We start from the raw sequence: 144179 nt of genomic DNA, 5'->3' as shown, positions 1-144179 counted from the left end.
TTCATTCCCTTCTGTCTAATCCAAAATACTCCTATTCTTCCCTCCTCCCACCACTGTGTCAAGGTGTCTTTCTTGGTCCTTCCCAACAAGATCACAAATCTGCCTGTTTGAGCCACTCAAGTCAGTACTGGGGCTACCTCTAATGCGCCTAGTGCTGTGGTGATTTGTGCTTTGTGCTTGTCATCTTTGCCCATTAGAACTCCTACCAGAAAAGGGGTCATCGCTGCGACACGTGATTAAGTCATCCAGGGTCACTCCAGGGGATTTGGGGTTGACCCGAAATCACCACAGCAAGATGGAGAAAATACTTTTTTTCTGGGGATTCTTCAGAAATGGTTCCTCTGCTCCAGCTCCCACAAGGAAGGCAGAAAAGAGAGAGAGAGGACATTCTGAAGCCCTTTTTTATTGAGGGGAAGACACTCGAGGAAGTTCCACCCCAATGAGGGGGGGTCAGGTCTCAGGGGGTTGAGTCTAGCTTTGAGAGAGTGACAAGGACACGTCTGTCGCCAGCGGAGCAGAGAGACAACGTCAGTCCCGTCCACTCACGTGCTCATGCTCATGGCTCACACACACACACACACACACACACACACACACACATACGCACACACAGGGCTCATGGCTGGCTGGCCCGTGACTAGCCATGGCTTGGCCGTGCTTGTAATTGTAGTGAGGTCCTGCACAGCATTTGAGCAAGATGTTCACTAGGCAGGTTTTTCATTGGAAGTGAGAAGAAAATTGTAGATGGGTAGAGAAGAAGCTTATTAATTCCAGAATATTCCCCTTTCTCTCCCTTGGAAAAGGGAACAATGAGTAATTTTTGAAGTCTCACCTTCTTCAAAATTCTTCCTGTTCTACTTTGAATATAACGTTCAGACTTGGGTTCTTGTGCTTTCCCTTCAGTGAATTGTGATCCTGCCCAGAGATGGCAAAACCAACCAGAGAGATGAGAGTGGGCATGCACCATGCAGAAAAAGTAGTAATAGGAGACGAGAATTTGGACAGTCAGGACTTGTTATCTGACTCCCATACTGACTTGTCTGGGGGCCATGTTGGTCAATCTCTATATTAAGGCTTTATATTGAGTCTCAAAAAATTATTAGTTTGTGACTCTTCACATCTGGAGACTTCCAACAACGGGTCTAATGTCCTGGGTTTTCAAAGTCCTCTCTAGGTTAAGGTATAGAACAGCCTTTTTTTTATAAAAAAAAATGTGGGTTTAGGAAAAATTCTCTATACTTTTTTTAAATGTTTCTCCGTTACCCTTGGTATCTTAATTTTACTAAGTTATTTAGTAGTTTGCACTAAATATCAAGGTATTTCCCCATTACCCAGCCTTGTCCAAGTACAGCTGCTGAGGGTTTCTTTCCGCATCAGCGACTCAGCCTTCTGTGCACAGGACAGTACTCTTGGGTGCCCAGAACTGTTGACAAGAAATCCATCTGGGCCTTTTCCAGGAGACTTTGGCTCCTCCTCCAGGATGATGTGATGTTGAGGGAAAGCTTGTCCTTGGCTCCTGAGTTTTTGTCCTGGACACTGCCAGACAGTATGTTCCCACACAGCCTCCTTCTTCCTTTCCCACCATCTGGTGCACCCTACCAACCATGTCTGCAGCCATGTCTCCAGGTAACGCTCTTGTAGTCCCCTTTGTTAGGGCATAAACTCCAGGGTGATCTCTGTAGTCCATTTTTATTATTGAAGATCTAGTTAGGAAGTATAATACTGAATAGAACCTTCTTCAGTTTTTTTTCACTAAATAATCTGGGTTCTGTCATTGCCTATGTCCTGTTGGTTTTCCCAGGGAAAGGCCAGTTGGAAACTCAAGGAGAGGCTGGGGATAGTTCAGAGGTGGAGTGTACTTAGCATATACATGGCCCTGGATCCAATCATCAGCACCAAAAAGAAAAAGACCATCAGGGATCAGAGTCCAGAGGCCTTAGCTGTCCTGGTTGGTGCTCTCAGCCTAAGAGAATGAATTCTCTAAACTGGAGTTCCCAGTGGGACCTGCTGGATGAATTGGATCCCAGAAAAGACAAAGAGGTCTCTTTTTAGCTAGTTTGTGCCGTACACCTTTTCAGCATACCCCAACACCACCAAGCATATGTGCCCATCTAAATTTCCCAGCCTAAGTATTTGTCTCCCTTCGTCATCTGGCAATAAAAGCCAGAACAGCAAGTGGAAGGAAGGAAGGAAGGAAGGAAGGAAGGAAGGAAGGAAGGAAGGAAGGAAGGAAGGACCAGCTAGGCGTGGTGGCACACACCTGTGATCCCAGTGGAGGATCACAAGTTCAAAGCCAACCTCAGCAATTTAGCAAGGCCCTAAGCAACTTAGGGAGACCCTGACTCAAAATAAAACATAAAAAGGGATGGAGATGTGGCTCAGTGGTTAAGTGCCCCTGGGTTAAATTCCTGGTACAAAAAAAAAAAAAAAAGTGGGGGAAAAGAAGAAGTGGAGATACTGTAAGTTTATTATCAAAAGATTGTGTCAGGAAATACTAACTAGAATTTCTGTCTAGGTGGTGGAGTGTGCAGCAAGAACAGGAGGCTGCCATGCAGATTAGACATAATTAGAGCTAACAATTAGACATAATCTTTACCACCAAGGAGCTTTTAGTGTAAAGAGCAGGGATTCTTACCTTAAAATTATGGATACACCTTGGAGAACCCACAAACCTCCAGAAATTGTACACATGATTGTGTTTGTATTTGTGGTCAATTTCTGGTCAGAAAGTATAGAGTTTTCTTTCAATCTTCAAAAGGATTAAAAAAAAAAAAAACTAAGACTCACAAGTCAAGAATAATGCACCCTTTAGTTTATAGTAAAGAGATGCTATAAAAATAGAATATTTACAGTTAGATAACTCTGGGTTTCTCACACTGGTTTAGATAAAGAAAAAGCATCATTCTTGCCCTGCTGAATTTAAAGACAAGCTCAATCTTTCATTCCTCTGTAAACGTGAGTTTTCAAAACATTTGGGGTTCTCACAAGTTGTTCACAAGGCTTGTGCCAAGATCCACGTTTCCCTTGGTATTACACTTGGGCTGCTCTGAGCCACATGGTAATTTACGAGTGGCCGTTGTGTTGAGTTCTCCTCCCTGTATGACTAACAGGAAGAGAAGTTTGGCAGCAACACTGCCTTAATGAATGAAAAATGCAAACCTTGCAAATCCCTCTGCATTTAAATCCCCTAGAGTCCTGAGGCAGACACATTTCCAAAAAGCCTGCATTTCCAAGATGCAATTTACTGCCCTTAGAGGTTCCTTGTAAGCCACCCAAAGCACATATGCCTTATTAAAACAGATTTTATCAGCCAAGCAAATGTTCTGATCTTTTTTTTTTATTACAAAATGTGGAAAATGGATGAAATGAGAAGTGCCAGTAAGAAATGATAAATCGCCCATTATTGTTGCATATTTCAATTGCTCACGGGGTCAAGACAGAAGGGAACTGATCTCTGTCCTCATATTACTTCACCACATTCCACCACAGTGTGTGTGTATGTGTGTGTGTGTGTGTGTATGTGTGTGTGTATGTGTGTGTGTTGGGGATGGAACTTGTGGTTTCATGCAAGTTATGCAAATGCTCTGTCAATGGGCTACATCCCCAGTATCTTGAAGAAGGAAAGAAGCTTCAGGATAGTTGTACCCCTGCATGGGTGTTCTTCACAAAATCATGTGTAACCAGAGGAGAAGCTTCCTCTGAATTCTCCTGGGAGCCAGCCATTGCTTCTTACTTGTGGACTTGAACTCGGTGAGGCAGAGATTCTGTGGAGGAACTGGACAGAGGAAGACTCCTTTTTAGTATCTGGAACATTTGTTTTCCTGGAACATGAGAGGCCTATTCACACTAGAAATGAGATTTTATCATCCAGTGCAGAATAAGAATTATGATACAGTACAGGATCCATTATCCACAATGCTTGAAGCCAGGTGTGTTTCAGAGTTTAGTGTTTTTCCAATTTTTATGTTAATATGGAGCATATATTTCATACCTATGAGAGAGTGGGGCAGCATCCCAGAATCAAACACTTTTTCCATTTTTCCTTCTATTAAAGTGCTGATCACATCTCCCCTCAGGGTTCCAAGATGGGAATGAGTACAGAAGCTTGCGAAAATTGTTCTCATATAGTGACAATCGATAGCGAGGAGAGAGGGGCTGGTTTCTCCTCCAGTCTCTTTCTTATGGTGGAGAAAGGCTCTCTCCCAGAAGCTCCAAGGAGATTTCCCTCAGAAGCTGTTTCCCGAATCTAGGTCCCAGATATAAGCCAATATGAATTCCAGGCAAATTTCATTCCCTACTCTCAGGAGGCGTGGATCTTCTCTGTGTATTCTGCTGCCTTAGCCGAAAAAAACTAGGGACCAGAAGCAAGGAATAAGAAATAGCGCTGGATAAAACAACTAATGATGACTGAGACCCACACTGTATCAGAGTGTCAAGGAAGGTCCTATATCTTAAAAAAGAAATAACAGAAACTGCCTAAATAACACCGAATAAAATATGAACCATCTGGGATTTTAATCTCCCTAATTTTCTTCCAAGAATCCCCCATGGACATTTGAACTTGGAGTTGTTATTCAGACATACAGACTAATTTTTATTGGCATATCTAGTGGTGATTAGTGTTCCATCTTGGGGGTTTCTTTTATGGCATGGTGCTTCACTTTTAGCAATATAAGAGAAGGGGATGGATATGAAGGAAGTGGAAGTACAAGAGTGGAAAATGAGGCGGTAAAGACACAAGTTGTGATTTATACCGGGGCTTCAGCAAATTATTGCCCTGGGACCAAATCTAACATGTTGCCTATTTTTATAAATAAAGATTTATTGATACACAATGATGCTTGTTGTTTTACACATTGTCCATCTAGCCCTTCATGGAAAATCTCTGCTGATCCCTAAGCTGGGCCAACCCACCAAACAAATATGAGAAGAAATGATAAATGATAAATCAAGATGACAATCTTCATTCTCAAGTCAAGGGACGTTCCCAGAGGAGTGAACAGTGAGTGTGCATGAACATAAATTCAAAAATTGAAGACAAGACCCTATAATTAGGGTAAAAGTACCTCAGATGAGCAAACTACCAATGGGAAACTCAGATTTGTAGCAAAGAGCCAGAGTTTGGATATTATATTGAGGATAAATATAATATAGCTAATATTATATTAAGTAAAGTTAAATCATAATGCTTCACTGGTTTGAGGGGAGCCTGGAGCTGTTGAAGAGATTCCTGCTTCAAGGTAGAATTGCTTTGGCAGGTGACTAGGCTCAGTACTAGTCACTGAGCCTCATAGGGAGAGATCAGCAGTTCATCCAGAGTCACAGGTTCAGCAGAGGTAAGGAATACACACCTTGACAAAGGTACTGATCTAGATCTAGAATCACCACCCCCCTACCTTTGATAATATTAAAGAAAACCCAATTATATTCCAACTCTCTGTTTTCAAGATATCAGCTCTGTCCCCTTCCCTATTCCATAGTTCAATGATGTCATTGTAATATGATGTAAGATTATATTTAAGGTTAATGTTTCCTGGTGGCAGCTGGGAAGGTCCCTTAATATCAATATCACAATTACTCTGAAACTCTTCTGTGAGATAGGCTTCCTGTGGACCCTGAGTTCACCCCACAGGGTGGAGATTCTTAAGCTCCATCAAAGAGGGTATTCCCTTCCAGGAGGCAGTGTCCTTGCCTCTTCCTGTTCTTCTGCAGCCCAGATCTCTTATGAAAGCTTCCGTCCTGACCCTTGGAGAATTAGGTAAACTTGGTTTGAATTCCCAGAGTGGCTTGTGTGCCTGCCCCTTAACATGTTTCCTTTTAACTTCATGTTTCCTCAGTATGGTCTCTTACATCTGCGTCTGCAATCTGGATTTCTGTCTTGAGGATTTAATTGTTCCCCTCAAGAAAGATGTGTTGAAATTCTAACCTTCAACACCTCAGAATGTGGCCTTATTTGGAGGTAGTCAAGTTAGGATGCCGTCAAGGTAAGATGAAGTCATTAGGTTGGGCCCTAATCCAACATGACTGATGTCCTCATAAAAAGGGAAATTTAGACAGAGACAGACACATGGAGGGAAGATAAAGTGAAGATACATAAGGAGAAATGACCATCTATAAAGAGAAGGATGCCTGAGGCCCCAGAGTCTTCAGAGAGAGAGAATGGCTCTGCTGATACCAGGATACCTCAGACTTTTAGCCCTAAAAACTGTGGTACAAGATGTTTCCACTGTTCTAAGCCACCTAGTTTCTGGTACTTTTATAGCAGCCCTAGGAAACTAATACATACGCTGTCCCATCCTGGACTCACAGCCATGCCCCTTGTTTATGGGGCACCAACAAATCTGCTCATGCCAGTATATTAGTCAGCTTTTTGTTGGTTGTATAAAATACTTGAGATAATCAACTTAAAAAATAAAAGCAGAAGGAGAAAATATTTATTTTGGCTCACAGTTTCAGAGATTTTAGTTCATGGTCATTTAGCACCATTGCTTGGGGCCTGTGGCAAAGCTGTACATCATGGTGGGAGCACGTGGTGGAGCAAAGCTGCCCACCTCATGGCAGCCAGGAAGCAAAAAGAAAGAGGGGAAGGAGCCAGATTCCATATCTCCTCAAGGGGCACATCCCCAGTGACCTAACCTCCTCCCACTAAGTCCCACCTCCTCAAAGTTCCACAACCTCCCAATGTTGCCATGAGCTGGTGACCCAGACTTTAGCATTTATGCCTTTGGGGGACATTTGAGTTCCAAATCATAACACCAGTTTCCCCTGACTTGACTACTCAGGGCTACCAAGAGCAGAGACTGTATGACCAATGGGTATTCCTGGGGGAAGCCATCCTATCCTGGGTTCTTATGGCTTCACTGAGAAGAATCCAGAAGGAATCGCATGAATTTAAGTAGCATGAAACTAAACTTTAATAAGAAAAGAGAAAGCACAGTCTCAGACTGGAGAAGGGGGTCACATTAGAGAAGATCCCCTACTCTCCTTGTGAACTCAGCTTTATTTGGGAGTAAGTGGAACATTCCACAGTCCTTACCACCCAGACCCACCTACTTCATTTGATTGACAGTTGTTGTCTACCTTACACAATTCATTTTCCCATCTGCACATGTTCCTCCCCAGAAACCACCTAAGCAAAGCCCTGGATCTTGTTTTCCCAGGGACTCAGGGTCTTGTGACAATTCCAAGTTCTGTTTCTTATCCTTATCTTAGGTCATAGTCTGGTCAGCATTATTTGTGCAGGGTCTTGCTTAAGATGTCTTAGCAGTTAGGCCCTTTTGCACAAACATACCCTTGCCCCCTGGTCTTTACCCTCTGAGTTCATCTCTCTTCCTCCTGTTGAAAAAGAAATAGTTTACAGGGCTGAGATCAGGTGAGGGTCATGGAATAGTTATCTTGTCAGACCTTGCAGCACAAGGAGCCAGAGCTGTTGATTAACCAATTTGTTCTGTACTAAGTTTTAGTTTTAGAGACAGTATTTGACCAGGTCTGTGTCACTACCATGCCCTGCTTCGACTTTTTTATCCTTTATATCACTCTATCCTAACAAAAGTAAGAGATATTCTTAACTTTTAGCATCTAGATGAGTAAACTGAGGATCAGAGAAGTGACTTGCTAACCTGTTAAGGCCACAGAAGCTTAGGTAGATTTATTCTTTGCCTTCACTGCACCTTACCACTGCCTTGACCAGCTCCCTTCCCTTCTTCTGGGTGTCTGGAGAAAACATGAGCCTGAGCCACTGGGAGAGGAAGGAACTGAGGGCCCAGGAAGGTCAGCAAATTTGGCTAAGACCTAGATTGTTCCTCTCGTCTAAAATTCTTGATAATACACTTCAGTCACACAAAAACGCTTCAATTTCTTCACATATTCTGTACCATCTCTTCTTGCCTTTTTATTGTTAGATAAAATTCATAGGAGGCCATGGGTTTGGAGTAAGTTCCTGCACTAGGCCCCACACAGACCAAACCAAAATGAAGCCAGTCATGCTGAAGTTCCACATTACCGAGTCAAAACTAGGAGAAAGAGATAATAGGTGTTATGGTTTGTATCTGGAATGTTCCCCCAAAACTCATGTGTTGAAGGCTTTGTCCCCAGTGTAGCCATGTTTAGAGGTGAGATTTGGGGGGAAATGATGGTATCATGAGGCTCTGATCTCGCCAGCACACTGATCCATTGATACCTGAATGGGCTACTGGGGTGTGAGGGTGGAGTGGAAACTGTAGGCAGGTGGGGCATGACTGTAGAAAGTAAGTCACTGGGGGAACGCCCTTGGGTGCTATATCTTGTCCCTGGCCTCTTCCTCTCTGCCCTCTTTGCCTCCTGGTGGACTTCAGCTGAGCAGCTTTCCTCCACCAGGCCCTTCTGCTATGATTTCTCTGCCTTGGAGTCAGCTAACCAGGGACTGAAGATGCTGGAACCCTGAGCCAAAATAAATCTTTCCTCCTCTAAGCTGTTCTTGTCCAGTATTTTGGTCACAACAACAAAAACCTAACACATAGCCAAATCCTCCAACAGGCCAGTTTTAGCTGGCATGATCAGGAATTACCCTCTGCTTTAACCTTTACAAGAAACGAAAATAACTTTGAAACATCCAATCTACTTTTTATTCTGTGTTCCTTTCTTCCTCAATCCTTTTCTTTCTATAAAACCAACCTCCTCTGCTTGGCTCACTGGAACATTCTTTCTGTTTTATGAACTGTGGTGTGGTCTGACTCTAAAATGGCAAATAAAAACTAATTAAGATCTTTAAACTGATTTTGTTGTAATTTCGTCGTTTGACAGCATATGCCATTCACCCTGCTTGGCACTGTCTTCTTCCACCTCTTTACCTGGCCAAGTCCAGCATATCCTTCAGGTCTCAGTTGAAAATCCCCTTTCCCCTAAACTTAAGTGAAGACCAGATTGTGTCCCCTGACTACAGACTTCCACACATCCCCTTGAACTTCTCTCATGGAAATGCCTTGTTTAAAAAAAAAAAAAATCTACAGGAAGCCCATTGGTTTGGGTTGATCTCTTGTCCAAGAATAATAGCTGCATCCCACTAGAGCAGGAGCTGCAGCTCTCACTGCTGAAGTCCTCACGTCCAAAAAAAAAGTTCTGAATATCCTAGCTCTTAAAAAAAAATTGGTAAGAATTCATAAATTTTTAAAATTAATTTGACCATGGGAGTATGTATGTATATATCTCTTTATATTAATACAACCTGTGTTAGAAAATATTATTCTACCTGTTAATGACCTATCTCCTTATCTGGAATTCAAGGCTCTCCAAAATCTTTCTGGCCTTCTTTGTCAATGGTCTCTAGTTTTACCTTTCTATACCTCAGCCTTGAGGATGTTATTCTCTCTCTCTCTCTCTCTCTCTCTCTCTATATATATATATATATATATATATATATATAGAGAGAGAGAGAGAGAGAGAGAGAGAGAGAGAGAACATAAAATTCTGCCTTCTTATCTGACCCAAACATAACCACCCATCAAAGTCCAGGTCAGATTCAACCTTCTCCATGGAACCTACTGTGTCTCTACAGCAAAATTAATTTCCCTTTTCTGAATACTTTGTAAACCTCTACAAGCTGTACCAGCAATATTGAATTTAGTGTTCATGGTCTTCTTATGCTACAGTTGTAGAAAAATTTATTTGTCGAATATTAGGCACCATTTTCTCCCTGGGCTTCCATGCTTCTTTCCTTTCCCTGCCTCATTTAAGCATAGAGTCAAACCTGAGCTCTGGCCCAGAGAAGGAAGTAGGAAAAAAATTTCTATGCTTGTGTTTCAGAAACCTGAATTTCTAAATTTAAAATATTAGATCAAAGAGAGAAAGAAACGAACAAAAAATTCTCCGAGACTAAATGGCGAGAGGAATAAAGAAGAGGAGCTCAGCCAGGAGACATCGGTGGATCCCAGAGTGTTTCTCCACCTTTTTCAGTGTAGAATTTTGGGGGACGTGGGGATGGAAAGGAGCAAGCAGCTGCATACAATGCTCCTGGGAGACATTCGGGTCCCGAGAGATCTTGTCTACAGGGTGTATCTGAGCAAATAAGGACTTGAACACCACAAACATTCTAAACCTCAGCGTGGCCAGAAAACAGCAGAATAATTCCTGGGACTTCTAGGCATAATATGGGAGTGTCCAAGAGATTTGTAGGGGCCCCGAAGACATTTTAGGAAGGAAGGACTTTTGGGTAGCAATCTATATGCAACAACTGGAACAAAGCATTCAAGCAACAGATGGGCCCTTTTCCAACCTATGGGTGCTATTTATATTCCCTACAACTTAGGCAATCTTAGGAGGTTTATCCTACTAGACTGAGATTCTATGAAATCCCCCTTGGTATCTTACAAGGTTCCTAGAATGGTGTCTTTTATAAGAAAGGTAAATGAATAACTGATTAAATCAGGTTTCCTAGAAAGAAATTCTAGATTTTAAACTGAAGTCTCTAAGAGAAATGTATTCCTCTGAGTCAACCCAATCACCTCCTGAAGTCTAAGTTACTGCTCACTGAATCTAGGAACTCAGGGGAAATGATTTCATCTCATCGTAGAGTAAAAAGGAAGTGTGAACACTGAGAAGGCCCCTGTTTCTCTGTGCGACAGAAATGGTGAATGGGTGTCTGGTGCCACACCTCACATCATCATAATTGTGTCTTCTTCATGGACAGCAGCTCTTTGTAGATGCTAGGCATCCCAAGCAGGATTCAGAATTCCTATTTGTCTTGCAGAGACCAAAAGAAGCGAACCAAGTCCTTTTCCTGAATTTTCTCTCTCTATGCTGTTAGTATTGTGTGAGGGTCCATCAAATTACTGAACATTTTTTATGTAGGTATCTAAGTGTGGGGTTAAAAGAAAAACTAAAAGAAAAAGAAATAACTTAGTTAGATATTAGTGCTTGTTTAAATGACCTTGGCATAATTTTAAAGAAATTCCAAGAAACTATAGACAGCTTATGACAGTTTTACACTCCACTACCAAACAGCAAATGTTGGTAAAGATGGCGCCCAGAGTGCTTCTCTTCTGGGAGCTCAGGCGAGTGAACCATCACCTCCAATCCCTGTGAGTGGCATGAACTTTGAATGACGCACCTCCAATCCCTGAAGTGACGTGAACTCTCAGCCAATGAAGAAGTAACAGCCTTGCTCCTCCTCATCCTGTGTTAAGCCCATAAATATCAATACCCTGTTATTGCTTCCTCTCTTACTCTTACTCTCTCTTACTCTCTCGCTCTCCCTCTCACTCTCCCCTCTCTCCCCCCTCCCCCCTCCTCTCTCTCTCTCTTCCCCCTCTCCTCCCCCCACTCCCTTCTCTTCTACGACTGACCACTACGGTCCTGCTAATAAAATCTTGGACAGGTAAATGGTTGTTTTGGCTTATTGAGTTTACGGAGCTTTTCCATCGTCCTTTACAGCAAATATTTGCAATTATTGCATAAAAAAACTTAAGGTATGAAATAATAGGATAATAAAATCTTGACTGAAAAGTAGCACCATTTTTTAGAAATCACATTAGTATACGAATTTTAAGTATGAAAACTTCCTTTTTACTGACCCCAAAGTGGCTCACAATTATAAGATAATAACTATGGTTTTTGTTTTATTCTCTGCTCATTGCCAGCTTCAATGTTTTGTCATGCAACCAGCAATCTGAAGATTATTCATTACTTATTCAGGAACTCAAAAGTGTAAAATTATTTCTAGATAAATACATCAAGGTTTTTCCTTGAGAAAATCCCTGATCTTAACATTACATTAAAAGAAAGAAAGAAAAAGAAAGGAAGGGAGGGAGGGAGGGAGGGAGAAACCTACAGTAAAACTTGTGACTAAACAACTTATCTACATTTTGTGCAAAATAACTTCAATAATGAACATAGATATTGGGCTCAGGAAACCACACTTTTAAACCGGGAGGGTTTGGAAGTCAGGATGAAAGAACTAGCACACAGGTGGTCCCCACTGCCGGAAAACACTGTCAGGATCCTTTTCAGGCACTTATGCATTCTCCTTCCACACCCTGGATTCTCATTACTATGTAGATTTGGTGTCCCACCTTCTCTCATACCTCCTGACCTTGTCTCTTTGTTGACTAGAGGTCTAACAATATCCAGGTCCAAGACGTGGGTGGTTTTGTCTTTGGTGTGGTCATGATCTGTCTTTCCACAAAACCATTTGGAGAAAGGCCAACAGGAGGGTGAACTCATGCTTTGGGAGAGGGTTTTCCCTGTAGAGATCCGGTCAATGAGGTCAAGTAGAAGAGCAGCTCTCGACTGAGTCTTCTGTCAGTATGAACGGATTCCCCCTTCTTACCACTGGAGTTATTCCATTTGTTTTACAATTTATCTTTGCTCCTGTTTACAGATTTTTGACATCTCCTAAAACTCCTCTCTGTGCCTCTCACAAGAATACCTGTTGGCAAATCAGCTGTCTGACCACAACTGAACTTTCCAGATATTGGGCAAGATCTGCTACCCAACTGGAACTCTAGTAACTGACTAAGCATAACCCCAGACTGGGTTTCAAGCAAGCCTACTCTTGCCAGGGTGCATTAGAGGAAAGTTCCAAAGATGTGGATGAATCAAAACTAGAAGAGATGGCTAATAGGATGGAGACTCTGATAGTTTCTGAGAGCGTGGAAGGCTGATTCAAGAACAACAGAATGAAATTTAACAAGCCCTGAGTTTGGGTTCCAAACATCATCTCATAAATTCAGATAATGGAAAAAATTTTATCTGAAAAGACCTGGGTGTTCAGGATGATGTGACCTAATTGCTCTAAAAGCTAATCCTCTTGTAGGCCACATTAATAGGACTGGGTCCAAATCACGCAAGGCAATAGTCCCAGCCTGCATAGGAACTCTCAACTGGTCAGGCAGCAGCTGATGACCAGGCGTTAACTTCCATCCTATAAATGGTCATCAAGAGCCACAGACCACTCAGGGGAAACACAAGATGGAGAGGCTCTGGGTTCTCCATGGCACAAGGAATTGCTGGGACAGCTGTTTAACCAGAACAGTGACTCAAAATATCTTATCAATTAAACCACTCTGGGTTCAACAGGTAACTTGGAGTAGGCAATCAGAAGTGAGGTGTGAATCCTAATGATATAGACAGGGAGGCCAGTGAGATGAGATGCATAGGTATGATTGAACTAGTTGTTTATCTCTGGCATCCACTCTGATTCTTTGGTTCCCATAGAGTGCTGGCTTTAAATATTTTGAATATCACCCCTGGAAACAGGAACATTGGTAGAATCCAAGGTTAGGAATACAGCTTAGTGAGCAGAGTAAGGCTAGAGCCAGGAAATGGAATGTCACTGGGAAAGCTGGCAGCGCTGCCTCTCTGCTTCATTCTTGTTGTGTGAGACAGCTTTCTTTAGACTCTAGTCCACTTGACAGAAGCTGGATTTCCCTCTATCCCAGCTCTGAATTCCAAATAGGAATTCAGAATTCTGGATTCTGCTTGGTGTAGCATGGGTAGAGTGACTACATTATGTCCATCAACTGTGGCCAGGTGGCTGGAGTATCCCAGACAAACATGGCTGCTTGAATTCACCTCCGTGAGAGGGGATGATTAATGTGATCATTCGGTGACAGGCAAATACCCCATCTTATACTAGTTTTTTAATCTTCTTTAATTAGAAAGACCCCTTTGAGAAGTTGAAAAAACTTTTGTTTTCCTATACACAAACACACATGCAATTTTGTTTATACTTTCAAGAGGTTCCTGGAATCTTAGAATGTACCCATGGACCCCAAGATAAGAAACCTTGATGACATGCTTACCGGAGAAAATACAATCATCTGCCATCAAACAGTTGAAGAATTGTTGAGGAAAGGGATTCAAAATTGGAAATGCATGCATGAAGTATGAAGATTAGAATTTTATGTAAAAATGAAAATATAGTTCTCTTGTTATGCTTGAATTCGGGACCCCCAAAAAACCACGATAGACCAAGATTGATGTAAGCAGCAAAGAGGTGTTTATTGTGAGCTAGCTCGGTCCTCTGTGCGCACACAGCAACTGGTGACGCTGAGGGGCCCTGAGCCCAGGGTTTGCAGCAGTTTTATACACTCTTTGGGGAAGGCAGGGACTTCACATACATCATAGCATCTCTAAGCAAATCATCACACACCGCGGGAAAATCATAAAACAACTCTAAAACATGATTAGCACATTCACTGGTGGGAACAAATTGGGTAAGGGTGATTGGTTAGTACAAGAGGGGGATTTGTTTAAACTGATTGCTTTAAGCCACAAGGGGAGTACCTGCTGAACTACATGGTTTCACAACATGTTATCAACCATCATAAACTCCTGGGAGGATCATCTGGCATCCCAGGTATTTCCCTGTCTCATGCTCATTGGTGGTTGCTAGGGGGTTGCTATGGGTCCTCACCTAGCCTGACCTGGTGCAGCAGATCTCTCCTGATATTTATAGAAAAACAACTCAGCAGGATGGGGATGTGCCTAGGAGTGCTCTGTGGGTCTTTCCAAGGACAAGGGTCACACCGGCTTCCTTGGACAGGCTTTGCTCTGATAGAGGCTGGTTTCTCACTCTCTGGAGGTAGCAAAACCAATGACTCTTCCTTTTTGTGTGAGTGTTTTGTAATTTTCCTACGAGGAACATATATGGTCATTTTTATAATCAGATAAAACATATTTTTAAAAACAATTAAATTTTCAAGTGCTTCAGAGTTCAGAACACTGACAGAGATTTTGACTCCATGGTACTGGCTGCTTTCAGAATGAGCACGTGGTCCCTGCGTCTCTGTCCTCAAGTCAAAGTGTGTTTCTCTGCTCAGAACCTTGCAAAAGCTCCTCAGGTCACTTACAGAAATAGCCAAAGCCCTTGCATCTGCCTAAAAGGCTCCATATGACCTGGTTCCAATTAGACCTCCAACCTCATCTCCCATAACTCTCTTTCCAGCTCATTCTGGTTCCTTACATTCCTTAAATTCCATCACCTCCACATGGCTCTCTGTCACTAAGGCCCACCCTGTTCTGAATTGAAATTCCCTTTCCCATCACCACTGTTACAAGTTGTCAACACCATCACGACTAGATGCTGCACCCTCTCCCTCCCTACCCCCATACCCACACACTCCCAGGGTAACCTGTCTCCTAACCTCCATAGATCAGCTTTGCCTAAAAGCCATTCACCACTGTTACTCTCTGCTCTGAATGCCAAGGCTTTCTTTTCCCCATAGGCTTTCTCACCTCCTAACTTACTGATGTAAGTTACTTTCTTGTGCTCTTGTTTACTATGGTTCTCCTCCCTGGGAAGGAAGCTCCTTGAAGGCTGAGGATTTGTCTTCCTAATTTTTGTCTGATTTGCTTAGTGACAAGCACTCAGAATAGTGCCTGGCTAATGATAAATAATCAATGGAGATTGGATGGAGAGAAGGAGACAGGCAGAGTGACAAGGAGGATTAAAGGAAAGGAAGGAGGGTGGAAAAGAAGACTTGAAATGGTCATGCAGAGAAGAAGATGCTTTCACAGCCAAGAAATTCCTGAAATGAGGGAGAACTTTGGATTGGCTATCTTCAAAGTTACATTACAAACTTAAGACACTACAATGTCAGGACTCTTTCCTTCTGCTACCATAACCCAGATTTTTATTTATTTCCATTTATTTTGAGATGAGGTCTCATGTTGCCCAGGCTGGCCTTGAACTCCTGAGCTCAAGAAATCCTCCCACCTCAGTCTCCCAAGCAGCAGGTACTACAGGCTTGAATGAGCCTCTGTACTCAGTTCTACTTTGATTTATTCCTTGCCAAATAATGTAGACAGGAAAATTGGGGTACAAAGAATAGCAACCACTCTCCAGTTACATTGAACCAAAAGGGATGGTTTTGTTTAACATGTGAAACCTCATGGGCTTTAAGGCCATGAACTTCCATGTGGTCCTTCAAGACATGGGATTTCCTCACTTTCCTTCATTGCTACTTACTGAAGATCAACAAGACCTCCCAGCACCAGGGCCCCTCACCAGTTACAGTGTCTGTTCTGATTCCAAATTCTTCAAGAACAAATCTGATTGGTTTGGCACAGTTGATCAATTCTTTTCCATAGATTAAATGGTCCCATCAGCTGCCACCCGAGGCAACAGTGTTAGAGAGTGAAACCAAGACCAAAGATTCTGGTGGGCTTGGGAAGGGAGGCAGACTCACATGGACGGAGCCAGCAAATTGGCTAGCTTGCCAAGGCACTGGAATCTTACTGCATTAACATTCTGAACAATCTAATTGCATTTCCCAAGCAATTTCCTGTCTGGAAGAGGTTGCTGATTTCTTTGAAGCTAAAAAAGGCACATCTCTCACTTATAAAAATAATAAACAGCTTTCTGAGAAACTTCTGAGGAAATTTTTGTACCACCTGGAAAAGCACAATGAGAGGATTCATCTCCCAGAATAGGAATGGCAGAGACTTTAGGCTGAAACAGTGCCGACAACATGTTGCAGAATTCTATACCATGATTGCAGATGTAGACATGATTGATTTCTTATATAAATAAGTCTTAAAATTAAAGTTTCACATTTATACAGAAATGTGTACAAACAGTGAGTGTTCAGCTGGATGAATTTCCAAAAGTAAACACAGCCATGAAACCAGCATCCAGATCAAGTTATCAACATCATCACGGCTAGATGCTGCACCCTCTCCCTCCCTACCCCCATACCCACACACTCCCAGGGTAACCTGTCTCCTAACCTCCATAGATCAGCTTTGCCTAAAAGCCACATTTAAGTCTTTTTGCCCTTTTTTCCCTACTGGGTTGACTATCTTTTAATTTTTTTAAAAACAACTTAATTGAGGTCTAATTGACATACAACAAAGTACATAAATTTAAAGTGTATGACTTGGTAAATATTGGCGCCATGAAATTATTACCGCTGTGTTAGTCAGATTTTCATTACTGTGACCAAAATGCCTGACAGGAACGATTCAGAAAGGAAAGGTTTATTTTGGCTCCCGGTTTTGGAGGTTCAGACCATGGTCAGCGGGCTCCAAAGCAGAAACATCATGGTGAAAGGGTGTGGCCAGGAAAGCTGCCCACTCCTAACAGCCAGGAAGCAGAGGGAGAGAGGAATCCGCTGGGGACTGAGACAGGACAAACCCCTCCAGGGCACACCCCAGTGACCTACTTCCTCCAACTAGGTCTCACCTCCTTGTAGTCCATGTGGCTATGAATGGATTAATCCACTGTTCAAATGGATCGATCCACCAAAAAGTCAGACCTCTCATGATCCAATCATTTCCTAAAATGTGTTAATGTAGAAATACTGAGGGGTCAAACAATTAGATTACGAGAGCTGTAACCTAATCAGTCCAGTCTGGTTTTAATGGACTAACTGGGTGGTAACTGTAGACCGGTGGGGTGTGGCTAGAGGAGTTGGGTCACTGGGGGCATGACCTGGAATGCTTGTTCTTCCTGTGGTCATTTCCCCTCTATCCTTTCTGGGTCTCAGTCTCTGTCTCCAGGGTAACCTGTCTGCCCTGCTCTCCTGCTTGACTGCCATGAAATGAGAAGCATTCCTGCCCTTCTTCCATCATGCTCCTCTTCACCTTGGGCCCAGAACAATGAAGTGGGCTCACCATTGACTAAACCTTTGAAACTGTGAGCCAAAATAAACTTTTCCTCTGTAAGTTGTCCTTGTCAGGTATTTTGGCCACAGCTCATCACAGCAATGAAAAGCTGACTGTTACACATTTCCACATGAATTTTGGAATCAACTTGTCAATTTTAAAGGAAAAAAAAATGGTTTCTGGCTGGGATGTTAGGGTATTGATTGGGAAAGTATTGGATTTATAGATTGATCTGAGAGAAAATTGACAGCTTAATGATATTGTCTTTCAATTCACATACTCAGTATATCTTATTCAGGTCTTCTTTAATTTCTCTTAGCAATGTTGTCTCTTTACATATATGGGCTTACAGTTGTCAATACATTTAGATAATTTTTGAATCATTATTTCTTAAAATATTTTTAATGTACCCTTCCCCTTTGGAGACTCCAATCACACATACATTAGGCTGCTGCTGGTGGTTATGTTTTCATTAATGTGCTGTTCATTTTTTCCCAATCTTTCTCTCTCTGTTCTATATCGCTCTGAATTCAAATTCACTAATCTGTGTTGCCTAATCTACTGCCAATTACATGCACTTTATTTTTTATTCAGTCATTGTAGTTTTCATCTCTACAAGTTTGACTTAGGTTTTTATATTATTGTCCATGTTCCTCCCTAACATGTGAAATCATTCCTCTGGCTGCCTGAATATATGGGATAGAGTGGGTTTTGGTCTGTTTGTTTTGCAGTGCTGCAGATCAAACCTAGGGCCTTATGCATGCTAGGTATGGGATACAGTCTTGGGATACAGTTTTAACAACTGTCTAATGTTTTTTTATTTTTAATTTTTTTTAAGAGAGAGAGACACAGAGAGACACAGAGAGAGAATTTTTGATATTTATTTTTTAGTTATTGGCGGACACAACATCTTTGATTGTATGTGGTGCTGAGAATCGAACCCGGGCCGCACGCATGCCAGGCGAGTGTGCTACCGCTTGAGCCACATCCCCAGCCCGTGTCTAATGTTTTTGTCTGATAATTTCATTATCTGTTACATTTATGGAATGGCTTCAATTGATTCATTTTTATCCTCATTTCTGATCACATTTACCTGCTTCTTTGTAATTTGTGATTGGAAGTTAGATGTCACAAATTTTATCTTATTGGTTGTTGGATATTTTTGTTTTCCTATAAATATATTGAGCTGTGTTCTGGGACATAGTTACTTGGAAGTTGCTTGAACCAATGAGGTCTTGCTATTAAGTTTTCCGTGGTGAGACCAGGGATAACTTTACACCACTACTGAGACAAAATCCTTCAGACAACTTTGCAATGTCCCTTACAGGATGGTGTTTTCTGCTCTGGCTGGGAAGAAGAGGAGCTATTTCCAACTTAGGTGATCCCTGGTGATTTTGACCCTTCTCATGCTTTCTGGTGTTCCTCTCTCCCCAATGTCAGATAGTTTCTTTGCTTGCATCTGCTGATGGGTATTCAGCTGAAGGCTTGCAGGGACCACTTGAGTGGGAACCTCCAGGGCCCTCCCTCTGGAGCTCTTTCCTGTCTGTAATTTAGCCTGCCATCTCTGAGGGCGTTAGCCTCCCAAACCCCAATTCCACTTTCTCAGCTCGGAGAGACTCCAAGCTCTTACTATGGCCTAGAAAGCTTCTCCAGGCTGTAAGTTGGGAGAGCTTAGAGCTTTCCTTGCTTGTTTTCTGTCTGCTGGTATTCCTGTCCTTCATTGCCTGATGTTCAATGTCATGAAAATAGTTGTTTCATATATTTGGCTCTTTCTTTAAAAGTTTGTTTTGATCAGGCCTGTAAGACTAGTTTCTTCTGCTCCATCTTGCTACCTACACCTTCTTATTGTTTCTAGGAGGAGTTTATATATTCCAGTTATAAGCTCTTTGACAATTATATGTATTAAAATATCTCCCACAATTCTGTGACTCTGTTAAACATGGCTTTTACTGAAAAGTTTCTCTCAATTTTCATGTTGCCCAAAACATCATTTTTAATTTTAGGGTTATAATTTCTGCATCTGTTTACTTTAAGAAGACAGTTTTTCTCTGTTTTTGCTTACAAACCTTTCTTTCACTGTGACTTCTTTTTTTGGGGGGGAGGGGTACCAGGGATTGAACCCAGGGGCACTCAAAAACTGGACCACACATCCCCAGTCCTTTTTGGTATTTTATTTAGAGACAGGGTCTCGATGAGTTGCTAAGCGTCTCCTTAAGTTGCTGAGGCTGGTTTTGAGCTCACAATCCTCCTGTCTCAGCCTCCCAAGTTGCTAGTATTACAGGCATGCACCACTGCGCCCTGCTCACTTTAACTTTTAAATCTACAATCATTCTGAATTTGGTTTGTTTTTGTATGTGTTGTGAAGTAGCTGTCAAGACTCATATTTCATACGAATAACCATTGGACCCACCACCACTTATTGACAAGTCATTTCCTTACTGTACTTTAATGTCAACTTTGTCATCAATTTAGTGACCATATGTATGTAGGTCAGTTTCTTGGCTACATATTAGGTTAGAAATGAATGTATGTAACACAGGCAGTGATGCCATAATGTGTTTGAATTTATCATGCCCCCAGATGACTGCAATTGAAATATTCTAAAAACAAGCAGTGTTTTAGTCCCAGGTCAAAAGATCATGTTCACATTACATATAAATCTTATTCCAAGAATATTTCATTTTTAAATGTAAGCACAGCTTCCTTATAAATGTTTAAATGGGTGAAGATTTCAACTTAAAAAGTTTTGGTTTGAATAATCTGTTAATGAAAAGATATCAAATGACTTTTGTTTAGGTAAATTATCAAATAAACACAAGACAAGTGGAAAAAAAATTTTAAAGAAAAGCAACCCTACCTTTAGGTAATGATACGAAGCACACTTTGTCACATTTTAGAGTCTGGTTTTTCTGAGCTCTTTCCTACTCCAGCACCCTCTCAGCTAGTACTATATTGGTGGAAATCAAATTTACAGCTGGGTCAACTAATCACTGGATCAAACCCCTTCCCTAAATTTATTCATTCTCTTATTCAGAAGATATGTATAGAGTCCTTATCATATGCCAGGCACTCTGCTAAGCATTAGGAATACAAACAAAACACACAAAATTGACACTGTCCTCTCTCTCCTTGGAGTCCATCATCAAGAGAGAGAAGTATGTATCAGTAAAATACACTCACAAAGATATGCAAGATGCCCATGGTACATATTCAGAAGAAGCAGCACGTAGGACAGTAGTTCAGTAGGGATTATGACTCAACCGGTGGAATGGGGAAGAGTTTTCCCGTGGGAGAGAAGGATGGGCAGGAATAAACCAGTCTCAATAAAATCAAGAGAGATGGCAACATTCCAAGCACAGACACAGCAAGAACAGAGGTCTGGCGGGAAGGGAGAACATTGTGTGCAAAGGCTACAAGGCCCGAGCTCTGGAGGAGAGGAGACAGTGGAGCCCAAGGAGGCCGGGTATCTGTCAGGGCAAGAGGTATACACATATTGGCAGCTCATGGTCAGGATTTTGGTCTTTTTCTTATGACCAATGGACAGCCATTGAAGTGTGTTTTATAAGCATCATTCTGGCTAAAAAGGGGAGAGTTTATTTATTAAGGGGGGAAGGATATAGATACACTCCGTGCATAATAAGACGGAAAATAAACTAGCTTGAAAAAAATAGCAATGCAGAGGAATGGATGGAATGGAAAACATTTCGTAGGTAAGCTCACCTGTGTTTGGTTGTGGGTTAATGATAGATGACGACTGACGAAAATGTTTAAAGGATGATTCCACAGAGCTAGGGAGAGAGAAAAACACTGGAGGAGGACACTAGATTTGGTGAGGCCTGGGAAAGAGGTTCTGATTCTGGTTTTGTTTATTTTGGGGACTAAGCAGAGATAAAAAGAAAGCAGTTGGATTTACAGGTTGGTCGTTCAGAAGAGAACTGGCTTAGGGATGGAAACTTGGACAGTGTCTGTATATAAATAGTAACTGATGTCACCACAAATGAGAAAGTACAGAATGAGAAGAGAGAAGACTCCAGGGCCAGTAAAAGAAGATCTTGCAAGGAAATCAAAGAGAGGGCAAGCAGGAGGCAAGGTTCAACGCTGTGATGTCTCAGAGACCAAGCATATTGGTAAATTTCTGACAGAGCGATTGAGAAATATGAAGACTGAAACATTCCTGTGCGATTGACTGATGTGGGCGCCACTGACAACCCTGACCAGAATCAGAGCAATAGGGATGTAGCCTGAATGAAGCAGGTTAAGGAAAGAGTAGAAAATAAGGAGGTAAAGGTCAAAACTGTAACGTTAATAGAAGCCTTGCTATGAAAGACCATAGCCAAAAAGGAATATGAAATGTAGAGGTTTTTCCTCATTGTTTTGTTTTGGAAGAGGAAATTTTCTATGTTTAAAAGGCGTTGGATAATTTAACTCAGTTTTAAATTAAAACTGAAGTGAACTATGATCTATTGTCTACACAAAATTCAATGCAACCATCTTTCGTTTTAATTATCCAATAGTTTATTAAGAAGAACAGCACTATATTAGGAAAGAATTAAATAATCTTCAATTGCCTAATATCAGCAATTTCCCATATGATCCAGTTTACAGTAGCTATATTGAAAGGCACAAAGTGGTCTTTTTGTGTTGCCTTGAAGGTGATCAACTGCAGTGAGATGAAGCTGAAGGTCTCCTTGCAGCCACTGGCTGCAGGAAAACTCATCAAGGTGGACAGCAAACTCAAACTTGGCACTTTTTATGAGAGACATATGACCACAGAACTCACAGCTGATGCTCTAGGTGAGGAATGGAAGGGTTATAAGGTCGGAATTAGTGGGAACAACAAATGAGGTTTCCCCACGAAGCACAGGGTCCTGATTCATGGCTTGGTTCGCCTGCTGCTATGAGGCATTCTTGGTATAGACCAAGGAGAACAGGAGAAAGAAAGTGTGTGTTTTCATTGATAGGTGGAAGCTGAACCACAATGGTGGGGGGGGAGTAGAAGTTTAGTAGATTACACAGAGAGGAATAAAGGGAAAGGAGGGTGGATAGGAATAGGAAAGACAGTAGAATGAATTAGACATATATGTAGGTTAAAAGGGGGAAAAAAGGAAAATAAGTTATTGCAGAGAATAGATAACTGAACTTTCCATATAAAGTGGGATTGCCAGGTGCTAAGAACAGAATGTCTGTGTCCTTCTAACATTCTTATGTTGCTATTAAGAGAAAGAAGGTTGGGATTAGTGTCTTTCTGAAAGTAGCCTGAAGGAGCTTGCTCATTCCTTCTGCCATGTGAAGACACAGTAAGAAGGTGCCACCTATAAGAAATAGGCCCTCCACAGATACTTATCTGCTGGTGACTTGATCTTAGATTTCCCAGTCTCCAGAACTGTGAACAATACATTTCTATTGTCTATAAATTACCCAGTTTAATGTATTTTGTTAGAGCAGCCTGAACTGACTAAGACACCAAGTGGCAGAGACATGCATGAAGCTATGGAAGCTACAGGGTGGACTTCTTGTTGCACAGGCTCTGAGAGTATAGAGAAGACAGAGGGGGAAAGGTGGAGTGTCCACACTGGCAAGAGAGTCCAAGGTATACTCAGGAAGCCTATGTATGGAAGGATTCTGGGCATCACCTATAGATCTTAGAAGAAAGGCATTTGACCCTCCAAGGCTTCAGGAATTTGTTGGTGATTTATTTCCTCATTCTAAATGACTATTCATCTTATTTTTGTATTTGTAATGGCATATTCTTTTCTTTAAAAGGACCCCCCCCCAAAAAAAACTGTATAAACTTCAGGTCCCAGCAAACTGAGATCTTCCCCTGCAGACAGTGGAGGATCTATGTGAAGTCTGTGAGCATAAATCTACAGTGGTGCCTCTCATCTGGCTGCGATTTGCTCCACACGGCTGCTTGGGTGCAGGAGACAGAGATGGGCTCATCTAGAGGGGCTCTGTGAGATGGGAGTGTGTTATTGGAAATGGGGGAAGGGGTGGGAATGAAGAAAGAAGAGTTCTGATAGATCATGGAAGAGCAGAGATGTTGATAGACTAGAATAAGCTGTTGAGAAAAAAGAAGAATTGCAGAGGAAAAAAACAGAAAAATCAAGTTGGAAGATGCATGATAAAACTGGGATAATGGAGATGAATGAGGCAATTTTAAGGTCACAGGAGAGATAATACAGTCATGGTCATTTGCTTTAAGGAAAAGTCTGAACTCAAAAATATCTCTAAGAATCTGCCCTATGCCTCCTCTATAATCTTACCCAGTGCTGAGTCTCTCACTTCGGGGCTATCTTCAATCAGTTCTTTAGAAGCTCCATCCAGCCTAAGGACCTGTACATCTGGAAGTTTCTTTTTTTTGTCTGGCTTCTCCAGGCCAGACCAACTTCTGCTTGTCTTGAGGATTTCATTTTAAAGTCTCTTCCTCAAGGGAATCTTTCCCATCACACCCATCCCTACATTCAGTGGGTAGATCCTCTATTACATGCCCAAACAAGACTTCATATTTTTCTTCCACAGCATCTATCAACTAAATTATAGACATTATGGGGTTAATTATTTATGAAAATGTGTGATTTTTTCCCCCCCCTCTCCAGATGAGGGCAGGAACAAGTTTGGCTTTCCTCTCTATTGTATCTCAGATCCTTAGGGACTTGCAAATACAAGACATTCCATAATTATTTGTTGTAGGAATAAAATTTAATATACTATGTGTAATAGTTTTCCCCAGCATGCCATTTAATGCATAAAGATATAAAATATGAAATAATAGATCATCTAAAGTTGGCATATAATGTAAAAAATAATAGTATTTCTTTTCAAAAAATACTATACATACACAGACACACTTATCTTCAACCTCACCTCATTGCTGATCTCTACAAATACTAGTCTAAAACTACACAGTAGAAGATAGGAAAATTATTTATGAAGAGTTCTTAGTTAGAAACGAGATAACCAAACCCCTTATTTGAAATAAAGAAAAAAATGTACTGGAAATTCCAAAGGCAAACTAATATAAGAATATATTACAAATTTCCATTTAAAAAGGACTTTAATAAGAGTGGAAGGAGTGGTCCATGATGTAAATAAGGACCTTTGTCTTGTCACCATCCCAGAGGCTAATTTCTTGCTATAGTCTGTAATATTTTCAACCACAGAGGAACCCCTGAGTGTGAATGTTCTGTTAATAAGGGAATGCCTGTGGTTATTTTTTTCCAGAAATGGTCATTTATGGCCTCATATTTTTAGCACTTTTGTCTGATTATTTCTATTATCTTCTAAAATTTGTGTTGAGGCTTTGTTTCAAATATATTGTGAAATGTAGCTTTATTACAGGATCATGTTAATTTCAGGACTAGGTATAATAAATTTGCTAAAGTTAAGAGTTAGTTGCTCAAGAATGGACTAGTCTTAGTAATGATAATTATTAATACTTTGACTTAAATAGTATTTACATATTGCCTGTGGGAGAAATGGAATACAAATTTGATGATTTATTTTCTTTTGGAAGAGTTATATGTAATATGTGTTTATATACTTAAAAACGAATCTCTTTGGTGTATTAGCTGTCACAAAATTTCTGCTCACTTGTGTTCTAAAAAGCCTTAAACTTAAAAAAAAAAAAAACACACAGAGTTCTTCAACATCATCTACATTGTGCCCAGTATTTAAAATTCTATCATTTCTAATTTGTATTAAAATTCTGCAAAATTGGTATTAAATCATTTTCCATTCCACCTACTAGAAAACCGAAGCTCAGAGACAATACAATTTGACCACTAAACTGATGATCTGAGAAAATGAATTCAGATGTGGAAGAAACTCAGCCTCTGTAATACTCTGTGTACCTCCCAAATGATGACGGTCTCTAAACCCCAATGAACCAGGCTTCTGCAGGTGTGTTGTCTATAAAAGTTTTTTTTTTTTTTTTTTTTTTTTGGTATGGGGGATTGAACTCAGGGGCACTCACTGAGCCACATCCCCAGCCCTATTTTGTATTTTATTTAGAGACAGGGTCTCACTGAGTTGCTTAGCACCTTGCCTGTTGCAGAGGCTGGCTTTGAACTCCAGATCCTCCTGCTTCAGCTTCCTGAGCCACTGGGATCACAGGTATGCTCCACTGTGCCTAGCTTAAAGATGCTTTTGTAGAAAAACTGAAGACAGCATTACAATACTAGCTTTATTCTCTGATAATAACTTACTAGATTACTTAAATAAATTCTATTTTTGAGGTGTTCCCTGTGATGACACTAATAGAATATTAATCCAAATGGAGAGTGACTGAATGATGAAGTATCATGGGGGCCTCTTATCAATGTCTCAGCTTAGGGGACTGGAGCTTGCACCATTAGTAGTCTCTTTCTTCCCTATTTGGAGATCACTTGGGGGTCTCCATTTGGGCTCCCTAAGACTAATCCTCTTGCTGCTTACAATTATTCCTTTTAATTACTCCACAAAAGAAACCTGATTCATTTTCTCTCTCTCTCTCTCTCTCTCTCTCTCTCTCTCTCTCTCTCTCTCTCTCTCTCTCTCTCTGTTTTTTCAACCCTTGACTCTGGCCAAATGCTTCCTTGACCTATTACAGAAGTAATGAATGAGACTGCCTTCTCATCCTTAGTCCCACCCATTATTCTCTCACCTGAGCGGTTTCAACCCGTTAATGACGACAAGCTGTAGTTCTGTCAACACTGCTTGCTATCCCATGCCACCACTGCATGGATGCAATAAGGATTCCTCACCGACCCAGCACTAGCTTTCTTAAGGTCTTGTCACCAACCCAGCATCTAACCTCTTACTACAATCTACAAGGTTTCAAGTGTAGAAGACTGCCGAATATGAATGTTATGTCAATAAGGAAACGGTTGTTTTTCAGAAATGCTCCTTTAGCTCTTCGTATTCTTAGTATTTTTATCTGAAAAAAAATTATTCTAAAATTCGTTTTGGGTCTTTGTTACAACTAAATTGGTAAAAGTATATTTCTATTACAGGCTGTGTTAAATTCAGGACCGGGTACAATGATTATAAAACACACACGAGTAGGCAAATAGAACTAGGACACTTAGCAAAGCTTCCCTTTCCAATCCGACATCTCCAGGGCAGATTTTAAGCAAATACACAGCCAAATGGGAAAAAAACAGGCAACAAACAAAGGGAGTGCGAGACCTTAGCGTGTCCCACAGACCCACTGAAGTCCTTCGACCCCACTAAGCGCTCCCACCACTCTGGCAGGACTGCTCCGGGACCAGCCCGCGGCCGCCCTAGTGTCCCCCTCTGTCCTCTCTAGTCTGGTCGCCATGGCGCGATGCCTGGTCCTCCAGGTCGCAGCCTTTCAGTCTCGCGTGGTGGGGGCCTGCGGGATCGCCGTGTCCCACTCGGCCGTTTCCCCTTTCAGGCTGTCAAGTGGAGAAAACGCTCAAAACTCCCGATCCGGTGCCCAGAACAAACTCTGAACTGACACCCGGGCAGAGCCAAGATGGCAAACCCGGTCTGCGCGCGCCAACGTCCCTCGCTTCTCCCGGCTCCCGAGCCCCGCCGGCTGTCCTCCCGAGGCCTCGGCAGTCTTCCCGGGAGCGCTCCGGGGCCGGCCGGGGGCCGCGGGCGGCCGAGGACCCTGCTCCCGCGTCCCGGACTACAGATCCCAGAGTGCCTCTGGGACTCCGCGCCCTCCCTCGCCGCTCCCTCCCTCCCTCCGTCCGTCCCCTCCTCCCTCGGCCCTTGTTGTTTTGGCTGGAAGCGCTCCGGCGGAGTTTCAGAGAAAGTCTGGGCAGAAACCAGAGCCGGGCACGAACGTGGGGAAGGGAGGGGGAAAGGGAGGAAGAGAGGCCGGGAGCCCGGGAGGTGGCGGGAGTGGGACCCCGGGCCGCGCCGTTCAGAACCAGCCGCGCGCCCCGGGGTGGGGGAGGCGCGGGGAGGAGCGCGAGGGGACGGGACAGTGGGATTCCTCCCAGGAGCAGAGCCGCCCAGCGCCTCGTTCCTCCGCGGCTCCCCGCCCTCCTCGGCGGCCGTGAGCGCGGACCCACCCTCCCGCCAGACCCGGGACCTCTGCAGCTCCCCGCGACGCCTCGCGCTTCGCCGCCCATTCGGTGGCTCCCTCGGTAGCCCGGGACCTGCCCTGCGTCCCCTGCCCCGAGGAGCTTCACGGCTTCTCTTTTCCTCTCGGCTGCCCAGGCGCCGCGGAGAAGCGACCCACCCTCCCCGGAGGAGAGGGAAGGCGAGGATCGCGCCCGGCGCACCGAAACCGAGAGCGGGCGAACCGGAGTGGGCACCGCACAGGGCGTTGTGTGTGTGTGTGTGTGTGTGTGTGTGTGTGTGTGTGTGTGTAGCGTTGTGTCTGCTTTGGAAAGCGCTCTGGGGAGGTCCTGTCTCTAGGGGGCGGAGCGCAGGGGACTGAGGCTCCCGCTCCGTGTCGGGGCAGAGTCCCACGGAACACCAGCGCTGCCGAGGCTGCGGGCGGGACGGCGCGCCTGGCGGCAAAGCGGGAGCACTGAAGGAAGGTCGGCCAGTCCTCCGCCCAGCTCGGCCCCGCTCGCTTTCTGCTCACGTCGGCGGACCTGCGGAGGGGAGGCTCGAACGCGCCGAGCCAGCGCTCCGTGGAGCCCCGCCGCCCCGTCGAGGAGAGAGCGAGGTCCTGTTGGCTGCGCGCTCTGCAGGCGCCTGCTGTATCGGGAGCGCGCCCACCGACCCCCAGCTGCCGGCTCAGAGCCCGACAAGCGCGCACCATGAGCGGCGGCGAAGTGGTCTGCTCCGGGTGGCTCCGCAAGTCTCCCCCGGAGAAAAAGTTAAAGCGTTATGTAAGTAGAGCTCCGGCCACGCTCCGCGGCCTCGGCGCCCACTCCCCTCCCCGGCCCGCTCGCTGGCTGCTGGGGTTTCTTCGCATCCCGGTCTCTTTGCCCACGGCCCCATTCCAGGCAGGCTCTGCACCCGCTGCTGTTCACTCACGCCCTGGCGTCCACTTGGCCGGGCAACTTTCTTTATCCAGATTCCAGATGGCCTGCTCCTCCAGCCCCATAGCCCCAGGGGAGGGCCCAGATCTTCAGCTCACATATCTGCATATTTTTGTTATTCCTTTTAGCAGGGGTGGGGTGTGATGGGGAGATGAGCCTTTTTCTTTATATCTGCATCTAATTATGATGGTACTGATGGGTACTACATTTCCCGCACTAGGTAAGCCACTGAGATTTTAAAACTAACCCGTCTTCCCTTCGGTCCGCACTCCCTCACTCCAGCCCCTCCGGGTGGGTTAGAGGGAAGCGCGCGATGGCCCTGAAAAATGGACAGTCGAGGCAAGCATCTCAAATGCGCGCACAAGGAAAAAAAAAAGAAAAGGTATTAGGCGTCCTAACGTTTGCATTTTCGCGGTTTTGAATTCAGGGACAGTGGAGTTTGGCCCGTGAGCCCTGCCGGTTTGATGCAAGAGGAGAGCGCTGGGGGGAGCCTAGTGGCTGGTTTTTGGGAGCTTTGGACGCCTTGTTAAGCCTCACAGGAGGGGACAGCTGTAGCCAGCAGGGATTTCTGTGTATTGTGATTCTTTCCCAGGGCACCAGAATGGCTTAAATGGTATTTGTGTAATTGATACAAGATGTTGATTATGTGTTAAACCGTTTTAGTTGTTAGGAAAAATATTCCTTGAAAGAACCAACCTCACGTAAATGGGGATCTGAGCCCTCTTCAGGAGCCTGGGACCTTATTTGCCCCTGCCATCAGTTCTTTTGTGGTTCTCCTTGAAAAGGGGAAAACTGACACTTTTGCCCTGGCATCTGCAGCAAATATTTTTCTAGTAAAATGCACTTCCAGAAGCAAGATTTTACTCCCTTAAATATAAGTTCATTACCTGTACTAATGGAACCTGTTTCTATTGAAGGATATCTACACCCAATACTGAGCTCTAAGGTTAATCTTATTAGTCACTGTTTGCTTGCATAAAATAGAGTGAAGTGCAATATTTAACTTTACTGACAACTCAGCAGTGAGTTTTTGGTTTATTTTCTGCCAGAATTTGTTACAGACAAGTAATTTCATTGAGGAACTCCATTGCACATCATGAAGCTCTCCAGAGAATGGTTGGATACTTCCAGATTCTCTCTCTATCAGTTTGTCTGAGTATCCTGGTAAAGATGCTAACTTTAAAATTTTGAGTGAGCAGTTGTTTGTCCAGCTCTTAGTTTTAAAGACAATGTATGTGTGAGAGGGGAGCGGCCAGGGAGATAGAGATACTTGTTGAGAAGGCACAGTTGGGTCCTTGGGGCAACTAAATAACACATTTGCTGAACTAGATAGTGATAATAGATATTTAATGCATTCTTTCACATGGTTTATGGCTCATCCAAAAGGCACTTGAGGCACCAACCATAAGTTTACAAAATACAATAGGAAAAAAAATCCCTGCCTCTTAGGCATGCAGTTTAATGTAATATTAACCAGGAAAAAGATTGTCTTAAAGAGAGCCAAAAAAAAAGGAAAGTCTCTAAATATATACATATATATGTGGTGTATGTGTGTGTACATATATAATATGATTACAGCAGTTTTCTGAGGTAGGCTTTTTATACGTTTTACAGCAGAGAAAACAGGTTCAATAACCCAAACATGCCAGACGTGGGATTTGAACCCAGATCTGCCTGATTGGGTTATAAAAGGTCAATGAGTCTCATCTAGTTCATTTCAAATGAGGAGCTCTGACTAGGTCAACTTAAAGGTCCTTTGAGATTATAACTTGCTACGAACCTAAGAATAGAAGTTGAGAATGCAGGGAAGAGGTGTGGATCAGATGCACAGTGCTAAGGAAACACATGACCCAGCATTTGCCTTCAAGAAGCTTTAAGAGTCTTTGCCACAAGATAAGCATGTGTGATAAAGTTAACCATGAGTGCATAGTGTTTTCTGTGTGTCCAAGTTGAACAGTGTGGATAATTTTATCAATGTTTCAAGGAACAAGCTCAGTATAGTCTGAAATAGTGAAAATATACTTTTGTTGTTGTTGTTGTTCCAGGGATTGAACCCTGGGGGCGCTTGACCACTGAATCACATCCCTAGTCCATTTTTATTTTTTATTTCGAGACAGGGTCTCGATAAATTACTCAGGGTAGTGCTAAATTGCTGAGGCTGGCTTTGAACTTATTATCCTCCTGTCTCAGCCTCCTGAGCCACTGGGATTGGGTGGCATGTGCCATCATGCCCAGCTGAAACTGTGGAAATACTTGATCGATACCTACATTGTGTTTCAGCATGGGAGGAATATGCCTAACAGCTGGGATAACCAGGGATATCTTACTTGGTGGGACACTTCTGTTGTCATTACTCATTAGAGAAATAGGTGTCCAGGAAGGTGGTCCAGGAAGACAGTGGGGGAGATGGCTATCAGGAGTTAAGGGCTAGGAGGATGACATGGAGTGTAATTGTAACTTAAACAAGTCTTACCTTAAATTTTATCTGTCAGGTTGGTTGTACAGAAGAGTTCGATATTCTCAAATTATTGATGTTTTGATTTTGGGATCCAGTTCTGGTAGTTTTTGCTAAAGCAGCATTGACCATTAAAGATAGAGACAGATATACCTGCGTTTCCTGTGCTTGATTTCTTTTTATGTCGAATCTTTATTTTCTGGATAAAAAGAAACTTTGTAGGCTACCCAATAGGCAAAATGTTGCTGGATAATGGTTTTAATTTTTTTACTTTTATTTCTGGGGTGCTGGTGATCAAACCCACATGCTGGACAAGTGCTTTGTTGTTGCGCTACAGTCGAAGCCATTGATAGTGGTTTCTAATGAGCTGATTCACTGTGAAAAGCTATCTTGGATGCATGGTACTGTAATTATTCAATGAGACTTTAGGGAGTTTGAGCATTATGATTCTGCTGGGAAATATGTTGCCCGTGGGACTTTGACAGTTGTTTCACTGTTTACAATATTTATAAGGTAGTCCAAACACTGATTAAGATGATCATTTAAAGCTTATGAATAACAAAAAAAATTGTTTTAGGCTTATCTTTAAAGCCATCTCAAATTATGGCCCCCAGTGAATTCCATTTGCAACTCCATGTTTGGTCTGCCCTTTCTGTCACCTCCAGGAGCACTATTTTCTTCACATAGTAGCTTGCTCATCTTATGTGGAAAGCTTTCTTGGATTTCCTAAAGAGAGTGAAAGTGACATAAGATTAAAAGAAAGTAAGAAAGACTTGAGCACATCTGCCTCTCCCCCATCTTCTCTTTATTTTTTCTGTATTTGCAAACAACCAAGAACCTCTTATATGTATTTCTCTGTGAAGTTTTTAAAGTTTGCTTAAAATGCAGGTGAAATTTTCCATGCTTTTTTCCTGTTTTCTTTTGTTACTCCCTTGTTGCTATCTGCATCCTGTGTTATACATTAAACAGCTGCTTTTTTACTTGGTTCAGGGCCTGAGTGGAATTATACACAGTAGGGTTACAGATAAGTAAACTGGTAGTCTGCACTCAACAGTAGTACTTAGTTTTTGTTTTTAATTTTGATTTAAAGTTTTGTAACTGACACATAATAACCATACGTTATTTATGGGGTTCAGGGTGATAATTTGATGCATGTATGCAGTATATAATGATCAAATCAGCATAAATAGCATTTTCATATGTTTAAATATTTGTCATTTCTTTCTGTTGGCAACCTTTGAACTCCCCTCTTCTGGTTCTTTATAAAATAAAAAAAATAATAACTGTTGTAAGTATTCAGGTTTTTAAAGAGCTGTTGGAAAAAAAGTAATGTTGAATTTTCATTAGGAGCTGAAATTTAGCTGAAATAAAATGTAAGGCTGTAAACAAAGGATTGCTTCAAGCCAGCTGGCTACCACCATGGCTCTGTGGGAGGAGTTTCCCTGTGGCCCACCTCCAGCCTGGACTCCAAGCTGGGGCTCCTCTATGGCCCAAGGCCTGGCTATCAGCCTTGGGCAGGTGTGCAGTCTCAGCAGGAGAACCTGCTTCTGAGGCTGCAGCAAGGTGTCCTGTTAGCTGACAGCTAGCCTGGGAGCCAGGGCTCAACCAGTTCTTGGGTAGGTAATCTGTACCCAGCTGGAGCTCTGTCTGCTTTGCAGCTGTCAATTAATAGGAGAGTTCTTGTCTGGACTTGGAGAACACAGCCTTGGTTCTGGAAATGGGCCTAGAAACAGAAATAGCCTCTCCCACTGGGTGGGCACCTGACATCTGACATGGAGGAGGGGATGTTTGGCAGGTGGAAGCTCAGCATCTATCTCCTTGGTGCAAGGACAGCCGAGGACCTGTGCTAAACATGAGGTCCCTACTCAACAGTGTCACTACAACAAAGAGGACTGAAATGTCTGGAAGCTCCTCCTGTCCTTGTTTTTTTCAAAACAAAACAAAACAAAACAAAAAACTCATTTATTTATTTATTTTTGATTGCCAGCAGCAACCAACAGATTCTGAAGCTTTTGCTTACAGTGATTAAAGGAGCATAACAGTGTGGAAGGAAATTTTTTTCTTGCTATCTTCATGTTGGTAGACATTTAATTCAAATTCCTAATGTTTTCTTTTTACCTTTTCAAGTGTGGCAGGACTATTTCCATTAACAAAGATCTTCAACTAGCAATTACATTAAGCCTTTATAATAGTTAATGATAGTTAATTCTTTTGTTGTGCCTAGGCTTAATGAAAAGTAGAAAACTCTAAATCTAAAACTTGCTGAATCCTTAAATTCGGTGGTTGTCTTTTGGGAATTCAAAATTACCATGTGGAAGGTATATCAGTTTGGAGTGTAGTTTTAGAATTCTGCTGGCTTTTTAAAATTATTTTTTTCTAAAGATTATTTTTTAATAAAATATAATTATGTGGCAAGAATTATCCTTGGTTGTCATCTGAATTGGTTATTTTGGTGCATTTTGCCATACTAAATCTGGTTGTCATCTGAATTGGTTATTTTGGTGCATTTTGCCATACTAAGACGGTATGTAAGGAACAAAGTAAAATTTCATATTTTAAAGGCAACATAAAAATATGTAGATCAGGTCTTGATAACTTACAAAATGAGAAAGCTTAAGAGGTAATAGATTCAAAACATTCATTAGGTGTCAGCACTCCTGATTTTTTTAATAGAGACTGGTGGACAGAAGGGACATTGAAGTAGGTGGACTGCTACTTTCCTTTAGAAGAATTTTGTTTTAAAAAGTAATTTGAGGGGCTGGGGTTATACCTCAGTGGGAGAGCACTTGACTAGCACACTTGAGGCACTGGGTTCGATCCTCAGCACCATATAAAAATAAAATAAAGGTATTGTGTTCACCTACAACTAAAAAATATATTAAAAAAATTTAAAAGTAATTTGAGGCAACTACTGATGCTTTAGGAGGCACATTTTTCTGCTGTGGAAGGAAACTCAGATCATGTGTCAGAACTAGATTCTCCTTGACCTTACCACTTCTCACCTATGTGATCATTAACTGTTCCATTCTCAGTCTCCTTTCTTGTACATTTTGGGGAAGAGCAATAGATCTAACAGCCTAAATTTTTCCAGGGGAGCATTCTTCTTTTTAGACATCTCCTTGTCTAAGACAGGTTGGTGCTCCATAGGCTGTATTTTGGGGTAAAAATCTCAGTTTTTGTTCATCTTAAATAGCTTAGCTGAGTGTATTAGAAATTGCTGAAGCAGAATTCTTTGCAGATCGTCTCCAGCATTTGAGCAGAATGTAAATGCCCAGAACACAGGGCCTTTGGCTACTCTGCTCCTGTGCTGGGTACTATCTCCCTGTCTGTCTACACCCAGAGTGGTGATTGGCTCAGAATAGAAGTTCAACAAGTATCTGTTGACTGAATAAATAAACAGGTATTTCTGGAGCTTTTGTAATGTGCCCTGTGTGGAATGCAGTGAAGGGACAGGATTACTCCCTGCCCTTAAGGAGTTTCTAATCTATTTGTGAAGACAAGCTGTAAAGACATGAACATTTAAATCATTTTACAAGAGATACGTTATGGGGCCATATATGATATGATTAATTGCCAAATGAGGCATAGGGATTATAATTGCCTAAGAGTTCAGAGTGAGAAGAGAGCTGGCAGGAGAAGACTTCACAAATTCTGTTCTTGGAAGAACTGAGGTGCTACCTAGAGCAAAAGCAAAATCATGAGTGAAGGCTGGTTTTAAAGGAAGAGGGCATCCTAGTGAAGAGAAGTGCTCTGAATCCTTCAGTTCCATGCATGGAGTTTGGACTGTCTGCTGGAACTCAACTTTGAAAAGCTTTTGTTTCTGCCTGACCTAATGCTCTTGGTGGACCCCTAACCCACAAGTGCATTTTCTGCATCAGCCTAGAAACAAACAGAGCCACCTATTTGGTCACCTAGACTTATTAAGATTCCAAGGGACATGTGTTATTTAAGATTTCTTTATGTCTGTTTTAAGTGAAATAATTCATTCTGGCAAGCATTTAGTTTACAACAGAGAGGGAGCATGTTCTGGTGGGAGGAAGAATAAAAGAGCCTTTGATTCATTTGCTTCTGAGTTCCAGCAGGAGGGCCTGCGCTGCCTTGGGCTAGTGTCTTATTTTGGACTTTGGAAGCCATCTTAGCCCAGCTGTGAGTGCCAGGCTGTGTTGGAGGGAAGAGAATAATGCCATTGGATCCCATTAAACCCCTTCTGACTGTTGATGGAGGGCTTTCTCTCATTACACATTCCTCACATTAACATGGTGGCTAATTTCCACCAAGTTAGAGCTCCATCTGAATTTGCCATTTGAACTTGGATTGAAGTCACAACATTTCTGGGACTCCTTTTATCTCAGTCCGTCTATGGACTGAGGACGGGAAAAAAACGTATCAAGTCACAAGTGTCATTATTCTCTCCTCTTGGACCACAGTACAAATAAAATTAGCATTCTTCTTTAGATTACTCTGGGGAAAAGTGGCTCATTGTACTGTGGATTTCCACATGTATTAAATAAGTAGCCTCTTCCACTGCCAACCTGATGGCTGCAGGAGGCTTACTGAATTGTAGGTGGCAATTTGGGCCTATAGAATTGCTGGCAAAAATCATTTTAGGAACTGGAAGTTTTTGCCCATTCCGACTTGTATGTGTGAGCACCTTAAATATACAACAGTGCCTTCACTGGAAGAGTCTTATGTTTTAAACAATTCTTTAGTTTATCCAGAGCAAAAATCTCTCCATTTGAAAAGTTCTCATTGCCAAGTGCATAGAAAGTGTATAACGTAATAGGCTTTTGACCCTCTTACAGCCTGCTTTATAGAAAGGAGTTAAGACTGCACCGTAAGGCATATTTTGTTGTTATCTCTGTTACATTAGCTCTTGAAGCATTCTGATTACAAGTTGTAGCTGCCAAACCCTGTCCTGCAGTATTATCTGGAGCAAAAATTTTCCATGTGGCTGTTTTTACAGAGCTGCCATATGCAGAAGGTGTAAGTTGTAAAGGAGCAGAACTTCAAATGTGAGTTTTCTTATTTTTTTTTCCATTTAATTGTTCTTTCCTTACTTCTTTGTGTATGTTTCAGAAATGTTCATCATATTTCCAAACTGAGTTTTCTTTCATTTTTATGTACTAGAAAGAATGCCAAATTTACCAAGAGTTTTTTTTTTTTTTCTTTCTCCCAGCTTTTTTCTTTGACTTCATACTTGGCCTAAAGTAATTTCCTAAGTTGTGTTCTTAAAAAAAACAATGTCCTAAAAGGGGGGAAAAAAAAAAAAACCCAAAAAACAAATGGCTGCATTGTTATATGAATTAAAAACAATATACTGAAAGTCCAAACATTTCTTTTCAATTTAAAAAAATCTTGGGTCTTTTATTTTTTTTTTTAAGGAAGAAAAATACCAAGCTTTGCTTTAGCTATCCCGTTCATTGTTTTTCCTTTCCCCTTTTTATTTATTTTATTTTGCTTTTCGTGTAGTTTGAATTTTTTAAAAATAGTTTTGTACACTTTTCTTTAAGAACACTACCCATGGAATAAAACCTATCGCAATCCCATTTTGCATTTTAAGAGAAAAATGAGAGTAGGTCTTCCCATGGTCTAAAGAGCAAATTGATGTCACACAGTGCCAGCTTTTGTAATTTACTTTCACGATGCCTGGTTAGATTTAGTTTATCATCATTACATAGAAATATTTAGCTGTTATGCATAAAATAAGCAGGGAAATGTAATTTTAGTCAGGAGGCCTGTTTTTCTGTGCAGGTGGTAACATCAAGAGAACATTGAAAACCCAGCCTGTTTTTGTTGTAGTTTTTATTGTTGTGTTTAATGCATTGGTTTGCTATGGAATTGTATCTGCTAATTTTTTCAAATGAGAGAAAAACGAAGCATTCCGTCCCACTGTTCCCTGCCCTCTTGGTTTTATTTGTGTCACTGTTGTGTGGTAATGAAGATTAGGAATGATGATATTCCACTTAGCATGTAGGTTGTTTTTCTCTCCTGAAATGCAGTTTTTAGTTACTACTGTATTGGGAAATGTGGTTAGGCCACTTTCTGACTGGCAGAACTCCTCCCTGAGATGACTACCTGATTAAAGAATTAAACGCCTGGTGTGATTTCTCAGCTCTGATCCATAGCACATTCCCATAAGTATCTTGGCCAAAGTTGTGGTGGCCAGAATTAAAGCATTTCTGGCTCAAGGGATGACCTCTTGATTATTCTAGAGAAGTGCTTTAATTTTTGACTTTTGAAGAGAAACACTTGGTAAAAATGCTACCTTCCATGTTTTGAATTCCAGTGGTGTTAGGTAGAGCTTGGTGAGGAACGCTGGCCTCATTCAGTGAGGGAGGTATTATTTGAAGCCCCTACCCTCTGGCAAAGTTATAATTGACCCAACGTTATGTAGGAGTATTTGTACTTTGCAAAATTCTCCCTGACAGTTTCATATTTGAATGTTTGAAGTGTTGAGAAAAGGTAGAAGGAAACACTGCCCTAGTAAGAATGTAAAATATTTGGCCAGGTAATTGGTTTCGTTAGTGATGCTGTTACATAAAACCAAGGTCTTCAAAGTCATTTTCACTAGGTATTTAGGTCATTTGTCTCTAAAGAAAAGGCACACAACTAAACTGGTACTGTTGAACACTATTATTCTTTTCTTTTTCCATAAGCAATCAAATAGTTGGGAGTCAAATTTATCAGTGTGCAAGGTTTCGAACAGGAAAAGCAAGCCTAATATGTTTCTAGATGATTTTCAAAATGACCCACAGTGTACACAGTAGAAGGTCTAAACACACGAACTGTTTACCCCAAAATTACGACTTCATTTGTCATTCTTTGGTGTTCTTAACAGGATATACTTTCCAAAGGACAGAAATGGCATTTGTACTTTGCCTAAAGTATACAGTGTGGCACATTACACAGTCTTTCAAGCAGCATGACCAAATCATTGTAGAATGTTGAGCCAAAAGTTGTAAGTCACCTTGTCCAGTGTTCTTCAATCTTTTCTAATCCATTCTCCTCCTCTCCTATGTTGTTGGAGTGCTCTTTGGCTTTTCATCCAGTCTAGCTTTCTATGATTTGCATTAGAAAAACAATAGCTTTATTAAATATCCCCTTTTCCCAGTTGCACACATCTCTCTCTCTACTTGTCCAGAAGAGTCCAGCCTCCTTCTTTTACAGGGAATGAAAATTAGCCTCAGGGAAACTAATTGATTTGTCGAAGGTCATTCGACTTAACCTGCTGCTTGGTCAGAGTCAGATCTCTCACCTCTCAGGGCAAGTCCTTTTAGTCACTGAGTGAGTGCCCACTGTGAACAAGGCCCTGGGAAGAATTAAAAAAAAAAAAAAAAAAAAAAAGAGGACCAGGAGGACACTGCCTCACCTTAAGGAGTGTTTATGCTCTCAGGGAACATGGGATATGCTCATTCTGTAAATTGTATTATGACAAGCTATAGAAGAATTCCACAAGGACATTTCATCAAACCTTAAAGGATGGATTTCATTTTCAAAGATGGGTCTGGAGTGAGATCCAATTTCCATTTCTTTTCTTTCTTTCTTTCTTCTTCTTTTTTTGGTGCTGGGGATTGAACCCAGGGCCTTGTGCATGCAAGGCAAGCACTCTACCAACTGAGCTATATCCCTAGCTCAATTCCATTTCTCCCTTTCCTAGTTTTTATGAGTGTGGCTGTCTCTTTTCCTCACCTGCCACTCATTTCATAATAGAATACAGCCTGGGTCCTTTTCCCATCACTCTTATCTGAGTATTTCCCATTAACTTCCCCTAGTGATCTCCTTGTTGCCAAATCTTGTGGACATGTTTGATTCTTATTTTTCGTGGCGCTCTTGAGGACATTGATGGAGATGATCAACTCCTCTTCGCAAATCTGGTGCCTTACTCTTGCTTCCTTACACCAGCTGGTTTGGTTTCCTTAAGCATTGGAGTTTCTGAGGGTTCCAGTTCTAGCGCTGATCAGTCCCTGTCTTCTCCCATCTGGCTCTTCATCCATTAAGAGATTGTGAATTCCTTAGAGAATTTGATAAATCCCAGGGCTCTCAGTTTCTATAATAATTCTTGCGAACTTAGAAACATTATCATAACCTTTCATGCATTCTGACCTTTAAGGTTCATCGTGTATTTTAGTGCCCCATGAAATGCCCCTGAATTATATGCTGATAATCTGAATTCTCTCAGCTCATTTCTCATTCCAGATCTATGGATCTAATTGCTTAGATGCCTGACAGAGACTCAGCTTGCCCACAGAAGGTCTTTTCATCCGCTCCCCTGACCAGGTCCTCTTGCTGTTCCCTCTCAATGAAGCACCACCATACTTTGGTGACTTGAGTTGGCAGGTTTCCTGTCACTGCACACCTCTGACCAAACCTTTGTCCGTATTACATCCCCAGTGTCTTTTGACTGTTGGCCCATTTACTGCCTAAACTACCATTGCTTTTCTTCCAGACTGCTGGAATAGCCATGGGTCTGCATCCATTCTTGGGACCCTGCAAACTCTCTCTTCATTGAGGCAGCTAGGAGGATAAATCTGATAATGCCATTTCCCAGTTTGAAGCCTTTCTGCTGCATTCCTTTGCTTTTGGGAATGCCTGAGCCTCTTCTCTTGGCTTCACCAGCATCAGCACCATCCTGGAGTGTCAGTTACCACCTTCTCTGCTCAGACTGCACTTCAGCAGTCTAGAGTGGCCCCAAGATCTGTCACTCCAGGCCTCTGCAAATGCTGAACTCTCAGTCTAGAGTGGCCCCAAGATCTGTCACTCCAGGCCTCTGCAAATGCTGAACTCTCAGTCTAAAGTGGCCCCAAGATCTATTACGCCAGACCTTTGCAAATGCTCTTGTCTGTTCTAGGAATCCGTGGTCCTCTAAGAATCTGCTTTTTCTCCTCCCTCTGGGGCCTCCCTGGGATTCCACCACCATTATCACAGAATATAATGGAGGGTCTGTTCTCTCCTCCTGTGATGCTCTGCAGCAGAGCACCTTGCCACTTGATTATATTTGTTATTTACTTGCTCATTTCTCCTTAGCTGGTGGGGCCTTATTATGACTTTTGTGATTCCCAGGTACTTTTGCTTTCTTTCTTTCTTTTTTTTTTCTTTTTAGAGAGAGAGAGGAGAGAGAGAAAGAGAGAGAGAGAGAGAGAGAGAGAGAGAATTTTAATATTTATTTATTTTTTTAGTTTTCGGCGGACACAACATCTTTGTATGTGGTGCTGAGGATCAAACCGGGGCCGCACGCATGCCAGGCGAGCGCTCTGCTGCTTGAGCCACATCCCCAGCCCACTTTTGCTTTCTTGGGCCCTTCTTCCTCCATTAGAAAAATTAAAAATTTTATTTTACAGCTGTGCTCATATAACAATAAGTGGATTCTGAACTGGACCTGTTTTACATTATTTATTATTATGCTAATTTTTAATTACCATTTTAAGAGAAATTAATATTAAAACACATTTTTGTGCTTCCCTTTAAGTACCATGGGTCCTGGCTTTGTGTCTTTTCCGACTGATGAGGCTATTGGCTCTGCTAAGTGGACAGAAGTACTTTGGAGATGATGAGTGTACGTCAACTGATCGACTGGGGCTAGGAAAGGGAAGGAGACCACTCAGTTATTTTGTTCTGTGTTACTTCTGCCATGGTCTAGATAGCTCACTAAAGTAATTTGAAGATTTTGTAGTTTAGTCCATAGAAATAGAGTGATATACTTAAGAAGGAGATATATATATATATATATATGACCAAAAATCATGAGAGTTTTATGATGTCAAAAATATGTTCGATGAGCTGTGCTACCAGTATGTCCACTGTGTTTCTCTGCAGAGCAGTGGCCTTTGGTAGGGGCAGGAGGTGATTTCTGTCTCTTCTAAGGGATGCTTGGACATGTCTGGAGATGTTTTTGGTTGTCCCAGCTGGAGGAAGGAATGCTTTGGGGTACCGTGGGATGCTGAATGAAGGATACTACTGAACATCCTGTGTTGCACAGGACAGCCCCACAGCAAAGAACTGTCGGGTCCAAAATATCACAGTCAAGAAACCCATAGGCAGAGCATTCGTGTATCTAATTAGTTGATTTTCCAGTGTTTCCACTAAAAACCATGATCCAGATCAAGGACTGTCTTGTTGCTCTGGAATCAAACATTTATTTTTCTGACTTTAGGAATTTTAAGTCGTGGGGATGGCTGAGCTTTTGAACACCAGAGGTTGTGAAGAGGGTATGCAATAGGCTCTCTCTCCAAAGATCTGCTGCTCTTCTCATCATTACCACAATCCTCCCTTTGCCCTTGCTCCCCTAGCTATTGTTGTCTGGTGCTGGGGAAGGGGGGCTGCTGAGTCATTTATTCATGCTTTTTATTACCTCTTGGCTGGAATATCACCATTCATTGTTCATAAGCCGCCCAGCTTGTTTACTTTTTATAAATTACATGTAATCAAGTCCTCTTGCCAGTCTGGCTACTATAATTGGCAGTAGCCACAGAGCCAGGCTGACGAGGCTGTATTTATGCTGATGTCTCACATTTGGTTCATCTTCTACTCTCCAAGCTTTCTTGCCTCTTCCATCTGTATTTCAAAAGAAGGTGAAGAGAGAAGCGCCACTGTGCCTCTCCTGTCTGATGATCGGAAAACTTATTTACAGCTTGGGAGAGTCCTTGTGTTTCAGTTTGGGAAAAGTCAAGGGTTTAGGGAAGTGGTCCTCGAACTTGAGTGTGTAGAACATCAGCAGGGTCACGTTTAAAGTGAAGCTGCTTCTTCACTTTTGTTTTCTTCCACATGGGATGATTTAGCAAGTCTAGGTAGGGGTTCAGGAACCTGCATTTTCTAGTATGAATCCCTCACTGATTCTGATGAGGGTGGTCCTCAGATTACACTGGGGGAAATCCTGAGTTGCCCTTACAGGGAAAAACAGAGAAAAGAAAATTCAGAAGAAGTAAATATTTATAAAGAGTGGAATGAAAAAGCAAGAATCAAAATTCAGAAAGTTAACTTTGCCCTCTCTTCTGTGAGAGGAGGGGAATATACCATAATGCTTGAGAAAGGTTGGCAGGCTATTAACTTTTCCTGGCAATGATTAACATCAAACTGTCCCCCAAAGAGGATGACAAAAGGAACAGTTTTTAGAAAGGTTGGACTTTGAGAAAGTACCCAAGCATCACCGAGACACTCAAAAGACATGATGAAATCCAAGAAGGTATTAAATAGGTATCCATTTAAAAAAGAAGGTGCATTCTGAACCAAGAGCTTGTGACTGACTTAAAGATGAAGAGGAGAGATGAAGGAGGATTAGTTCTCCACCAGAAGTTCTGGTTATTCTGGTTATTGGATCTGAAAACATGTTATTAAGAGTCCAGATTTCCTGGAATAGTTCAAAATCCAGATATCCTTTCCCAGAGTAACTTCCTGGCTTGTTCTGATTTTTGGTTAGTTTTGAGATGTGGTTGATTGGTAGAGGAATACCATAGTGGTTCTCCTTAACTAAAGAAGTTAAGTTCTCTTGTTTTTCAACTCTCAGTGATTGTGTATGTGTGTTTAATCTAAAGTCCACGCTAGAGAAAGAGAGCAAGAGAGACAGACAAACAGATGGACAAGACTCTATTTTAGAAAAATCAGTCAAGAAATAGACCAGTTGGGACTGGTTATTTAGTCCTGGCAGAGGAATAAAATAATGGAATTTATTTCTCATTATATTCATTATGTTTCTGGAGAGTGCTCCCGCACATGTGTTCTCTCTCTGACCCCTGCTTCTCGCTCTCTCTTTTTTTTAGATATAGTATTTCTTTAGGGAAACTTTATTATTGCAGAGAGATCTTGACCAAAAAAAAAAAAAAAATAGGAGTTCATTACAAAATGATGGGTGGTGTTAGCCTCTCTTAATTATAGATCTCTCCTTACTCCAACCATCTCTGCGTTGAAATGTTCTCTTTTCCTTAAAACCCCTGCTGGACGCCTGGCTCCTACTTAGGACACTTTGCCGCTGGGGAACCAGGTTGACTGGCTTGCTGGTCCTCCCCACTTCCTCTTGTTGCCCTTCAGGCTCCCTTACTTATTCCTCATTTATTTGCTCAAGAACACTCCGGCCGCTTAGGTACCCTGCCCATCTGCCCACAGATCTTATAGACTCTTCATATCTGCTTTGTCAGTGTTGAGGATCATTATTGTCATTACATGAAGTGTCCGCCACACCCTCCCATTGCTCTGACAGTCCAGGTTAGTTTGGTTAGTAGATCACTTTGCTCCTGAAGAGAATAGAAGGGTTGTCGCTGTGCGCTGGTGTAGATCCACAGCTGGCCTCTGCCATTTACCCTGGTGACCGAGAAGAGGTGGCGTCGGTGGCTTGGACCTGCACAAGGGATTGAGGACTGAGCGCAGAACAAGGTCTTTTTTCTCCAGGTGACCTTTCTCCCTTGCTCTCTTGTGTATTTTAAACTTACACTTGGTAGATCTCTTTCTTATGAGCCTTGTGATATTCTTAAATTTTTTTTTTCAGATTTTTTTTTCCTGGAATCTGTTCTAATCCATATATTGTTCAGCTTAGTGATTGATATTACCAGTGAATATTGGTATTTGTTAAAAACAAGTTTAAGGACTCTTAAGGAGAAGCGTACCATTAAATCATCATCCAGCTGCAACACTGAAACAAGACTGCTTGTAAATTGTCAGGGGAAGTTTTCTTGTCTGGGTTTAACATATAAAAAAGGGTTATTAAATAATAGGTAAGCAGATTTATTACCCTTTCCAAGTTACTAAAGGGGAGTGTTTCTTTAGTAATTCAGTATAGTTTCTATATTAAGTTTATCATTGAACTGTAATATACATATTTAATCTTATAGTATTCTAATATTTACTTATTTCTGAATAGCAAATGTACATAGATTGATTTATATTTCATAGTGTATTGGGCCTTGATTTAATTGTTTCAGGCCCCAGTTTTTAATATTTCCAATATACTTAAATCTTTAATATCTATCTACTTATTCCATAGATTTTTTAAGCAACTCATAGGTTCTCTTTCACATTTTTTTTTTTTTTAGCAGAGGTGTTTTTTGCTCTCATTTGGAAAATTAGTTCTTTATTGAGAAACTCTTGCTCTTACTAAGGGAAACTGAAACACAGTTATTGAAATATTTTTCATACTTCAACTAAATTCTGATCTTGCAAACATTCCTGTTTGTTTTTACATTGAATTGCTTGTGTTTTGAAACCCTGTTATTTCCAAAGCAGAATAAATGTTCTTAACTGTGAGATGTTTCTTGAAACTCTTAAGGGAGAAGAAAATGACTCAAGGAAATTAAAGGCCAGTTTTTCTTGCAGTATTAATAGGAGAAAAAAGGGCTGGGGTTGTGGCTCAGTGGTAGAGCACTTGTCTCACATGCTTCAGACACTGGGTTCGATCCTTAGCACCACGTAAATAAATGTGCCCATCTACAACTTAAAAAAGAAAAAAATTTTCTTTTAAAAAAAGAGAGGAAAAATTATAGTATATTTTCTAATCTTAATGAGAAAAATGAGGCCTGTAGGGGATGTAACCCTAGGGAATCCTCGAGTCCCCAAGACCAGTTGGTTCCAGAAGGACGCAGCAGCTCCAGTGCCCAGCCAGAGCTATCCCCTCATCTCCCACAGGGTTGCTGTGATTCTGAGCCAAATCCTTGCCCAGTTTGCAGGAGCGTTTTTAGGTACACCTCAGAGCAGTGGCAATATCATAAATTCCTCCCAATTTGCCTTTCTCTTTTATTTTTTCTTTTCAATTGTGGTTTAATAGCAAAAACAAGAAAGCAACCGCATAAATGAAATTGACCATCTTAACCATTTTTCAGCCCTGTTGAGGATGGTCACAGTGGTGCAGCCCTCTCTTGCTGGGTACAGTCCCCGAAAGTGGCACCGTCAGAAGGGAAGGGGCTTTCCTCCAGCCGGTCAGGATGGCATGCACCTCACCCAGGTCTGCTCCCTGGCAGTAGTAGGAAGTTAATTATGTGGGATTTGCTCACCTGATCCACACAGATGATCTTACTTGAGTGTACATTTGGAAATCCCACACCCCTTTCTGCCCGAGGAAAAATTCTTTCCTGGTCCTTGATTCAGTGCTCTGTTTAATCTTGAGCATATGAGAATGAGTCACCGTGGGTAAGTGTGTAATCCGTTTATACCTTCCTTCCAACTCCCCTTTAATTTTTTAGATTCAAGATGCTAGATCCTGATTTCTTGCACAGGCTCTGGTGATTGGGGGGACTAATGTAGGGCCTGGGAGGTGTTGATGTTTTTGGAATCAGTGCTTTCTGTTAGGCTGCAAATGACACTTCATGGCCTGGGTTCTGAAATTCAGACTATGTGTGGAATGTCTGTGTGGAAAAAGAACCGAGCAACTGCTTTTTTGGGAAAGGCAGGGAGAGGGGAGTGAAAATTTTGAGATCGTAGGATTTTTGTGAGGGATATACTGAGATTTTTAGAATATGTACAAGCCAAAGATGAGCAACCCCTCACTCTGATTTCCTTTGTCCACAAAAGACATCCTTGATACTTGGGCTAAATAGATGTTATTGAATCTGTGTAGTGACTGATAAAATAAGTGAGTTCTGCTTTTGATTTCTGTTATCTTTAACTGTGCGGTGTGTAACTGCTATTTCCCATCTCTTCAGTTTTGTGGAATGAAAAATATTTCACTGGGAAATTATTTTAGAATAGAGCACAGTACTTGATAAGGGCCTTGGAATCTTCAGAACACTTTCAAAGACTGTAAATCATTAATGCTTGTTTTTACACCAATAGAGGAATGAATATATGCGTGGGAGTGATTTGAACATCGAAATGAAAACCTGGGTCCATTTTTAAATGCTACATACATTTGAGCGAAGCCATTCTCCTAAATGCTTATTTTAAATTGGCAGTTGTTCAGCCAGCAGTCAGTAATCTCACTCAGCAAGTGTTTGGCACGCCTGTTTTAACCTGCACAGGTTCAGTTCACACGAAGAAAGGGAGGGTGGGGTCACCGTGGTACCAGCCCCCACGTTAGCCTCATTAACATATTTTGAATAACTGTATTTGAATGTTTGCCAGCTAAGCTCAGCTTTTTGGCTGCCTGCCAAAAAAGCAGTGGGAATTTCTGATAGGAGTGGAGGGATTTGAGCCTGTAATGTTTATTATACCTTTTCTTCTTGGAAGAGTTTTTTTTTTTTTTTTTTTTTGGTTATTGTTGTCCCAGGTTTATAAGAAAATATTACAGCATAGCAGAAAGATCCAGATGGCTCCATGTGGGTTTTTGAAATGCATCTTGGCACTAGGCTGAGTGACCTGCAGTTGGGAAAGGCTGCCCAGAGCTTCAGGGTTTCCTTAGGGTCAGGATCTCCTTCAGTGAACTCCTGATCCAGGACTGAGACCTCAGGAGAAGTATTAGAAGATGCTAGTTAGGATATTTCCTATAACTCTAGTTAGGATATTTCCCTTAAGTCTTACAATAAAACAACCTTGTTGGTTTTTTTTTTTTTAATTAATTTTCTTTTTTAATTTTGCAGAGATTTGGGGTCTTTTTGCCTCCTTTGTATATATTTTTTAAATATATAAAATATATTTTAAGATATTTACTTAAAATGTATATAAAGGAAATTTCTCTACATAGAATATACAAATATATACCTCTATGATCTATACTGCTTGAATCAAACACCCTTTCTGGGGAAGGAGTCCCCCAAGCTCTTTCTGGGAGTCCAGCTGGGAAACCTCCTCTGCAGGCCTATCATGGGAACCTTGCTTGGTCCATGGACCAGGACAGACAGGGTGCAGACAGGATACAGCAGTACTTCTTCCTAGTGGAGGCTCACATCATAAACATTGCTAGTTTTGTGGCCTGGGATCTTTATCTGTCCAGAGATAATTTTTGGACTTGTCATTGGCAGATAGCTGCCAAAACCACAATTTTAGGTTCTAAAACTAGATAGGGGAGGAGTTAGTTGAAAGGAAGGCTCTCAGTCATTTTGTATCTACAGGGTTTTAAAGGTTATAAGGCCAGTAGCAAATGCTTGATCCTTTGATTCTCATTTTGGAAGTCGGGTTAGGGGAGTGCCAGTCACCAGCTTCTTGAAAAACTATTCCCATTGATTTTTTTTTTTTTTTCCTGTTTACCTTTGTGGTGAAGGGTGGGTAGGATGATAGTATCATGGGTGGCATTTGAATCTATACCATAGTGTGGTAGCTTCCATAGTTAGCATCAGTTTGTAACCCTGCCTCAAGTCTACTCCTTGGGATGAAATGATACAGCCTGTAATGTTTATTATACCTTTTCCAACTCTCGCCTGCCTATCAAAGGTTGTGAAATAATATATTAAATGTGCATTTAATAGAATTGACAAAAGAGGGTCCCCTCACCCTTTTAGGGCTTTATTTTTTCCTTTCTTTGTTCAAAGGCAGTTCATAAGACATTTTTAAGTTACAAATAACAGAAAATGACAGACTTGATCATTACTATTTTTTAACATTACTTTTTATAAACTAGAACCTAGGAAAAGACTGGCACAGTAAACCAAGCCCAACATTTTTAATAGATATTTTAATGAGCCACATATATTTATATGTCAGTGGTGTTGGTGTATAATAAGCTTTTAAATTTCTAGGTTGAAGTTATTAAATGTCAGTTCTCTTTTGTTGAGCTGCCATGATTTCCTTTTAATTTTGTCAATATTGTGTGATTCATATATTTACATGATCAGCATCTAGTCTTAACTAATTGTATAAACACCGCTCTGATTAACTTTTTTAAAAAGTTGATTCATAACAGACCATTTAAAAGAACTTAGAGGCCATTGTAATCTTCGGGAGGAAATATGAATCAATTATCATTTCAGTATTTTTTCTTTTCTATTATAAAATGTTTCGTATGTCATTTGTAGAGCTTGTCTTTTGTGTCAGTTGATTTATAGGGATACTTGAGAACGGTACCAGTTTCACTATTTACTGTGTCTTCAGTATTCATGAAGGTGGTAGATAGAAAATCTACTTTTCAAACAAGTAGTACATTCACGAAACTAAAACAGTTGATTCAGGTCGTAAAGCAACACTAGTGAAACTTGAACCCTGGCTCTGGGCTCATATTTAAGCTGACAGCATGTGTGGGAGAAGAAGATACTAATTACTGATAATCTCTTTAGCATTTGTTCATATTATCAGGCCTAAGTATGAGTTATTCAGTAGGTTCACCAGATTAAAAAAAAATACTCAATGAAATTTAAATACTCTTGTGTCCCTTTTAATTATTTTCAGTGACTTCCTAGTTGGTATTTGCAGGGACACAGAACTTTTCTGTTGGCTTTTGTATTATCTGCGTTTCATTATGAAGCGCTGTAAGGAGACCAGGGCATGCAGGGGCTGCCTTCAGGTGTGGTGCTGAGGTTACTCTCTGAGCCATCGTCCCAACTCGTCCTGCTCCCAGCTTCTCCTGGCTCCCTGGCTTATTTACATATTGTATAATCCAGACTGGCCTGTCCCGTTTGGTAGGTTTCTTATAAACTGCAGAGCTAAGTAAATGTGCGATAACATTTTAAATGGCATTAGAAGTTAAACAGTCCTTGAATGACGTGCCAAAGGGCCCCACTTGGCAGGTGCCCTGGCACTGCCTCCTTTGGGGCTGTTTCCCTTTTCTCTGAGTGACAGGAAATAAGTGGAAAACTGTAATAACACCTGGGCAGATGAATGCCGCGTGCAGCGTCTGATTCTGAAAATGTCCCATACTAAAAGTAGATGTTAATGACTGTGCCCATTAATGGGCTCTGTCCATAGGCAGAGCCAACAAACAAAACCTGCAGAACCATGCTCATCTGTCTGGGCCCACTATGAAAGCAGTGAAGGCTAGTCACGACCTGCTGTCCTCCTCCCTTAGTGTGTAATGGCAAGGGAATATTTGGTGACCATTGCTAATGACTTCATGGGATTGTTCCCCAGGTGTAGGGTGATTGGGCTTCCAAAAGCATGCCTTTGTCTATTAAACTTGAGGAAGAGGGTGCCTTGTCTCCTGTGGAGTGTCCTGTCCTCTGCAGGGACATCAGCCTTGGGCATTTCCTTCTCCTAGCTGTTTATTATTGGTTCAGCCAGAGATACAGTGGCGGCTGTGGAAGTCTTTCCTGGATACCTCTCTCCTTCATGTTGGGCCTCTCAGATTGGCAGGGATTTCTGATGCCAACGGTGCTACACCAGTCATGGTGAAGAGCTCCCCTGCCTTGTGCTCTGTCTGCCCCAGTCCCAAGGCTGCCTGGCTCAGAGTCAGAGGAGCCCTAACTCAGAAAATATCCTGTTCACAGCAGCCTACTTTTTCCCCATGAGTCACTCTTGGTTTGAAATACACTAAAAGAGCCTCTTTTTTCTGTAGGTCAGACAGGTTGCAGCTTGCTTGACTTTTTAGCATCTTTGGATTCTAATGATTTTACAGAGCACAAGAGGAAATGGCTAAATCTATATGGCCTTGTGCAAGTGATCTAACTGTGTAAATCCTGGCTTAAAAACAGAAGATTCCTTTGTCGGTTCAGCACTCTTTGTTCTGCTCTGAAATAACCAGGGAGAACAATCATGTGTAGATCATGCCAGTTTTTTAAAAAATCAGAATTCAGGAATTGGAAAGGTTTTTAGTTTACATTCTTATGATTATGAATTTTGTTTCAAGTTTGTTTTTATTGTTGGATATCAAAACTACTTTTTTTCTGTTGTAATTTTTTTTTTTTTTTAACTAAAGATTAAAGCACGGGTAATTGTGGAATTACCATCTTTTCAGTGGTTAACTGTTATACTTTACAGAGACCTTTAGAGGGCAAAATGGCAAAAAAAAATTATACTTACGATAAGGAATTTTACTTGGGCATTTTAAAAATAGTGACAACAACAACACCAAAAAAAAAAAAAAATAGTGAAGGAAAAAACTGGCAAAAGAAACTCTTTTCCTGTAAGTTCCCTTTTCCCAAACCCTTGCCCTCATGCTAAAAAAAGTTTTCTTATGAGTTGCTTTTTCTCAGAATTCTGCTTACTGTTAATAAGATTTTTTTTTTCCATTGGCCAGAGTTTTGTTTTTCATGTGACTTATGTAGCAATTAGGGTTTTAACTGAAAAGATTTCTGACAAAGTACATAATGATTGTTGGGACTTAATTAAAAAGAAATTTTAACATGACTTCTGATAAAATATGACATCTGGAAGAAGCTGAATGCATTTTCTGAGGTGACTGAAGTTAGATGACACTAGAAGAAATATCAGTTCTAATGAAAGGTAAAGCCTGAGAGCTTATTTCCAGCTTCACAAGTTACATTTTTCAATTCCTAAATTATCTCAGCCCCAAGGATATAGATATGTTTTTAAGATTTCTTGGTATCACAAGATGATGTTCTTAACCAAGCCCACTTAAAGGGGTGGATGACAACCCTCTTTTAGGCAGAGAGATAAAAATTCAAGTTTTTGTTTTTTTGGTTTTTTTTTTTGGTAGGGACCTCTGTGCAATCAGAAACCTTCCAATACCCAAGGGAGTAACTGGATTCTTTTAAAGGGAAGCACCGCTGCATCCATTGTCTGATAGACCAAAGTAAAGTACATTTTAGAGTTTTGCTACTTAAACAACATGGTGATGTATTCATCCTCATTCTTTTTAAGGATTTATTTCAGAAATACCAATAACATCTTGCTCAGTGGCTTACTGAATCTCTGACTTCCTGGGAAGATTTCACTGTGCTTGTTTACTCTGTAAATCTCACAGTGGACTTTGACCAAAAGCCATAAACTGTTACCTGACTTGGCGTTATCAGTCAGGATTCGTGGTTGTAGGCAACAGAAACTCTGGCTAGTTTAATCAGAAAAGGAGTTTATTCAGTATACTAGGTAGCTCCTCATCTCTCTGGGAAAGGTGAGAATCTATCTTGGAAGCTTGTCAACTGGGAACAATGTTGCTGGACCGGTCCAGGGAATATACCACAACTGCATTATGGGCCGTGAACATAGGCCCTCACATCTTACCTTGCCAACACCAGTGACACAGGACACTGAACACCAACTGAACACAGTGGCCTCTGGAAACTGGATTCTCTGCCCCAACCTCTGACCCAGGTTTCTGTCAAGATCTTGTTGCTTTTAACTACTTGAGATTGAAAATCTGGGATGGATTTGTTTGGTAGATCCAGTGGTACCTGATACAGTGCCTGCACCTGCTAGCAAGGGTGGCTGAGAAAGCAGTTCTCTGGGATTTTTAACTTTTTTAGTATTGGGGTTAATGATTTTTCCAACACAGGAAGAGGGAATTGAACCTCAAAGAATCATGTCATTCCACTATATGTGGCATATTAGAGGTAGAGATAGAATAAAAAATTAGAAAAAGAGCATCTTACAATATAAAAAATAAAATGTCTGTTCATGATAGCAATGAGAAAAAAAAATGTTAGGATAGAGAGTCAGTACTTTCTCAGTGTTCTCCTAACAGCAGCATCTACAGATATAATAGAGCGGATGCTCTGTTTACCAAACAGCTGTTATTTGCTGGATTTTTGTTGTTGCTATTGTTGTTTTAATAAATATACCCATCTTGAAAAGTAGATGTTATTGTCCTGATTTTTATAGATAAAGAAACTGAGGCTGAGAGTAGCTTCCCCACATGACACAACTAGAATATGGTGTCACCAAGATTCAGCCCATGTGTGTCTGTTTCAGAAACCTGTGTTCTTTCTATCTTACCAGGTTCCGCCTCACAAAAGTCTTATGAAAGAGCATCGGTGACCTCCCTGATTTAAACTAGAAACTTTTCTGAGTGCTTCTGGGTCGTGCCCCTTAGTAACCCATTGCTTACCATTTATCAGGAGTTTTGAGTCCCTGCTAAGCCCAGGAAGTTGACTTGGGGCCAGCACTGTACATTCTGGAATCATAGAATGGAAGAGACACCCGGTGCTTTGGGCATCAGTGAGGTTGCCTGGGAAGAGTTTGTGGTTCAAGACATGATAAGACCTACAGAATACTAGTTTGGGGTTCAAGTCAGAAAGGGAGGAACCAGCAAAATATTGAGTGTTTTTTACTACTTGGTAGAAGGAGAACCAGAATAGAAACCTGTTAAGGAGAGCTGCAAAGCATTGTTTAAGAGGGAGGTGTGGATGGGAGCCAGGTGCTCTGGGAAGGTGGTCGACAGCCATTGGAGGGGGCTGGCCAAGCAGGAAGTTGGGTAGCCTTGTGCAATTCCAAATTGTGTTCTCTGGCTTTTCTCCTGCTCTACATCTGCCAAGAGGTTCAGTGATAGAAATCCCACACTATTCTGGGTTCCTATACTCAGTGGACACCTGCTATTTTGTGTTTAAACTTTGAGTTCATTTTTCATGTAACTTTTAATTCCCTTTTTGTGGTGCTTTGGTTTTAGTCTTTGGGCCACACCTCTGTCGTGAGCCATTTAGATGAATTAGGATGTTTCCTGTATCCTATTCTAGAGTCACATCTGTGCTTTAGAGGCCACCATCCCTCAAGAAAAACAGATCTGTTATTTTATATCTGCCCACATGGAAGCCAGTCTGCCACTTTCCTTCCTACGCACATGGCCTTGTGAAATCTTCTAGCCATTTATGTTATTTGTTTGTCTTTTTTTGCAAATCAGAAGAGACTAATGTTACCTTAAAGCATCATTGTAATTAAACTTCAGAAAGGTAGCTATTTACAATTTGCTAATTCCTCCCTTTGAGAAAACTTCTTTGGGCATAAAGATAGGCAGTCTATCCCTCTTGGGTCTAATAAGTGTGGGGGGCAGATTCGCACCTGCACACCGATCATGTATGAACTTTTTTTTTTTCATGTCATTATTCATTAAACAATGCTATTTGCAAAACATTTACATTCTGTTAGGTATTCTAAATAAACTAAAGATGATTTAAATTATGCAGGAAGATATGGGTAAGTTATATATAAATACTATGCCATTTCACCTAAGAGACTTGAACATCCACTATTTTAGGAGTAAGGGAGGGTCTTGGAACCAATCCCCCAGGATACTAAGGAATGATAAGACTTGCAAGCAAAAATGAAAGGATTCCTGAATGGGTTATTGAAAACTATGGAGAAAACTGAATCTATGTTGGAACATATTTTAAGGTGTGTAGCAGCTGGTGTCTGGAGCCGAGTCTGTCTTGAATGGCCCTGGGCAGGTCAGTGTTTTCCTGATTGGGGGAGAGCCTCTAGCCAGTCCTGATCACAGCTCTGCTTTTCCTTTGTTCTGAGGTGATAAAGATGTCCCTCCTCTAGGCCTTTCTCATCACTGTCTCCAAATCCCAGTGTGGATTCGACCTCTTGCCCCCACATCAATGCCAATCATTTCTCTCCCATACTAGTTGGCATCAAGATCTCTAGAAAGGTGGAGAAGAAGGGGAGACGAAAATTAAAGTTCTCCCTTGGTCTACTTTTTAATTGTTTCTGTTCCTTATCCCCGTCTCCCCCACCCCAAGATGAAATGGGTGCAGATGGAAGAAGAAGGAGGGGGACATGATACCTAACATTCATAATATTCTTTTCCTTTTCTGCTCATCAAATCTCCATCCCCCCATTCACCCGCATCCTCTGTTTCTTTCTAACCATTTAGCATTTTCCTTCCCTGTTAGATTGTAAGCTCCAGAAGGGCAAAGACTGTGTGGATGAAGGGCTCACAGGGCCTCAGGTGTATAGGGCAATCAGAGTAGGCCTGCTGGGTGGAGATTGTTGTGTGTTTAGCATATGTGAGGTCTTGGCTTTTATCCCCAGTACCACCCCATTTTGTTCCCTCCCCCCCCCCAACTCCAAATTCTTGCTTGGGGAATGAGGAGAAGGGGGCTGGAGGTAGAAAGCCATAATTTCTGTTATCTTTGTAGCAGCTTTTATCCTGGACTGACCTCTCACCCCCATATCCTTCCATCTCTAATCTTGAGGGGGCCCCCCTCCTGGGCAACGGCAAGAAGACAGTTCCCACAGTGGGTGCTGAGTGCATGTTCCCTTGGAGCGTTTTTCCACATGGTGGTTAGCATCTGCCAGGACTGCATGCTTAAGGAAGCTTTGTGGGCTGACCAGAGACGTGAACCGTGATGGGTAACATTGCTTCTAGGGGAAAATGCATTCTTGAGTTTAGATGAATCCACTTGCACACACACTTGGGGAAGACAGCCTTTCCATTAGCTGAGGATTGCCATTACTTGTTGTCCTATTCAGGCTGTTATTCATTACTAATATCTAAATGAACAATGAGCCATTTCTCTATAGAAGGACCAGAGCCAACAGTCTTTTCTTCTGAGATTATAAATTATTACATTGAAATGGGCTTAATTCATCCAACAAACACTGGTAGTTTATTTTAAATACATTTATAGAGTGCACACACTGAGCTTTGTAGGGAAAGATTTGCACGTGAATAAAATAGAGAGACCTCATCCTAGAGAGGTACGGTCAGACTTCCCATTAAATAAGAATTGAACTCTTGTAGCCCACAAGGTCACTTCCAGCTCTGAACTTCAGCAATTCTGTGATTTTTGAATTGCTGTATTCATTTGCTCCTTTTCTTTGTCATATGTGGTTCTGTTATCAAATTTATTTTTAGATGAGAATGGAGAAAGCACATTGACATGCTCGAGGAGCAATTAATAGTACCAACACCTTAGTAGCTTTTCTGTTGTTCTAAATTTGTCATTATTAAGGATGTAAAATACAGAAGCAAACAATTTATTTTTACTCTTAACTTTTTATCATAAAAAGAAGAGAGCCACAAACATCAAAACTGTAACATAAAAATAGAACAGTAGAGACTCAGTTTTAAAAGTCGTAAGTATTCTGCAAGGATAACATGTATGGGTGTTGGGGACATACGTTTTTCATTTATTTTTTGTAAATGCTTGCCTGTAATTTCCCAGCTTTTTATAACAATAATGTGTTAGTACCCCATTACCTCCATAATACATATGCACACATGCATTGTTTTTTCAAATAAGTACAGATATTTCAGTAACATATGTTTCTTTCTCAAGATCATTGACCCACAATCCCCCTCTCCCCCGGTGTATTTGAATGTAGTACCTGATGAACAAAACTTAGTCTCTGGGAGGTGGAATGTGGGAAATCTGTTTTTTGTTTGTTTTTGCAGTGTCCAGGATTAAACTCAAGGCCTCTCACATGCTAGGCAAGTGTCACCCCTAGCCCAAATATGGGAAATCTGGGTGTTTATGTAGGAAGTTCTGCAGGTTCTTATAAAATATACATACAACTCCCTGAGTAAAACGTAAGCCATTTCTGAGTTTTCTAAATTGACTTGGGTTGTAGGGAAGTAGTCATTGTCAATCTTCAAGCTTGAACAAGTTATCTGGTGGTTAATTTCAAATCTGTTTTGAACCATACACCTCTTTATTACTGGTGGATCTCTTTTATTTTTAATTAATGTCTGTCATTCAAGTAATATATTAACTATTTCTGGCAGGACCTGGAGAAAAACAGTCACTATTTCTAGTTTGGAGGATTCCTTTAGTGATGTGCATTGTAGTCCCTGAATCAGTACTTAAACTTGAATTTGCAAATATATTTCACAGTGTTCTTTGCCTTCTCTACAATAATACTAATAAATTTCATGTTTTATTACATTGTGAGTTTTTGTGATTTTAGCAATTTCTCTTAATGTAAACATCAGTCTTTCTCTGGAATCTGGTGCCCAAAATTATGGGAAATTGAAAACTTACACACAAGTACTTTAGTTTTAGAAAAAGAACAATCCAGAAATTATTCAGTAATTTGCTTCTATGATCTTTTACATATTCTTTGCTTTTTTTATTTTTTATTTTTAGTTGTAGATGTTTATTTTATTTATTTTCTTGTATGTGGTGCTGAGGATTGAACTCAGTGCCTCACATGTGCTAAGCAAGTGCTGTACCACTGAGCTACAACCCCACCGTCTTTGCTGTTTTATCTAATACAGAATGGTAACTCACACAGATGTACATAGCAGTATTTCTATTTAAAAAACAGAGACCATTATCTAAAGTTGGCAAGAATCTTGAATTAAAACAAATTGGATGCTTATTAACTTGTTTTTTACCAGCACTAACTATTTTGTAATCACAGAAATTTTTTGAGAAACTTTCACAAGTGCATTGGAAGATTGTATTTAAGTAAAATTTCTGATTTAGGGGAAAAAATCACATTGTTGCAAAGTAATGAATCAAATTTAAAATGAGAGGAAGGCTTTTCTTTATAACTGACATATAATAGCTACACAAAAAAATCACAATTTCATTTATGGCAAAGAAGCTAAACAGGTTTGGAAAGTTAAGGCTATGTGACAAAACTCAGGTCTGTACATTGGGAGCCACTTTCCTCTGTTTGTCCCTCAGGTATGTTCAGATGGTACATAGTTGGTAAGATTTTTGTTCTTTTATGCACAGTTTGCCCAGTCTTTTTCACTTTTATTTGCTTTTATTGTTACAAGATGTACATTTAATTAAGCTAGATTTTTAATGTTTGCAATGAGTCAAGTTTTGCTTATATTTAAGCGGGGTTTTTTGTTGTTGTTGTTGTTTTGTTTTGGGGGGTTTTTTGTTTGTTTTTTTTTCCCCTAAATTCACTGTGTCTACCAAAGCAGAAAATCAGAGGTTTATAGTAAGGTCTGAGAGTGTAGCTCAGTGATAGAGTGTGTGTTTGGTATGTGGGAGATCCTGGTTCCCCTCCTCAGCAAAATAAATAAATAATGTAAATATGACCCAGGAGAGGAAAAGGGATGGCTTTAAAAAAAAAATTTTTTTTTGTAGTTGTAGATGGACAGCATGTCTTTATTTTGTGTGTGTGTGTGTGTGTGTGTGTGTGTGTGTGTGTTTAGGGTTGTGCTGAGGATCGAACTCAGCACCTCACATGTGCAAGGCAAGGCTCTGCCACTGAGCTACAGCCTCAGCCCTAGGGGATGACTTTTTACTTTAATTAAAAAAAAATTCTTTTATGTACTTATAAAATTATGCAACGAGATTAGAATTTGGTCTAATTCCAGAATATTTTCATCACCCCCCAAAAGAAACCTCATTGTGATTAGCAAACATGCCCCATCTTTGCAGCCACCTGTCACCAACCTGAGGCAAGGACTAATCTGCTTCCTGTTTCTATGGATTTCCTATTCTGGATATTTTCTATGATAGAATTATATATTGTGTGGCCTTTTGTGTCTGGCTTCTTTCATTTGAAGTAATATTTTTAGAGTTCATGTGTGTGGTATCAACTTCATTCCTTGTGATTACTAATTAATATCCCATTGTGTAAATATATCACAATTTATCTATCCCAAGTGAATTCAACTGGTTTTTGGATTGAAAACTTCATGATCCTCTGTAGTTTTCTCAGGCTTCATTTCTCTTACCTCTCCCCACCCAGGTCTCATGTCTTGCATGGCTCAGTCTTCCCTGTGGTATTTCCTTTTTTGAGAACTCTCTCAAACGCTACTTTTTATGATGTTTTGCCCTTGATCCATTAGTAACGAGTAATCTCCTTGTAGATTCTCACATGACACAGTTTCACTTTGGACTTTTGGTTCTGTATATACTTGTCCCTCTTTCCAGATTCTAATCCACGAGACAGAAACATTTTTGTTGCTGTCAGAAATAGCTTTGCAAATAACCGTCAGTCAGTCAATAGTTTTTATGTTACTGAACGAGATCCTGGAGATCACCTGGGTTATACAAGATGAAGGCTGTTATGTAGACTAATTGATATTATTTCTAGTTGGGATGCCATAAAAATCTATCTTAGGAATTGAGAAAGATAATTGCACCATGGGGAAAACTAATGTCTTTGCTGTTAGTGTAGTGATCTAGTGCGTGGCACATAGTTGGAATTTAGTGGCACATAGTTGTTGTTTGAACTGGACCCAGTACTTGGTAGCAGGACTGGGGAAATTTTCAGTGTCTCTGGAAAGGAAATTTTTGATTAAAAAAATATATAGAGAGAATTCCCAGTTTAAAAGGAAGAGAGTGAGAGCATATGTTGGTCAAATGAGGAAAACATGCAGAGGTCCAGAGCAGTTTTTTTTTTTTTACTTTCATGCTAGAGATGCCATATTTAGATGTTACCATTTGGATATGGTCAGCAAATGTTTGCTTTTTTCCCTTTTCTTTCCAGAGGAGTACCAATGACTACTGAAGCCTGAGTAAAGCATGCTTTCATAAGTTCTTCTCTGAGTTCAAGGTCTGAAGGTTCATCGTCTCTCTTTACTGAAGCCATATCTGGACCCACCTTAAGTCAGGTGGAGTTGCAGATTTGGAGGAAGGACTTTTTTAAAAAAAAAAAAAATTTAAATTAGTTGTTGGTGGATCTTTATTTTATTTGTTTATTGATATGCAGTGCTGAGAGTCGAACCCAGTGCTTCACACCTGCTGGGCAGGTGCTCTCCCACTGAGCTACCACCCAGCCCTAGAGGAGGGTCTTTAATGAAGTTCCTGTCACGGAGCAGTTCCCAGCAGTCTTAGGCACAGCGTGGAAAGGACTTTGAGTCTGAACTGGGTTTTTTTTAAAGGAAAGAAAGATATTATTGGTAGTCCCTAGAATTTAAGAAAAAAAAAAAGTATGTTGGTTCTTGTGAACATGATTCTTGTGAACATGTTCTAATGCTGAGTCCTGTCTGTGGTCAGAGGAAGGGAGCCTTGGGCAGACCACAGCCCACAGTTGCAGGAGGTGAGTAACCAGACTCTTGGGGTTCTCAAGCATCATGCACACATGATTTTCCTCACAGCAGGTGTCACTTTTCTTGGACCGCGCTGTTTGGGGAATAAATGATACTGCTTATGATTGTCTGAAACTTAGATTTTGAACAGTTTGTAAACATGTCATTGTAGATATTATACAAGTATTATAGCTTTCATTTTTATCTTCCACATCACCACTCTGAGTTACTGTAGATATGCTTAATTTCTTTCTTTTCTTTTGGGGAGTGGGGAAAGAACCAGGGATTGAACTCAGGGGCACTCAACCACTGAGCCACATCCCCAGCCCTATTTTGTACTTTATTTAGAGACAGGGACTCACTGATGCTTAGTGCCTCCCTTTTGGTGAGGCTGGCTTTGAACTCGCAAGCCTCCCAAGATGCCGGGATTATAGGCCTGTGCCCCTGTGCCTGGCGATATGCTTAATTTCTATAGAAACATACAATTTAAGATACTTTAATTATACAGAAGTCGTTGTCAGTAAATCCCTATGGATAATTTTCTTTGTATTTTGTGCAGTTCTCAAGATTTTTTTCCTCTTTGTTTATGATAACTTTTAACATTTTTTAATTTTCCTTTGTCTAAAGTCATCCAGTTTTGTGTGTACTTTTCTCTGATCTTCTGTCTGCTTGATGCTTGCTGGGACATGAGGCCATATAAGAAATATAAACCCTTGCCAAATGTTCTCATTCATTTTATGCCACTTTGTCTATACTGTAAAAGACAATATTTTCCTAGTTGGTACACTATTAGCTAAAAATCAAAGCAGGATGAAAATATCCTGTTGTTCTAGTAATGCCCACAGAAGGCCCAGCCTTCATATTAAAAGATGAAAAAGAGAAGCTCGGTGGTGTTTGCTCTTGCACAAGCTCATTTATGAAGGAGGAGCATTGTACACACATGATTTCCTAAAACATATATACATTCATGATTTCCTTTGAGCCTTTAGTGCTCAGAGCCTGCCACAGCTTCCTGTTTCTGAGGACCGAGTGGATGGGAAGCCATCGTGCTGCTTTACCTGGGAACTGCTGCAGGAGCACAGGAAATCCAACCACTAACGCAGTTTTGCTGAGGCACAAAACTCATAAGTTGGGACCTGTACCGTGCCATGTGTCACTCCATTGTCATGACAGTGAAGTCAAGACAGAGCTGTACAACAATTTTCCAAAACTAAATGTGCCCCTTCCCTCTCCACCTAAGTGTTCCCACAGAAACAACTGGTTGAACACCAACTCAGGTGTTGATCTGTGGCCTGGTGGGAGGCAGATAGGATCCTCAGGTTAGCTTATGTGATGGTCAGCTTTTTGTCACTGTGACAAAATGCCTGAGGAAATCAACTTAAAGAAGGAGAGATTTATTTTGATTCACAGTTTCAGGGGTTGCAGTCCATGGTTGTTTAGTCCCATCGCTATGGGCCCTTAGGGGGGCAGAACATCAGGGCAGGGAAGGTGTGGTGGAATAGAGCAGCTCACTTCAGGGCAGTCATGGAACACAGAGATAGAAAGAGAAGAAGGGGCTTATGAGAAAATATACCCTTCAAAGATATGCCCCTGGTGATCTTCCTCCAACTGGGCCCTGTCTCCTAAAGATTCCCCACTTGATAGCACCAAGGGCTGGTGCCCAAGGTTTTAGTTCATGGCCTCCAGGAACATTCCAGATCCAAACTGTAACAGATAAGGTGAGGAACGTTTCATAAAAAGACCACACAAATGGAGGGCATGGTGAGAATACCAGTAGGAGTGATTGGCAAGGGCCAGTAGCTCTGCCTGAAGAGGAGGAGGAAGAAGAAGGCATGTTATAAGACCACAGGTGATAGATGGCCATGTGGAAATGGCTGCCTGTGGAAGCTGAGGTCTCTGTCACGGTACAGGGACATCCATTGAGAGCATACAGGGTTGCAGCCAGGAATCAGTCCCCTGGCCGCAGGCTCCTCTCCTGATCTCCTGCTGTTGGCCAAGACCATTGAAACCCAGAGAACCGGGGTGGATGCAGTCCTTCAAGTTCAGTCTGCCCGGGCTCAGAGCAGGTAGGAGTTGGGGCCAAGTGGATCTGGAGGGGAAAGTGGAAACTGCCCAGCACAGATGTCCTGTGGAAAGGGGCATCCTGATCAGCCCCACTCCTATTGAAGAACACATTTCTATGAAGAATCATTGAATTGAAAATTTTTGAAGTGACCCACGTTAAGACTTAAAAATACTTGAAGTGACCCACACTTGAAGTACGATAGGCAGTTGCCATCCCTTCCATACTGACCGGGACTTGTTCTCAGTACTGGATACTGAGCCGTGAACAAGACAAAACTTCTGCCCTGGTGAAATTCACATCCTGGTAGATGAAGACTGCCATTGAGCAACCAGATACGTAATGTGATGTCTGCTGGTGATAACTGCTGAAACCGATGGCATCTAACCGTGGTCACAAGAGAAAACTGTGGTTTAAGTTGGGCTTCAATTCATTGTGAGTCAACCATGGATGCAGTTGCCAAAAAGCCTAATTGCATCTCACACTGGCTGCACAGCATGCCCAACCTCACACAGGTCAGCCTGCTTTCTTACCATCGAGCCAGACCCGGAGTATGCATGTACGTTTTGGAGAGACATTGACTAACCAGAACTTGTTTACGGGATGTCCCCAGGATAGCCACTTAAGTAGTTGAAGAAAGCCATCGCCTCCTCACAGAACTGTTCTCTAAGCAAACCCTCCTGGGTTTTGTCAACAGTTGCTCACATGGCAGGATTTTAATACTCTTAACCATCCCAGTCTTTCTCCAGATAATTAATTTCCTCTTAAAATGCTGCTCCCGGAGTTTAAGTCGTTTTTCCAGATGTGGTTTCCATGTGGATAAAGTCTGCTTGCCCGTTTCTTCCCCTGATCTGGTTATTTCATTTTCGTAACAAAACAAAAACCCCAACAGCTGTGTGGCTTCTGATCCTGACTGCTCAAGTTCTGCAAAGCCAGGTCTGTTCGTGCGACTTCCTTGTACACTTAAATATAGCGCCCAACATCTGTCCGTTAAAAATGTGATGTCACTGCCACCCGGGCAGCGTTCTGTACCGAGGTCCTATTGCTGTTGTCTTCATCTCACTTTGTGTCACTTGCAATATTTATTAGCACATTCTTGAACTTCATCTATATAATTCATATAATTGCTTAATTAAAAAAAAAAAAAAACGACACCAGATCATTCCTTCAGACAAAAGCAGCTTAATAATCTAGCCCCTCCTAGGGAGGCATTGCAAAGAAGGGTGAACACCTGTCTATGTCCTCCATTTCACATGTCTTCATTTGATCCAGATATTATCAAGAAATATAAATGCATTCTGTTCGTGGCATTTCCATCAAAAACCATATAAGGATAATGTGACATTTGAAGTACAATAGGCAATTGCCATCCCTCCCAATCCTAAATCTTTACCTTCTGCCTCCTAAAAAAGCTAAGGTTGAGTTTTGTTTGACTTGTTCCCAAGCCTGCCCGTCGGTGGTTTATCCAGTTTTGTATTTATTCTTTCCATCTTTTCTGGCACCTCTGCCTTGGTGTAGAGAACTGTGGCTAAGGTTGCAATGTGGCTACAGTTTAAAGAGATCTTCATTCCCTCTTTTCAGGATGGGCCTCTGTTTCCAGTTCTGATCAAATCTGGACCCTAGAGGTCAAGGTGGATAGTTCTGCCTTCTGCCTTCTGTGAAAGTGAGATCACCTTCCCAAGGAGTCTTTATTTTTCTTCTGAAAAAGCTTAAAAGAAAGTGGGAGAAGGGAACCATGTGTCACGGTGGCTGCTGCTGCTCTTGGCTAGCTCTGGGCTCTCTCTGGCCTTCCTGACTTTCCTGTGGGAAAGACTTTCTTGCGCTTAGTGATGTGCCCAAAGCTTTAGGACATGTTTCGGGTTTGGGGTTTGATCTGTGAGCTCCCTGTAAGACTGTAGTGTTTTCTTTTAGACACCGCCTTATTTATGGGCCAGAATCAAGACAGAGAGAGTATTGACCTTATTCTGTCTGGGAGTATTTCTGTTTTCCAAAGTTGGCATCCTATTATTTTATAGAATTTTCTAGATTAAATATACAACATCTTAATTCTGCCCAAAGGCCCAAGAGCCCACTTTGCTGGGAATGTGATATTCACATGCAGACTTACGGAAGCAGCCTCTTGCCTTGTACCGACGTGTGCAAGGGGTGACCGTGGCAGACCTCTGAAGTCAGTGTCACGGGGGTGTGTGTTGGCTGTGAGTACCAGACACATGCTTATGCTGATTGGAGGATCCCTGCATTTGCCAGGTTTTTAAAAAAGAAGCTGTTCTCTTGCTTTTTGTGTGCTGCAGAGAAAAGGCTAAATCCCATCTGGTGTACACTATTGTGGGAATCTTAGACTTTCGATTTATAAACAGAGTATGTTCGGGCTTTCTAGATCTGCCATTTGCTTAAGTATGTTTTGTGTGGATCTCATACCAAGTGCCTTATTTCTTTGCTTTTGACTATAACTGATTTTTAGTTGACTAAAACTGTAGCAGTTAGGGCTGGGGTGTAGCTCAGTGGTAGAGCTTCCCTGGCATGCACGAGTCCCTGGGTTCCAGCCCTAGCACCGCGAGAAAACAAAACAAAACAAGTAGTAGCTGTCGTGCTTATGTTTACTCTCTGTGGCTGTCACGGGGTTTGTGTGGGCGCCATTGTCCAACTGAGGTCGCTTCATAAGGACTGCACGATCGTCGTGGCTCTGGTGAATGATTGTCTTGGTTTTTACAGTTCTCCTGGGGGATTCACTTTCAGAAATGTCTCAGTTTGGAGGAAAAATAGTATGCCTCTCCTGGATGTGTCCCAGCGTATCCTAGAAAGCAAGCCACTCTCTCTGGGCGGTCGTTGCTTAGACTGCTAAACCGTCCATACCCACCTTTCCCTCCGAAAAGAACCCAGAAGAGCTCAAGTGCTATCAGGATGCCGTCAGCCTTCTGAGGGGCGTTTGATGAGATCCTCCTGTGAAGGGTGGAGGTGATGTTTGTGGCAGAGGAACGTTGTCATTGTGGCAGGCTAAAAACACGTTTCAATGTGACCCGACTTTTCAACTGAATTTAAAAACCTGCCAGTGAAGACTCCTTACGAATATCTGCTGATTAAATGCTATTTTGATTCCTTTAAAAAAAGGCAAACCTGTGGACTTCTGTAAGCTCCACTGCCTCTGGCTCTCCGAGTGCCGGCACTGAGGGGTGCAGAAGTCCATCTTGTCTCCTTTGCCAGATGGCACTGCCTGGAAGGCAGGAACCCATGCTGTTCCTTTTGCCTCTGAGCAGTGATCACTCAGTGATAGGAGATAGTGAAGAACAGGAGCTGAGAGTAAGCCCTGTTGCTTTCTGCTTCCCCTTTTGGCCTTTGGAGACCCTGAAGTTGGCCCTCTGTGAAAGCAATCCTAGGAAATGGCTTCTGTGGCGTTCTGAACATGGCAGATTGTCTCAGGCTTGGTGCTGGGTAGTGGGACTTCTCAACTTCAGCACCTTTGACATTTTTGTCCCGGGTGATTGTTTGTTGTGGAGGGCTGCTCTGGGCAGCATCCTTCGTTGGTACCCACCAGATGTCAGTAGCCCCCCGCCACCACCACCACTGGGACAGTGTCACCACACATTGCCAGGTGTCTCTGGGGAAGCAAATAACCACTCCCAGGCAAGAACTGCTGGCATGCATGTGCTCCTATCTGGGATACACGCAGACCAGAGAGACACGGAGTAGAAATTTGGCTTTGGAAGGGAGTTAGCCTCCAACTAGTGGGTTATATCCTGTGGCACTCTTCACCCCATCCCCACCCCAACGCGGACCGTGGCTTGACCTGAAGAAACTTTGGCCCAGAGGAATTAGTGAATATAAAAAAGAGAAAAATATAAGAATCTGAGGTGATTCTGTTTGGGGACTGTAGGATTTCTTTCTTTTTTTTTTTTTTTTTTTTTTTAAGTTTATTTACAGATTGCAAACTTGTGTCTAATTTTATTTAACTCAAAATAAGAAAACAAGCATATAGATGTAGGTAAATGAGTGGATAGTTAGTTATTAGTAGCCCAGAGGAACCAATGTCCAGCATCACTGACAAAGAATTCAGGATGTACTGTGAATGTTTTTCAGATTTAAAGGAATAAGGCAAACTCACCAGAAGGTGACTAGATTCTTGGCACAGGCTGTGGAGCCGTATGGACTTCATGTTGGAACTATTTTAAGTACATGTATCAAGAAAGTGACAGAGAAGGGTATTTAAAGTAACAGTAATCTGCCTGTTTCAAAAAATGACTTGCTTTCTATTTCTAGAAAACAGAGATAATGATAATAGAGAAATCTGAGCTGGGCTCTTTCTTTTTTTTTTTTTTTTTTTTAAATTAATTTTTATTGTAGGTTGTTCAAAACATTACATAGTTTTTGATATATCATAATTCACACTTTGATTCAAGTGGCTGTTATGTTTTATAAGGGGCATTTTGTATCTTGCCAAGATTTCTCACAGAAAGGTAAGAACACCAAATTAAATATTAGCTGCTTGTGGTTATTTTAAGACTCATCTCAATAACCAAGGGAATTTGGTTCTCACACTTTGTACCTTTTGATTACAAATAGCTTTAAACAGGTTTATGTTGTACTTCATCAAAAATTATAGAGGATCGGCAGACTGAGACGCTTGGGGACTGAAATTAGGCAGTTCAGAGCTTCTCATGCATGTAAGCTCTTTTTGTTTTGATCCCTATCATTCTTAGTCTGTCTTTTCAAAGATTCTGCTGGAAGGACTGTCCCTAGGGCACAAGAGAAAATGGCAGGCTACTGAACCACAGGTCCACACAATACCTGCTATTTGAGGTAGAGTGAAATCTGACCGATGTTTTTTCATGACTTTGCGTGAATAGTGTAATATGTACATTTAGTTGGGTGAGTCTGTCTTGTCTTATTTGGTTTTATTTAAGCTTCATACAGTCACATCATAAATGTTACTGAAACGTTGTAGATCAATCCATTTTTAGTAAGTCAAATAATATGAAAAGCATCAGGAAAATTTATTAGTTGAATACTTAAAACCGTGCTTTGATTTATCTCTGCAAACTGTTTTTTAAATATTAAACTTGACAAAATTAGCATGTTGGTGATTTGTTGAAAATTAATAACAAAAAAACCTGTCACTCTGCTTTTAGTCTTTGAAATCCCTCAGCAGAGAGACATTTTTTTCTCAAAACAAATATTTTGAAGAATCTGAGGAAGTTAATTATTCTGGCAAGACGTCCTTTGTGAGCTTTTCAGAACATTGCAATATTATGCTGATTTTTCTAAAAAAATGAATTCTGAGTTGAATAACTGTAGGGCTCTGGCAGACACGAGCATGTCAGATGTCTTGGCACTGACTTGGGGCAGAGGGGACTTTCCCACTTCTTTATGTAATCCACCATCATCGTATGCAGGACTTCTGTGACATTTCTTCTGTTGTACTGAAATGCTTAGCTTTTCATGCTTTATATGCGCCTCTCCGTGAAAACAGGCTCTGTGTGTGTCTGTATGTGTTGAACTGAAATGAAAAAGAAAAGTGAAATTCAAGCAATTTCTTAAGTTTGCAGTGGTGATTATTTTTAGTCTGAGTTCCTGTGTTTCAAACCATCCCCTTTAAGTCAGTTGATTGGAACTTGGAACGGAGCCCCCAGTAGAAACAATGGTATAGTATATGTGGTGGTGAGGTTTCCAGACCAGCCCTCCAAGAGGATTTAACCCATTGTGTGCCTGCCTGCTTTGCAGCACAGGGCAGTGATGTATGTAGCATATAAACACTGTTCAATGATGTTTAACCTACAACCACTTTCAGTGCTAGGAATTAAAATGGAAAAGTTTGAAAAACGAATAAGCAAGATATTTTCTTTCTTTTAAAGGTGGCTTTTTAGGAAAAACAGTTTTAGAGAGACTTGGTGGTGTGGTAGAAGACCGCCCCCACCCCCATACAAGGCAGTTCTGAAGATGTGCTAATTAGCAGTTTGGGCATCTTGGCCAAGTACGTCAGTGTCTTGAGCCTCAGTTTCTGCACATGCCATGGGGTTATTGTGAGGATCAGGGCAGAGTCCACGTAGGAAGTGATCTATAAACTGTAAAGTCCTGTGGAAATGTACTGTCTGTGTTCTGGTTCTGTTCTCAATCATGCAAATCCTACGACTTTTGTTTTTCTTGACACTCCTTACATTCGTAGCACAACTATTTACGCTTAATAACTCATAAGGTCCGATGCGGCTCATGGGTCTCAGGCAGTTCCAATCAACTGACTTTAAGGGGATCGTTTGGAACACAGGAACTCATCTAAAAATAATCACCACTGCAAACTTAAGAAATTGCTTAATGGGGCTGGAGGTGTGGCTCAGTAGCAGAGTGCTTGCCTAGTGAGGCACTGGTTTGACCCTCAGCACCACATAAACATAAATAAATAAAATAAAGGTATTGTGTCCATCTACAACTAAAAAAATTTTTTTTAAAAGACAATCGCTTGAATCTCACTTTTCTTTTTCATTTCAATTCAAGACTGAAATGCATGCTACTGACAACTCACATGGTTGACAGAAACATTTGCATTTGGGCTACGGTGTATTAGAACTTCCAAAGTTATCTCTTCCTTCTTTTTTCCTCTTATTTTTCTAATCTCTAATCTCTCCTATTCTTTGCTTGTCTGAATATCTCTTTCTTAATCAGCTTCTCCAGTTTCAAGTTGCACACTAGGGCTCAAACTTGAAGCCCTGGCCTCCCTCTGACCTTATGTCTCTGGCCTCAGACCAGCTCCACACTGCTGGACCCTGCAGGTGACCAGCTCTTTCGCTCAAGGTCTTATGAGAGATCAAATAGGCTGCCTGACTGAAAGGGCATTTTTATGTGACTTGGCCTAGTGTTAAGCCCTGATGCTGGAGTAAAACTACAAATGCTGTGGGCCTAATCACCCAAGCCCGAGAAACTTTAAGGGTAGAAATAGTGTTAGGAAAAGAAAGAGCCCCCACTGACCATCGGAACATGCATTGAATTGGGTATTAGTTCTAGTTCTGTCTCTTCCATTGTATTTCTTCCACTGATTCTAGTTAGGACTTAGAAAAGATTGTCTAACTCCTGGGCCTCAGTTTTCTTCTCCATAAAATGAGTAGATTGAGTCTGGAATTCCTCTTACCTGTACATTCTGTGAGTCATAGTCTCATGATACTTTTAAAATTTTAATCATCCTGCTTTTGATCGCTACTACTCCTTTTATTTCAAGATATCCTTGGCCAAGCTGTAAATGCAAATTAATGTATATGCTGATGTGATAGGCAACTTAACAGCTCATAGACCCATAGACTAGAGAGACATTTCTTCCATTTTTAAGGCAAAACTGCATCCTAAGCTTAAACTTGGATTATTATATATCCCAGAAGATCTGCCTAAAATGGAATATAACTGCTTTTGAAAATTCAAAGACTAGTCAGGCATGGTAGTGCATGCCTATAATCCCAGTAACTTCAGAGGCTAAGGCAGGAGAATCGCAAGTTCAAAGCCAGCCTCAGCAATTTTGCAAGGCCCTAAGCAACTTAGTGAGACTCTATCTCAAAATAAAATATAAAAGGGACTGGGGATGTGGCTCAGTGGTTGGGCACCCCTGGGTTCAATCCCTGGTACCAAGAAGGAAAGGAAGAAAAAAGCAAAAGAAAATTCAAGGACTAAGAAAATAAATTAGAAGATGATTATTATAAAAGAACCTCTGATTCTACAAAGGAATTTAGCTGCCGAATTGCTGTTTGTTTGTTTATTTTTTAATTGTGAGTTTCTCTAGTGTATTTAAAATGTGATGTGACTTCCAGATAGATGTTTGGTGTATATAAACCAGAGATATGCAGTTCCATACATTTATAGTCCATAATTCTCTGCGGCAGTGCTGCATGTGTGCACACCAAATGTACTTTCTGTTAGCTAATTGGAGAGATTTTCTATGGTTTGAGAGTTTTTTTGTCATCTGTTGGAATTTTACTGACCTGGCTTTGCTCCCTCCCTATGTTCCTCCCTGTAGTCCAAGCAACATTCATTTATTAAATGATCAGTTGAAATATGGCAGATCATTTCTAGCTGTTGGATCAGCCACCCATTTGGGGGATGAACCTGTGACCGAGGAGGAAGGATGCTTTCTATAGTGGCAGGGACATAGCCCTGTGCAAATGAATGTAGGTTCAAATGCCAGCACTGCTTTTCACTGGTGTCATGCAAGTTACACAGTCCCTCAGAATCTGTTTTTCATCTGTAACAGGGAATAATCATGGAATTGCTTATTTCAAACGACAGGTGAAACGTTTGTGGTTTCTGAAGGTGTTACAGTGGAGAGTAGAAGAGCTGACGATGCCCTTGCATGGACTGACTGCAGGCTTTGTGAAAACAGCTAACACTTCAGTATGGTATTCCCAGATGGACTGTCCCTGCACAACATACGGTTTCTATAATAGTAGCCTCTTATCATCAAATCTAGGGAGCAGCCACAAGGCAGCAACAGAAGTATAGCCCTAGAGTTGCAGTATCTTGGGGTATTCAGGCTGTGAATGCTAAGAGCGGCTAGTGTGGGATAGCCTGGGATAGTGGCTCAGCTCTCAGCATCTGGAGCTTGAACCCTGCTTTCAAGCCAACCAGCTCTGTGATCTTGAAAAGGCTGTTACTATTAGTGCTTCGGTTTCCCAATTTGTAAACTGAGGCTAATAGCATGTACTTCCCTGGGTTGTTGGCAGTTGAGCAACCTTTAAGTGTGCAAAGTCCTTGGAACAGTCCCTGGCACTAACACAGCCCAGTGTTCACTCCATTCTGTTGCAGCGGGGATCATCTTGTTGTTAGAGTTCAGTGCACTCTGGTTTTTTAAAATTGCATGGACTGCAGCCTTTCTAATGACAGCCAGTACTCTTGCTCTCAACGGCACTTGGCCCTCTGCTTTCAGAGGAGGTAGCTCTGCTCTTAGAAGCCCGCTCCGAGTCTTTCATCTCCTACACTGGCCCTGCCTGTCCACTCAGGATGGCTTTTGTTATTAATGTGGAGCGGTTGAAGTCACTGACTTGGGTGCAGGCCAGGCAGCGTTACCGAGGTCATATATCACTTTCCTAGACTCTGGTCATGAGCAGGATGCTGTAAGTCAGAGGTACGGGGAAGCTGCCCCTTTAGGCAGCCCACATGAAAGGTGTGTTTGTTTTCTTCATCATGCTTCTATGAATGGATCGCTCAGGAGCTTAATGGTATTTTTTCTTCTCTTACTCTGTGATCTTCATGCTGAGCTGCTGTTCTGCTTACTCTCTGGTAAACAGACTAATGTTCCTTTTGTTGAGCATCTTTTCTCCATTGCTGTTTCATTGTTGAAAATCTTATTCTTCATTAAGAAAATATCTATTTAAGGCTGATGGGATTTCTCAATGGAACTGTAGGTTTCTGTAGGTGCTGTATAGTACACTGAGGCGTCTGGGGATTTTTCTGTCTAGTTGCTCCCCCTTCTCCTTTTCTCTCTATAAATGAAATCACATGGTGGAGAAAGTATTCCTGTAAATACCAAGTGAGAGTGCATGTCCCGTACCCCCCACCCCCCAGCAGTGTAATTGAAGAACATACTCTTATTTTCTGCTCTGCTTTTGTATTTGGGGCGTGGGAAACTATGTTTTTGTTGTTTTGGAAAAAGCAATGGAATTTTATCAGGCGTTGCCCTGAAACTCCCTACCTTCTCTTTTTCCTGAAATATTTCTTTCAAAGTCCTGTGCTGCTCTGTGAACAGGTTCCATCATTTAGAAAGCACCAGAGCTTGGCCAGTTGAGCCCTGTTTGGATGATCTGCTGGCTCCATGAAAGAAGGTATTGTTTGTCAGGGGAAGATAGAGTCTGAGAAACGGCACTTGAGGATCATATGACCGTTAGTGTGAAGTGTGGGGCAGTGATTTGTTAGCTCAAACGGTTAAGATTTTTTTTTTCAATATCTGCAAATAAACATGTGGCCTCAGACCCAGTTTTGCCTTGTGGACGGGTAAGGGTGGGGACAAGATAACGTCTTCCAGATTTAAACTGTATTCTGACTTGACTTTCCTAATTTCTGTGGTTTTAAGTAACTCCCGTTGTGAAATAACAGCTGATTCTAGTGGATTTTATTTAGCTGCTGCAAAATTGGGACCGGCATGTACTTTTTGTTAATTTAACAGTTGTTTTCTGTTGTTTTCTCAATTTGAGAGCAGTAATTGTGAATCATAATTCCTAGAAGTATTCTTCTGCAGTTCCATGCCACAGATGTTTGAGTGCTACACATTCTTCCCTCTCCATTTAAATGTTAGTTTACTGGAGTTAAAATGTGGATAATAGCTGTGTGTTGTAATGGGCTGGACCCTCTCCCCAGAGACTTTTATTTCCATATGCTACAGTACCCCTCTGATCTTTGCGAAACATCCATCATCAAATCATTAAGACTTGGCAAGCTATTTAATCTGTGAGTCTCTGAGATTTCTATATATGATTTGGACATAGAATAGCTTGTCCTATTTCTGCATCCTCTTAAGAAACACATCTAAGGGAGAGGGCTGTGCCTTTAGTGTCATGATATTCTTTACTCCTTGTTCTCTTAAAAATATGTACTGGGACTGTTCACAGTGGTGCATGGTAATCCCAGCCACTCAGGAAGCTGAGGCAGGAGGATTCCCAAGTTTGAAGCCAGTCTGGGCAACTTATCAAGACCCTGTCTCAAAATAAAAAATAAAAAAGGTCAGTGGTGGTATAGGGCTTGTCAAGCATGTGCAAGGCCCTGGGCTAAATCTCCTGTATGACAAAATAAATAAATACTTATCCTGTTATGATATATTATAGAAAAAAATTTAAATTCTATAAGTATAAAGAAGAAAATGAAAATCTCTTGCTATTCTACCACTCAGAGAAAAAGCAGCTATTAAAATGTTGAGATGTTTACTTCCAGATTACTTTTCTATGCATATTTATATATTGTCATTCATTTTGTAAGAACTAGTATAAACTGTTTTGAAACCTGTTTTTTTAAACATAAGATAATGTGTTCGCATTTCCCACATTCCAAAATATTCTTTGAAAATGTGGTTTTTAAACAGATGCCTAGTTTTGTATCCATTATGATTTTGCTTGGGAAAAAATTAAAAGATACGCCATAAAGTTAGAAAGCCCATTTCAAGGACGTCTCCCTTCCTAATTTGAAAAGTAATTGTTTAAAAAGGATAATTGAGAACATGCAAATTTCATGCTTTACTCAACATAGACTAAAATGCTTTGCTATACTTCTGTAACAAATGAGTGTTTTCTTTTTATAATCCTTAGTATAGTAAAAATTAATTACAATGATTTTAATTGGTTATTATTCATAGCTGTTATTTGTGATGTTTTCAAAAAGTTGATTTTTATCTTGTTAAAAAAAATCAAGCTAATTTGAAACACCCTTTTTTCCTTAAAATTTGAAATAAGGTTAATTTTTTTTTCCAGCTGGTAGCATTGGCTCTGCTGTAATTTCAGGGTGAATTTGACTTCCTTGAGCCTCCAGGCTGTATAGGACAGGAGAGGCCATTTCAGTCAGGGTAATGGAGCCAGATGGTCCCAATGGAGGGTGCCAAGCCCCCAGCAGGGGTGGATGCACATTCGACAGACGAGGGGCGACGGCAAATGTCAGTGGTCCACCCTTTCCTGGAGAGAGGAGCTCTGGCCTTCTGCTGGTGGATTTTGCCACTGCTCTTGCAGACTTGCTCAGTCTGGGGTAGTAAATGTCCAGGCTGCTAGCTCCCAGTGAGCAGGGAGGCAGGAAGTGATGGCACTTGCTGGGGCCAGTTGGCAGCCACTGGGGCTGTCTGATGAAATCCACTTTTGGCATTCTCAGAGTCTTTCAAAGGAATCTGGGTAAGCCCTGTAACCTTGTGCCGTTGGTTCACTTGGCTCTTAGAGGGGAGTAATAATTAAACTGAAGCCATAAGTCACTGGATCTTAGTGGATCTTAGTGGTTTTCAGTTGTGAAAATTGAAACCTAGAATCACAGAACCATCTCTAAATATCACCCTAGTGTCTGTGGTTTGTTCTTGACTTGAGGGCATTGATCTGGAGAAAAAGATTCTCCTAAGAGTCATATATCCTGAATTTACGTATCTGTGCAACATATTCAGGAACAGTACCACTTTAACCTCTCTGAATTTCATCTGAAAAAAGTGACCCCCATAATAGATGCTTTAAAGACAAGTGAGAGCTTGTGTTTTATGAGTGAGGCACAGAGTAAGCTCTTACTGGATATTAGTTACTGTAATAATGATAGATTTAGGCCAAGTCATCTGACCCCACTGTGTGGATTTGTGATTGATCATTGGGATTCTTTAGTCCTGGAACAAAGTTAGAATTAATTGCAGCCTTTGTACCCTGAACTAAACTTGAAAAAGCAACTCTTTATTAAAAGATACCTGCGTTAGTCAGCTTTTCATCACTGTACACAGAATACCTGACAAGAACAGCTAGAGAAGGGAAGGCTTATTTTGGCTCATGGTTTCAGAGGACTTAGTCCTTGGTCAGCTAGCTTCACTCCTTTGGGCCTGAGTGAGGCAGAACATAATGGCAGAAGGGTGTGATGGAGGAAGGCACTCGGCTCATGACAGCCGGGAAGTAGAACTAGAGATAGAAAGGGCCCAGGGATAAGAAATACCCTTCCAGATACACCCTCCGTGCCTACTTCCTCCAGCCATTCCCCACTGCCTCCCTAGTCCACTCAGCTATCTGCAGTTTAGTCCAATGGATTAGTCCACTGATCAGGTCATGGTCCAATCATTGCCTAAAATTTCGCCCCAACTCTGAATCTTGCTGCCTTGGGGATTTCAACATATGGGGCACATTTCGGTGGGGAGGTGTCTTCCAGATCCAAACCATATCAACTCCCAAAGCACAATCACTTAAACAAATAAAAAGGTTTTGGTTCTGTTCATCTTTCTTTCTCTATCAGGACCATCCATTTGACCCTTACTGGTCCATAACTAGGATGGTACCTTAATAGATGAATTCCTTCCTATTGTTTCTCTGCCAGCCTGAGAGTGCTGGCCCCATCTTCAGTCAGAGATGGCTCATCCCAAAATCATTTCAACTGTCACATGACCCAGCTTGCTGCAAGGGAGGCCGGGAAATGTGCACTTGAGCATGCCAGACATCCTGCTGCTAAAGCTTCCTTGTAGAATAGAAATGAGGAAACATTCAGTGTTCTGAACGCCAGAGCAGCCTGCCACCTGTATTTGTAATAAAGTGGGATTGGAACACCGCCGTGCCCGTTGGTTCACAAATTATCTGTGTCTACCTTCGTGTCTCAGTGGAAGAATCGAGTTGCTACGGAGGCCATATGGCCTGGAAAGCCTACAGTATTTACTGTCTGGCCCTTAGCAGAAGTTTGCTGACGTCTGCTTTAGAAAATAGGGAAATGAATATGAGGGGAGTAATTCACCGTTTGTACCACAGTTTACTACATGGTATGCGCATGACTCACTGCCCTGAGATGGCCAGTTAGGACTTTGTACTTATGAATACTCGTGGTCCATGGGGGGTGGTGAATTGGTATGCAGGTGGTTGTCGGAGCCCGACATGAGGTAATCTGGTGGAACTGAAGGGGGAAGGTGCAAAGCTTGCCTTAGTTTCCATCTTTAGAGGTCCTACCCTAAGGGCTTTCGCCTCTTCCTGCAGCCCTTGACACCATCCTGCATTTGATTCTTGCTTGGGTCCCACTGCCACTCGTGTAGGTCAGACCCTTCCCACCCATTGCTTTTATGGTCTCCCTGCCTGGAGTCTCGGCCTCCTCCAAAGTCTCTCTGGAAGCGTGACTTTTTGTTTTTTCCCTCGTAAAGACTTTCCAGTGAGTCCCCGTTGCCTCCTCATTAGAGGCTGAGCATGGTTTGTCATTGGAGGTCCTCCGGCTCCTTGGCCCTAGTCTTCATTTCCGATCCTGTTTCCTCTCACAATCTCACAGGCACTCTGGACTCCCGCCTGGTGGAAGCACCCTGTGCCCACTCTGCACGGTGCCATCCGCACATACTCTTCCTGTTGTCTCCTCTGTGTCACCTGCCCGGAGGCTTCGGCACAGGGTAGGCACATTCCTGGCTGGGGCTGAGGAGGACTTCGCATTGGTACTTCTAGGAGGATGTGGGAGGTCCATCCCCTCTCTAGCTGTGTCCCTTTTTCCACGCTAAGGCCGAACACTCCCTCCTAGAATGTTCTTCATGCTTTCTTGATGTCCTGTCACGTCCTTGCTACTTCTGCTGTGTTGGATTCCCTGTCCATCTCTAATTTTGCCGAACCTCGACCTGGGGTGAGGTCCAGATCTGCTGGAGCTGCACGTTCTTCACTTTCTTCTAGTAAGTGCCTGGTGCCTGTCGTGGGTCAGTGTTATAGTGATGCTGTCTACAGCCAGGGCCATCTGCAAATTGGTGCTCTTTCCTAAAAATGTCCCTTACCACCTGAAGAATGTAAGTGAAAAATGAAAATAGAGCTATAATGATAGTTTGAAAATGAGCATTGGTTAAGATCTTTAAAACCATGAGTGGTCTTTCACTTGTTTTGAACAAAAGAAAACCACATTCTTAAAACTCTTCCAAAGTATTTGATGCATTCTTACTGAGAAGTTTTAAACAGTTCCTTGAAAAGCCATGGCTGAACCAGACATCAGACTGAGCTTTTGCTAGGTATAAGGAGGAGCTTGAGTGTCCCAGGGGGGCCGTCTGCAGCAAAGCCACCCAGTCCATTCTGTAGAGCAGGCTTGGAACATTTTCTACCCCACTCCCCAGGCTGCCAGAGATGTACCTGACCTCACGAGGGTCTACTTACATCATAGCCACAGAGGGTAGTATTTTCATAGCTTCATCTTTCCACAGTTGTCAATCAAGAGTTAGAAGAGCTTTTATTTTGATAGAGATAATTTACCCTACAGGGTGCCAACCCTTTTTCTTTCTCTGTCTTTTTAACCAAGCATAGAATGAGGAGGCCCATAGAAATAATGAAATGCTTGCTTATGCTGGCTAAGAACTCACATTGTTCACTCACATAGTATTTAAACCTAGTGGGGTTGAAGACAGTGTTGGGGAACAAATGGATAAGCATAAATTTTAAATATCTACTGAGACCTGCTCATGGGGTGGGTAGGAAAGATGCCACCACGGCCAGGTGGTGGGGCTTCCCCTGTGTGTTCAAGAAGGATACACAAAGCATTCCAGTCCCCTCTAACAGAGAGATGTCAGGTAAGGAAGGAAAGCAATGATTTATTCTGGAGTTTTTCTAAGTTTAAGTTAGGATAAAAACCATTATGGTTGAATGGGAGTCTCTGCTTTGTCTTTTCTTCTCTTTTACTTGCTATATTCAGTGTCAGGCAGAGTACTCAGCAAAGTGTGTGTTCTGTATATATTTGTCGAATGAATAAATAAGAGGATTCTGGCACATAATTGTAAGAACTTTCTGGAAGATGAAAGGATTCTTTGGCAAAATGATTTCTTTATGATGTAAAGACAAAAGACGCTTATCTTCCAGCCGGCCTCCTCCTTACAACCTGCCAGCCCCCTCCAGTTCATACCTCTCTGGCTGGCGTGTCTCCAGGTTGTAGAAGTTTAGGAGGAGTGAAGGTGTGTGGCCTCCTATTTCTGAAAGGAAAACCCCAGTGTTGTGTAACATTGTTTCAAGGGCCCTTTCATAATAAACACGATACTACACACAGCCAGAACAAGTTTATTTTGCATTAATAATCCAGCATTTTACAGTGCTGAATTGAGGTGCAAAACTAGGCCTTGCTGGCAACACAGTAAAATATGAGAAATAGAGTAGAAAGTTTCATCCAGAAAGCTGTTTCTTCTTGGCCAGCCATCTGATTACTTCGAAGTTTTGGAATTTTATACAAGTTTAGATCTTTAGCTAGCAGTAGATTAAAGGATGTTTGTGAACAAACCAAATATAATTTATGTTTCTTGATTTCGAGCTCATGTTTCTGTTCCAGGTATATAAAAGATACCACATAAGAAAAAATCACAATTACAGTGGGATAATACGTTTGGTTAGTAGGTTTCCTTTTATGAAGCATGGTAGTTTAGTGGTTAGTTTTTGAACTTGCACCATTCAGACCTGCCATTCAATGATGTACCATCCTTTGGGTTTATCCTTGGGATAAAATGACTCAGACCACTAAGTGGATGATTTTTCACCTGGAAACTGGTAGTAACTAGTTTCCTCTGAGACTCAGTAGTGAAATAATTCATGTAAAGCACCCAGAACAGTCATACATACAGTAAGTGTAGATATCAGATGTAATAAAGCTTGTGCTGCTGGAACAAAGAGATCTCAAAATGCGGTGAATCAAAGGAAATATTGCTGAGTGTTGTGCTCCTGTGACTAGGTGAGCATGCCCAGATTGCAGAGCTGCTTCAGTCCCTTCAGAGGTTCAGGGACCCGGGTTCCTTCCACGTTGTTGCTCCACCCACCCACATCTTAGAGCCCATCTCTGTCACTGATAGGCCATGGGCATTCCAGTCCTGACCCAGGGGAGGGGAGAGAGCTCAGAGGCAGCACGCCCAGTGTGTTCAGACCCAGCACCTAAAAAGCACACATCCCTGCCGCTCACTTTCCATTGATGAGAACTAAGTCCCATGGCCACCTCCAGTTGCCAGAGGCTAAGAAGTGGCATTTCTAGCTGGATGGCTGATTACTGCTCATTCACTGTGGAAGAATGGAAGAACAGACTCGAGTGAGTAGCTAATGCTGTGTGCCAGGGTGCTTAATAAATGTAACCATTATTTATATATTAAAAACAATGTTTCAAAGAAAGCTCTAACTATCCTTGTTCTAGGGCAAGACAAATTAATGAACTATTACAGCACAGAGTTTGTGTTTCCCATAAGGTGGCAGGGTTTTTTTTTTTTTTTTTTTTTTTTGGCAGGGAGTTCTCAACTCCAGGTAAACTTCAAGGGAGGAAAAGAGAGTTCAAATAGAAAGGAGTGGAAGGGTGGGAATGTGGGAGAGGAGAGAAGGCTGATTGACCACTCTGGCTGATAAAAAGGTCTGTACTGTGTGTTCATACACTACTGGCTCCACTCTCCAACTATCCATAAAATACTTAACAGGTTATTGTGAACCATGATCGTCCTGCAGTGCTGCAGAACTACAGAACTTACTGTTTCTCACTGTGTTTGGGTACCGATTATGTAGCCTCCTACTCTCCCCTCCCCAGCCTCTGGTGATGGATTTTTCTCTTTTTTTAACATCCTCCTGTAAGAGACAACATGTGGTTTTTGTCTTCCTGTGTTTGACTTATTTCACTTAGTATAATATCTTCCAGTTCCATCCATCTGGCTACAAATGATAGAACGTCATTCTTTTTTACAACCGAATACTATTCCATTATGTATATCTACCACATTTTCTTTCTCTATTCCTGTGTTGATTGGCCTCTAGGTTGATTCCATATTCTTAGCTATTCTAAATAGTGCAGCCATGAACCAAATAATAACAAGGAGATGGAACCATTGATCATCCTGATTTAATCAGTACATATTATTTTTATATATGCATATGTATATATGCACTGCAATGTATCTCAGAAAAATATGTACAATAGAAGTAATAAAAAGTAAATATAGCATTAAAAAAAAAAGAATGAAAGAGACCTGGGCTGTAAATCAAACTTAACCCCTTATCAGACCCGACAAGGACAAAGTACACTGGCTTCTAAAGAAACTTTCTGGGAGCAGCAGTTTTTTTAGAGCACAAAAGAGAAGGCAGAGGGCAAGAGAATCACAGGAGGAAACGTGCACCTCCAGTTTTCTCTTTGAAAGATCAGCTTTGTTCTATGTAAAGAAAAAAAAAATCACATACATACTCGTCAAGATTATCTCTGACTTGTCACTGTTTCCCAAGAGAAAACACAGGTGAGATACACCAGTTTCTGCATTTAGAAGAAAGTACTTGAGGTAAAAATTAACTATTAAGTAAGCAACTTTTTTTTTTTTTTTTTTTCCAGCAGAAGAAGTGCACGAATTCTTAAGCCTAGTTGTGAGTAAAGAGCCAGGGTTACTGCAAATATTATTAAATGCTTATAAATGCTCACATGCTTTTTTCTTGGACACTTAGCAATTGCTAAAAACAATTAGAAGGCCTAAGATGATGTCTTGGCTTGATTGCCTGGTATTTTTTTTTTTTTTTTTAATCTGCAATTTTAGGCTTGCCAGGTAATATACACAGGAGCTTTCGTATTAGAGTAATGTTCCTGTGTTTGATAACAGGGTGATCTTTAAGAGAAGGCATCTGCCTTTGATTTTATAAGCAGCCTGTTGCCTAACTGCTGAAAACAGCTGCAGTTATTTTAAACAGACGGTTCCAAGTTAATAGGGAAGAAAGTAAAAGTGAGTTAGCTTCTCAATTTTTAACCGCCCCCCCCACCCCCGGCAAAAATAATGAACAGAATACACTTTGGACCAAATTTTATCTAAATGCTTATTTATAAGGAGCAACTTCCGAGAAACTGGGATTTTTAGATCGATCTGTTATCTGAAGATTTGGTATCTTCAGAGAGTGGTAAATGGTGGTGACGTTGTTATTGTAACTAGGTTGGTCTGTGCCAGATCACCAAGAAGAAAGAATGCAGGATGATGGTATTTGTATTCTTATGATCTCTAGACTCTGCAGGTGTCTTGACTAGTAGTTAATATGCTACTTTTCTTTCATTTCTGGCATTGAAGATAATGAGTATTTTGATACTGCAACAATGAATTAATACTTAGAAAGGATTTTGAAGAGAAAGGTATTTCTTCAGTACACAGATGCTGGTACCCATGTGAATAGGGTAAAAAATAGTGGTTGAGTCCAACAGATAAAGATGATGAGTATCCTGAGTTTTTAAATTGTGAAATACAAAGTTATTGAAGATTTTTTTTAAAAATTGCTTCTCATTAGTGGTAACTTCACCTGGTTCTTTTATGTCATCTGTGTATCCTTGTGTCTGCAAACCACTCTGATTCTTTGTTTGACCTACACTGTTTCAGGGTCTCACCACAAATAATATTCCTTAGGTTTTCATGGGCTATGGATGTAAGCTACTTGTTTTTGCCTGTTTGAATGAAAAAGAGTAGACTAACTCAAACAACATAATCAAATTATAGACTAACCATTGACCAGCTGTGGCTTTTAGGGATGATTTTGTCTAAGAAGGTTCCTCACGTTTTTTTTTAAAAGGTCGTAAAGGAAAAGAAGGTGAAGAAAAATATGAGCAGACCATGTGTAGCCTACAAGGCCTAAAACATGAACCATCCAGCCCTTTACAAAAAAGTCTGCTGCCTGCTGTCATGGATAAGGACCATGATTAAGGGCATTGCTCTGGGGCCAGATGCTGGCTTGTCTATTTCCAGGATGTCTTGGGTAAATTACTCAATCTCTGTGACTGGTTTTCTCATCTATAAATGGGAATAATTACAGCCTACCTTGTGGGGTTGTGGTGAGGATTAGGTTAACATAAAGTGTTTAGAACAATGTCTGGTTCTTAATGAGTACTCAATAAATGTTAGTAATTGTTATTATTATGGTGGAAAGAAGTCTTGAAAGAGCATCTAAACTAGTTCTTGCTTTCAAAAGGTGAATATCCACATGATCAGCTATCATTTTCTCATTTCTGCAATCAAGAATGGAGGGCCATTTTCTTTTTAATAGTGCCTGCTTTATGGAAAAAAAGTTAAGATGGACCCATGCTAAAATGTAAAAACAAACAAACAAAATTCTTGAAAACATAAAAAGAAATACTACCATAGCCACTTTTTAATTTAAAAGGATAGTCAAAGCTCATTCACTAAATGGCACTTGTTTTTTTTAAAAAGCAAACAAAAATGCTTTGATGTACTTGTAGGTCAAGCATAAGACGAAATGAAGTAGACAGAAGAGATAAGAGATGGAGAAGAGAAGAGAGCGTTAGAGCAGGAAGCAGGAGTAAGGATAAGGAAGGAAGCCGGCAGGTGGGGAGGAAGGCTGAAGGTTTCTCAGGTGTCCAGTGTGGATACTACTCTTCCTTCAAGACTCCACCTCAGTTATTCTGTGTCCAGTTTAATTGCTCCCATTTGCAGGAATGTGTGAGTCCTTCTGTTTGATCACTTTCCCTTGCAGAAATAAATTTTTAGCACCAAGTATGTTTTCTGAACATACATTATATATGTATATCTTTCACATGTGTATAAAAATCATAATATTTTGTGTATTTATTTCTAAAGACAAGCAATTCTGTTCCCTTTAGACACTTGCCTTAATCACCATCGTTGTCCACAGTCATCATCATCATCATCGAACATTTGATGAGCTTTGAGATAATGTTTCTTTATCTTCTCTGATTCTTCTGCTTGCTCCATGTACCATTTCAAGTAGAGAGAAAACACACTTGGTGACTTTAAAATCAGGAAACTCTTTAAAAAACAAAACAAAAATAAATTAATGATGGGTGGTGTATTCTCTTCTCCTTATTTTTCACTGTTTGTGTATCCTCTTGATGGATATTGGACCAGAGTGATGGGCGTTCAAGGATGGGTATTTGATGATGTCAGGGGACTGAAGTAATGGCTTTGCGTGGAGATTACACAGTGAAGCCCCACATTGATTACCTCATCTTATTACTGATGGAGACATTCGGGAGGACAAGATTGCAGAGCTTTTAAGCCTGTGTGGCTCCCAGGATCTGATGCTAAGAGCACGCTAATTGTGATTGCCCAGAGGGACTGTGTGAAGGATAGTGGTGGCTTGGTGTTGCACGACCCGATTGCTTAGGTAAGGGCAGGACTCTCTGATCAGCTTGAATTTTCCTTCCTAGCCATTACAGAATGGCTCTCTCTTTACTGTTTTCCTCTCCCTCAAATTGGGTTCAGTTTGCTGAGGTAGGCAAATTTTTGTTCCTTGAACTACTGTCCCTCCAGCAGCTAGAATAATGAGTCGCACATATGGTAGCTTGATAAGTATTTCTGGATGAGTGAATGAATGCATAGATTCAACATAACCAATCATCATTCCTAAGAAAATATGGTCCTCAGATCCATGTAGTGGATGTGATTTTGTGAGTTTGGGATAAAAGAGTATTTTTAATTTTTTGAATGCTTTCTATATACACAGTCTCATACATAAAAGACAAATTGAATGTGAGACCCATGGTTCTTGGATTCATATTTTTGTCACCTTCATGAGCAATGAGATTGTTAGATGCAAGTAACCCAGGCAGTTAAAGCAAAGTGTTTGAGCGCTTTCAAAATACCGTTACCTTAAGAGGTTAATACAGTAACTACTAATTTCTGAAACGGTGTTCTTTCAAATAAAAGCAAATTATAAAACACTGTTATTGACCACTAGGCTGTACTCCTTTTTTTTTTTTTTTTTAAAGCATGCCTTCTTATACCCTTTCTTAGAACTTGGATGTTACAGAATGAGAGAGGAATACTACTAATGAGGGGGATGGTGTGCTGGGATTGGTGGGCCCATCCAGGAGAAGAGGGTAGGAAACGGCAGGAGGAGAGCCCCTTCCGGGCTTGTGAGCACCCTTTCCTGGGTGTGGAAGGGGATGGGGGCTAGATTCCAGCAGACTGGACCCAGGAGAGGAAGGGATTGATACCATAGGAAGTGATGGGAGGTTGGGGAGAAGGGGCAGATCTGATAAAGGCAATTGGGGAAGTTGAAGAAAGAAGCCTCCATTAGAACTTTACCATTTAATGGAGCCATCTCCTTTGAGTGGCATGGAGGGAGTGAACTGACCCTGGACAAAGTTGAGAAGCCACTGTAACCCTAGCCCTTACTTGGGACTGGAGGGGAAAACACACCCCTGGTCATGGTAGTGTAAATGCTGTTTATTGATTTTAAAGTCTTCCCTCAACCTTTGAAATGGAAAAAAAAAAAAAAAAAAGCACAGGAAATCGGGCTGGTTACAGGACAGAATGTAAATGTTGTCGACTTTGACAATGTGAAAGTATAGGAACAGCAGATGAGCTCAGGCAGCCTGAGGGCATGAGGGAAGATGGAGAGGATGAAATTCCAAGGAAGGAAGAAGATGAGCTCTAAGATTCATGCAGTTATCAGTGGCTTAAGTGTGTGGTTAGAACCCCCTTGGCTGAGGGACTCTTGGAACTGGTGGTATTACTACATTAAGAGAAAGGGAGAGTTTAAGTGCCCAAGATAGGGCTTTTATAATGTCCAAAAGTGATAGGTCATAGGTGAATATACCATTTGGAAATAGGAGGTGTCCTTTTCTAGAGTACTTAGGATAGACTGGATCCAGCCCAGATGACAGACTTTAATGAAGGAACTATGGTGCTGTGAGCTGGGGGTAGCTGAGTCTTGTTACCTTTATTCTCAGAGGTTAATATAATACGACTAATGGAGCTGAGTGACAGAAAGAAATAATAACTGCCAGTTGAAAAAACTAGATACAAGTCCATTGAGTGGGGGAATGATGGAAGAGCGGCCACCTGGGGGCGCTGTGGTCACAGATGCAGCAGCCACTGCTGGAAAGAGGGGGATCTGTCCACCACCCTCCTCACACAAAGGGCGGGGTTGGGAACAGGTAGGGTAAAGTGGAATGGAGAGGAGGTCAGCCAAGGATGACCAGCAGGGATGTGGGTGATCACCAAAAGAAACCCAAATCAGGGCAGGCTTCTCTTAGAGTGGAACTGGGGGCAGAGATGCCAGGGATGGGGGTTACTGCGTTTCCTGATAAGCATTTCTGGGAACTGATGTTTTCACCTCCTCTAGGGCATGAATTTGATAGAATGGGTTAAGGTAAATATTTGCATTGAACGCCTAGTATTTCATCTAAAGTGTTACATGGGAACTGAATGGACAGTACTCAGAGCCCCTGCCCTCAAGTTGCTTATAGTCTGTTTGGGAAGATAAAATGCTAAACAAAACCAGCAGAAAGCACGGTAAATATGATTATAGGTTGTGATTGTGATTGACACTATAAGTTTCATAGCATACACCATAAATTAATGCTGTGTATAAACTGAATTCAGCTAATTTTTACGGTATAATTAGTTGTTTGGGAGTGGGAACAATTCTTTCCTGAGCCGCACAGTTTGCTGTATTTAACTGTGAATACACTGCTTACTGCAAATCAGATACGCCGATGGAACAGCTGCCCCTTCATTGTTTGGTTCTTGGTTACTCATTTTAATGAATAATTTGAACAGACTCCAAAACATTAAATTAAATGTATAAGCATGCTTTAAGAGTTATATCATAATGTTGGTATATTTAAAACAGTGGTGATATCATTGTCTAAATATAGTAAGTTTGAAGAAATTGAATTATTTGAGCTGTTTTATCCTCTATAAATAATTTGGCAGTAAAACAGACAAGGGATAAAGATTAATCCAGGGGTCTGTATCCAAGTATAGAGAGCTGGGAAAATTCCCCCACCTCCTTCCTCCTGACACATGAACCGTGGTAACTGGAGTAAATCCTTTGGGAGTCCTTGGTTGAAATTTGCTTTTCTTGTAGAGATGTGAGCAGTGACGGAGACTTGAGAAACGCATTACAAATACAGGAGTTTTCTTCTGTCTTCTTTCAGGTTTACTTTTGCTGAAGGGTTTGTTCAAAGGGAAAAGGTAAATGTACAACAGAAGATGGGTTTCAGCTGTCTTTGATCTTGCCCACCTTTCATAGAATTCCTAATGATCTTCAGAAGGATTCAGGTTTTGTCTTCTTGTAGCCTGGGCATTTACTTATTAAAATAAACCCTGATTTTTGCCTACTCTTGTTTCCTCTGTGAAAAAGCAGGTGAGGGTTTCTTAAGCCCATACTACATACATGTAAAGTGTAGTCATAAATTCCTGGAATTTAGAGCTCACCAAAATTATTATTTTGTTGCACTGCGACAAGGGTTGTTAAAATGGTAATTAAGTAAGGGCAGTTTATTTTAGTGACTTTATTCATTCCAGGTATTATGTGTATGGATTGTCTCATGTAATTCTGCGGTTCTAAGAAACAGAATTCCTACTAATGCAAGAGTTTTATGTGTTCTTAAACATGAGCGGAAACCCAGAATCACCTCTAGAGACCATTTTCTTTATTATAATCTTGAGTAATTATGCATTCTGGTTGCTTTAGGAATTAAGAAGCAGAGCCACTGAATGAATCGCATAAGGCCAGAAACTGTGTTCAGTACTTGTGTCTCCCCTTCAGGGACCATTTTCTGATGTTTTGATCAGGTGTGTGTGCCATTTGTATAAACCTGGCTGACAGACAGTCTTGCAAATGTATCACTAGTCACAGGGGGCGGAGTCTCCTGATGGGTTGTTTACGTAAGTCAGTAGTAGTGCCTTACAAGAACTGTGAAGGTGGATGGGAAACTCTAGTATCAAATGAGCCCCCAGTGTAGAGGTGAGTCTGGCTGATGTGATGATGAGATCATAGCAAAGCCCACACCCCTCTCTTGACAGAAAGATCCCCGTGGAGATAAGCGTGCTTTCCGAGAGGAGTCACACTGCCACGCCTGGCATCTCCGAACCACTGTCTGTGTTTTGCTTTACCTGTTCCTTGACTTCCTGTGGAAATGAGTCCTTAGATTCTCAGAGCTGTCATTTTAGTTATTCATGTCTAGGATATCTGAAAACCAAAAATAAAGGGGTCAGACTACATTACCGTAGACACCAGGAACTTGTGAATTATTTGTCTTAAATGTTCAAATCTGGAGATGTCAGCTTTTCCTTAAAAGACAGTGATCAAAAGTCCAAAGGTGCATAAGGAAATAGTTTACCTACCTACGTTAATACAAAGCTTTGTGTTTAGGTGGAAGGTATTGAATAGGAATTGACAAGTTACCTTTCTATTCTTGAATGGCTGGTTTGTAAAAATTGAGAATAACATCTGTGTGCTTTGTTTTATTTTCTTCTGCTGTATTTTCATTTGTTTTTTTCAGATGTTCTCAATGCTTCCTTTTTAAAGCTTTCCCTGTTTGTAAACTCTCCACCAGGGGGCAGACAAAAGAACCGAGAAGAAAGGCAACCCTCATCAGCCCTTGGATTCACTGTGCCTTTAAGCCACGTTTCCTGCTCCTCTTGGAAACTGTGGGGGAAAGTTTTACCACTTAGTTGTGTTTCATAAAAAGCATCTAAAGTGGTTTCTAGTTTGCTTCTCTTCTGCCTTTAAAAATGTACACACATTTATAAAAGTTCAGTGGCAATTCTTCAATTCCTTATCATAGTACTTCTTTTGCTGTTCTGGTAAGCCCGACACCACACCATAGGGAACACTTTGCGGTTCTTTACTGATGGCGACAAGGATCGGCCCTCTCAGGTTCATTTTGCACAGTGCACCAAGACCTGCATTCATTCATTCATTTGCTCATTGACTCTCGGTCTCTGCCTTTGGTCAGGTGTTGTATGTGCCTGAATGGAGCAGTGACGGGGAAGACCCCAGGAGGTCAAGTGTACTCACAGGGTCGCCTCTGGATGCCCCCCGGTGAGAAGAGTAGGCCCCGAGAGGAAGCAAGGGATTCTCCACATCTCCAGTGCTGGGTACTTTTTATTTCTGCTTATTCCTTTCAAGCTGCTTATAAGTATTAGGATGCCATTGTGGAGGTGGTTTGGGGGCTTCAGTTGTGAGAGAATAAATAAGCCCTTCCTCTTCCTCTGTGCTGTCATGTCTAGGTGGCTAGCTAAAGGTGTTTGTGTGTGTGTGTGTGTGTGTGTGTGTGTGTGTTTATAAAAAGGAGGATCTTTTTTTTCTGGGGAAATTGGATTCTGTATGTATACGCTGTATGCATGTGTGGAAACATGACACTGGAACCAAATAATATGAATAATTAATAGATGTTAATATAAAAATGTTTAGAGATCTTTTTCTGGATTAAATTCAACTATTAGATTTAATAAGTCATTCTAAACATTATGAGATTGCAGTTATTAATGAACACAGTCACAGCTTTTTAGTCTAGAGGATTATATGTAATTTGCTTTAGTCATTATTTGCCTAGATCATCAACTGCATGCTGTACTAAATTAGGCAAGGCCTAACAGGACATGAAGAATGTCCTCTCAAAAGAGAGTTATAATTAAACCCCTTAATTGCTAGAGTATATCTGGGATGCTCCACTAAGAAAGACTATGGTAAATAACTAGGTTGGGTTTTTACAATCATAAAATACATTTTGTTCATTGGGATTCAGAAAGCACTTAAGTGAAGGCTTCCCCTTTCCTGTCAGGCTTTGGGAAAAGTTGCAGAAAGTGAAAAATTAAACTACTTAAACCTGCCTCGGAAAGTTAAAAGTGTGGCTCTTGAAACCAAATTTAAAGAGTACATTTGTTTTCAAAAACTAGTGGAGGGGCTGCGATTGTGGCTCAGCGGTAGAGTGTGAGGCACTGCATTTGATCCTCGGCACCACATAAAAATAAGTAAATAATACTTACCTGGCAGGGGAGATACCATGACCACGAAGGTGGTTCTCCCAGGGCGAGGCTTCTCCATTGCACTGCGTAGGGGCTGACCCCTGCGATTTCCCCAAATGTGGGAAACGCGACTGCATAATTTGTGATAGTGGGGACTGCGTTCGTGCTCTCCCTGGCATTTTTGGAAAACAATAAAATAAATAAATAAATAAGATATAGGTATTGTATCTATCTATTTTTTTAAAAAATGGCTAATAAATAAATAAATAGCTGAACCTATAATCCTAGCTACTTCAGAGGTTGAGGCAGGAGGATGATAGGTTTGAAGCCAGCCCGGGAAAAAAGTGATACTACGTCCAAAATTTAAAAAAAAAAAAAAAAAAGAGCTACTTAAAAGAATGTGAATAAAAATTAGATAATAATATGGAAAATACATCTATTGGTAGTGATGGAATTATATGTAATTTCCCTCTAACTTTTCAGTTGATTTTGTTGTTGCAAATAGTTTATTCAAAATAAACTACCTATACTACTAATCCAGTTTTACTCTGGAGAATACTTCTCTTAAAGCTATTGGACAACCTTCAGAAATACACATTCTACCCCAATACTTGAAGAAGCCCAGACATTTAAAGTTGATTGTATACAAATACAGGGCTAAGCTTGTTGGTACAGGTTTTTCTTCTCTGATTTTTTTAAACAGCTGCTAAACTTAAAAAGGAGTTCTTAAAACTAAAGACAGGATAAAATTTCAACCAATCCTATCTAAAAGTTAATATCAAAGTATAATTTACAGAGACCAAATAGTCTTTTTTTTCCCCCTACACTAATCAAATACTCCTTGGAATCCTTAATGGTCGGTCTTAACACAGCTGCTCTGGGCCATCCCTGTTGACGACAGCATCAGGGTTTTTATTTGGAATATTTTCCTGTGTTTGATTTGGAACATCTCACTTTTCAGGAACAAGACAAGAATTAGAACTGTCGTGTAGAGCATGCCTGTGCTCATGGACCAGGTGGGATGGGGGACTGGGGCTGGTGTGTCTGCGTTCCAGATGACTTCCTATCTGCCTTCATCTATTGCACAGTATCTACCGTCTCAGGAATGAGGAAGGGAGAAGGGAACACTGGATTAGGAAGTGGATGTATTGAGTGGAAAACTACAGGCAGTATGTCCCCTTCAGAACTTCATGAAGGTCAGGTCCGACCGGTGACAGAGAGTTTGGGGTTTGTGGCCCTCAGAAGCCTCTAATTAAGTGTGGGAGAAATACCATCTTTTTCCTTTCCTGCTTGCCTTCCTGGTCCCAAACCCACTCTCCTCTGCTCTAGTCAAACACCAGCACTTCTCTATTTAAAGTAAGGTACTGAAATGTGAGTTTGTGCAGCACAATGTGGGATGGTCCTGACCACACCTCTGAACACACAGAGCCAATCGCGGCCCTCCAAACTAGGTTTATATTTAGAAAACAGTGGGGATCCTGTCTTTTTTAAATGCTGTAAACATGTTTATGTGGTTATTTTTAGCTTTTACAGACTTTAGTGAACTTCCAGGTTGGCAAGTCAGCACAGTTGGTTGTCATCTATGTCTCAGATGCCAGAACTTTGTGAATGGCTCTGATTGTCTCCCAGGGTTTCTGACACTTCAGAGCCGAGGAGGGCAGAGGTCATCTTGTGTCAACGGTGTGTGGTGTAATATATATTAGTGGATTTTTTTTTTTTTTTTTTTTTTAAATAAACTGGGCAACAGTTTTGCCTTGAGTTAAAGGTGAGTTGGCCGTGCCAAATGGCACTGGTACTCTTCTGGCCCTGCCCTCTTTGCCCAACATTTTCTCCTGGTGCTCAAGCTGTGAAACACACACACACATCCTTACTCACTGTTATTTTCAGGCCATTGTATCTACTTCCTGCTGGCCAAAGGTTATGAAGCTTGTGGGGTATGGAGGGACATGGAATGTTGACAGGAAAAAACTGGGCTCATTTTAGGGCCGGCCCACCGTGTAATGGGTAAGCTAAGCTCATGGGTCTTTTGAAAACAGAGGTAAACAAACAGTCAACAGCTTTCCTGGTATGGTGCAATCATCATCTGCCATGTTGTACAATGAAGACTCATTTTCCCCAAGATTCATGTTTGGTGAAAGATGACACCTCCACTTCCAGGTGGCATCTCAGCACCAAGGCTGATCCTCCCACATTCCCAGCAGAGATCTTGACTTCTTGTCTGTGGAGCAACTTTCTACTTAGTTTGCTTCCTCTTTGGAAGAGGTTATTCATCTTGCATGTCGGACTCCATGTGCTTTAGCCAGTCACTCTGGGATTCATAATTCATCTCTTTGGAGATGAATTCTTCCCAGGGAAACTTTTCATTGCCACATCTTTGTCCTAGAAGGTTTAGACCAAGTTCTAGTATTCAGGAAAACATGATCCTATGCATTATTCTGGCTTATTACATAGCAATGTAATTATAGAAGTTTAAAATTTGTTTTAGAGACACTTCAGTGCTTTTCTTCTGCTTCCTAATGTGAAAGTGTTGTTTTTGAACCGTGATCCAAATCTTAATACTGTAATATTCAGTGAGAAACTTAGACAATGAGAATGTTTTCGGGTCTTGCTGGAAACTCAAAAAAACACTAGTTCTATCTCAGAAATGATTATTTTGGATTGATAGAACAAGAAAAAGAACTTAGAAATCTGCTTTTTGTTATGGAAGATAAAATCTGATTTTAAAAAATCAAGATGGCTATTGATGTTGTGATTTTTTTTAAAACACTTAGTTGTTTAAGCAAGGTTGTTCTTTTCCAAATATTGACAATAGTGACATGTGAGGGGTGCATTTAAGGGGTAGAAGTAGTTCATGGATCACAGTAAAAGCAAGAAATGGGTTCTCAGGCGCAGTGCTGATACTAGCATTACACAGTGGAAACACTCCTTGTGTTTTTTTAAATTTAGAGCTATACCTACTTCAGCAATTGTTGTTGCCTCTTCCTTAAGTTAAAGAAATGTCCCTGAAAACTGCAGTCTCCATTAGACAGCTCTTAGCACCATATGGCTGAACTGAAGCAAATAAATTAAAACTAGTTCCTTATTTGTGCCAGTCCCTTCTCCAGGTCTCTCTAACCACGTGGCCAACGGCTCCTGTGATGGTCAGCACGACCCACCGCAACCAGCACTGCTCTGAAACTGCACCTAGAATGTGTATCTGTGCAGAAAAATGTGAGGCCTTGAATTGGAAAAGTGGTATCAATTTCTGTCACATAAAACAGTAACATTTAAGTTGAGTTCTTACCAAGTATGTGGGTCTTCTCATGATTCTATAGGTACTGTCTGAAGCTGCGGGCATCTGACATTACCATATTGGCACGGTGCCAGCTCTGGGGTTCATATTAATTTGTCCCTTAAGTTGGTTTCACTTTTTGTTTACGGACCCTAGAGGAGGCAGAGAGTTGATGGAGGTTGTGGCTCAACTCTTAAAATTATCAGAAGGCCGTTTATATCATTTCACCAAATGATCGTCCATTATACAGGAAGATCTGGCATCAGAAATTTGTTTATTCAGGTAACATTTATCACATGTCCATTCACTGCCATATCCTTTAAGAGGAATAAGACAGGGTCTTGGGAGAAGAAAGCGGCTATCTGAGGACTGCCTGATGTGTAGGAGGAGAGTAACATGATGGTGATATGGACAAGGTGCTGGGGACACACTGGCATAGTCAGCTTGACCTGACCCAGGTGACCGGAGAGCCAGAATAGGCAAAAAGGAAGGTGTTGCCCGAGTTCCTTCACATCAGATTCTACTTTCTGCAAACGGAAAAATGAATGCCTTGTATGATATCTTGGTATTATGGAAATTTTGCAAACCATGGAAGAAAAGACGTCTTTCAAACGCTATGCCACGTTAATGGTCGTGCAAGACTCCTCTGTGAGAATGTGTCATGATTTATTTACTCTATTCCCTACTGCCACCAACCATCCTGGTTCACCAAGGAGGGGGATGGAGAGGTTGTCCCTAGGATATGGGTTCTAAACCTGGGCAGTCCTAGGAAAACAGGGATAGTTGGTTACCCTGTCTTCAGTTGCATATTTAGACTCTTTCAGATATTTACAAACAGATAACATTCTGGGATATTTTGGTGCCTAATATTTAGCTTTATTTTGTGCTATTCCATAGAAGTGGTACCTGGAAATGCAGTTAATGGCTCAGTACTCTGGGCATGTCTGGAGCTCACGGTGACATGTGACTCTTAACTGTACTTTTGCTGTATTAGGCTAGGTTGGGAGGACTCTTTCTGGACCTCTACACCATCTTGGCCTTCACAGGTTCATAGGGAGACACAATACAGAAGGCACAGCCAGGTACATTCTCGTTTTTACTAGCTGTGGCTCTCTTTCCAAATTTCAACTGGCCAGATGACATATAAACTCCACCTACCTTATGTCTAGGCCAGAGTCAGGTCAGAAGCCCCTTTCTAAAGGTGGAGTGGATACCATGACCCCACTTCCCAATACCCATATCTTCATCGGAGCTCACCCACTCTTGGTGCACATGGAGGGTGAGGCCTGATGAACCCAAGGCAGGCTGGCTTTTTTCCTAGTACATGCTGAGCTCCTACTGTCACCCTGGGCCTCATCCAGCTCACACAGAAGGTGGCATGCTTACCTTGGATCACCTCCCAGCTGGACTCTTACTTCTCTTCAGCCTCCTCCTGGTCAGGGTAAGGAAACCTGAAAACCCCACAGTCAGAATGTGGACACAGCCCCGAAGTGGGGACTGTGTCGAGAGAAGTAAAACATTAGTACAAGCAGAAATCCACGGGTCCTACCCCACAGCGATATATAGGGAGTTAATGCCACAGGGGATCCCTTTGCTGTGTAATGTTGGTAACTCAGTTTCCCTGGTGGGGGTCCAAGGCAGACCAGCCTCACACCAAACTGTTGTTGGTAGAAAGGAGAATTGAAGTGAAATCCTGGCCAGGCATTCTTAACCTGTGCTGCAGCAGTCCTTGGGATCCCTGAAATGTGCACTGTTTCTATGACCCTTTCTCTAGGAAAAGCTTCTGCAGCTGTTTTTCAGATTCTCAGAGCAGTCTCTGCCTCAGTAAAGATTTAAGAACCGTTTCTATATATCGAATACTCAGGAGTTTTTGTGATTGCTTTTTCTGTTTGTTATATATAGAACGTATACCTAGGCCTTGAGGTAGGCATCAATTTAGTAATGATGACAAGTAAATTATATGCACCCTTACTAAACATTTACAGTTCTCTAAATTTCTTCCCTGGCTCCTGCACTATCCCAGTTAAATTTGGTTTGGTTTTTCTGGCTTTTTTTTTTTTTTTTTTTTTTCCTGGCTCCTTTAAAATTGTTTTGTTTCCAGCTAATTTGTTTTTGCCCAGGCAATGTATATCGACTCTAATATTTAAAAAGTTGATGGAGTAGTGGAGGCCTGGATCTAGGTATTGTTCTACATTATTTTCAGTGCATTCTTTTGTTTATATTACTAAGCTAAAGTTAGCACAGATAGCGCAAGGCTAGAAAATGGTGACAATAGTTTGAAAACAGGAAATTTTAGGCTTGTGTGTGTTTGGGACAGATGATCATAATGATAGAGTCGGTGGAGTGGAAACTTCCAGCCAGCCTGTTTTTTCCTTATTTTGCTCCATTAGAAAAGATAGTGCTTCCTGGAAAACAACCCGAGCACATGGTTCTCTTTTGTCTCTGCTTCATGGTGAATTTGTTTTTCTTTATTTTATTTACCCTAGTGGGATGATTATAGAATTCTAATATTTTTAATAAGTACAGTAATTCCCAAGGTGCTTGTTTTAGATATTGAAATATCTGAATACGTGACCATGAACCAACAGGGCTTTTAAAGAAAAGTAAAACAATGTGAATATTCTAACCACCGGACTTATGGGAGGAGAAGAAATGTGTTCTCCTGTTTTCAGTGATCCCAGTTTTCCTTATTTGTTTTTAACCCTCTAAGTCCCCATCTTTAAAACAAAGTCATTATATTTTATTTGTCTAAGCCATTTCCTGACTAAGACTCATTCCAGATGTATCCTGGAATTCTATATTTAAAAGAAAGGTTAAATCCGCTAGTTGCAGAGGGATAGGATAGCAAGATGACACTTCCATGCATACATAAACTTTTACATTTCAGTTTTTTTGTGTACATCATTGCCAGATTTTAAAAAGTTACTCAAATTTCTTTCTTAGAGCCATTTTAGGCATAAATTTTTAAAACATGTAATTTTTTTTATTATAAAATAGTTAGTGGAAGCTTCTTGGAAAAATTATCAGACTAAGTATATAAAATAAAAAATGTGAAATTCGTCTGGCCCTCCCATCCCTTTTAAGTAGAGTTATCACAGTCAACAATTTGGTATGTATCTCTTCAGACCTGTTTTCTAAATATGATTTGTTGTGTGTGTAATGCACAATTATTTCAGACAACTGGAGTTATACCGCTGTACAGTTCTAAAACTTGCTGTTTTCATTTACCAATTACCTTGTGGACATTTTTACATAAAGATCCATTTCACTTTTAACTGTTTTGTGTAGATTTATTGCACAGTCTTCTCATTATCCTTCATATGAAATTTACATTGAAACCTGTATTATAAAAAATAGCATTTGGGGACTGAGGACGGAGCTCACTGTCCAGTGTGTGCAAGGCCCTGGGTTCAGCTCCCAGCACTGAAAACATATCTACATCTATATCTACCTATTTATCTGATATTTTCATCTTGTAAGACACATCTCTACCTCTGACATTTTACAGATTTTTGAGATTATACGTAAATTTGAATTCTGCCGAATAACTCACAGTTAAAAGTCTCACTTCTTCCGATAGAAGTTGAAGTTTCTTTCAAGAGATTTTAAGTAGCAAAGCTCAGTGGTACACACATATAATCCCAGCTACTTGGAAGACTGAGGCAGGGGGATCCCAAGTTCATGGCCAGCCTCAACAACTTAATAATGAGAGTTATCTCAAAATAAAAAATAAAAAGGGCTAGGGTTGGAGCTGAGTGGTCAAGTGCTTGTTTAGCATGTGCAAGGCCTGGGTTTGATCCTGGTACTGCCAAAAAAAAAAAAAAAAAAAGATGCCAAAATAGAAAGTTTTGCTGCACATTTTCCTCCCACACCTTCTTAGGATAATACAGGGTTATGGGGCTGGGGATGTGGCTCAAGCGGTAGCGCGCTCACCTGGCAGGCGTGCAGCCCGGGTTCGATCCTCAGCACCACATACAAACAAAGATGTTGTGTCCGCCGAAAACTAAAAAATAAATATTAAAAAAAAAAATACAGGGTTAGTAAATTGCCGTGGCGAAGCTTTATAGTGGAAGGGCAGTTGGCTCAGGAAGGTAGAAAGTGCTGCTGTGCAGCTGTCGGGTCTGGGGAAACGTGGTCAGGCTTCATCAGCTACTGGGGGACCCTCGCGCTATCACCTGAGTTTGTTATCAGGTGTGAGGGAGTGGGCTTGGGAACGGGCTACTGGGTGCTGCCTGCTGAAAGCCTAGAAGAGCAGAGCACAGGGGAAGTCAGGGGAAGCTTGAAAGTTTTGAAGGATGAGTGGAAGCTCATGGCGGGAGGGTGATAAGGTGCTTCAGAGACCAAAATGAAAGGCAAAGCCTTTGGGTGCTCACTGTGGCCATCGTGGAGCTGAGATTGGAGAGCACCTGGTATGCCATCCCGTTAAAGGAGTTTGGACTTAATTACAACTTTAGATTTATATCCCCCTCACCCCCCTGAAATGTCTTCCTTTAAGTTCACTGGCTCTCTGCAACCCTTCTGGTGAGCAGAAAACTTTAAGACTATCTTATCAAGGCTGTGTGCACTTGTAATGTGTGAAATGCTGTCTCAGATATTAAAAAAAAGGGGGTGATAAGGAATGGCCTCAGCTTCCAAGCTTGATGTCTAGTTGGGAAAATCATGCATAAGCATTTGGAAATGTAAAACACGCGGCCCTTCCCATCCGATCCATCCAGCAGCAGCACAGAAGCCCACTACAGGACAGAAATTGATGGGTGGTCAGGAGTTAGGGAGGAGATCCTGGGGTTCAGAAGCAGTCTTTAAAGAGTGGACTGGCTTTGAAAGCCGTTCAGAGATATCTGCCAGTAGGATAAATATTGTGAGCAAAAATAAGAAGATCCAGACAGCATTGGCACAGAGGAAGGTGTCAAAAGAGAAAGAATTACATTTTTTTTTTTAATTCTGTTTTAAGGAGAAACATGATTCTGTCTTTTGGTTAGAACTGTGGGTTTAATCTTGGAGGCATGTCAGAATCACCTGCTGAGGGTTTAAAGCTACTGTACCCAGGTTTACAACCCCCATATCTATCTATCTCCCCCCCCCCCCCTCTCTCTCTGTCTCTCTCAAGTTTTCTGGGTGTTTCTAATATGCAGTCTTCGGAGTTGAGCACAAATGGGTACCCAATCCCAGTTCTTTGCCTGCCATATGTTAGCAGTTTCCTCAATAATTAGCTCTTCCAGGGAAGGTGCAGGGAAGGGATTAGGGGGTCTGGGCAAGCCATGGGCTGCATCATTCTCCACCACAGAGAACTCAGAAAACAAGTACACAGCAAGGACCATGTTTTTCTTTAAAACGGAACCCATTTACCATTTAGACCAAAGAGACATATTTTACAGAATTGTTAATAATATTATAACAACTAGTGGTTTTGGATTAATCCAGGTGGTTTTTTTTTTTTTCCTTCCCACTAAATAAGGGGACTCCATCTGCACTTCTTGTTAGTATGTACGTATTCAAGCCCTGTGGTGTGATGTGAGGAGCCTGTTTTAGCTTCAGTGTGACAGGTCTGTCTTCAGTTTAGTGTATCCAATTTGCTTAAGTGCAGAACGTACTTAAAAGAACTGTTCTTTTAGAAGTGAAGTTCAAAAATACCTCTAATATCTGTACAGTGACACCTCTATCCTCGCCTGACAGTTCTTGAAAGGACTGGCCAGATTGCAGTCATGTCAACATTCCTGTAATGCATAGAGGGTGTGAGAACATGCGTATTTTTATTTTTATCCTTGCTTCAAAGAGTTTTTAATTGCATGTTTAGCAGATATCCACAGAGTACCTCCTTGGGGCCAAGCAATGGGAGAAATAAGAGGAAAGGTGGAAAGGCATGGGCCCCGTTCTCAAGAAATGCAAATGTAGGACTGTCCGACACATGATGGGAAGGAGAATGAAGTGGGAGCCCAGAGCCAGAAGAGGCTAGGGGGAATTATATGCTGAGGGCTAGCATGTGTCAGGGCCAGAGGCAGGACACAGCAGAAGAACATAAGGGGGTGCAAGCCTTCGAGGTAGGGTTGGAAGGCAGAGGGGCAAGGAGCAACACTAGAAAGATTGGGTTGAGGGTGGGAATTAGTTGGAAGGCCCCATGTGCCCTCCTAGAGTTTAGGCTTGATCCTGTAGGCAAAGGACAGTCACCAAGCAGAGGAAGCTCAGAGCAGAGTGTGGTACTTGTGAGCTACATCAAAATGCCGACTTCGCAATAGAGTTATGTTATCACATCACTTATCCAACTTAAAATCGGAGTGACTGTTGCATGCAAGAAATGACAACAGAGTGAGTTTTTACATTGTTCTTTACTGTGCAGACTTCCTGCTAATATCACCTTCATCACCTGCACATGATGGATGTCTAACAGTTAAAATGGGTTTTTGCATGAATCTTACTTAAAATTGTTCTGAGTATTTGGTTTTGAAGGCTTCTAGAAAACTCATGCTTTTTGTCCGTTACTGCTCTGCAGGATTGATGAGGCCAGTGTACTGCTTTCTCTGGGGCTACCAAGGCAGCGAGGATAAAAATAGGACAAACTTTAAGAATCCCAGATATTTTCAGATAACAAAGACTGATTTATGCAGGCCCGCTTCGTGCTCTGACCAAACATAGAGAAGCTTTTGTGCTGTGATTAGCAAGGGTGCTGATGTCAGTTCTCTTGTCAAGCATCAAGCTTTATTCTGTAGCTAAATTGTGCTTTGTACCATAATCCAGAGAACCTTTGTATCTGCCTTATTTAAGTGTGTAGTTTATGTAATTGCTTTTGTTTTCCAGTTTCATCGGTGCCAGATTCAATGAGAGTGACTCATTTTGCGACCGAGACAAACATTCACATTTGGACCATGTTAAAAATAAATAAATAAGTGGCAGGTGCTGCTTGGTGAAAATTCTGTGTTTTAGTGCGGTCATTTCCTGCTGGAAGGGTTCACGTCTCGAATCATGTCTCAGCTTCTGCAGTCGCTAGCCCAATACCTTTAGTATTCCTCAATTTATGGCGATTCATTTCTTGGCTCTTTCTTTTAGTTTCTAAAGGCTTTGTTGAATTTGAATAATGGGATTTCAACAGGAAAGCAAAGGAATAGATAAGAGAAACCAAAAGAACACACACACACACCTTCTTTTGTTTCTCTGAGGTGTTTATGGATGTGCTTTGGTGCAGTTAGGTATCATGTCAAGCTCTGGAACTCTTTTCTCCAGTGGAAGGGGTTTTGAAAGCACTCCTTTCTTTTTATCGTGACCTGTACACCAAATTTAATATTCTCAAAAGTTTTACAACTTTATTTTCTTAGGGGAATTCTACTTGTTTATTGTACAAATATTTCTGAGTTCCAGGCACTGGGCCATGTGTGGGGTGTGTAATGGCGTATCAAGCAGACATGGTCACATTATCTTGAACCTTTCATCCTGGCTAGGGGGTTAGATGCTAAATAAATAAATACAAAGAAAAACTGAATTGCAGACATATATAAATCACAACAGAGGCAAGTAATAGGGTCCCCAAAATTACACCCTGCTTTACCTTGGGGTTGGTTGGGTTGAGGGTGGTTGGGGAAGGAAAGGCTGAAGAGAGGAATTGATCATCCAAAGACCAAGGGAGAGAACAAACACTGGATTTAAAAAACAGCATGTGAAAAGTCCCTGAGCAGAAAGGAGTTTGGCCTCCTGTAAACCACATTATCAAAAAAGAGAAGTGGCAATTAAGAGAGAAAAGATAGAAAAACTTCATTTAAAAGATTATGAATGAACTATACAGGCACAGCTGTATGGCATTACTTAGAGGCCCAGAAGCCTTTGAGATCCTCATAAAATGCAGTATAGAAACTGATGCCTGTACTACTTAGCCTGAGTCATCAGGGAATGGAGGAATTATGTGCAATAAATTATGTAGTAAGGCATTTTAAAAAGATTTCCTTACAAGACATTAAAGTTTTAAAAAGTCAATTCTGTATTTGAAGACAGAAACTCCACTATCTAGAAAAATCACTAAGCCAAAGATAGGATTCCTTGATGGACCTGGATAAATAATCTTCTTTTTTTCTTTTCCCTTTATTTGTCCACTAATCTCTCAAGCTTACTGCTTGAGAGGTGTGTTAATCAGCTCTTACTGCTGGGTGTGGTAGTGCATATAACGTCAGCCACTCTGGAGGCCGAGGCAGGAGGAATCAACCTAGTGAGATCCTGTCTCACTAGGATGTGGCTCCGTGGTTAAACATCTTTGGGTTTACTTCCTGGTACAAAAAAAAAAAAAAATCAGCTGATACTGTGACAACACATCTGAGAAAAACAAGGAGGAAAGATTTATTTTGGCTCACAGTTTCAGAGGTTCAGTCCATGATCAGCGGGCTCCATTGTTTCTGGGCCTGTGATGAGGCCATACCTCGTGGTGGAAGGGTGTGGCAGAGCAAAGCAGCTTACCTCGTGGTGGCTGGGAAGGAGAGAGACAGAGAGGTGGAGAGGGAGAAGAAGGGACTAGGGACAAGAAATACCCTTCCAGGGCAAGCCACAAGTGACCTACTCCCTCCAACTAGACCCCACCTCCTGCGGTTTCCACCACCTCCCAATGGTCCATTCATTTATGAAGCCATCAATGGATTAATCCATGATGAGCTGAGAGCCCTTGGTCCCAAAGCCCCACCTCTGAACTTTGTGCACTGCGGACCCAGCCTCGAACACGTGAGCCTTTGGGAGACCTTCCAGATCTAAACTGTAACAATAGGGAAGTATCTGTAGAGAACCAACTCACAGATGGTTCCTATTTATTTTTAAATAAATAGGAGTATATCAAATGAGTGGATTTTTATAACCCAGTACCAGATATGCGTGAATCTAACATGTTGTGACTTTTCAATATTATCTAAAACATCTATAGAATTCTATTGTCTTTCTCCTTCTGACACCAATTCTGTACTTTTTCATTTGAACTGCAATAAGAAATTAACTTAAAATATGTTTTAAAATTAACTTAAAATATGTTTTAACATTCTGTGGCCTTGGTGATTCTTTTTTTTTCCAGTAAATTTCTTGTTAAAGGATTGCAAGTTTTTCTGTAAAGGAGTGCTTATCCACTAAGCAATATTTCTGTAGCTACTTTGCCAGGGTTGCTGTGTTCCAAAGTATTTATTTTCATTTATGTTAAATATTTTTCTCCACAATTTTTTTTTTTTGTTATTTTACACAAGGCATTTGTTTGTTTGTTTATTTATTTATTTATTTATGGCTTACTTTTTTTTTTTTTTTATTTTTTTCTCCACAATTAGAAAACACCTCGAGGGTAGGAATCATGAATTTCAAACTTGTCTCTCTTTTCACAAGTACCTTATACAGTATCTTCAGAAAATTCAATTACTTGTTGAGTAATTCATTGATTTTCTTTAATGGATATAATTGAAAGAATCTCTTAAAACATTAAGCCTAAAGTTATCACCCACATTATTTTGGTTGTCAGTTGTCCACATTACTAGAAGGCTGTATGGCTGGTTTGTGGATTGCTCAGCGTCCCTTCCTCCTCATTTTCTGTCTCTGCCTCAGATCTTTGCCAGAGCTTCCTAGCCCCTCCATTAGGGAACCACAACTCAAAATCAGTTCATATCAGAAGTTTATTATACAATTTTGTGAAGATGGAGGCAAAGACAAAACAACTGCCTGAGAAGTGTGTGTAGATTTTAGTTATCGATCCTCTTTTTTTCCCCTTTCACATTTTTTTTTCAGAATACAGTGAAGCCATTTTTGAAACTGTCACTACAATACCTTTGTGTTATATTTGCCAGATTTTATAAAACAAAAAACACTCTATCATGTCATACTCATGGCTTTCTCTATTGCCTTGGATGATTTTAAACTTGGTCAATATTTTCTTATAAATAGATAATATATGTTAATGAAGACAGAAATACTGTTTTGGGGGAAATTGGCCTATGTTAACAGCCCCAGCAGCAGCTGTCTTGGTCTGATTAGACTGTAGAGCATGGAACTCTCGTATACTGTGATGAGTAAAATTTCTAAAATTCCTGTAGGCACAGGGCTGTCATCATACCAGTTGTTTCACTGGAAAAGAGACTTTCTCTTGCTGGTCCTAATTTTCCAAGACTAAAGGACTGTGACATTGTAACTGGTGCTCAGAGTCTGTGGCTGAGTAGGAGGAACAGTGAGAACATGTGCCTTCAGTGGGGTTCATAAAATGTCACGGTTCTCTGCCCTTCCACTTCCTGGAATGTCCTCTTTGGGCAGTCTAACCTCGAATGTTCTGTCAATAAGAGTACAGAGTGTCTATTAGTAGGTGATTGAGACTTATGAGCCTGAGAGGAGACAATCTGGGTTTTGTTTCTAGGCACAGATGTTAGGGTTAAGGACTGATAAAGAAGACTGCATCATTGGATTCTGCTTTTATTATTTGATGAATCACCTTCATGTGTGTATTTTATAGCAAGTTATTAAGGCATGGAAAATCATTTGCTTTTAAAAAAATGTGCTGAAATATATACAACATACAATTCTATTTTTTAAGAATTCGGTTATTAAGAACATTCACATTATTGTACATCCATGACCACTATCCATCCCCAGAATTTCTTCATCTTTCCCACCTGAAACTCCTCATTCTCCCTTCCTGCTGTGAATGTGACTACTCTAAATACCTCACATAAGTGGAATCGTACTGTAGTTGTCCCTTGGTGAATGGCTTATTTCATTGAGTATCATGTCCATATTCATTTTTCCCAGCATCATTTATTGAAAGCATTACTTTTTTGTATGTAGTAAAAAACCAAACCTTCATCGGTTTGTTGACTTGATGTATCATAGGCTAGTTAATAGAAGATACAAGTATATATATCAAAAAGTTCTTATGAGAGATCAATAAGCTTTGGTGTTCAGAGTGGAAGATCATCCTATGATAAGTGAAAACCATTGTGACTTTTCTAGATGGTGCATTTATAGTATTGGCTTGATAAATGTGTAGCTTCTGGAAATTTTTCTCTGCAATTAATACTAAGTGGTGATTTTGGTTTTTTCCTAGGCATGGAAGAGGAGGTGGTTTGTGTTACGCAGCGGCCGTTTGACTGGAGATCCAGATGTCCTGGAGTATTACAAAAATGATCATGCCAAGAAGCCCATCCGTATCATCGATTTGAATTTATGTCAGCAAGTTGATGCTGGATTGACATTTAACAAAAAGGAATTTGAAAACAGCTTCATTTTTGATATCAACACTATCGACCGGATTTTCTACTTGGTAGCAGACAGTGAGGAGGAGATGAATAAGTGGGTCCGCTGTATTTGTGATATCTGTGGGTTTAATCCTACAGAAGAAGGTAAGTTCAAGATTTTATTACCCGACTTCAGTTCTCCTTTTTTTGCTATGTATTTAGAGGTGCCATAAAACTCCTTGTTAATTCAGTTATACACTGTTTTGTTTTGCAATAGGAACCTGACATTTGGGGAAATTATGGGACTCTTCCTTAATCAGTGTGGACAGAAACTTTTTCCCACAGGTTTGAGAGAGAGAGAGACTTAACAACCATTGCAGGGCAGTATATAAGTAATTGTCCTGAGGAAGAAGGGGTCAGGAGGACATTCTTAAGTGCATTTATTGAGCTTTGACATTAGTATTAAGTTGGACTATTTAATAGTGTTGATATATGACTGTTTTTACCGATTAAAATGTCAAAAATTTTATGCTTCATCTCAGTTCTTTAGGGATCATTTTAAAAACCACATTAGGTTTTAAAGTTATGAAGTAGCCGAGGTGATCATCAATACCTAGGCAAAGCAGAGGAGAATCAAGCACAAAACACAATGAAAAAGAGCACAGAGAAGGAAGAGGGGGCTCAAGGTATGGATGAGCAGGAGTAGAGGACAGTTTCCCAGGAGAGGAGTTGTGGGTTGCAGGCTTGGAAAGAAGTAAAGTTTCCATGTGGGTGGAAACAGCCCTCCAGGTTTAGGCACCTGGGAAGGAAAGAACTCTGAGGTGGAATAGGATCATACTGCGCAGAAGGGCCATGGGTAAAAGAGGCAAAGGGACAGCTGCTTTCAGATCTTGACTTTCCTGGAAGAGCTCAGCTGAGTGGGTGGGGGTCTCAGGTGGAAGTCTTGTTCAGGTACTCTCAGAGCTGTTTGACCACTGAGTCCCTGTCTGCTTCTCTCCCTTTTCAAACGTGCACTCAGAACCTGTGTAGGGGACTTCAGTATAGATTTAGTTTTATAGAGCCAAGAATCAGAAATGAAGGGGTACCGGGGTCTTCAACCTTGGTGTCTTCAACTTGTCCCCTGTCTCCCTGGGGGATGCGGTCCAAGATTCCCTAGTGGATGCCTGAAGCACCTATTCAGGATACCATGAGGTATCATTGTGATGGATCTTCTGTTTAAATCATGTGTCATCTTATAATCCTTTTGTGGTTACTGTTGTTCCATTTCCCTGCTGACTTTTCAATTTGGAATTTGTTTGGGAGACCTAAGAGCAGAATTCCATCTCCATTGCTGCCTGCATAGATTGAGCTGATCTGCAAGGCTGAGTAGAAGTGTTCTTCCATGTTTCTTGGTTCTTTTTATAATCTTCTGAAATATTTTAATAAAGGAAATGAGATGCTGTCTTAGAAGATGTGCATTCTTCTTTCAAGGAAGGTGAATGTCTGGTTTTTGGAAGCCTATTCAGTATTGGGTAAAGTTGAGAACTCCCAAAATAAGAATTTCTGAATGTTTGTTTATGAGATTAATTTTGCAAGTTTTAAGGCACAGAGTCTCTGGTTTGTTTGACCAACTTAAAATATTTCTTACCATCCAGGAGATAAATGAACAAGCAATCAGATCTGGGAAGAACAAAAGCTTGGTATACTTTAGAAAATGGATTCATTAGTTCGCCAAAATTTGGGTTTGCTAGCACTCCATTAGCAACAACCTAACACTCCATTAGATTGCAGGTGCTCATTCAACACACACATATTAAGTGACTAGTTAGGGAGACAGATGGTAAACCTCACTGACATGGAACTGAATATCTAGTGGGAAATTATTCCTTATAAAAAATGTCCAAAATAATGCATTACATTTGTTGATGGGTGCAAGTTCATGTGTGTATACATGATCTAGTAGATGATCCAGAATTATAATACCTAGGGGTAAGTGCCCTGCACTTTGATGAATATAGATGACAGCAGCTCCTAATTTAGTCCTGAGGGTCAAGAGAAGCTGAGGTAGTTTTAAACTGCTCTGTGACTGTCACCGATCATGTCCCGAGAACTCTGGTTTTGTACTTATCGAAACATTTCATTGATTTTAGAAGTCAGAATCACTCAGTCACAATGTCTGTTTTCACTTTAAAAATGTTCTACCAGTATAAGGAGGGGTGAAGTTTTGAAACTTAAAAGCTTCAGTGACCTTTTTGGTGGCAAACCTCACTAGTCCTTACAAAGCACATTAGAAGTATATTTGGGTAGAATGAAATTCTTAATTTTTGAACCTCTTATCAAAGCAATATACATAAAGGGTGAGCAATAAAGTATCAATCAGGTTTGATATGTATGGTTTGTGACTTGGTTACCAAAGGCAGCTGTGCTAATCACATATCATTTTTATCTGCTCATTAAAACAAGCCCCAGGGACTTTTAATTTGCTAATACTTTCTATAGTTAGTTCAAGAGCTATATATTATATACAACGGCACTTATGTTTTAGATTCTATTATTTAGATTTTTTTACAGCTTCTTCCTGGACATCTGCCCCCAAATAACCTAATTTGAGCTGTTTGTAATATATTATAGTGAAGTATATATTGAGGTTTTAGGAATAAATTGTAGAAAGTGAACTGTTCATCATTATGTAGTATCATAATGAAGTGTACTTCATTGTACTCTACAGTTTAGGTTTTTAATGTATAGTGGCAAAACTGCAAAAATGCTATAAAACTAACTACTATACTTCCTTATGCATTTGTAGTGTAGACTAAATACCTTTTAAAAAAAAAAAATAGCCTAGCATGAAGAAGGCCTTGAGTTCAATCCCTGACACTACATATATACACACATAGTAAATGAATAAAATAATGTCTAAAGATTTGTCTGAAATGCTAAACAGCAGCAAATTGCCATAATCCTTTGTAATTGTATTCATATAGTTTAATATAAGTTAAGAATCAAAATAGCTTTGTTCTTCCATTAACTTTATTGCCTGGTTTATATTCCCTTTTTTCCAGCTAGACCTCTCTGCCCATCACTGAACAGTATAGGTATTTTTGTTTTTACTTAGATCTGTCCCCTGTGCCCTGTGCTCTTCCCGTTTTGGAGGGCTGAATATGCTCCCACTTTGAGCTCAAAAAGTGGTCAATAACATGAGATGATTTTCTTCACTGTGCTAGTTTCAGACCAGATGTTGGAAAAAGTAGACTGTGCTTGGATATCAGTCTGAGAAAATAACTATCCACAATCCCTGTGAGAATAACTAGTTTTTCCCTGAAAACAAAAGGAAAGGGGAAAAATCTGACCTGTGTTTTGATTCCAGGAACCTCTCAAAATATCGTTACCATGTTATTTCCGCTGCCCCAGGTGACCACTGCTATTATTGAATACTCAAAGTGCTGGCAGGCTGTATCTGTTTTTAAATTCTAGCTCATTGAACTGTGTGTGGTTCCTATGAATGCTTTTCTTCAGTAGATTTGAGGGTAGAAACTAATTTCTTTTGTTTTTCTTGGAAATGTGCAAATTTATTTTTATTTCCACACCACCAAGGTGGAAGCTGTTAAATCTGCTAAACAAGTCCTGGGAAGCACAGCCCAGGGGCTATAGGAAGCTCACTCAGTTCTCTAAAGGCCTCTGGGCTAATTTTAGGATGCAAGATTAGAAAGTTGCCTCTGAGGTTTTTTTTTTTTTCTTTATTATTATTTTTTAAAAATGCCCAGATTATAGTGACTTAATTAAAAAAATAAAAAGTGTGATTCTCTGTTTTGATATGTTCCTGATAGACAAGCATTTACGATTATATATACACTTCCTTTCTTAGAAGCAGTCTTTCTCAATTGAGGACTTTTAAATTTCTTTTCCTTTACTTTTTTATTGAGATTTAAATTGCCACTATGATTAGTATAGATCTTAAATGTACTGTTCAAAATAGCTTTATATATCTATGTCTATACATAGAGACGTCTGTATAGCTGCCCAGTATTAAGAAATAGAACATTTGCAGTCCCCTGAAATTCTCCTTTCTGCCTCTTCCAAGCAGAGCCCACACCCAAATGTATTTTTATTTTCCTTTTGCTTTGACTGCCATCCATTCTTTTTTGCCTATTCTTTATTTATTTCTTTTTTTGTGTGTTACTGGGCATCACACCCAGGTAGGGCCTCACACATGCTCTCTGCCACTGAGCTACATCCCCAACTCTTTTTCTTATTTTTTGAGACAGGATCTCGATTTGCTCAACTTGGAACCCTCCTGCCTCAGCCTCCCAAGAGCAGGGATTACAAGTGTGCACTTGAAGCTGAGTTTTACCTTTATTTATTTATTTATTTATTTTTTAATACTAGGGATTGAACTAGGGTCATTTAACTACTGAACAACATCCCCAGTCATTTTTTTATATTTTCTTGAACTTCATGTAATGGAACTATTGAGTCAGGCTTCTGTTTTCCAGTATTAAGTCCACAAGACTCATCAAGGTTATAGCATATATGCATTTCTTCATCTTTTGCAGCATTCCATTGTGTGGATACCACACTTTATGGATCTGTTTGAATGCTGAAGAACATTTGGGTTGTCTTCAGTTTTTAGTTAATATAGCTGCACAGAACATTCTTATGGTTTTTTTTTTTTTTTTTTTTTTTTTTTTTGGTACTGGGAATTGAACCCAGGGGTGCTAAACCACACAGCCATATCTCCAGCCCCTTTTTAATTTTTTTTTTTTTATTTTGAGACAAGATTTCACTAAGACCTTAGAGCCTTACTAAGTTGCTGAGGTTGATCTTGAACTTGATGAGATCTTCCTGCCTCAGCCTCTCAAGTTCACTGGGATTACAGGTGTGCCCCACCATGCCTGTCTTACATGTTTTTTGATAGATATCAATGTCTAGTTAGTTCTTTGGGTATATACCCATGAGTAGAAATGGTGCATCCTAGGATAGCTATATATTTAACCTTAGCAGATTCAGTAGCTTTAATTCTCCAAAGCCATTGTACCAATTGCTTTCCTACCTGCAGAGTATGAGAATTCCAATTATTGCACATTGTTACCAACATTTGTTAGAGTCAGCCGTTAATTTCAGTCATTCTAGTGGGTGTGCCATGATACCTCAGGGCTTTAATTCACATTTGCTGGAGGACTAATTCAATCAAAGCTTGAGTTTGTTTTTTTATGTTTTATTACACACTTTCAAGCTACTGTCCCTGAGATCTTGGTTCACCGAGTGTCCTGTGTTGAGACCCAGGCAACTAGATCTCTAAAATACCCCCCAAGTGATTCTGATGCCATCATACCTCTAGATAAGTATTATGGCATTTGTCAGGATTGCCTAACAATTTGAAGTCTCTAAGAATGTTTTTGCAGTCTATTGAAGAGAGTCACAACAAATAAGAACTTTTTTCTACTTGACACATTAAACATATTGTGTAATAATTTAAGTCTTTAATAAGAAACTGCAGTTGGTTTCACCAACAGTTGCTGCTGCTGCTGCTTCTTGTTGCTATCCATTTGTCAGATTTACCTTTATGAAGTGTTCTTCCATAAAAATGGTGTATTCATTCGGGGCTGGGATTATGGATCAGTGGTAGAGTGCTCGCCTAGCTCTTGCAAGGCCCTGGGTTCAATCCTCAGCACCACATATAAATAAAGGTATTGTGTGCAACTACAACTGAAAGTAAAATAAGTATTTTTTTAAACAAATGGTGTATTCAGAAGTGAGAAGATGGTTGGTTATATTAGTGTTAATGATAATGAATACTCTTTATAGATTCTTATTTGCCAAGTGAGACATAGATCCATTCAAAATTATTGTTTTTTTAAAAAATATTTTTTGTTGTTGTGGATGGACACAATGCCTTTATTTATTCACTTATTTATTTATTTATTTATTTATAACTTGGTGCTGAGGATCGAACCCAATGCCTCGCACGTACTAGGCAAGTGCTCTACCACTGAGCCACAACCCATCCCCAAAATGCCTCTTCTCAAAAGAAAAATTTTACAGCACACCAGATAAATCAGTAATCAATAGATACAGAATAACCTTGACCTATTTACCATTAATTGCAATCATAAAAGTAAGACTTACACAATAGAAATAAAACAAATAGAAAAAAAAAAAACAAATTTTGTATCAGCAGACACAGCCCACCCTCAGGAAACACTCTCATCTGGTCTCCTGATAAGAACAGAGGAGCAGCTCCACCGTTTCATGACTGCATGCTCAGATGCAGTAAGTCAGTGGTTAAAAAATTAGCCTATGCCATCAACTCCGCAAAATTCTGCTTTACCAATAAAGACAGTAGAATTATTTCCTACTTGTGTCATTTCATTTTGTTAAATGATTAATTCTTTTGAATATCCAGAAGCATTATCTAGCCTCCCCAACTTCTTGAGGGACCCTAACAGCAGACATGATGACTCCAAATAGGATAAAACTAAAGCTGAGGGTAGAGTGGCGTGAGCCAGTTTCTAATGTTTTGGATCTCATCAAATCATAATCTACTTCTCTCCACTGAAAATTTGTACACTGAAAGGCTTTCCTTAGCAATGTTTATTAGCTTTCTAAGTAAATTTCAATTCGGACTTCACTCCAGTAGCTTATTAGGTCTATAATAAATGTTCATTATACTCTTCACGTCTTCTGAATTAAGAAGTAGGAGATTATTTTTCATGCTCAAGCAAACCCTAAACCAATGTTTGGTTCTTAGAAGCTTGATACTAGCCTTCCTTAGAGCAGTAATTCAGAAGTGTGAGCAAGGAGGGGAATAGAATGGCCTGTTCCATTATTTGTGGTGTAGAGATAGGTACAAGTCAACATGTTTATAAGATGAAGAGAAGTTTTTTTTTGGTCTTAGACCAGTCATTAAACTATAGAGAGAAATTGTCAGAGAATATTTAGACACTGTGCATTGCTTGTATTAAAATTTCAGAGCTGAGCTGTAGTCAAATTAACATGACTGAAAAGAACCCAGAGACCAAAATGTTGAAGATGTTGTGTTATCTGAGCCCAAGTGGTAGAGTGGTCTCCTCGGCCCTGTTAGGGTCCTGTGTGTGCCAGTGTTGTCTGCAAGGGGAGGGGGTGGCTGTTAATGGATGTTTAAAGGTCTTTTCTTTCATGAGCTTGCTCGTGAACAACATGGGAATTTTTCTCTAGCTCTTGCCTCTTTTAATGTTCATGCAGTATATAAATGAGATACTTTTGAAAAAGGAAAATCCCAGGCCTCTTTAAAGAGGTTAAAATGCTCTGATCATTTATAGGTAGGAGATATGGAAGGTTAGAAATGAGATGGTCCCCTTATGTTAATAAAACAAGCTCAGACTGTGGTTTCCTGGCCAGGTGGATTTTCTTTTCCCACTTAAGATGAATCACTTAATTCATTTAGGGTTTAGCCATCAAGTTTAGAAAAAGTACTAAGGGAAAAGTGTATCTATAAAAACAGTCACTAGAATTCATATGATTTTTATAGAGTGAAGGATTGTCAGTGTTTAGTTTTATTTTGTTTTGGTGAGAACTAAAAATTGAGCTAGATTACTGAATTTTACTGTGCCTCTACTGTAGAGGAAAAGAGAAGCATATAAAATACATTTGTGGATACAACCCGTAGGATAATTTAACTGCCTTCTCGTTTCTTCCTTCCTAGTGTTGTATATATTTTTCTTAAGCTTGTCTTTAAAAGGTAGATATTTTTCATGGCTCTCTTAAATCCAGAGGGATTTACTCTGAGTCACTATTTAATCTTTAGCATTTTAAATCTCCTTGAATTAAATCCGTGTATTCACAACCACATCAAAAGAGTGATGCATTTCAGAAGGTATGTTACATACATCGCTTTGTAATCAGCCTAGGTTGTTAGACAGGACAACAAGAGTTTGTGAGTACCCCCTGAAATTATGACATCATTATGTAAGTGTCCAAAAATTTACTCTTACCATTTCTGTTCTCATCCTCCTGAAAAAGAAAGAATTCATTAACTCCTGACATAAGGTGTTAGAGTTTGTTAGGTAAGCCTGTAGGAAGACTTGACCTTACCTGGAGCATCACAAAGATTAAAAAGTCAGAAATTAGTTCAACCTGTTTGCTCAGATCATATTCTCTAAATGAAAGAAGTTTTCGACCCTTATGAGCATCCAGAAGGGCTCCCAGAGTTCTCAAGAAGCAGATCCTAAACTGTGTGTGCAGGTAGAGGAGCTGGAAGAATCTCTTCTGGTTTGACAGAGAGAAGGTGCTCAAGGAGTTTCTACCTCAGACTGAAACATTTCCCACTCCCCCAACATCTATTTTTGAACTTCCGTTTGCTATTGAGTCACAACCGGGGAATACAGTTACGTTTAGACCTCACAATTAGAAACCTACCTTCAGCACCTGAAAGAGTTGTAAAATGAGCTAAATAGACTTGTCTATGCTGTTTATGGGAATATTATAGTTAAATACATAAGGACATTATCACAAGTATCTAAAGAAGACAGTTTACAGTGATCCCTTCTCTGGTGAATGCCTAGGTCAGGTGACCTCAATCCCATTTGATAGAACATTAATTCCCTTACCTCTTTTAACATCTTTCACATAATGTTTTGGTGAAAAAAAAAAAAAAGTCAATTTTAACTCAGCCTTTTCTGTGCAAACATAAACAGGCGACAAACAAATTTGTTTATTTATATCTGGAACATTTACCTTTTTCTGGGTTATTTATAGCCTTGTATTCCTCACCAAACTAACAGAGTATATTCCTCTGGGCCCTTAAATTATACTTGGTTATGTCAGTAATTACAGAGGGATTTTATTTCTAGATTTTCAACTTGTTTTCAAATTATCTCCTTCTACACAATTTAGTTAGCTATTTTCATGTGTCTTTTCAGAACATGGTTAAGGGCTTAATAGTGTACTTCTCCACTTTCCTGAAAATGCTCCTTGTGCCCACTAACTGGCAGAGAAAGCCATGAGCTAAAAGACAGGGTGAGGCCTTAAAGAAGCCCTTTCCCTGGACATGAACAGAATCCATCAGTCTCAGAATTAAAACTGTTTCTCCCCAGTCCTGCCAGAAGTATAAAGAAAAGATGAGCAGTAGAATAAATAAAAGAGGAAAAGCAGCCCTGGGACTCAGCAGCATGCCACCGTGTCACCAAACAGGTCTCCAGCTTAGGAAGTGACATGTTTTTTATCAGGGGGAAAAAACTTGCCTCGCATGCACAAGGCCCTGGGTTTGTTCCCTGGCACCACATAAGTAAATAATCTGTCTCTTCTGCTAAGATTGTAGAGCACTTTAATTCAGTAGCCATAAAACTAAAGATTGTCTAAGTTGAGATTTTTAGAGCCCCTGGTACATTTTCGATCTCCTTGACATGAACAAATCTCTTCCTAAATGTTTCCATTTGGTAGTGTTTGTTTTACCTTTGTCATGGTCATTCTGTTTTGGTGTGCTGAAGTAATTTCACTCCAAACTTAAAGTAGTTTTGCTTAATAACAACAACAACAACAGAAAAATGTTCTTAAAATGGGACGGACAGTGAGAGTCAAACTTTGGCATTGCAGATCCCGTGAAGCCACCTGGCAGCTCCCTGCAAGCACCAGCTGATTCACCTTTTGCTATAAATACAGCACCACCATCTGCCCAGGTGGATCCATCCTCCACAGCTCTACCTCCTTCCTATCAGCTAATTAGCCTTCCACCACACCCGGAAACTCTTGGCATCCAGGAGGATCCTCAAGACTACCTCTTGCTGATCAACTGTCAAAGCAAGAAGCCTGAACCCACCAGGTAAGTCGTTTGTGCTTCTGTGTGTGTGTGCGTGCGTGCGTGCGTGTACATTTTAAAATCTTACATTTAAACTTTTCAACCTTGACTTGAAGGCTTGAAAGAAGCCATCTCCATAGGCTTACCTAGTAGCATTGTATTTCAGGTCTGTATCCCTCCATTAATGATTTCTGATATTCAGGAGGTTTTATTGAAGAAACATAATCTAAGCTGTCTGTAGCAGACACTTGTATTTCCAAGACCCTTGTGAAGACAGGCTACTGTTTCAGTCTTTCTTAGAGACTTGCAGTATTACTTGCTTAACAGAGTTCACTGATTTGTAAATGGTGATCTTGCTCCATTTCTTATGTGATTATAAACCAGCCATGGGTCATCTTTTGTTTCTGAAGAAGGAGAGGAATACCTACTACTAGAAGATTTTGAAAGCAAAACGATTCCATTGCAGTGAGTGTGTTGTAGTTCTTTTGGTCTGTGTGAGCAATTAATCTTACAGGTAAAATCCCAATATGGCAGATTCTATGGAATCATAAAATTTGGGAGTTTAGAGAAATTTGATGATATTACATGTGTTGCTTAAAGCAATGAAACTTTCAAATCTTTATACCAAACATTGAAGCAGCACTTAGCCCAAGCCTTGACCTGTCAAATTTCTAAGTAGAAAGAAGCATCTGGATTGCGGTGCTTGACCACAGGGGCCATAAGTCCTTCCCCAATCCCTGGGTAGCCTGCCATCTCCCTCCCTCCTCCCACACTGCTCTCCTCTTACAAGCTGTAAGGTAATTTTAATTTGATCATCCTTGACCTTTGATGTCGAGTGGTTGGAGGCTTAAAGTGACAGAGGGAGTTTGAGAGCAGTTGTTTTACTCTTTAAAAAGAAGCAAGAAAAGGATCTCTGCCATTAACAGCCATGTGACCATTAGTGACATCACCATCAAGTGGTATATTTATGAGCAGTATAAAAGTGAAGTGGGGTGACTTGCATATTAGACTGGAAAGGTGTTTTTGAAACGTTATAGCATTCTATTGTCATGTGTAACTAATTCGAACAAATTTTTAAAATAAAAAAAAAGCTGTAAGTTATTAAGCCTTATTGCTTTTATGACATAAAAAGCTTTCATTTAAAAAGCAATTATTAACAAAAATTTAAGTAGGGTTTGTTAAAATCCACATAATAGTTTCTGCAAACTATTTCCCAAGGCGACAGAAGCCTCTCACAAGCATTCCAAAGTTGGTTTTTTGTATATTTGTTGTAATGGGATTTTACCTGTAAGAGCAAGAAAATTTTATAAATCAATACTAGTTAACAATATCAAATTCTAACTTGATTGTGCTTGTTTGCTGTGAGAATTTAAAATTACACACTTGCAACTTTGTTCCCTGTGCTACTAACGAAGATTTTACTTCTGGAAATTCACTGTTACTTTCCAATAGCACTTTTTAAAGCCAACAGCAAAATGACAGGTTTCAGAACATTTTTTTTTCCTTATGTTAGTGTCTTTCATTGATTTCCCTGGTTTCAGAGTGTTTCTGTTGCAGTGTAAATTATGCTTCAAATCATCACCCAGATATATTTTGCCATCAGTATTTTGTATAAGTGACAGTAAGACACAATCCCCTCAGATACAGTTGCCTTTGGAGTTTGTAAGTGAAGCTTATTAAGAAGTCCAAGAATAAAAGCATTAAGTGTTTATAGGTAAAAACTCATGTTCAGTGCCCCCAGCTCAGACAAGAGCTCCTCTAGGAAGTATTTTCCCCAAACTTGTAGATTAGATTAAGTGTCTTTCTTGAGTTTCTGTGCTCAAATGGTTTCCCCATATCTCTGTTTTATCATAGTATTGGAAATAGTTTGGTAGTTTTATTTTTCTCCACTAAACATTAAGTGACAGTAGGAAGTTTTGCTTACCACTAATTATACCCCTAACGTCTCTTAGCTTCTCCATTCATGAAAATTCTAGATTATGCAAATTTTAGATTATGCATAGGTGCATTCAAAATTCCATCAAGGAATGGTCTAAGTGTTTCTAAGATGAAGAAAACAGTGAGAAATCTCATCAGAAGAGTAGGGTTTGACCTGCACCTAGTTGATGTGAGGAAAGGAGCATATCATTAGTAATTCATAAAAAAATTTCTTGGGGTAAAAGAGATGTGAGCACAGTAGAAAGAAGATGAAAGGAGAGCCTGCTTGGGAAGAGGTTTGATTTGGGGAGGAAGAGGACGTGGAACATGGAGCCAAGTTATATTTGTGGCCTTGTAGTTCCCACAGCCTGGAGGGACCTAATAGGTTTTCCATTGAGAATTTGAACAATATAAAAACTCTATTTTGAAAATATGTCTCATAGCAATGTGGTCTGATGGATGGATTGGAAAAGGGAGACACTAGGGGGAAGGCCAGTTAGGAAGGTTCAGCGCAGTAGATGTCACCAGAACTGTATGAACCCAGAATTTACCAAGAATACACAAGAAGAAATGTCAGTTTCAAAATATGGAACTCAGGATCTGGGGAGAATATGGGATTTGTCAGCATTTAGAGAAGAAAGTAAATGTATGAAAAACAAGGTTTTTCCAGCAGCATGTGTGGTGACTAAAGGCCTGGACTCTGTTGTCCATTCCCATCTGGAAAGGCACAGGGGGCGGGGCTGGTCACTGAAAAGAGGGCAATGATCAGGGAAGGAGAAGAAACATTGGGTTAGCACAGTATGGGTTCTCTGATACCCTGGGGTCAGAGTTTCAGGGGGTAAATATACTATACAGTGCCCGATGTTACTAAGCAATTAGGGAAGATAACACTTTTTAAAAAATCTCAAGTTATTTAGAGAAAGAGTTTAAATTCCTGCAGGACTTTGGACAACATGTATGGGTAGTTCAGGTATCTTGTTTGTATGGTCAGCTTCATCATGGCTTAAACCAGTTTTGTGATACCTCAGAATACAGAGATGGAAAATGTACCCAAAGCAGAAATAACTCTCAAATGAGAAATATCGAGGTTAATTATCATCTGGAGTTGGTGAACTCTACCTCATGTATCTTGATCCTCTCATAGAGTTAACTATAAATTTATTAAAGGAAATTAGGATAAGGGAAGATATGGGAAACCCATTAAGTTGCCACCTCCTTATGGGTCTCGGTGGATTTCCTCAGTACCAGGCAATCATTTGGCGTTTAGTTCTGCAGAGTCACAGATTTGCCACAGGCAGGTTCCAAAGCCGTGGATCAACTTGATGAACTGGACTGGCACCAGGTGTCTGCATGTTCTTGATAGGAAACTTCTCTTGTCCCTGTGCCTTCTTCATTTTCCTTTCCCAGACACTCATAATATCTGTCTAATGCAGGGCTTTAGGGACTGTGGTTTTTTGTTTTGTTCTGTTTTGTTTTTATGGTGCTGGGGATTGGACCCAGGGCCCTATGCATGTGAGGCAAGCACTCTACCAACTGAGCTATAGCCCCAGCCCAGGATTGTGGTTCTTATGTGTGAATTTCATAGGGAGACTTGGGGAAGCGGGCAGGTATAGGGAAGAAATTACTACGCTGCTGGTGGTTTGTGGTGGTGGTTTTGTTGTCTTGTAATCATACAAAAACTAAAGAACATTTGTGCTTTAAATCTACAGATCACACAAAAACAATCTAATGGGGGATAAGAAAAGATGTTTTGATTGCTAGGCTCTGAATATGTTTACCAAAACTGCGTTCTTATTCTTGACCATGTTATATTTTGTCATTAACACTTTTCATGTAGAACCCACGCCGATTCTGCAAAATCCACCTCTTCTGAAACAGACTGCAATGATAACGTCCCTTCTCATAAGAATCCTACTTCCTCCCAGAGCAAACATGGAATGAATGGCTTTTTTCAGCAACAAATGATGTATGATTCTCCACCGTCACGTGCTATGTCTGTCTCTGTGGACTCCAGTCTTTACAACCTGCCCAGGAGTTACTCTCACGACGTTTTGCCAAAGGAGTCTCCATCGAGTACTGAAGCAGATGGAGAACTTTACGTTTTTAACACCCCACTGGGGACGTCCAGTGTAGAGACTCAAATGAGGCATGTTTCTATTAGTTATGACATTCCTCCAACACCTGGTAATACTTACCAGATTCCACGGACATTTCCAGAAGGAACCTTGGGACAGACATCCAAGCTAGACAATATTCCAGATATCCCTCCACCTCGGCCACCGAAACCACATCCAGCTCATGACCGATCTCCTGTGGAAACGTGCAACATCCCACGCACGGCCTCAGACACCGACAGTAGTTACTGTGTCCCTACCACGGGGGTGCCGCCGTCTCGTAGTAATACCATTTCCACCGTGGATTTGAATAAATTGCGAAAAGGTCAGCTTTAGTTAGTTTTTACCCTATTAGAGGTTAATGACAGAAAATCTGTTTTTCCAACTAATTGTTCTCTTAAGTGTAGTATGGTGTTCAATGGTAGCCTGTTTTTTCCTTCAGCTCTGCAGAAAGAGCTGGTGTAGCCAAGATCTGAGAGTCTCAGTGGACCAGGGAAGGCTATGTGTGCAAGAGTGTGTGTGTGTGTGTGTGTGTGTGTATGTGTGTGTGTGTGTTCGTGTGCTCTGCTGGATGGGAGCAAGCTGGAGCTGCTCACTCATGGAGAAGATGGGCCTCTTGATGCCTCTCCCGCTTTCCCTGCTCCTGGTGCATAGGCTGTCTGTTAAAACAGGAGCAGGAAATGGACCAGCCACGAAGCCTCTCCAGGCTTACTCTTTCCTGTGTTTGTGTGCCATTATGGTCACTTCTGTGTCACATCTGGGCTCTGTTTCCTTCCTTTATAAGCAGTTTTCGTGTCGTGTCTAGCAGGTGATTATTCTGTTACAATCAAGCCCTTGTGCATTTTGTTTCTTTGAGGTCTATCTGATTCCACGCTTCTGCACTCTCCTCTTATCACTGGTCACTACAGTTACTGCCTGTGACTATTACTTTTCTTACACCTTCTCAAAGAGCCTGCAGTCAGAAAATAGAGCCCTTAAACGGTTGGGGAAATGGGTTTGGGTTATTCTCTGAGATTCTTCAAGTCCTAAATATAGAAAGCCCATACTCTTTAAAACGATGTAGTAAAATCTCACATTAGAGTTTTTCTGGCTAGCTTAAAAAAGAAAGAGATTTAATGTATCCTAAGAAATATTTTGTCAGTACTTACTTCTCATTCAATACCAGTTTCTAAATCTCTTCTTCATGCATTTGGGTAGCCTAGTTATAAGTAAGTGAGATAGAAGTTAGGCCAAAGGTTCAATCTCATAATCAGATATGGGTATTGTTTGTCATATAAGTATGTGTCTGCATTTTCTGGTGGTTTTGTGTGCCAGTGTGAGGTAACATTCTGTGAGCATCCCTCTAAATCAGGGTGTGCAGAGAAAGAAAGAGAATAGATCGTTCCTGATTACCCTGAGCAAGGCAAAGATGGAAAATGCTGATATAGTTTATTCTTTATTCTAGATGCTAGTTCTCAAGACTGCTATGATATTCCACGAACATTTCCCAGTGATAGATCTAGTTCACTTGAAGGCTTCCATAACCACTTCGTAAGTATACATGACCTTAGCCTTGTTGAGTGTATTTCATTGTCAGAATCTTCCCACTAAGTACCTTGAGACTCATTGAGATCACAAAATGAAAGTACCTTCAGATTCATTGAATGGATGTGACAGTTGTATTTTCATGTTTGACAATAGTTTTTGTTTATTAAAAGAAATGTATGTGTGTTTTAGAAAATCAAAAATGTGTTGACAGTGGGAAGTGTTTCAAATGATGAACTGAATGAAAACTACGTCCCAATGAATCCCAACTCGCCTCCACGACAGCATTCCAGCAGTTTCACAGAACCCATTCAGGAAGCCAATTATGTGCCAATGACTCCAGGGACATTTGATTTTTCTTCATTTGGAATGCAAGTGCCTCCTCCTGCTCATATGGGCTTTAGGTCCAGCCCAAAGACCCCTCCCAGAAGGCCAGTTCCTGTTGCAGACTGTGAGCCACCCCCAGTGGATAGGAACCTCAAGCCCGACAGAAAAGGTAAGAGGAACATGCCAAGAGAGAGAATTGGGGAGTGTGCTAAGTTAGAGCTGAAGTTAGCCGTCCTGAAATATTTCCTCTGCCTTGGACATCAGTTTAGCAAAGCAGTACTGCTATTTATAGATTAGCAACTTGCACTGATGCCCAGGTGAGATTTGTAAATCTCTTATCCCTATGTCAAGATTACAAACTTATTAAAATACCCAAAGGAATACCCAGGCAACAGGGGAGAATTAGGAGAAACTGGAATGCCCTGCCCCATCTATATGGGGTTATGACTTGACCCCTACTCTGCTGCAATCTTTTTTTTTTTTTTCATGTTATACATTTAATGGGAGGAAATAAAATGTTATATAAATAGTCTGATACATAAAATGTTATTTTTTAGATCATACATTTTAAATCTCTACATGTTCTTGTGATGCTTCCTAAAGTAGCTTTTAACTGGATTTATTAGTAGATCCTGGGGCGGGAAGCTCTAACTGATTCAGATTCAGGTCAAGTTGGCAACATCTTTTCTAGATTTGAGGGTGTCTGCCATCCCCCCTGTGGATCTCCTGGCAACTGCAGGTGACAAAGTGACAGATGCTATGGCAGAGACTTGTGAGCCATCTGAGCAGATGAGAGGGAGCCTAGAGACTGGTCCCAAGATGGCCTGAAATCCTTTTTTGACTTCCGAAGCTGTGGGCTCATACCAGCAAATCTCCTGATGTAACAAGAGAACCCAGAAATCTAGGATTTTGTGTGTATTATCTCTTGATGATACAGAGATTATCAGACCAAACCCAACACTTCTACAAGGTGTATATGGCCTTTAATTGCTACTTGGTGTAACCTCTTCTTCAGAGAGTACACAATCAAATCAGATTCAGGATTATTTACAACACTTGATGTAATTACAGCTTTCTATCTACCCATGTAACAACTTTTTAAAAATTAGTTTGCCTTGGCTGGGGAATAAATAAATGCTTCTAGTCTACTCTTTTTACTGGACGTTGTAAGTAACATTAAATTCTGTAACATAGTTCATTAAAAGCTCTCAGTAAAAGAAAATTTTTAGCCAAGTTGGGTAATATGTACTCAGTTTTTCAAAATTTATGTGTAAGTCATTTAAACACAAACAACCTGCTTCTGTTGCAGCATGCTGTTGGTGTGACTTAATCTTGACAGCCAAATAAATTAGCATCCATGTGATGAGTGATATAGCTTCTGGCTTAGTGCAGGGGTTGTCAGCACATTGAAAAGCCTCCTGTGCTATATGCAATTTTTAAAGAATATGTAATGTTTGTGTATATTTCTCATTAACTAGATTATTTGTACTAATTTTAATTAAGTTCCAGTTGAGGGGACCAGTGAGTAGCAATCAAACTAGCTTAAGAAAAATGTTTTGGTTTGATTTTAAAGTAGGGGTGTAACGGTGCTGGAAGAAGGCTCTAAGGGGAAACTGAGACCATCCTGTGTCCTGCTGTCCCTTCCCTCATGCTCCTGGGAAGTCTTGGTCTCTGCTTTGTTCTCTATAGCATTCTCCCCTTCTTTTCTTAATTCTTAACTCTTTATCCTCCACCGGAAGAGAGATGTGCTTTCAGAAAGCTTTGGCCTGGAGCGCCCCCTGTGGCCTCTGTTCTGCCCCCTGGCTTCTTCTCAGGAGCACTTGCAGCACCCACTTCAGCTTCCAATTGCCTCCTTAGGTATTTAGTCCCTTTGGATTGCTTAGACATGATGGGTTGCTCTAATATGACTATATATAAATAAATGTATAGCCATCCAGACTTGAAGTTAAAATACCTCTTACTCCTGACTTTATCATGTGAGTGCACTGTAACCAGGAAGGATGACTGAAATTCTGAAAAATGCACCATGAAGGCTGCTTCCCATGGTAACTGTCGTGATCCCACTAATTTGACTTTTCACACTAGGCCACGTGATAGATTAAGGTCAGCCCACAGACTGACTGCTGATGGTTCAGGTATCCACCTGGGGACCCTGAGCTGTGAAGAAAGAGGTTAGGGTGTGTGTGTCAGGGGGTTTTATTCAGTAATATTTGCATCTGTTTCTTTTGATCTTCAGTTGTCTCTAATTCTTTTTTTTTTTTTTAAAGAGTGAGAGAGAGTGAGAAAGAGGGAGAGAGAGAGAGAATTTTAATATTTATTTTTTTTTTTTTAGTATCTGGCGGACACAACATCTTTGTCTGTATGTGGTGCTGAGGATCGAACCCAGGCGGCACGCATGCCAGGCGAGCGCGCTACCGCTTGAGCCACATCCCCAGCCCCTCTAATTCTTATTGTAGACCTTAGTCAGATTCTTCTTTGCAGATAGTATACAAAAAGCATTTCTAGACATGGATGAATTTATAGTACATTTGTAGATCTTGGAAGGATTGAGATACAAGCATCATGACCTCTGAAATATTGAAATGTCTTTTTAAATGTTAACCTGGGGCTTTCTGCATTTACCTTGGTTCGTGATGGCAGCAGCGCTCTACGTTCAACCCCAGACTTGACAGTTTTTTATCTTGAGGTCCCACGTAATGTGGAGATGGTTCGGTTTGGGGAAGGGTACAAGGCTCTATGTCTGATTTAGCCTGTGTTTCCCATATTATTTCATAAGTGGCCACTTTATGCTTCACAATTGTGTCTCCTGGTGAATGCAGTGAAAGTACCATGCACTGTAGAACATGAGGGTTCAGTTGTCCTAGTTCTTCCAGTCAAAGGTTCTCTGTCACTTGTCGAGATTGTGTTCATTTTTTTAAAAAAATTAGCAGGGAGAGAAAAAGGCCTGCTGGTATAGCTCGGTGTTAGAGCACTTGCCTAGCATCTGCAAGGCCCTGGGTTCCATCTCCAGCATCATAAAAATCAACTGATGTATTAATTTAATTAAAATTATCCGAACCATTCAGAGTCCACCCTGAACTCACTGTTCGGATTATTTGTTTGATATACTTGCTTAGTTACAAAATGAACTGGTAAAGTGTGCCCAGATTAAAACACCCATATCGTTTTTAGCAAAACCAGGAACTGTTTTAGTTAAATAGTAAAGAGGTAACTCAAATCATACTATTAAATTTTTTTCTTTTCCTTAATACCTTTATACTTTGAAATAAATATAATACAAGAAAGGAGGCATGAGAAAATACTTAATGTGACAGGGAAAGCTTTGTAAAGTTATAACCATTAAAGAAAACATTGTTGAAACCCAAATTCAGATCTCAGAGCCAAGTTTATCCTTGAATCAAAACTGTAAAACCAACTGTCTTACTTGGTTGTGAAATCCTTCTCATTATTCCTTAGCATCAGATGAGTGTTTTAATTTCAAATTCTGTGACATCAGATGAATGACTTAATCTGTTTTCCAGTATCTCTTTTTAAGGGAAACTCATAAGAAAACCTTTCTGTGAAATATGGCTCAATTAGTTTTGGAGCCCCATAATACTAGTTCGACACCTAGGATGACTGAGTTTTGTGATTTTTCTTCTTAGAAAGGGCCTACAGCAAATGAGTGATATTCTGGTCTTGTTTACTAGCCCAGTTTTAGACATCAGCTGCTATAGTTTGGAGTACATATGAGTTTTTCAAATACTTCTGAGTAACTGAAACTGCAGAAATACATTGAGTGCTGATATCTGAACCCTTATCAGGTTCCTTATCAGGAACCCTTGGCTGTCATCCAGTGCATGGTAGCTACATTTTCATCAGACTCTTTCTGTAACTATAGTATTTACTGTGTACATATATTAATAGAAGAGGAACATGTTTAGCATATTGTGTAAAATGCTGGGAAAGCAGATACATCACAAGGACAGGACAGATTGTTTTGACTACTTCAACTCAAAGTTTTATTTTTCTACTGGAAAAGTAATTTTGTAAAGTTCGGAGATTTTTTGTAAGATTACCTATCATGTTTTCTCAAAAGTCATTATATAGATGTACCATATTTAATCCCTAAATGTACCCACGCCCCATCACCCTCATCCTGCCTCTAACACGATACAGCAGCTATCTGTACACCAAATGCAGTCTTTATATTTTATTCAATTTTGTCCATTCATGCCGCTCTGTAGTAGCTTAGAACATTAGTTATGGTATTGATTTTTTTAAAGCAGTGCAGGATTTCTTATGGTATTTTTGTACCTGGTTTGGTTAAAGTATGTTCAGGTCTGCGACCTTACCTTGGTGAAGGAAGTGTCCAGAAGACTAATCCCAGGGAGCTTCTACCCTCCATGCATCTGTTTTTGGCATAGTGATGTATTTAGACATTTTTTTTTCCTCCAAGAGATCACCTAAAGAAGTTTTCAACTGTGATTAAAACATAACGTGCTTTAAAAAAAAGAAAAGATAAGACTACATTTTTACAATACTCAGCACAGGGGCTGCTGATTAGAATAAGCAGCATCCTCCAATTTTTCCTCAGAGGGGAGATGAGACTGGCTCAGATATTTGGGGGGTGAATGAATGATACGAGTAAATACCTTGATAAGTAGGTGTTAAAGTTTGTGCTTTGAGTTAAACTTGTTGCAGTTTAAAGGAAGTAAGTATGGAGCTCCTTTTTACTCCATACTTATTATTATGTGGGGTTTTTCCTAAGTATTCTTGGCCTACAAGTATGATTACCATCATTACATCATTATATTCATCTTTATACAGCAAGACCATTACAACAAGTATAAACATTTTTCAGAACTCTGCCTTGACTTTTTAGAATACGCAGAGGAGGGGCTGGAGTTGTAGCTCAGTGGTAGAGCGCTTGCCTAGCATGTGGGAGGCACTGGGTTCAATTCTCAGCACCGCATAGAAATAAGTAAAATAAAGGTCCATCAACAACTAAAAATGTTTTTTAAAAATAGAATTAGCAGAGGATAATAATCTTGTGAATTACTCTTCTTTTTTGATTTTGAAGCTGCCCCCTGAAAATAGTAGCATCATCTATAAAGCTTTTGGATAAATAAATACTGTAGGTTATGTCAGACCTGTAATAATACAGAAGGTAAATAAAATGTCCACATTGAGTTCAATGTCTGTGAGCATTACCTACAAGGACACCTGGTGTGTGCACTTTTCAGAGAAGATTGCATCTACTCAATTGAAATGTGGACTCTTGTGACAGCCTTGACCATACTGGAGATGACCCACTTCTGAAATACATTCAGTTGTTACCTTTTCACTTTTAAAGGACAAGCAAAATGTGAGATTGATCAGTGAAACTCCACCAGCTCTAAGCACAAGGCAGTTCCTTCACATTCATTCATTATAGATTTTAAGTGCTTACCCATTACAGGATCCCCTTTGCTGGGCATTATGTCTCCAAATGCAAGAATGAAAAGCTTGCCTCTCTGCAGAGACTCACCATGTAGTGAGTAGTGGAGGAGGCAGAAAAGTAAACCCGTTCTCATAATTACCAGGGAAGGGGCTGCGCTGAGGTAAGCTCTTGGCACTCTGAGGGAAGCTTCCCTAAGGAAAACCTGCAAGCCTGAGTAGCAATTAAGTGGTCGAATAGGGCAGCCGGCACAGGGGCTGCTGATTAGAATAAGCAGCATCCTCCAATCCTTCCTCAGAGGGGAGATGAGACTGGCTCAGAGTGGTAGGTGAGTGGGAGGCCAAGAGGGAAATAGGCAAGGACCAAAAGAAGGAACAAATGCCAAATGCCTTGCAGGTGCCTTATCCCTGGGTGCTATACCCCTGAGGTTGGATTTTATTCTGTGCGCACCTTAACGGATTTTATGCAGGTAAGCAAGTTGGCTCTGGAAAGCTCATTCTGAATTAAGAATGCAATAGAAGAAATGATTGTACTCCTTCATGTAACATGTTAGAGACTTCACCCTCTTTTCGTCATCTCCCTCAGAGTACTTTACCCAGTTTTCCAAGACTAGGGTTCTCGAAGCATTAATTGAGACAGGATCAGAAGGGAAAGGCATACCCCAAGTCTGTTTCTGGCACTCTCAACTTATAGGACTTACAGTGTTTTTTTAGAAGCATTCAGGACACTGAGATTGTAGTGGAGGCCATGTAGCCATGTGGGGTGAGTTCCTCACTTTTAAAGAAACAAAACAGGTTGGTGAACTGTACTTTCCAAAAAAAGGAAAACAGACATCAAACACAGGACTGTTTTGTTTTTTTTTTTTTTTTCTGGAGTCTGCATTCTACCAAAGCATCCTGCAGTGTGCTGCTTGCCCCATAGTGGGAAAGAGTGGTAGGGTTTCAATGAGGGTCCCTTCTCTTAGGATGATGGTTTGTACAAGTTATTTGTGATTTTGCAAGCTGTTCCAGCATTCTTGGAGGCAGTTCCTTGGAATAAAAATCATCTCACTGTTTTGAGATCATGGGCTCTAGGAACTTTTGGCAGTTTGAAAGTGTCTTCCCTCCTCCAGGAAAACAAACAAACAAACGAAAACTAATGGTCAAGAGCAAATCAAGGGGAGACTTGGGGACTTTTACATCTAAAGAGCAAACTTTCTAGAGTATGATGTTTTGATTTTTTTTTTTTCTAGTAAGCCCCTAAAATAAGTTACACTGATGAGGTCAAAAAGCAGTATAGTAGGAAAAAAGACCAAGAATTCAAACATCTAGAATTTTTTTCTCTTATTACCATTAACAACTACTCCCTTCTAGTAAATGAAAAGGGACACATCAGTTTACTTATTTTTGCATTAATTTTCTTATTTTAAAACATAAAATTAGATCATCTCTAAAACAGAATACTCCTTAGTTTTAAAATCCTGCAACTCTATGACACATAGAAACAAATTCAGGTCTGGGATTGTGGCTCAGTGGTAGAGTGCTTGCCTAGCAAGTATGAGGCACTGGGTTCAATCCTCAGCACCACATGAAAATAAATAAATAAAACAAAGGCATTGCGTTCATCTACAAGTAAAAGTATATTTTTAAAAAAAGAACACAAATTCATTAAAGAGATAAAATTATTGCCGAATATATAGATAGCTGTGTGGTTTTACAGCTGGCCAGGCCAGCACAGTATACATTTATTTATGCTTCTTAATCAGGGGGACCACCTCCTCTTTATGCTTCCTGACCCTTTACTGTAAGATGTACTTAGTGAAAATTTATCAAATAACAAAATTATTTTGTATCCCATATACCTTCAGGTGATAGAGAAAAGAGACAAAAGAAAAATTTGAAGTAGAAATTTTAAGAATAATGTGAAAATTTGATAAAACCAAATCTAGCTTTAGCTTATATTTATTAAGTCATACATTCAAATTTTTTCTTAGCCACTTCAAAATAAGTGCAAGTCATTTTTGTGTCTTATTTATTTATTCATCAATTTATTTGTTTTGCAGAACTGGGAATCAAAACCAGGGGCACTTTACCACTGAGCTGTATCCCAGCCCTGATCGATCAATCGATCGATCTATCTCTTTCTCTATCTCTCTATCTGTCTATCTACCTATTATTTTGAGACAAGTCTCACTAAGTTGCCCAGACTGGCCTCAAACTTGCAATCCCCTGCCTCAGCCTCCTGAGTAGCTGGGATTAGTTACAGTCTTGTACCAATGTGCCCAGCATTTGTGTCATTTTAAATGTTGCATAAAGTAAGAATATTTATCTAAAGTTATAATTTAAATGTGAAGGATTTTTTTTTCTTAAGTTTTCATATTTCAAACAAGGCTAGTTTAATGTGCACTGGTCTGTATATTTGAGCCATGGTGTTAGGTAGTAAGAATACTTAGGGTTAAAGATACATCTGCTAGCCAGGCACAGTGCACATCTGTAATCCCACCGGCTCAGGAGGCTGAGTCAGGAGGTTTGAGAGTTCAAGGCCAGCCTCAGCTACTTAGTGTTGGCCCTAAGCAACTCAGCGAGACCCTGACTGTTAAAAAAATATAAAAAAGGGCTGAGGATGTGGCTCAGTGGTTAAGTCCCCCTCAGTTCAATTCCTGGTGTGGTGGAGCAGCAGGGGGGATATATTTGCTTTCCTGTAGGAGATTTCCTTGATAATGAAAACAAACTTCTCTGTCTTTCTCTCTCCATATATATATATATAAATAAATAAAAGAGCTGGGCCAGAGAGTCAGATTTACCAGGTTATACTCAAAACTGGGAAGCAGATGGCACAATCCAGAGTGCCAGCCTCTCTCAGGGTCAAAGCACGAATAGGAATCTCACCGTGGTCTGTGCTGCTTGCCAAATTGTGCTGCCTTCTTTGTTCAGGCCTAGTCTGGAGAAAGCCAAGTCGTAACTGGCTTGAATTTAAAGGCTGAAGCTCCAGTTTACTCTCAGAATGTGAGAATCAGTGTGGCTCATTTTTGTTTTTGTTTGATTTAGTCGTCTTATGTCTTCTTATCTGTGTTCACCGTTTTCTATAGCAATCAGAAAACATTCAGATTATTTGCACACACAGGAGACAGGCAGAGATGAGACTGCTTACGTACACTTGGACTCTTTTGCCTCCTTTCTTTTCTCGTAAGTCACATCAGGCAGCCGTTGGGGCCTGACTTTTCTGTCCGGAACATAAATGCTGAATTGAGTTAGGAAGGACTTAAAGCTGCCAAAATGCTTAAGTGACACAGGCGTTTCCTGCAACATTCCTGGGTTGTGACTTTGACCTGAAAAATCGGTCTTAAGCTTTTTGTATAGCAGAACATACCTGTAAGTTTTATAAATGCGTGCACTTTTAAAACCTAACTAAAATATTATAGTTTTCTAAACAGCCAACCAAGGAGCCCCTGGGCATGGTGGCACACATCTGTAATCCCCGCTTAATGGGTAAATGAGGCATGAGATCACAGATTTGAGGTTCACCTGGGCAACACAGCAAGACCCTGTCTCAAAATAAAACTTAAGAGAGCGAGGCTACAGCTTAGTGGTAGAGTGCTTGTCCAGCACGTGCAAAGCCCTGGGTTTAATCTCTAGTACCCCCCACCACGCGCACACAGAAAGAAATGAAAATAAGGAATATCCTGGAAAGGGAGTGTCTTTTTAGTACTGTGGCAGGGGAAAAAAGAAAGAAAAGATGAAGCTCCCTGATAATCATGCATCTGCTTCTGCCTTATTTGTGTCTCCTTAGATCACATGACTTCTTTGAAAAGTCCTTATTTCTCATAACATGCGTCCTCACAGTCACTGATATTTCACATGTTTTTCTTGTGACCAATAAGAATATATTAGTCATGAAGGTAAAAAGGCCTTCAGAGAAATGTGATTATGTCTCTATTTAATGTGTACAGTTCTTAAAATGTAGTTGAGAAGACACTGGACACAGCAAACAGTACGAATACAATAGCTGAAGTACGGGTTCCAGACTGGAATAAGAGCACAAACCCTCCATGTGGATTCAAAGGATCCCTGTCCTGGCACTGACAGTCAGCGTCTGGGTGACTCTGCAGGCACCAGCTGCTCGGTGATAACATGAAAATCTGTTTTCCTCCCGTCTTTCTTACCAAGTCTCTGGGAGGGTTTAGTAATTTTTAGAATACCGAGTGCATAAGAAACCCTCGATAATTGCTTGTTATTAATGATGAAGTACAGAGATATTTCTCAAGGCAGTCTTAGAGGATGTATTGTAGCTTGATCTTTGTATAGAAACGAAAGACAATGGATTAGTAAAGCAATGATAGATTGACAGTGAAAGGGAAAAGGACTGAAATTTTAAAGTCGTGCATGAGAAAAAGAGAAGAAAACCGTTTAACCAGAACAGCACACAATTCAGGGGACAAATGGGACATTAAAGACACTTGTGGCTTGTTCTCATGGCACCTTCCATATTCTCCATGATTTCCCTACATTACTTATGTGAATTCTGTGTTGTCTGTAAACTCACTTGGTATCTTGAAATGTAATTCATTAAATAAAACTTGAAAGTACCTAGGTACCATCATGCACTCCTCTCACATGACAGGGCCATTAGTAGCTCTGATGGTTTCTTCTGTTCTTTTCAGTTTGAAGATATTTCTCCTTGTTGGAGAAGACCATTGTCTTTTTTTTTTTTTTTTTTAATCTAATAACATTACTTTCTCTTCCTTTACAAATAGTAGGCTTGTTCCTGCCTTGTTTTTCTTCCCCTAAGTGTAAGTTTTAAAAGAGGCTCCGATGATTTCTCATAGACCTCTGATAATTCTCAATCACAGCCATCAGGCCAGCGTTCATCCAAGCTTAGGTAAAGTTCTCACTGACCTCTATTAGTTACCATTTTGTGCTTCTCATTTTAAAAGTTGATACATTGGCCCAGCATGGTGGCGCACACCTGTAATCCCAGCGGCTTGAGATGCTGAGACAGGAGGATTGCAAGTTCAAAGCCAGCCTCAGCAACGTAGTGAGACCCTTTCTCCAAAGGGCTGGGGATGTGGCTTAGGGAGTAACCACCCCTGGGTTCAACCCCCCAGTTCCAAAATAAAAGTTTGACATATTGGCAGATCTTCAGCATTTTGAGACCAAATACAGATGGACTCTCAAAATACAGCCCTGAGGTTTTACATCTAAGGATCCAAGAAAGGATGCCATTGCTAGTGCTGTTGGAGGTGAAAAGTGGCATGGTTGGGAGGAGAAAGGACAGTTGGGCGTGACTTAACAGGCAGCTGATATATGGACTAAAGAAAATGTGGGAAACCACAGATAGATAGACACAGCAGTCATTCGACCTTGATTATTTAACCACACACACAGGAAGCCAAGAGTGCTAAGTTGAGAAATGGCACAGTGACCACTGGGAGCTAACCACAGCAAAGGAAATCAGGAGGAGGCTGAGAAACTGAGGAAAATGGGTTTTTTTTGAAGAGGAGGAGTGAGGACAGCTAGTGGGTAGACACCAGCCAACCAAAAGTAATTCTAAAGTTACTTTGTAATTATTAAATATCACATCATCCATGTCAACTGAGACATTCAAGGACGTGTAGCACCCAGAGCCATATCCACATATTCCAAGTAACATCAGCTTACATACAAGTGTGTGATGAGCACGCCTCTGCTTTTCTCTAGTTGAGTTGCCTAGCTTGTGACTTTGCAATCTGGGGTGCTAGAAGATCTCCGGCTGAACTGGAGAGTTGACAGGTGTTCAAACTCTGTTTCCTAAGGCTCTCTTGTTTTTCTTCTCCTAAGCATAGGTTTTAAACAAGGGTCCTGGTTATTTTTCATATACCTCTGATAACTCTCTGTATCTTTAAAAGGGACAGAGGTGAAGGCAGTTGTGGTCACAGTACAAGAACACCTCCCTAGGAGGTGGCAGGCTGGCAGGAGCCTGCTATGACCTGAGCAGGTCACTTAACCTCTTTGGTTCTCCAGGGAAATCACGGTTTTTTCCTAAACTTACCTTCTGCCTCTTGCTCTTTTTGAAGGGCAGCGTGCTGTGGGAGTTTAAAGAGCGGACATCTTTTAGAAAAAATGTCTTATCATTTTGTAGGCCCAGGTTAACATGAGGGGTTAGGGAGTATATCTTGCCCAAAATATGATTACTCACATTATAAACTACACCTGCCTCATTTCTGAATAAACTCAATGTGTTAATTATTTAACTTAGAAAATGGGTAAAGAACTGTCATTTTAGCCTGAATCTTTTGAGGTACTGGGATTGAACCCAGGACCTTATATGCATGCCAGGCAAGAGCTCTACCACTGAGCTACATTCCCAGCCACCACCTGAATCATATCTTAAGAAACTTTTTGATTTCAGTAGATGAGGTGCTACATATCAACCTCTGACCAGCAAATTCTAACTTACCATCTAGTAGATGTCACCTCAACTTTGTAAATTCTAAGAATAAATGAAATTTGGTACCACTGAGAACTGGGTAACTTAAATTACTGATCCCATGATTTTGCGACTCTGGCATCCAGACTTCTAATGGGGAAAGGTGTGAAACCAACAGCTGTGAACAGGGTACTTTTCACGAGGTTTTTTGACAATTCTTATAGGTGACAGAGAAAATGACAGGAAAATGATGGCAACTGCATTTCTGCTTTCCAGTACATTGTGCTGAAGCTGGACAATCACCAGTGCCAGAATGTAAACATCTCCTCCTTGGAAGATGAAGTCACTGGGCAGTTACTATGTATCCAAGGGACACAGACCAATGTTGGTCTTAGGTTAGCAAATATTGTAGTGGCCGCCTGCTTCTGTACAAGGTCCTAGTCAGGAGGTGCAGGAATGGTCAGATTTGGGTTTTAAACCTTCTGTACCAAATGAAAAAAGTAGTATCGTAGGGAAGCAGGCCTTCATACTTTCTCATGAACACCAAACTTCACAAATCTGACTGAGGGATTTCGTCATGTTTTATTGGATCCAGTTTTCTAAGTCATGTTAGAAGAAAAACTAACAGGGCATGTGTTTTTCCTCACTCCCCTTAAATAGCGATAACAACCCGGCTGGTTTCCCGCTAAAATACTGCCACCCCTTATAACCCTTGACTCCTTACCTTGTCGCATGTGCCTTCCTTCTTCCCCTTGTGCTGAGCATGAACGATGTGTAGCAAGGTTGGAATATTTTCCACAAACAATTTATGCCTTGGAGATACAACATTTCTGCATAGGGCTCTGCTGCCTTTTTTTTTTTTTTTTAACAGAACCCTTTTTTCCAGTTTAAAAATAACATTATATTAAGAGAGTCTTCTTTCTACCAATTAGGTCAAAGTCCTAAAATTTTAAGACCCAAACCCCATGGTTTAGAGCGAACTGATTCACAAACCATAGGTGACTTTGCTACAAGAAGAAAGGGTATGTACTTTAGCACCGCATGCTCTCTGGGGCGCTGGGAATTTTATTATTTCATGTTTTGATTTTTTTTTCTTAAAAAAGAGGAGTCTTAAATACTACTGCTGTTGTAAATAAAGCTTCCCAAAGCATGTTATTTCTAAAGTGAATGCTTTTCATAATGCACTGATTCTACTTAGCCATTAACAGCAGCATGTTAGATATCAGATAATATATGATATTCAGTCTTGTCTTGTGGCATTATTCTTTTAATGTTTTACGCAATGAAACATTGTTTTCCTTAAGCTTGTGAACTGCTTGTGATTTCTAGTTATCTTACACACACACACACACACACACACACACACATTTTATTTCCAGGTATTTAATTATGCCATTACTTAGATAAATTACTGTTAGCCTTTGGGTGTCAAAAGAATAAAACACTAAGAATTATAAAATACATTCAGTCAGCATAAATCTGTACATGTCTAATGTAGACAAGCAAAACTGTTTTAACTCAAATTTAGTAAATCAACCTGCATTATATTTGAGTTAACAAAAATACCTATGGGCCCCAGGGAGTCTATATAGTCTTTTGAAATGACTACCTATTTTGTAGTTTGATGGTAACTGTAACCTAATTGATTAAAATTTCACATACATCAATAAAGACTAAGGAAACATGGCAAAGTGAACGTTTTTCTTGCAAGTGGCAAGATGAAACATGATTGAAATATTTATTCAATGCATCTGAGCAGTATTCTATAATATAATTAATATTTAAAAATGGTATTTTCATTTTTCTGCTTACTCTGTACCTTTCTGAAAAAACATTTCAGTCTTGACTTTAAGGAAAGGGCCCAAAACTCTGGTACAAATTAGTTCTAATAACTGTTTACTGCAATAATGAGGTAAATAAGTAAAGGCCTCTAATAAATAAAGCTAAAAATAAGCATTACTTAATTTCACTTAATTTGGTAAAGGATTCATTGGTTAAATTAAGCTAAAAGTTTGGAGTGATTGTTTAAAATAATTATGGCCCTAAAGCAGAATTTGAGTCCAAAGATATAATTTACTCTGTTTCCAGATGGTGTGTGAATTGATTTAAAAGATTTGATAATTAATCCTTTTGGTTTTAGCAAAATTGTTTTCTGGATTTTACTAAATTTTTGGTTTTAATACTCCCTATGCATCATTTTACCTGTTTAGTTGTGTAACTGATGCTTCAGTATTGAAAAATAGTGACATTTTTATGTAGATGATTACTTTTCTATATTGAGGATGAAATTAGTAAAAGAATGAGTGAATGAAATAATGAAAAGTATAAATCAAGCAACTATAAAGGAATTGAGTCACATTACTTTTTCTTGTTCACATTTAGATTACACTCACAAAACATTAAATTAAGAAGCAACATGCATGATGGAGCTTAAAACAATCATGAAACATTTTTTTCTAAGCATTGAGCTGTGTCACATCATGTAATATCCATGAACTTTGTTTCATGTGTGAAGCTAGCTGGTCTCAGGTATATTCTATTATATAAAAATTGAGAGGCAGAGGATCTTGTTTGCTTCCCAAAGTTGTATACACCCAATTCCTCCCTTCTCCCTTTCTTTTCAGCCAAGCCTGCACCTTTAGAAATAAAACCTTTGCCAGAATGGGAAGAATTACAAGCCCCAGTTAGATCTCCCATCACAAGGAGTTTTGCTCGAGAGTAAGTACTTTATTTAAAATACATAGTGTAAGGGCTGAGGTTGTGGGTCAGTAGTAAAGCACTTGCCCTAGCATGTGTGAGGCACTGGATTCAATCCTCAGCACCACATTAAAAACAACTAAGTAAAATAAAGGTATTGTGCCCATCTACAACTAAAATATATTTTAAAAAATACATTGTATAACACACTATCTAGAATTTTCATTATTAAGAAATTTATCTAGACCTTTTGAGGACTCTGTGTAGTCAAAACTATTTTCATTAAGATACCAAGATGTCATTTGCCTTTTCCATTCTTTGTGTGCAGTGGAACTTTCCAGATCATGTGAGTTCTCATGATATGTCATGATATCAATGTGACAATTAATGTGCATTTGTATACTCTTGTATTTTAAAAATATTTCTATTTTCATTTCTGATATGATAAATATCAATAGAATAATTCATATTAAGTTGAGGTTCTTAATATTTTTAAGAGTATCAAGGATTCATGGGACCAAACATATCTGAGAACTACTGATCTGGGAAATATAGTAGTTTCTTAGAGGATTACTTAATTGAGATTTATTTACATATACATATGGGGAAATGAGAATAATTTTACAAACTTAGGAACGTGCATTTGTGTTATATGTATACCTAGAGGAAGTTTTTTTAAAAAATAGAAATTCTTAAATCTTTTTATATTGATATGAAAGTTTTTACTTCTCTACACATCACTAGTAATAACTTATCTTTTGTTTGTATTACACAATATAATTTGACGTCCAAATCTCCTTTTATAATACATCTGTGTTAGTTGCATTTTAATGTGTATAATAAATTCTGTTGTAATTAATGTGTACAATCAATGTAAATGAATATTTCAGAAGGCATGCACACCTTCATTTTTATTTGGGGGAGTGATTTCAGAAGTTTTCATCAAGGTTTACATATATGATGATAATTTCTGTGATTAGCTCCTCTAGGTTTCCCTTGTCTCCACGGCCGGATTCAGTGCACAGCACAACGTCAAGCAGTGACTCACATGACAGCGAGGAGAATTATGTGCCCATGAACCCCAACCTGTCCAGCGAAGATCCAGTATGTAAACTCTTTGCCTGATCCTCTCCTTTCCTAAGCAGTGTTTTGCTCTAATTTTCCTTCAGTCTATAAACTTTACCCTCATGTCTCTTTCTTCCAGTACTTAAGGGAACACAACCAAAGACAACTTGGATAAAATCTAAAACCAGTAAAGAGTCAAAATTTAATATAACTGTAAATCATTGAAAAAAAAAAGTTTCTGTTAAATCAGCTTTCTATTACTATAACAAATACTTTTTAAACTAATGAACTTATAAAGAGAAAAAGTTCATTTGAGGTCACAGTTTTAGAGGTTGCAATCCAGGATTAGTTGGCTCTGTTTCTTTGGCCTTTTGTAGTACATCTTGGCAAGAGCAAGTGACAGAGCCACTCACTCACCTCATGACCAGAAAACAAGAGAGAATAAGAAGGGAGACCAGGATCTCAATCCCTTCAAAGGCATGCCCATGAAGACCTCAAGAAATATAGTAGTTTCTTAGGGGGTTACTTAGTTGAGTTTTATTTAAATACAAATAAATCATAAGAATCATTTTACAAACTTAGGAACACGTGTTTGTGTTATATGTATACATAGAGGAAGGTTTTTTTTAAAAAAAAATAGGAATTCTTAAATTTTATAATATTTATATGAAAGTCTTGTACTTCTCTACGCATCATTAAGCCCTGTAAGCCCTGCCTCTTCAAAGTTCCACCACATTCCAGTAGGACTACAATAAGGACCAAGCCTTTAACATATGGGCTTTTGGGGGTGCATTTCCTGATCCATCTATAGCGGTTTTCTAGAAGTACTTCATTTAAGATGTGCTCAGTGTTTGATACTCTTCAGAAAAATATACTGGAAGTATTTGATAACATCTTTCTCCAGGCCCAAATAATGACATTCTTGTGGTGAGAAGGTCTTATACGGGAGATTCTTGATAATCTTTCGAGAATATACCCTTGGGCTTAAAGATTAAAGAAGACCTGTTATAAACATAATATTTTTAAGGTTGGCTGTATTGCCACAAGGCATGAGAACTTTATCATAGCAGCAAATGTTTTGTTTCTCAGAAATCTAAAAAATACTTTAGATGTTTCAGAATAAAAACCAATTTTAATTTTTAAAAATAAATCTCTTTTGCTTATTCTCTTATTGTATCTTATTATATAGAGTTTCTACTAGACCTATTTAGTATCTACTAACCTGTTTAACAGTGACTTAAGAAAGAAGTTTCTTTCTTCCTCATGCAAAAATCCAGAGAGTCAGTTGAGAGCTGTCAGGGCTGAGAGCTGTCAGCTCTAGAATCTTTTGGGATTCGGCCTCTTTAGCTCTGCAAGGTGGTGCCCTCTGCGTGTAGCTCACATGCTCATGGAGTAAGGTCATGTTCCAGCCAGCAGATTGACACACAGACTACAGGGTAGGATGGGGGGCAAAGGGAACAGGAGCAAAGGATTCAATCCAGCAGCTCATAAAAAAGGTTCCTGAAAATGGCCACAGACAAACCAGAAATCAGAACTACGGCCATTTTCAGACACAAAAGGGTCTGGGAAACAGCCTTTTTTCAAAGGGACATTGGACTCACATAAAAGTTCCATCATGGAGCTGTGCGCGGCGGCACATACCTGTAATCCCAGCGACTTGGGAGGCTGAGATAGGAAGATCGTGAGTTCAAAGCCAGCCTCAGCAACAATGAGGCGCTAAGCAACTCAGCGAGACTCTGTCTCTAAATAAAATACAAAATAGGGCTGGGGATGTGGCTCAGTGGTCAAGTGCCCCTGAGTTCAATCCCTGGTACCAAAAAAAAATAAGGCCCCATCATGGGAGAAGGGAGAGCAGTTGGAGAACAACAGGATAAGCAAATATTGAATATCAAATTTTTGAGTCACATTTTGGAGGTCTTATTTTCTTTCTTTGTTGTAAGCTCAGTTCATTCAATGAATTTGTCTTTCATTCTGCATAGACTTTAAGCAAAATAGGTCCCTCAGACACGTATGTCAGCGATCATAATGAAATGTTATGGAAAGCTCAATTTGGTGCTATACTGCTTAACTTTAAAAATTAATAAATTTATGAAATACTCAAAAATAATGTATAATATTTAAGTCAACATTGAATTTGACTGTAACTAATTAGACCAATAATGATTTTAGAGGTTACTCAAGGCAGAAAAATTTTTACTGACTCTTAGTTTTTGAATTCAATTTTTTTTTTTTTACTTGTTGAGTAGGTCTATCATTTTTTTTTTATTAATTTAATTTGTTTTCTCACTATAGTGAATAGACTCAAGTAAGAGAAGCAGTAATACTTCATCAGAGTAGATACTGTCATCCAACTTTCATCTTTAGGTAGTTGAACCAATTTTTTTTTTCTAATTGCAAAATAATAATTAAGTATTTTCTGAGCTAGAGGAGATTTTTATACTTTTGCTCAAAATAGTAAGTAACCATAAAAATCTTAGGAAGACAATGTAAAAGTCTGAAAGTAAAATTTAGGTGAAGGTAAAAGACCAGAAAAAAGACCATTGTAGTCAGAAGTCAAAGGAAGTAAAAATATGTATTTTTGTACCTATGACATTAAACCAGAAAACCACATTTATTTGCCAGGAGGGATGTCTAAATAATCACTGATGGATTGCTGAAGAACTTTGGTCCTAAGTGTTAGAAATGACCAAAAATGACCCAGGTAGAAATATCTGCCTACCATGTGCAGTAAGTAGAAAAGTCAACTGAGCCATGAGTGCCAACTACAAGGCCTCCTTGTAGTACATGTAACTCTTCCTTAGATAATTATGTGATCATTGTAACAATATTGGGAACTTAGTGTACTAATGAAACATGGAAGTTCACTAGATCTAATGCATGCTGATGAAGTCAGAAATAAACTAATCTTAAAGTTCTAAGTTGAGACAGGATCAGACCATATCTGGTTTATTCATACAATGAAGACCAAATTCTTGAAATTGACATTTTACAGCTCATTTCCTAGGAGATTATGTCTGTCATAGGCAGTGAAACAGTGAATTGGTGATGCTGTCCACTAATTTGTATGAGGATCAATGTCAAACATTTGAACCCTTAATTTAATACCTGAAATTTAAGTGATGGTACACTATTACTAAAGACATAAATTGTTACATAATAACAACATACATATCCTAAATGATCTTACATGTTTTTTGAAGAATTTTAGAAAAATCTAGCATTACTGTTTTGTTATTTAATTTACAGAACACGATAATTCCCACAATTTTCACAGTTCCTCAAAAAACTATTTTGGAAACACAGTGGGTGAAAGGGTAGAACACAGAGGGAGGCTGTTCCCTGTTGAAACTGGATCAAGAACAAATAGACTTCCTCATCCACACACAGATTTTAACAATACTTAAACATTTCCAGTTTTAGTAATCACTAGACATAAAACTTAACTAGCACTTCTGAGAAGTTCTCTTTGGGGACAACTTATTGGGGTTAAATGAGCAGGTCATTGAATTTATGGATTCCCTTTATATCTTTATAACACTGTGAACACTTCTAGGCGTTTCCAGGCAGGGAAACATGGGATGTGGGTTGTTACCCATCACCTTTGAACCTGGAATATTGCTTACCCTCCCAGCTGATTGGTTGTGAGAGTAAAATATGGCCTTATGCAGGGGGAAAAAATGACACTGATTTCACCTTCTTCATGAATTAGTAAAATGGGGGGTATTGTCTTTAGCAATTCAGCTTGAGCAAAATTTTCTTATATTTTTCAACCCTACATGTTAATTTCAATATTTTATTTGCAGTTGTTGAGAAATTTGGTTTAAAATTCTTTTTCTTTAAATAGGGTCATTGCATTCACCTGTGCAGTTGCTTGCTTCACTCTTACACCCCGCCACATGAAATCCAGGCCACGTGGGGCCCCTCATCAGGCTGTGGGCACTTGCACAGAGTGTCACTTCAGAGGAAGGAGCACCTTTTTCTGATTTATAAAAGGATTTATACTGCCTGTCAGTGTCCCCACTACCACATGAGGGAATAAACTGAGTATTTTTCTAGCAAATGTTCTTTCCTTTAAACACAACTCTCTACTTTAACTATGGGTCATGGGAGACAGGGGTGAATCAGCAACTCAAAGAGTCAACGGAACCAGATTCATGCACAAGTCCCTAATGAGCATGCGGTCTTCCTTGTGAGGCAGCATTTCTAGATGGGGGAACGGCGGTGTGCATGGTGGCAAGTCACTTTGGCGCACACTTAGGATACAGAAGAGAGAGAACGTAGGGACGTAAGTGCATTTTGCCCTCCTTCTATTTAGCATTGGTTCAAGTTCCTGCTAACCTGATCCATTTTTATTTTTCTCAAGCCTCTAGCTTTTTGGTTCTTGTTTATTGCTATCCTCTATCTTCCTATTTTCTTTATTTTACTTTAGAGAGTAGTCCTATTGTATACTTCCTTTTAGAAAGGAAGAGATCAAACTAAGGAAAGACAGGAAATTAATTGGTTAAAAGAAATCCAGATGATTAAAATAAAATAGACTTTGGAATCATTATCTATAACCTTGAGATAATATACTTAACTCAAAACTAATGTTTTTTGCATGAAAGCCTTTAAATTAACTATAGAAGCTTTCTTTTAAATTTAATTTGAAAGCTGTGGGTATAAGGAGCCTATGCTATAAAAATGTAATTGAGTACAATATAATTTTAATAATGTTCAGATTGAACTTTTATGGCCAGCTGTGGTTTGATTTCCCCAGTCTAAGTTTAACCAAATTTAACTTCTGAAACTCTGAGTTTTAATACATTTAAAATATTACTTATTTTCATTCAATCCTAAGAATTTATTTAATTTTCTAAGCAGACATTTTTTCTAGCCATGTTCTTTTGAAAAGCAAGTACAAGGTGAATGGTATTTATCAGTGGTGGTGGCTCACATGTGTATTCCTAGCTACTCAGGAGGCTGAGGCAGGAGGATCTCTTGAGCCCAAGACTTTTAAGACCCCCCAACTCAAATGAAAAAGGATGAACAGTGTGTTTCATGAATGTTTGACAGCTGGTGTTGTTGTGGTTCACTTTCAGAATCTTTTTGGCAGTAATAGCCTTGATGGAGGAAGCAGTCCTATGATCAAGCCCAAAGGAGACAAGCAGGTGGAGTACCTTGATCTAGATTTAGATTCTGGGAAGTCCACACCACCACGGAAGGTGAGTGAAACCTCATTACACAAATGTAGTTAGCGTGCACTTTAAACGAGCATTGTCTCCTTGAGGAAACCTTTATTATGTTTAATTTAAATTTAATGAAGTCTATTACTTAATGCACTTTTGAAAACTGCAACAAAATGGCGGAGTCTGAGTCAGGCACAGTGGCACACGCCTGTAATCCAGAGACCCGGGAGGCTGGATCAGGAGGATCACAAGTTCAAGACTAGCTCAGAAACTTAGAGAGACTTTGTCTCAAAGAATAAAAGGGGCAGGGAAATGTGGCTCAGTAGTGGAGCACCCCTGGGTTCAATCCCTAGTATTCCGCCCCCCCTCAAAAAAAAAAAAAAAAGAAAGAAAGAAAAAATTATGGAGACTGATAAAGCAACTTTCTCCTTTCTGATGGTATGGCGGTTAGACATTTTCTGTTCTTACCACTGAAATGATTGCTTAACAGATTCTTAAGGTAAACAATATCTTCATTCTTTTTAAGAAAGTTATCTCAAATTATGTGTTCTTTCTGTCCAAACTTTCAGTTTTTTTCTTTTGTTAAGCCCACAATTAGTAGTGTTAGTAGGAATGCATTTTGTAAACAGCATTGACTTACATCTTCCTACCTGCTTACCAACTTCTTTGTCTATCATTCTTTTTGTATCTTTGACTCTCCTTCTTGTAATTATTTTTCTTCCTTCTGAAATGTAGCCTTTAGAAGTTTCTTTAGTGGAGCTCTGTGGGTGGTAAATCCTTTCCACTTTTTGTTTGTTTGTTTTATGTGATGTCTTGATTTTGCTTTATCTTGGAAAACAAGACAGGTGCAGCCGACAGCTCTTGACTGACAGTAACTTTCTCACCAAGTAGAAGTCACTGTTCCCCCTTCACCTTGCTTCTGTCCCTTGTGTTGGAAAGTGTGTTGTAGTCCAATGGCCGTTCCTATGCAGGTCACCTATCCTTTCTGTCTGGCTGATTTTAAGCTCTTTCTTCTGTTTGTGTCATTTTGCAGTTTCCCAACAATGTCTAGACATGAATTGCTTTTTATTTGTCCTGCTTAATAGAAGTTGTGCTGCTATTTCATTTTCTGGGTTTGCAGTTTTTTCTCAACTCTGGAAAAATGTCAGTCATTCTTTTTACTGTTTATTCTCTCCTCTGACATTTCTGATTAGACATGTTAGGATGTCTGTATTTTCTGGATCTCTTACCATTCTTTTATAATTTCTGCTTGTCATCTCTCTGTGCCTAATCTCTCTGTGCTTAAAGATGTTTCTTTACATCTTTCACCAAGTTCACTAATTCTCTATTCTTCCTATTTGTTTGATTTTCAATTATTTTATATTTCATTTCTAAAGTACAGTTTGCTGATTTTAACAACTTCAGATTTCTTATTTGTTTTATTACTTTTATATTTATGCTTTAGTTTCTTTAAACATTTTATACGTAAATGTTTTATGCTGTCGATGCAGTAACTTTGATAGTCTGAAGTCCTTGGAGGTTTAAATTTGTGTTTATTGTTTCTGCTTTTTTTTTTTTTTTGGTACTAGGGATTAAACCCAGGGGCACTTAACCACTAATCATATCCCCAGCCCTTTTTTTATTTTATTTAGAGACAGTGCCCCACTGAGTTGCTTAGGGCCTTGTTAAGTTGCTGAGTCTGACTGAACTCTCAATCCTCTTGCCTCAGCCTCCTGAGCTGCTGGGATTACAGGCATGCGCAACTGCGCCCAGCTGCTAACTCATTCTTTTTGACTTGTGTATTTGTACATTATCTAATTGCAAATCCTGAGGACCTAAATTTCCTCCAGAAGAGATTTGTATTACCTTTTTTGTTTAAATTTATTTTTATTTTTATTTTTTTTTTATTGTTGGTTGTTCAAAACATTACATAGTTCTTGATATATCATATTTCACACTTTGATTCAAGTGGGTATTACCTTTTGCTAGGAACCAGGAGCTACTACTACCATAGTTTAGTTCCCTCCGGGGACCACAGCCTTAGGTTCAGCATGACCTCCTTCCCCCAGCCTCCTGGTGGCTCTGCTAGATTGACATCCATCCTGAAGACAAGGTTTCTTTCCATGCCTTAACCTCTCCCTCCATTTTTCTTATAATTAGCTGTTTTCTTTCTAGTGAGCCCAGCAATGCATTAATAATTACATTTAAGTTATCTAGTATCCGGCTGGATTTGGAGAGTCAAAGATCATCAGCCCATGTAATTGATTGTTCTTGAACTATTGCTTTGCAAAAATCAACAATGAAACAAAACAAACAAAAAACCCACACATTTCTTAGCTCTGAAAGTAAACACTGGATTTCAAAAAAAAAAAAAAAAAAAAAAGTCAAGTTAAAGGGAGAACCAATCTGCATATGTTAAGATGAACTATGATACGGCAAAATACATTTTTACTGCCATGTATAACTAAAGAGAACAAATAAAAAATTTTTTAAAAAGATGAACTAGGTATTTTCTGTCCCTGTTTCCTATGAATAACATCTCTGATAGGAGTGTTAGTGTGAATTCTTTTATAATTTTAAGTTAAAGAGAAAATGATGTTTAGTTAGGAGAGAGACAGCATTGTTACACTGAGGTAGCTAATGGTATTTCTTTGTGAGCCAATGACATTTCAAGAATAGTATGTCCATTTTAAGACTGAATTTCACTCAGTCCCACTTTACTTTTTTAATATACAATTTTTGTTTTTTTCTTTGCATTTTAGCAAAAGAGCAGTGGCTCAGGAAGCAGTGTGGCGGATGAGAGAGTGGATTATGTCGTGGTTGACCAGCAGAAGACCCTGGCTCTGAAGAGTACCCGGGAGGCCTGGACAGATGGAAGACAGTCCACGGAATCAGAAACACCAACCAAGGGTGTGAAATGAACATATCACCTTGCCATTTCTGAACAAAAGAGAACCGAATGTAAAGAGAAATCCTGTTTGAAGAGGACGTGACACTTAAATGCTAACTAGATCCTCAAGTGAACAGAGTTGAAGTCAAGGGACCCGTCACACATGATCAAGCAGTTGGGATTGGAAATGGTGCTTTGTGGTATCTGAACAATTTGTAACATGTAAATAATGTGGAAAAATAGTCTCATTTAGCTCCCAGAGAAACATTGGTCCCGTAGTTAACACATTTGTAGTATTACTGTATTTATGCACTTTTTCATTTAAAACATTGGTTTGGGTCTTCTCGATGAACCTTAGTGGAATTCCTTTGGGAGTTCTTGTTTTTTTTTTTTTTTTTTTTTTCCACATTACTCTCTATAACAATACTAAGTTAACTAAGCTACTTTTAGATCTGGAAACTGCTGTTGAAACTACAGTCTAACAACGTGAAAATGAGAAGTAGGATCCCAAATTAGCTTTCTACCTGACATTACAGGTGGTAACCATTAGCTTGAACTACCAAGTCCTCCACTGCCTTTCAGTATGCTGAGGATAATGTATATATTGGTGTCAGGACCTAGTTCTCTGGTTCATGTACATTTAGTTTTTAATGGAGGGACTTTGTTGTATTTTGTTAATGACAGTGTTTTTGGTTCATTGAGTGAAGATTCTGCCGGGTGGGATCTTGCACCTTTGAAAGATGGAATATAAATTACACTATCAAGTAACCCTGAAAATCATTGACAGCGTGCAGTGATGACATGCTCTTACGCTTGTTAACATGTATTGAGCATTACTTGCAAAAGGTAGATAATATAATTAATCAGGTACGTACCGGGCACTGAAGTGCTAATACACTGATCAGGTTTAGACAATGAGCTTTAGTTGTGTTGTTCTTCATCCTAATATTGGTTTCCAGTGTGGAGTTAAGGAAACAGTTGACATTCACTGTTAGTAATAGCAACATACTGTGATTCTTAATTAGACAGTAATTGAGATTTATTACTCTTCAGAATGAAATTCTATCTTTTGACACCATAGTGCCCTTTCTATGATTTTACTTTACTTAATATTCTTCTTGGCCTTATATTTAAATTCCTATGCAATTAATGTTTTATATCTTCATTTAAAAAAAATAGATGTTATATTAGTGATTCTCATGTAGCGCCTGTTGTTTTTCCAGTAAAAGAATTTAGGATTTTGTACTGTGATTTTCTTCACTGCCCCAGTTCGTGAAATATCAGAGCCTTGCTGTAATGTGAAGTCTTCTACCCACGGACCCCTTCCAACCAGATTTCCAAAACCACCAGAGGAATGGCATAATTCTGTCTCACCTATAACATGGTCCTGTATCACGGATGTCAAGACCACAAACTGTAGTGAGGCTACAGTTATATTCATCTTTCTTGGCTTTGCAATACACTTTAGAAAGCAGATATAGTTGTTTGGGGTTCTTTTTTATTACCTAAGTCACGGACAGTCTCTTATGTATTGATTTCAGACTTACAGCTTTTTGGGGGGCATAGAAATGGGGTGCCCACCACTGAGGCACAACCCACTCCATTCAGACCTCTCACTGTTGCCTGAGTACACAGATGTGCCCTGATTTCTGGCCCTTTGGCCCTAGTACTGTGCCTGATCCATGTGCTGGGTTAACTTCCCCAGTCCACAAACTATGTGCTAATTATAAGATGAATTGTAGACTAGTAACATGTGATGCTTTTAAATGTTTGCTTTATTTTAAACAAAAACTAAAACCCAGAACTGAATTTTGAGGTGGATTTTTAAATAAAAAAAGATCTGTTTGATTTTGGTGTGCAAGCTGTTTTATAATAAAACCACAAAATAAAAATCTAAAATTATTGAAATGTGCCTAAACTGTCAAAAGACACAACACAGTTGATGTGTAAAGGTACACCATTGACATTTTACCTGGAGGAGGAACGTATTTTGAAGTTTAAAACCCAATAACAAATAAATAAATTCAGAAATAAAAATCTTTCCTTAAACCTGCCTATCTGGAGGGTCCAAAGCCATTATGAATGTTTTCAGTGTAGTTTCTCAACTTTTTTTACAAGTTACTCACCATTTTTGTAGATCTACAACACTCTGTTTTTTAGAATTCTTACCATTATGCTGAAGAATGGAGGGTCTGGGGGATGTAGCTCAATAGTAGATCATGTACTTATTAGCATATCTGAGGCCCTGATTCAATCTACAGCACCAAAAAAAGTAAGAGAATTGAAGTTATTATAAAGGTAGTTTGCTTTAAAAAACTAAATCACATTAAATTCTGTGTTAACAAATTAAAAGATGGTTTCTTTATAGAACATTGCTTTTCAAACATTTTTCAGGACTAGAATATTTTTAAATTTTTAATGAATTATTTCAATACATACAGCCCCCAAGGTTGATTTTATCCGTATAAATGTTTTTCAAGTTTCTGCTTATGTTAACTTGTTAGTTCATTACTATGAAAAATAATATTTCTGAATAACACAAATGTGGAGTTATGGTGGAGAAAATCTTAGCGGTTTGTGTGCTATCAATAAAACACTAATATAAGTGCTTATAATAACAGTCCAAACACACATCTCTAGAGGAGTCTTTAATTAGAGATAGCTGAAATTATCTTCCAAAGACTATATAAAGATATAAATTATCTTGGTAGTAGAAGTTAACACATAAGCAGTCTCCAGTGTGGTAAAATAAGGTATGTGTTAGGATGTGTGGTTTTAGTAAGTTTTTAAATACGCACTTAAACTAAATTGAATGATATCCTTTTAACGCACCCATAAATCACCTCCAAGAAGCCAGATTTCAGGGAGGCATGGGATGAAAACCACTCATTACCCATGTGATGTTAGAGATCAGAAATCTTTCCCCCACATTTGATGTTTCATATCTTGTATTCCTTATTTGACAAAATTTTAAGGTTTTTTAAATTTTATTTATTGATTGATACTGGGGATTGGACCTGGAGGTGCTTTACCACCAGACCACATCCCCAGACATTTTTATTTTTATTTTGAGACAGAGACTAAGTTTCTAAGTTGCTGGGATCATAGGTATGTGCCACCATACCCAAGACAAAATTGTAAGATCTTATATAGGTTTGAATGCCAAAACACAGTTCTGCTTTCAAAAGTCAAAACTCGTACTTTAAAAATTGAAGCTATTTAACCCACAGCAGGTCTCACTCAAGCTATACAAGATGTTTTAATCTACACTCTGGTTTATACATTTTTACTGTGAGCATTTTAGAGAATTCCATAAAGGTACTATGGGTGTATTTAATCAGACACTAAGTTTAATTTGATATAGAAATGCTGTTGTATATTAAGGTCATAATTTCGTCTGGCGTTTTTATATTTAATTAATGGGGTTCACAATCTTCCTGTTCACAAGTGTGTTTCAACTGGAAATTGAATACCAGTGTTGGTTTTTCTTTTCTACTACTAGAGAGTTGTCTGCTTTCCCCCTATG

General features: G+C 40.1%; 1 protein-coding gene and 1 non-coding gene across 3 annotated transcripts; both read left to right on the top strand.

The window, feature by feature from the left end:
* The first annotated feature begins 27434 nt into the window (after positions 1-27434).
* On the top strand, positions 27435-142501 carry Gab1 (GRB2 associated binding protein 1). 2 transcript variants are annotated; one of them, XM_076864506.2, is made up of 11 exons: positions 27435-28373; positions 101292-101586; positions 110971-111196; positions 114927-115528; positions 116648-116733; positions 116920-117223; positions 129790-129879; positions 131482-131575; positions 132535-132658; positions 137698-137820; positions 140526-142501. In XM_076864506.2, the coding sequence occupies exons 1-11, from the start codon at positions 28302-28304 to the stop codon at positions 140682-140684; spliced, it is 2175 nt and encodes a 724-aa protein (XP_076720621.1). In that variant the 5' UTR covers positions 27435-28301; the 3' UTR covers positions 140685-142501. The 2 variants fall into 2 exon arrangements, with proteins under 2 accessions (XP_076720621.1, XP_076720622.1); XM_076864507.2 differs by lacking the exon at positions 129790-129879.
* Positions 87002-87163, top strand: LOC143406631 (U1 spliceosomal RNA). The gene has a single exon (XR_013092265.2). It is a non-coding gene; the product is annotated as a U1 spliceosomal RNA (small nuclear RNA).
* Positions 142502-144179: the final 1678 nt, after the last annotated feature.

This window comes from Callospermophilus lateralis, chromosome 8, assembly GCF_048772815.1.
Source record: "Callospermophilus lateralis isolate mCalLat2 chromosome 8, mCalLat2.hap1, whole genome shotgun sequence".
Lineage (NCBI taxonomy): Eukaryota > Metazoa > Chordata > Mammalia > Rodentia > Sciuridae > Callospermophilus > Callospermophilus lateralis.
This window is presented reverse-complemented; position numbering and strand designations above follow the sequence as displayed.

Coding starts and splice junctions, on each gene's coding strand:
- Gab1 (XM_076864506.2), top strand. CDS start 28,302: ATGAGCGGCGGCGAAGTGGTCTGCTCCGGGTGGCTCCGCAAGTCTCCC. Junction 116,734..116,919: donor AAGGCTTCCATAACCACTTC/GTAAGTATACAT, acceptor TGTGTGTTTTAG/AAAATCAAAAATGTGTTGAC. Junction 137,821..140,525: donor AGTCCACACCACCACGGAAG/GTGAGTGAAACC, acceptor TTTGCATTTTAG/CAAAAGAGCAGTGGCTCAGG.